The sequence below is a fragment of the Talpa occidentalis genome, unplaced genomic scaffold (genome assembly GCF_014898055.3).
Source record: "Talpa occidentalis isolate TD23 unplaced genomic scaffold, MPIMG_talOcc4v2.1 talOcc4.9, whole genome shotgun sequence".
NCBI classification, from domain to species: Eukaryota; Metazoa; Chordata; class Mammalia; order Eulipotyphla; family Talpidae; genus Talpa; species Talpa occidentalis.
Genome location: NW_023605305.1, coordinates 107,200,351 through 107,344,428, shown reverse-complemented (window position 1 = coordinate 107,344,428; position 144,078 = coordinate 107,200,351). Strand labels below are relative to the sequence as shown.

Genomic DNA, 144,078 nt, shown 5'->3' with positions numbered 1-144,078 from the left:
AGGGCCAAGGCAGAAGAGGCCACATCAATCTGAGTCTGTCTGTTCTGAATGCTGTTTCACTGTCATCCTCAGACCCTTCGGTCACATTGAAGATTTCATCACCAACCTTTTTAAAAGAAAGACCCAGGTCAATCTTGGGGGCCAAGCCAAATGTGGTACTGACTTCTTAGCCAGTGCACCGCAAGTATATGACTTTTGTCTCATTGGAATTGAAGTTAGGCAGCATGGTGGAAGTGGCGAGTGTAAAAGGAATCTGGATTCAGGAGGAAAGAAGAAAGTTGCACCTTTGCTTTCTCTGAGTCAAAAGCTGAAACTGTATCCTCTCTTTCTCTTCCCCCACCAAAACTTTCTTTGATGACGATTGTTTATACATAAGTCAAAATTTAACCCTTTGCACTCCGCTGTCCCCTCTCAGGGGACATCGGAATTCTAGCATATCACTTGGATGTCCCCTCTCAGGGGACATTGCAATTTATTAGTGATTATGGGGAATTGAGTTATTTCAATGCAACTTTTTGAGACATGCATGTTTCCCTGAAGTTTTATCTTGAAATGGCACAAGAAATTAAATCAAAATATCGTAAAATTACTAAGATATATGCAAGAAATGTCAGCGGGTTTTGTGTCGGACTACATATTCCCGATGTGGGACAAAGAAAACGGGACTGCATTGTGTGTTCTAACAGGAAAACACCTGGTGGCAGGCGTCAAACCACTTATTACTGTCACACATGCACTAATCAGCCTGCAATGCATATTGGGGAGTGTTACAAAACTTATCATACTGTACAAAATTATAAACAATAAAATATTGGGTTTTTTTTGCAAATATACATTCCTTGATGTCACCCAGTTCATATAAGTCCAATATCATTATAATACGTTACTTGGTTCCAAAATTATACTAAATAATACGAGGGTCTGTAAATGCACGTTTCCGCCACAAAGTAGCATCGAGTAGCTGGTAGCCAATGTCCAGAATGGTTCGGAGTGCAAAGGGTTAATGTTTCATTGCCCATCAACTATACTTGTATGTGAATCCCTAGATATTTTGGATTTTGGTCGAAATAAGCAGGGAATAACAAGGAAGGAAAGTATTTGAAGGGAAAGTATTTGATTCGCTGAATCATACCAAAATGGTGGTAAGAGATATGAGCTGAGACCCAAGGTAAGTAGACCAGATGTCCAGAATTGGAGGGCGCACCTCCATAGAGTCATCAAAAGCTAACAACAAGGGAAACAGTAAAAATGCCCCTGGAGGAAGACTGGAGAACCCAGGTAGTCTCCCTCTCCATTCCTACTCATTACTTTCCTCTCTCAGTATATCCCACTTTTGTTTTTTCTTATCCAATTTTCTAACCAATGTTTTTAAAGTTACCTTGTAAATATTTTTCAATTTTCATTAAGCAGCAACACATCCTCTGTGCCCACTGGGTGAGCATTAGGCTGGCATTTCTCCATGCCTCAGTGCCCCCACTGCATCCTCTTCACGCCTGGACTCAGGGAACAGGCAGCTGCCAGCAGCAAATACAGATCTGGCCTTTCCAGACTCAGGCCTGCTCGGCAGGGAGGCTCTGCATGAGACAGAAAGAAGAGAGTCTGAGATTCCTTTCAGGGTTTCCTACCTAATTAGTGAACACTATGGGCAAGCTAGAGAAGAGAAATATGGAGTTAAAAGAAAAACAACAACAGAAAAAAATCACCACCTTGTATTTACATAACACTCAATATTTTCCATATTTTGAATCTATTTTGTTTTCATAATTGCCATACAAAGTACCACAAACTGGGTGGCTTACTACAACACAAAAGTATTTTCTCACAGTACAGGAGGCTGAATCAAGGTAGCAGCAGGCAATGCTCACTCCTCATTTCATGCTTCCTCCTAATTTCTGGTAGCTTCTGGTGATTCTTGATGTTTCTTAGCGTATAGCCGCATCACTCCAATCTCTGACCCCATCTTCACATGGACTTCTTCCCTGTGGGCATCTCTGTGTGTCTTTCCCCTTTCTTGTAAGATCACCAGTCATTGGATTTAGTACAAGCTGCTTATTTCTGCAAAGACCCTATTTCCAAATAAGGTCATTTCTGAAGTTCTGGGTGGACCTATATTTTGGGAGGGACACTATAACCCACTATAATATTACTTCCAGGAATCTTGTCTTCTAGCCAGCCCTTCATAGGCAAGGATCCAAATGCGGTCACAAGAGTGTTCAAGTATTTACCTCCCTTCGCCCACCTCTACTTCCAATGCTAGTGGTGAAATTTCTCCCCATCCTAATCAAATATACTTACTACAGATTGTGTCTTTTGGGTGAAGTTCTACCAAAAACAGACCCTGAAATAAAGATTTGATTGCACATGAATTATTTGGAAGGTGATTCCAGCACTATGGGAATGAAGAAGAGGGAAGGGCAGAAAGCCAACTGGGGACCTCTAACTGTATGACAACCTCAGAGGCTGTTATCTTTGAGTTCACCTGAAGGGTTCACCTAAGGGGTGATGACAGACTCCCACCTGTCATTAAAGACTTCTCCCAATAGCGCGGGCTCCCATACTTTAAAACTCTGCATTCTCTGCCCTAAGGCAGTGGATATAGCAACTTTTTCCAGTGAGGGGCCAGGAATCAGAAGTGTTAAGGGGATTTGCCCACTGCACTCATGGTACCTGCCACAACTAGAAGGTTACATTCCTTCCTAGGACTTTCCAGGTTCTTCTTACATGGTAGGTGCTCAATAAATATTGTTGAATTGACACAGGGCATTTGAATAAAGGAATGAAGAACCAAGAACATTCATTTGGTCATTAAACAAAGATCTATTAAACATTAACCACCCTCTGTGCACTGTGCCAGCCCTATGTAATTTGGAGCTTTGCACAGAATTATTGCCCTTAACAAACAATAAGCCAATCCTGGACTTCATTCATTACAATTAGCCAATCCTGACCTCTCCCAGAGGAACTAACCTTAGCTGAATCAGCAATTACAAGCTGAGTGTGTCTCTGATGGTGAAAATATTTGGCAGCACCTGGTGATGAGATGATCTTTCTCCCTCGTTCTCAGATTTGCAGATCAGAAAAGTCTCTTATCAAGTCATCTGGACAGGCAATGACAAACAAGTCCCAAACATTTGCTCGTCTCTGTCCCAAATTTTCAGCCAACTTGGGAAGAAACTCGTGAATCTGAGCCTCACTACTGAGTATCACAAAATGTTGGTACTGTTGACATCAAGGCCATATCCATCCAAAGTCCTTACACACTAATCATCCCAGACCAATGGAAATTTGCAATTTTTTTTTTAAGTATGTATCCCCTTACATACACACTTTCCCCATGTCTCACCCCCTATTCCAGAACAAACCATTCTCAGGACTCAGTAATACAGTATCTTTCTGCTGTCATTCTAGAGTGATCCAAACCCACAGTTCAGACAATTCCAGAAACACCCTCTCCCAACAGCAGACCAGTCTAGCGAGCAGCATTCCCCAAGGGTGGGCTTGTCAGAGACCAGAGCAGCTCAGGCCTGGATCCTGCCTCATGTCAAACAGGCTTCTGTCTCTGTATACTAAGGAGCGCCCCATCTCCCTGCCTCCTTCTGTCCCTTGATGTGAGCTTTTAATATTCATCTTTCCTTCCCTCTCTTGATGTGAATTAAAAGAGCAACTTGCAAGGCAAACAAGAGGAAAATAACAGATTGCTGCGGCTTGTTAAAGCTCCGGCTCAATAGAGTCTGATAAGAGCTATGAGATAGTCTCCCCCTCCCTGCCAAGCATGGAGGGGATGGTGGGGGGGCGCAGCAATCACAGTACCTTGGAGCTGCCTGGAGCTCAAGGGAGTCGAGGGATGGAAATGGATTTTTCTTCCTGAAGCTTTACCGTCTGGTGGAATCCCAGAGTGTAGGCTTATTGTCCGTCTTATTCTCCTGATATGTCATTTTGGAGAATTTACTTCTCTTTTCAGAGGTCTTGTTTCTTCATGGGGGTGCAGGCTAGGGGTCTGGTGGGGGGAGAGGGGGCGATTAATGGTCTCCCAAGTGAACTGAAAGGATAAATAAATAAAAAAATATGAACGCAAGTGGCTTGGAATAATTATCTTTTATACTTTCTCTCCCTCCTTGCCTCTCTCTGTCTTTTCCAGCAGCGTTTACACTGTTAAGCAACTTCCATCTTGAACAAATAAAGTCCTTCTCTAACGATAGGTCTCACTTTAGCTACCACCTATTTTCTTTTCTCTCCTTTGAAGTCAAACATCATGAAATATGGTCTATATTTGTGATCATTTCCCCACCTCCCACTCCCATCACTCAGCTCAATACAACCCAGCTTCTACCCCATCCTTCCCACCCCCCAAAACTGTTCTCACTGTAACCACCAATGCCCCGTCACAAAATCCAATTAATACATTTTAATTGGATTAAATTTTAATATATTAGTTATCTTGTTTGACTTTTTTTTCAGCTGCTGATTCTGAACTCTTTTTTTTTAAACCTTTTTTTTTTATAGAGGCATGTTTTATTTATTTGTTTGTTTGTTTGTTTGTTTTGTTTATACATGCACTGGGTACAGTCCAAAGCGCGGGAGGGTGAGAGAATTCACCAGAGCCAGAGCGAGGAGCAGAGCAGGCAGAAGGACCGAGGTACACTGCTGAGGGGAGCAGCGGGCGGCAGGAGAGGCCTGCGCACCATGTGGGACCCTCCTCCGGTGGCCGGGGAGCAGCCGGGGATCGAACCGGCGCTGCAGAGTCTGCTGGCAGCTTCGCAACCCAGCGCTCAACCGCTGCGCCACCGGGGAGGCCCCTGATTCTGAACTCTTTTCTGGGCATGCAAATATTACACTTTCTAGCTTTTTCTCCCATGGCTCTGGTTAATCTCTCTTAGGCAACGTCTCAGGTCTCCCATAAATGTTGGTGTTTCCAGATCCTCCTCTCATCACTGATTTCTCTGGGACTACCTCTTGTGCCTCTAATTTATTTCTCCACCTCCAGTGTCTCCAGAGCTTTAGGTCCATATCCCCAGCTGCTTACCTGACACCTCCCAGGCCCCTCAAACTCTGCATCACTTTCTCCTGGTACGTTTCCTTTCTTGTTTCTACTCCAGAAAATGGCAATACTGTGGGCCCTTTTCCCAAGTTAGAGGACTAGGGGTGGATATTTATTTCTCTCTCTCCCTGACTCCATATTTGCAATCAGTGTCCATGTCCAGTCAATTCGTCCTCCGTTCCAGCACCTTCTCTCTCCACCCCTGCAAGCCATCACTCCCAGTTCTTTGCCCGAATAGCTGCAACAGCCTCCCAAGTGGCCTCCCTGCTTTAGCTTTATCATCTCCCAGTGTATCTTTATGCTGCCTCCAGAACCATCTTCCCAAAATGCAAGTCAATCGGCCGTGACACTCCTCAAACAATTCACCAACCCTTTTAGCTGTCAAGATAAAGGTCATTTTTTTTTTTATTCTAAAGCCCATACCTCTCTCTGAATAGCTATTTTGCCCCCAAGCAAATAAAGTTATTAGCTGCATTGAATGGATAAGCTTGGAAAGGTATTAGTAATAGCTACACAACTGGGTGGTAGGATTGTCAAACTTGCTCGTGCTCTTTTATATTGAGAATATATAATTTTCCATAAGAAACAACGTAGGTAACTTCACTTGGGGTTTTAATTGATTGTCATATGGAGAGGAGCTGATAAACAGGAACTGAGTGGGGAGACTTTCAGGGAGATTACAATCGGGAGCTTGGAGGGAATGAGGACACAAGGGAAATTTTAGCTTAATTCAACCCACAGGCTTTGAGCACCTGCCAACCACAGATGCCCTAAGTGCCACAGGGGAAGAAGACATGAACAGGCACAGCGCCCAGCTTCTCCTGGCCGTGGGAGAAAGGTGTGGGGGCGGAGGTTTATCAAGTGTGAAGATGTGGCAGAGAGCACGCTAGGTGCTTTGCTGGTGCAATTTCTTATAGTCCTCACAACAATCATAGGAGGTAGGTGTCTGAGTTCTGTTTCTGGGAAGAGGAAACTGAGGCACAGAGAGGTTTATTGACTAGCTTCAAATCACAATAAATAAATCACTGTTTAATTCCAAATATGCCTGATTCTCTCCGCTCTGAACTACACAAAACTGAAACTTTGGTATCTCCCGAGGGATGTGTGAGCACAATAGAGTTTCTGATTAAGGGAAGTTTTCTGGGCATCTCAAGGGAACTAGTTTTTTTTTTTTTTTTAAGATTTTATTTATTGGGGCCTTCCCGGTGGCGCAGCGGTTGAGCACTGGGCTGCGAAGCTGCCCGCAGCCTCTGCAGCACCAGTTTGATCTCTCACCCTCCCGTGCTTCTGACTGTACCCAGTACTTGTAAATAAATAAATAAATCTTTAAAAAAATATTTTATTTATTTATACAAGAGCTGGGGTATAGGCTAGAGGTGCAGGGGGTGGGGTGGGGGGGTGAGACAATTCACCATAGACAGAGCAGGGACCAAAACAGGCAGTGGGCAAGACAGGAGAGGTCTTCTGCATCATGTGGGTGGCTCCCTGGTCAGCAGACAGCTTCACAGCGCTGTGCTCAATCCGCTGAGCCACTGGGGAGGCCCCTCAAGGGGACTAGTTTAAAGAAGGGTGTGGGTCTGGGTGGGAGCAGGACCATAGCATAAACCTAAGGGGAGGCAGAGTCCTTTGAAGATATTATTACCAGGAGCACTAGAGTGAAGTCAGGCAGCAGGATGGGGTCCAGGAAGCAGGGAGCAGCAGGTCTCCTGAGCCTATAGCTAAGTGGAAGCAGAGCAGTGGGGCAAGCTGGAAACAAGGGTTACAAGACTTTCGAGGGAGCTGAAAATAGGAAGCCAAGTCCAAGGGCACACTCAGGTCTCCATCACCAAGTAATAAGGGCAAACAGGACCAGGCAGCTGTGATGTGCTGCAGTGAGACCCCGGCTGCAGGCTTCCTCTCCCAGCGGTCTGCTGGTTAGTGGGCAGAACGAGGGGCTCCAACCCTGCACACTCTAAATGGGTTCTGCCATCTGCCACATAAAGAAAAAGCATACTCCAGTGCATAAGACTTCCAATAGGAAATAATTCTAATGCAATTAATAGAAAGTGTGTTCAATAGAAAGAAGAAAAGAGAAAGAATATAGTTAAAATAATTTCCCCAAGAAACACCCAAAGTTACCCATACCCTCGTAGATAAATGCCCAGCCAAACAGGGTTGGCCCAAAGTGGAGCCACTGAGGCCCAAAAGCTTGTCACAAGTCGAAGGCACCCTTTGGCAGGCAACCACAAGAAAAGGGCAGATGGGACCAGGCAAGTCTGCCCACGGCTCTCTCACCCACGTCGCTCTCTCTTTCAAGTGTTTTCTTCCATGCCCCCCAAGTTCCTGGCACAAGTCCAAAGTCAGCAGCCCTGAGGACTCAGTCACATATGTGCACATTCCCCTTGGAACTGCTCTGAGTCTTGGGGAGCTCCCTCCCTTTATGGTTCCATGGGAATCCTGTCCACCTGACATCGAAAACGCTGCTCACAAAGGTGTGAGCCAGGAGCAGAGGTGGACACTCGGATGACATCTCCTCTGCTCACACACGCTCCATTGTCCCATCCATGCAAAACACACGTAAGATAAAATAAGAATTCAAGATGGTGACAGCAGATGATTGAGCGATGGCGGGCTCTCTAAGGGCAGAGCCCCAAGGGACTGCACCGGGGTGCAGACACATAGAGCCAGCCCCGATCGCTACCAGGGCCACCTATGCTGTCCCCTGTGGGCTCACGGCTCCCAGTGCAAGGCTTTTACCTTTGCTTTCACTCTGTGTTTCTGGCCCTTCTGGCTTGGGGCTCATCCTGGGTTCTAGGAAGCCAGCTCCCTGCTTGGGTCCTGGTTCCTCACTTCGTCATTTCCTTCCACGTCCTTCAAACTGCCTCCCAGGATCTGCCAGCTGTGCCAACCTCCCCCATGTGACTGTTTGACTATCACTGTCACTTTACTGAAACTGCACTCAGACATCACATCCGATTTCTGTGATCACTTTGGGGCAAGTGGAGCTATTAGCTAGATTTTTTTCCCCTCAAAATCTGCTGTGACTTCCAGTGCACAAGCAACGAGTCTTGTTCTCTGTTTCAGCAAGTGCATGCTTGCGAGAAGCTCCTGTCCCCTGTTTGGAGCTGTGGGTTCCCCTTATGTCCTAGGCCTTCTTTCCCACTTTCTTAATTCCCAGCCGTCTCAACTGCTGACAGAGAGGCCCCAGATCACATATCCCAACCTGAACCTCCCAAGGCCAGTCTGCTAGACCATCTATTAGCACCTTCACCTCAACCTACTTTTTCTCTATGGGTTTGAGTTTTCTAATCTGTGAAATGAGAAGCTGGACTAAGTGGTCTCCCCAACTTAAAGAATATCTTCTCTCACAAACTGACTCTGCTTCTTGATTGCCCTAACTCTAATATTCATGTCAGTTCACCTGAGCCCCTGGGAAATGAGGGGAAAGCTGCTTTTCCACCAGGATCTGAGCCCATCTCCAGTCCTTGGAGAAGGGTTCACACATTCAGCTCTTCAGAGAAAAGAACCCTTAGCAATGGGAAGAAATCTCAGGTTACAACATCTATCTCAGCAGACGAATTACAGATCTGGTACTTAATGCATCTGACACAGCCGAAGCAATAAGTGTATGTTTATGCATTTATTTGTTACATTCTGAGAAGTAGCTTGTATCCTCAGCCCCAGTTTTTGAGACTTCATGCTCTCCCGGTGAGGACAGAATCTCAGCCCACTGTGTTCTCTCTGCAGCCACCTGCCCCTCAAGCTGTAATCCTCTAGACCCCTCACCCACAGTCCTAGGTATGTCTTCTGGAACCTCTTGGTGGCCCACTACATTTGTAGAAACCTGAACCCAGTTATCCCTCTTTTTATCCACCAGCACCTACGGCAACTGGTGTTGTCTTCCTGGTCTCTGGAATGGTTAACAACTTGACAAACCATCCTCAACTTAAAATTCCCAAGTATAAATCTCAACTTCGTATTTGATAATGACAAAACTTTTCTTTTAACTTAGAGGGGGCATGGGAGAGCATATTGGCTTTTAGTTTTAAATTGGAGAGGGTAGATTTTTTTCAAATCCTGATCAGCTTCAAATTATGAGTCATTGAGGGCTGATTAATTCTCTCAACCTCCTTCATCCTTTGCATCGGTCAGCCCCCTAGGCCTGCCTGGTGCTCCTCACCTCACTCTGCCTCTCCTACATACCCTTCCTTTCCATTCTCGAAACAGCCTACTGGGATTGTAGGGACAGTCCTCTAACTCTCTCCCTGCCTCTAGACTCCTCTCTGACACATCCGGCAGACCCCTGCCTGAGCAACCTCATTCCCCTGATGTCCTGTCCCCACTTCCTCATCTTCTCTATTTGGGTCCCCAGAGTACCCATGACTAAGTCCAATCTTTGCTACTAGCTATAACTAGAGTGGGAAAAGCACAAGTTGGAATCAGACCAATAATGTAGCAATTCCAGCTCCACCTCATACTAGCCATTGGGACTTTGGAATGCTTGGTCTCAGTTTTCCGTTAAATAGGAATAATGGTATGTGATTCCCAGATTTGAGGGATTGATTGAGATAATATATAAAAAGTCTCTAAAGACTCTAAACATCTAGTTAGAGCTCAGCCAGTGTAACCCCTTCCTATTACCTGCTACCCCAAGTCTTCATCCTGACATTGAGTGAGCTCAGCCTCATGTGACCCTCATGGTTCATTTCTGCAGCCAGGATGGGGCCTTTCAGAAAGTAGAGGCCACGATCCGTACTTTTTTGAAGTCTCTGTTTGAGCTCAACAATGTCCATGTGACCAAAAAGAAGGCTGCAGTTGTTGGTTCCATTGTATGAGGTGGGAGGGCTGCATTTGGGGAGACTCGCTCTTGGGCAGCGTTTTTCTGACCATATTCCCTTTTTCAGCACCGGCTGCTGAGTAGGTGGGAGAAGCCCGAGCTTGGACTGTGACATGGAAAACTTGAGCCCTGAAGGGAGCATTCATTTCTTCACACTCTATCATCTTTGTTGGCAGGTCCTGCCTGCTACTGGGCAATTCCAAGATGAGAAATGCGCTCTTCTTTCTGAGCAGGGAAAGTGAGGAGAGGTGTCCTAAGACAGGAGTCCCCAGTGCATCCTATCCTGCCATCTCCAGTGAGTTTCTAGCAGGTCCCCTCAATTTTCTTAATCAGCCCTCATTACATCTAGGCAGAAGGTGTTGCTCGGGGAAATGAATGACAGGAAGGAGACAGAAAACTTACTATCCTCCATCCCACAGAGGACACCAGGGTCGACTCATTTGGAAACACACTGTAGTTTGAGAACAGAAGCGAGTGAATGGAGAGTTATTGTTTATTTTTTAAGATTTATTTATTTATGCATATAAGAGCTGGGTACAGGCCAGAGGTGCAGGGGTGAGAGGATTCACCAGAGACAGAGTGGGGAACAGAACAGGCAGATTGACGGAAGCACACTGCTGAGGGGAGCAGCGGGCAAGTCAGGAGAGGTCTGCTGCGCCATGTGGGTTGCTCCCTGGCCAGCCGGGGATCGAACTTCTGCTGCAGTAGCTGCAGATTGCTTCCTAAGTTGCATCTTAACCCTGCACCACCAGGGAGGCCCCGAATGGAGAATTTTTAAAGAGGGGAATCAGGTGACAGTAGTGATACAGTTGGAGCCTTCGATAACAACATCCACGTATACATGGGTTTTCTTGTCATCAGACCATGGAAACATATGGAATCGATAAACACAGAGTTGTACATGTATTTTCTCTTCCTTATGATTTTCTTTTTTTAAAAAAGATTTATTTATTTATGCATCCAAGAACTGGGATACAGGCCAGAGGTGTACAGGGTGAGAGGATTCACCAGAGACAGTGCAGGGAGCAGAACAGGTGGATCCACTGAAATACACTGCTGAGGGGAGCAGCGGGTGAGACAGGAGAGGTCTGCTGTGCCATGTGGGTCAGCTCCCTGGCCTGGGATCGAACTCGCCCTGTAGTGGCTGCGGATAGCTTCACAGTGCTGACGCTTAACCCTTGTACCACCAGGCAGACCCACTGAGAACTTTTTAATAAAGGGAGAGTAAGAATAAAATGTTAACGTTCTGTGGTACTCAGCAAGAGGAACAGGAAGTCTCCATGTTCTGTGGTTCCCAACCTGATAACCTCAAGCCCCCAAGTCTCTAGAAACTACCTTCCCACCCTCCAATCTACCCCCATTTGCTATTCTGGAGATTTGAGACTCACCTACACTTGGGGCTGACTCACCATAGCCTCAGGGGCCGCCTGCGTGCAGTGGGATGCTCCTTTGGGGCTTTTTAACCCTGGGGTTAAAAGGAATATTTTTCTCAAAGAAATCTACCTGCCAGGCTGGGCAACTGAAAGAAAGACACAGCCAGCTGAGACGCCTCGGCATGGCCACCGGGCGCTACTTGGTCTCCTGCATTCTCTCAGAGGGGAGGGGAAGGTAGAGCCAGATGCCACAAGCCACCAGGGCCACAGCCCGCTTCCTCTCCTTCTCCAGCTGAAATACTGTGAGTCACTGATCCCATCTCTGAGTAATTGGAGATTCTGAGAACAAGACAGAAGATTTTAATCTTAAGGGAAAAAAAAGAAGGAACCAAAGAGATTAAATCCAAATCCCTCTAGAGGGAACACATGTCAAGGAGCTCAAACAGCAGGTGATCCAGGATACAGCTGTTCTCAGGTCTGCTCAAAGAACTTGGCTTGACCAAAATAAACCCTAGAAATCTTACTGTAGAACTGGAGCTACCAGGCTGGAAAGGGCCCGGGAGGGGAACATGGGAGGTGCTGGGGGGTGGCGCATGGAGCCCAGTGGAACACAGTGGAGGATCGTGGGCTCCCTGGTGGTCGTCCTGGTGTCATAACATAGATCTGAGGAGGTGTGAGCCTGTACCCCTAAGTCACATACGGTGTGGCAAACCATTGTTACCTCAGTAAAAATAGTACAGTAAAATTCGTTTTATTTGATGTTTCTCTTTTGGGTGATTTTTTGTTTTATTACTGAGTGGGTCACTCTGTGGATTTAGGATGCAGACGATGGGAAGACAGTGTTAAGGTTTTGTGGAGAAAAGAAGACCAGAGCTAAGCAATCTAAAGGCATGCTGGCCTGCTCTGTCTTCTCTCAGACTTTTCTGGAACACCCTTCCTTTCATTCCCTTTCTCTGATGGACAAATTCTTACTCATCATTCAGTAATAGTTCCCTGTGGAACCAGACACCAGCGTTCAAATCTAAGCTCCGTTTACTTACACATCTACTCCCAAATCAAACTCCAACCTGTGAAAGGAAGGTATTTTGCTTTCCTTGTACCCAGCACAGTGCCTGGCACCTAGAAGGTTCTTAATAAACACCCGATGAATGGGTGAAGAGCACCAACTCTGGACCTAAGGTGTCTGAACTTGAATTTTGGCCCTACATGTGTGACTTGACCGTGTGACTTAGGGCAAGTTTCTTAACCTCTCGGTGCCTCAGTTTCTTCCTCTGTAAGATGGGATAACAATAGCACCTATTTCATAGGGTTGATATGAAGATGAAATGAATTCATATATGTATAATATTCAGAAAGGTGATTGGCAGAGAGGGCACGCGATAAAAGTTAGGTGTTATTGCTATCAACACTTTCACTGACATCTCAACTGAATTACTAGCTAACTTTTTTTTTTAAAGAGCTGCACATTAAGCATAATAAATTGACTAATAATTTCTCTTCAATGTTGTGGTTTATGAGGATTTTGAGAGTAGATGAACTAATGATCACACAAACAAATGGTAATTCAGGATTTCCTATATTAATATCACCCAGACAGTACATGAGCTCTAGAGAGTCAAATTCGCTCATCCAGCTCTGCTCCCAGAGGGCCCCATGTAAAGGCAAATCATTCACCAAGTGTCATCCATGAGAGAATTTGTTTTCGAGCAACAATGACTGAGCTATTTTTCAACCTCATCTCCAGGTGAGACATTATTATTTTGTCTCAGGCAGAGGAAGAGAGGAAGTTTTAGGGAAAAAAAGGTAGGGGATGGCAGAGAGCAAACATTACAGGGAGTAGCCATTGGAACTGAGGGGTAAGCCACACCTTTCAATTCATGGCCAGGTCACCACTACCAGCAGCCTTTAGTTCTAGGAGTTCAGAGCCGAGTTTGCAAAGAAACTTCACTTACCCAGAATAAGACAATGAATGTACAATGGTTTAGGCCAGATGTGCATATTCATACACGCATCTCAAAGCCAGGAACCTGTGTCTTCTGTTGAAATAATGGTCACAGCACCATTTTGGAGTATTTCAGACAAGCCAAACATCATGCTAAACACAACATAGAGTGCATCGCTTTCTCTTCACCAAAACCCTAGGAGGCAGTTTCCAAGATTGCCTTGTTGGGTGGATGGATGGATGAATTGATGAATAGCAGAGAATCTAGAATTCCTCCCCTCCATGAAAAGATGCACACAGTGAGATAAATTTCTGTCTTTTCCAGGCCTTATTTAGATGATGAAAGCAATGCTTTGACTCAAAGTGGCCTTGGACTGTGGGTCCACCCTGGAAGACACCCCGGTTGGGTTTACCCACTCAGAGGTGGAGGCCCGGTAAAGACAGGTGGTGCTGCTGGCCGTGGACACCAGTTTTAGACTGCAATTCCCTCTAACAACCACGCACTTCTTCAAATGGCAGGCTGCTGGATCTATCCTCTCACTTCTATATGCCAGCATTTTTGAGAAAGCCACAGAATCCTCCACCTGCCCTGAGAGGTTATGTTTTTCCTTTGCTTGTTGGGAACAAGGACAATGACTTTCAAGTCATTTCTAGCTAACCTTCAAGGATGTAATCACCAACAGAGTCAGAAGGGCCAAATAGACGTAGGTCATTAGGACCCAGAAGCTCTGGCTCAAACCAGCTGCACAGACAGATAACCTGACAACAGCAAAAGCCATAGGATTCCTAATGAAAACTGAAGACTCGCCCAGATCTCCTGCCTCCTGCATCATTAACCATTGCAGATGGCTCTGGGCCAGGGAAGACCCGCTCCCTTCCCCCAGTCCACAGTAAATAAGCATTTGGTCCATCCACCATATTGGGGAGGGGTGAGCAAGCCCCTGTCTTGCACTGGAAATTCACTAGCTGAAGAATCACTGCTTTGTATGAGCCCCATCTCCCAGGGCTGCGCAGATCCGCTCCTGATTAGATTCCAGCAGCTGGGCACAATCTCTTTCCTCACCACTGAAAATGATTTGGGGGGGGGAATAAACAATGGAATTTGCCATGTTAATATTCTCTGCAGCCTGCACAGCGTGGGATGCATACTAAGCACTGTCGAGAGCTCACCCACCCAGAATCAGGTGAACTTGGCCTCCAAGAGTGAGAATGAGCTGGTCTAAAAGAGAGACACCCTCCCCCACCCCCCCAAACCCCCCCTCCTCCGCCCCCCACCCGCCCCCCACCAGTTAGCAGCCTCCGAGCCTCCTCCCTCCATTCTGATTTCCGAAGCTGACCTGAGAGAAAGGCGCTGGTCCTTCCAGCTGGGGTCTTGTCAGGACTGAGCCCCAAGCCTCAGACTGGGTCAATAGCCTAGTACCGCTGAGGAAGGAGGCCCTTCCAGGCTCATCAAAGATGTTAGTAGTATTAAGATTGGCTACTTATTAAATGTCTGCTATGGGTCAGGCTCTGTCCTTCACAAATATTATTTAATTTTAAAGTTATTTTAATGACAAAAGAAATCTAAGCTCATTATTTAAAAGCAATATAGATGAGCAAAATGAATAAATCTCTAATCCCACCTCCCAAAGATAATTGCTATTAGCATACTGCATGTATACCAAAGAACAATCCTAGGAGTTCTAGATATTATTATATACTTTGTAGTTGACACCTGAAAATGTCAAATATTTAGAAAAAAGCCACTGCACTGGTGGTCAGGATTTGAACCCTTGTTCTTTCGTTAGATGAGTGTTTATTGAGAACATAAATACTGTTTTAAGTGATGGGATATAAGCAGGCAAGTTTCAATGCAGTAGGAAGCATCAACCTAGCAGGAGAGTGAGCCAATACACAAATAAGTGATGACTGAAAATGACAAGCACTGTGAAGAAAATAAATAAAAGGTGTTTTCATGTTAAGTTACCGTTAAGTGACTATTATGGGGAAGGTAGGATTCTTTGAAGTGATAACATTTTAATTTTTTTTTTTTTAAATATTAAATTTTATTTTTATATTCCCCCATACAATTGCAAACGCCCAATTCTGACCCCAATCCTTCCCCTCCCGCCCCCCGCCCCCCAAAAAGTGTCTCTGGTTCATAGTTTTTTGTTGATTTTGATTTTCACTTTCTTATATTCATTTTCCTGGTCCCTTATTTAAGTTTTCTAGATTCCTGCTATGAGTGAGACCATCCGGTATTTTTCTTTTTCTTTAACAAACACAATATTTACTGTGCGCTAATCACTATTTTTTTTTTTTTTTTACAAACCTCAATGCAATTAAGCCTCAAAATCCCATGATGTAAATAGTATTATCACACCTATTGTAAATGAGGAATCTAGGGCACAGAGACCCAGTGACCTTTCCAAGGTCACACAGCTAGGAAGTGGTGAAGGCCAAGATTTAGACCAAGCAGCTTGGCTCCAAGGTCATGGTTGTGACCATGACCTATCCTCTACTGCCTCTGAGCTGAGATCTGAATAATAAGGTGTTATCCATGCAAAGAGCAATAGAAACTACTCACACAGAGGGGAAACTGTGTCAAAATACTGAAATGGGAATGTTTGAGTCTCAGATAAAATGCTTTCAGCCTGTCAAGCCAAAGGAACACCTTCAGAGTTTATCTTATGTGTAGTAGGAAAATATTGGAGAGAAATAACTTGATCAAATCTGCATTTGAAAGAGATGCCTTTTGAATAGAGAATAAAAATTACGGGGGGAAAACAGAGAGGACCTGGGGCCCAGATAGGAGTCCAGACTAAGGATGAAGGTGGCATGTGCTAGAAGTGAATTCAAGGAGATGGAGAAAAAGGAAAATAAGCTGATCCAAAGCTGTACTTTTTCCATTGAAAGATCACTGCCTTAGAGAAAATCATTTGGGTCGAAACTCCTTGCTAAGCCAGGGAAGACCAGCTTGTGGGGTTGGATGGAGGCATAAAAAGGATAGAAGCTGGTCCTTTACAAGCTGAAAGCTGGAATCAGTGAGGGGATTTATCATAAAGATGCAGAAAATAACAGCAACTATCTCTTAGTGAATAGCTATGCCTTATACTCGATTATGAGTTTTTTCATATAGTGTGTCATTAAATACTCACACCAATCCTATAAGAAAGGTGTTATCATGGTGGTCCCTAGGTATCCACAGGATCCCAGTGATACCACGATCCACAGATGCTCAAGTCCCTTACACAGTATAAAATGGAGTAACATTTTCACATAATCTATGCACTTCTTCTTATATCAGCTAAATCATATCTATATTACTTAAACATCAAATACAATATAAATGCTAAGTATATCATTGTTGACTAGGAAATCATCGAATGACAAGGAAAAAAGTCTGTTTGTGTTAGGAAAATAGTCTCTATTTTACATCCACAGTTGGCTAAATCCGAGGATTTGGAACCAGGGCACACGGAGGGCTGACTATAATCAAGGCCACAAAACTGATAAGTGACAGAACTGTGTCATATCCCAGCAGGTTGACACAGAGACCTTGGTTGTCAGCCACCACACGGATCTGCTTTTGAAAGATGTCTCCAATCCAACCAAGAGTCGAGGCAGCTTCCAGAAGGCAGGTGAACAGTGCACAGCTACAGCTCAAGTCCCCCGACTCTTTTTCAACAAGAATGATTTTTGCATTAAAAAGAGGTATCAGTTCTTCTCTTGGAGCTGGATTTCATGAACCCCATTTGTGTAGGCACAGTGCACCCCATCAGTCTCATACTGAGTTTCAAGGAGGAGGGTGTTGTACTAGAGGCTGGGTACCCTAGCTAGATAACTTGGGCACTTGGTGGACTTGAATTTAAAAATAGAACTAAGACAACTTCCAAACCAAATCAATCTATGACTGCAGATGAGGTCAACTGTAGCCAGATGCATCGCTTTGAGCTGAAGAGCTACCTCATCAGAGGCCTGTTAGCTTCTCAGTCATGGAAACGACATTTCTGTCTAAATAAGAACTGAAAATGAAACTAAGATCTTGGGGAATAATTAGAAATGTATTCAAGAAACATACCATTTGGAGAAAGTATGCTTAGAAACAGTCCTCTTCCTGTGTATGGTCTTGCCTTAGTTGTGGGTGAAAATCTCTCATCAATGAGGTACTAGATCTCATGCTCATCAAATAACACATTCAATAAGCCTATATTATAGTGCCAGCCCCTTTGGAGAAGTGATCCAGAGGGCATACAAGGACATTTAGTATTTTAATTCTTAGCTCCTAGAAGTTTATGGTGTGACTATAACAATTAACCATGCACGTGCTTCTCTACAGTTCAAGGAATTTTGATCCTTGCTCTAAATGGTAAAAATGGGCCAAGAGGGTATTATTGTGCTGGCTGGGCTGGTCAGGCAGAGCTTCCCAGAGGAATGGCAGGCCGCTTGGGCCTTGAAGGATGCTGGCAATTACTTAAGGAGAGAGATTTCCAAGCTGCGCAGGCGTAAGGAATGTCCACAGGATGACGGCAGGATGGTCTGGTCAGAATAAGAAGGGCTGTTATCACTTAAATTGTGCCCCCTTCAATATTCATATGTTGAAACCCTAACCCCTAATACTTCAAAATGTGATTGCATTTACAAACGTGCACATTTCCAAATGCTATTGAGCAAGTAAGAGATGGGAGTGGATCGATTTAATAATAAACTGGCAATTATTCAACTGACTGCCCAGACTCTAGCACGTGGGAGTAGCTCTGTCAATGTTTATTGAGATAATGAATAAATGCATGAAGTAGACTCCAGTCAAAAGTGCAGATGGCAAGTGATACTTATGGGACACGTTAACTCCATTTCTCTAGATTTATCTCCTCTTACTCTCCTTAGATTTTTTCCCCTGGCCCCTTATTATCGCCTAACTTTAGTAAATGGGGCTTTCGCATGTTTGTCTTCCTGTATTAGGATATAAGCTTCACACATGTGAGGAATTTGAACACTGATAGGTTACTTGGAGGAGCCTTAGTAAATATTAGTTGATTGAATACGTCATCTTGTTCATTCTCAAAATTTTGCCGGGTTGACAGAGAAGGACTTACTAGGGGGTCCATTGTATAGATGTTGAGGCTACGTTTCAAAAAAGGTTAAGTGTGCAAATCTCACACAGACACAGGGCAACTGATTCTTAGTTCTAATAACTTCGCTAATGCTGTTTTCCTTACACCATGCTGTTTCCCTAGTGGCTTTATTGAGTTATTATTTAATAATTCTATTTTGAGTCAATAAAAAAATAGCCCAACAGAAAATGTCTCTGTATTACCTGCTGAATTGCTCTTCAGGACATTATATAGTAATAATCAGAGGCCTTCATATTAAGAATCCATGGAAATTTAGTGCCAAGAACAATTGTGGGTCTCCAGGAAATTGTTGTTTCCTCTTATCAAACAGAACCTTATAAATTATGGGCATTCGTTTCTTGTCTTGGCTGTCAGGAAGCACAAAAATTGAATTAGCCCTTAATTACGGTAATCTAATTTCTGGTCCCATTACAATCCTTTCCTCCTGTGCATGATTTCTGATCTTTATTTTCATTTTTACTAATTATGCATATGGATACACAGTTGTGACTATTAGCTACAGCAAATCCTTTTTAGAGATAGCTGTGATATAAAATATAAAAATAAACAATACCCAGCACAAAGCAAATGTTTGCCTACTGCCTAGGGCCATTTTTTATACTTTACAAGTATTAGCTCCTTTTGCCCTCACAAAACAAAACTCATATTTATATTTATATTTTATTATTTTATATAAAATCAAATGTTATAATATGGTATACAATTAATATTCTGAATTATCAAAGAATGTGATATGTGCCTTCTTGTTTTCTCTGCTTCTACCATGGTACAAGCCTGCCTCGCCTCCCACTTGGATTATTTTAATATGTTCCTAATTAAACACCCTGCTTCCATCCTTGCCCCCTTTGACCTACTCATCACTGAGTGACTAGAATTAACCTGTTAAAACAAGAGTCAGCTCTTGTCACGCTCTACTCAAAACCCTCCAAAGACCGCCAATCTCAGAATAAATGCTGAGGCCCTCCTTTTAAGGATACACAAGACCCTACAGGATCTGGCCTGTGTTAAATCTCTAGGTTTGTTCCCTGGGGCTCTCCCCCATCCCTTGCTTGCTCTCTGGCCACACTGACCTGCTGACTATTCCATAGACATTCTGGGTATCTTTTCACCTATGAGTCTTTGCATTTGCTGTTCTCCAAGGTTGAAATGCCATGGTTTGTTTCCTGCCACCTTCAGGATCCAATGTCACCTTCTCAGGGAGAACTTCCCTGATCACCTACCAGTCCCTCCCTCAATATTCCCTATGCCTCTTCTTGTTCTATTTTTCTCCTGAGCATATTTACTAATATACTATTTACTCTCGCTACTTGTAGTTCATATTAACTGTATCTTGTGGTAAAGACTCTGAAGGCAGGCATCTTCTCCATCTTGTCCTTTGCTACATCCCAGTGGACTACAGCAGGGTTTGGCATATAGTAGATGCCAAATTAATGAATCAATGTGGGAATGGGAAGGGGAGGAGGCACATTTTATCTCCAAACATACCCCGTTATGCAAATATACAAAATGTACAAAACTCGTAGTCATTGTAATTTTAAAGCTGTTTTTCAAAATTCATTCCTTCCATCCACGTACTATCAGGTAAATTGAGTTAACATTTGACCACCGGCACAGAAGGTGATTATCTGTGCAGTAAGGAAGGTAGGACGTTGGCTCTTGCAGAAACTGGAGCCAGAGTGACACTCTACGAGAGTGCCAGGCATACAGCAGGCAATCAATAAAGACTGGGACTTTGAGTTGCTCCTCTGGCCCCTTGGTCTGAGTCTGAATATATAGAATTGGAAAGATGAAGACCCAAAGTCAGATTTTTTTTCCTTGCAAGCCTTTTGAGATTCTGAAGAGCTACTTCTCTCACTTTTGCCTAGATACGTGGCAGTTTTGGAAACTCAGAGAAGCAGCACCCGGGGTGGTTGCTGACATCAGACAATGAGCAGCTCCACAGAGATGTCTCTCCAAGGGCTCTTAAGCAAAGGGAAGGCACCACAGTGACTGAAGCTGAAAGACGGGGGTCGGGGGTCATGCTGGGTACACATAAGACACCCATTTAGAAACTCAGCAATAACACTTTGAGGCAGGTGGTGTGTATAACTGACTTGGGCTTGGTTTGTGTTTCATGTAACATCACAGAATTTAGACATAGAAGGAGCTTTCCAATCATCTCAACCAACTAGTCATCCCATTCAGAAGTTTCATCTTCATGGAAGAACCCAAACACACGGTGCAGCATTATTTAGTCCACCCTTTTTCTCATATGTGTTTCTTGAGCTTATCAAATTGTTGTAACTCCATCTCATGCCCCACTCCACACCTATCAACATTGAGAATTGCCATCTTTTGAGCTTTCTGGCTTTTTCTGGAGGTGAGAGCTTTGTTCTTCTCTCCACTTAGTGTGCCTCAATGTTGACACTCCTGCCAAGTATCTTCTTGCAGTTTTAATTGCTAGCCTTGGTGCGGGGTGGCTCTCCTCTTTTAGAGGGAAAAAAAAAGCATTCATTTAATTTCTAACCCAATTAAACCCTGAGCTCATGAGCTCACGCTCTGTGGGCCAGAGCGATGGGCTCTGGAGACATGAGTAGAATAGAAATTGCCAACATTAACATGATTCCCTCTACCCCATCCAGGAATGACTAACACAGGGTGAGATTATGTTTGTGCTCTGATAGCTTTTTTCAATTAATTAATCAGCAGGTACAAGTCCAAAAATACAAGTTGAGGACTTTCTGGGGTTCTTGGGAAGGCCAGGCAGTAAGTCAGGGGGTTCAAAGGAGCTGTCTATGTACTTTGCAGTGATTCTGATGCTGACCCTTTCTAATCCCCTGGCTTTGGGAGGATTTCACTTGGCTTCAAACAGTTACAGGATGATAAACTGACCTGGGAACCAGCACATCAGAGTAAAAAGTTACTCCTGTTCTGCTCCTGGCAGAAAAAGGAGAACCCTCATCAAGTCTCAGGTTTGGGCAACAAAATGGCGCCTATGAGTGGCAGAGAAGCTTGGACCAGGGACCAGGCAATGGGGCTGCTGAGGTGCTTGCTAACACTGAGGACTTGGGTCAGTCTCTCCAGTCTCTCAATTCTACGCCCTTCAGTTGCCTTTTCTCAGAGGGTCTCAAAGTTCCTAGGGGTCTTGATACTCTCTGAAAGTGAATAGCAGTGAACAGCTCTGAGATGCTTGTTGGGTACCTCCCCCTTTCTCATGTCCAGTCTGCCTCCTAAACCCACTTCCTGTCCACATATGGCATTACAACTAGGTAAACATTTCTTTAAGTTCATTAACAGGGCAATTTATTGGGTTTTCTTGAGTGCACAAGTGCTGAGAGCCAGGGTTCTGACCAAGATCAGGGATAAGGAAACTGATGCAATTTGGTGTGAAGAGAAACAGGTGATCTGGGAGAGCAAAGCAAGACAAGTAGAGACATCTAGGTTTGGTGGGATGGGCAAGATGATAAGATTTGAGAGATATATATCTCCTGAGCTGATCAAAACAAATTCTATAACATGCCCCTCATTTGCTCTCTAGAGACCAATAAGAAAAGGAACAAAAAATAAAAAACAAGGCCCAACTTCTAACATGTGGGTGAAAATAGAATGGGATACAAAAATGCCCCAGTCGAAGAGAATCAGGCCCCAGAAAATGGGCTGATATTCTAAAGAAATGGAGTAACCCATGGAAGGAACCATTTAATGCTGTAGACTTGCAATCTGGTCCTTGGGTAACATGAAGTTCCTTTGGTACTTCCCACAACTGATTGCAAGAGTGGCTCAGATCTTTCTTTTCCTCTCCCTCTTTCTCTCTCACCTTCACACACTCACTCAGGGATCAGCTGTGCCCTTGAACCTGCTGCATGCACAGTTTCATAGTGGGTACTGTGGCTACTGTGGATACTGTGGGGAGGGTATGTTGACAAAAAAATATATGATACATTGTGCTTAATGGTGCAAGCACCCCACATTTTACCCTTGGGTGTTAGGAATATAGCACAAAGCAATGGTAGAATATACTGTCGAAATTCATCATCTATTTGAATAATGAGGGAATTCATGTACTAATTAATTTAATTATTAAGGGAATTAAAATCTCATCTATTTATGAGGATCAGTTCTGCTCCAGGGTGGGGCGTGTGCCCTGTTCCCTAACAGCATATTTTACTATTTTTCCCCCCTGGGACATCTCTGTAAATACATTTCTCTGTGAATAAATCAAATAAGTGCATCTGAAAAATTTATACCGTCTATCTAGGGCCTTCTACAGATTTGGAAAAATACTGTCTAAAGGCCATTTCACTCTGTAGTGCCACGAGCTGGTCTGAAATGCTGAGAAATAAATGTTCTCGATTTTGTATCGTTTAGTAGACTCATTTTCTCACAGCTGTGTGAGATAAAAACAAGTAGCTGATTTTTTCCTGAGTAAACCAAATTCCAATTGCTGAGCCTACACCCTAAAAGAACCCACTCTAACGCATACATTCTTGTTTGGCATTCCCTGACACAACACGTAAAGGACACATTCCATTATGTTGTATTGCTTTCTCCCCCAGTAACTCCCAAGACAGAAAACTCTCAGTGTGTGTGCAAATGACTCCCAGATAAAATTAGGACAATGTGTTGCTGAGTGCGATTCTTTACATAAGTCAAGAAAAGCAAAAATCAGAATTCTAACTACATTAACTTCTATTTTTGCATAAACAATTCCCACTCTGAGCCTCATTGTTCCAAGTTCCTGTATTTTACTTCCTGGATGTCTAGGGATGAGCCTCTGGCTGAGAACAGAATGTCTTGACGCACTGCAGAAGGGGTAGCTGCGCCTTCTTGAATACAGAGAATTTAGAAGGAAACAGGCTGAGGTCAAAGCTGACTTTCTCAATTCCACACATCAGGTGGGAGGGATTGGGCAGAGGGTCCCCAGTGTGGAGGAAGGTAATTGGTGCCCCAACCTCCCGATCATCCCACCAGTGCCTCTGGGGATCCTATGTGGTCTACAGAGAGGGCACCAAACAATAACAGGCATCAAAACATCCTCAGGAAGGTAGTAATTATATTTGGAGAAAATTATATTTGAATGATAACACTCTGTAAAGTCCCTTGGGATTGAGGGAATGTCAACAGTCATGCCCAGGTTTGCTAAATGCCTGCAAGGGGCGGGTCCAGTTAACTGCAGAGTTTTTTTGTTCTGCAGGGACCTACCCATTGGGGTCAGAGCTAAATTGCTTGGTACAGTTGAGAATGTATGCTTTCTGCCACCAGCTGCCTGCCTTCTCTGTCGTTCTCCACGAAATAGTCATCCTCTCCTCTAAATAAATGATGAGCAAATATTTAACAAATATAAGTTTGAAGAACAGCCAAATTATTAGCCCACAGTCTTATTGACCTGCATGCAATCGAGGGAAGGAATTTTCTAGGTTTACTCCCCCTCCCTCCCTCCTACCCTCTCTCCTTTCCACCTTACCTTCCATCCAGCCTCCCTCCCACCCAGCACCTTCCTACACAATGGATGCCTGTGGTTCTGGGTGCTCATGACTGCTCATACTTATCCCCTCTTCTTGTGCTGGTAGTCTTGATTCAGACATCTATGATAAGACACATTTGTAAACTCATTAAAATACCACCTATTGGACCCCAGGCTCTGTGTTCAAATCTTTAGCTCCAAGGTTTGGCTCTAAATATTATATTCGTTTTGAACAAGAAGATTAGACAGAGAGCAGGGTTCACAGCAGAGAAAGAAAGATTGGAAATCAGATCTTAACCAGAAGTATGTTCTCTAAAATTCATGGTCTCTAAAATCATCTAACCCTAAATCTCACAATTACGTGTCCTAAGAGCTACTTTAGGGCAGTTTGAAAAAAAATCACCATCGATTGGTAGCCAGGAAACACCACCAGGACTATTCTGTACCTGTTGGTAGTTTTTTATCTCAAGGGGAGATCCAGCTTTTAATCTCTGGCAGCCCCTTTAGCAAATATGTGTGGTGTCCCGCATGGTTTGGCACTTTGCAGGAGCTGTGGAGCTCACACAGAAGATACTCTTGGAGTGAATATTGGCAAGCTTAATTATTTTCTTCTTACATCATTGCTCATTTTTGTACAATAACTGGTTTTTCCCCTCAGGTGTAGTCCCCATAGTTCCCCCACCACCATGTCACCCATGATCCATCACCACAGTCCCTGGTGCTTTTCCCTCCACTTTCTTGACCCCCCTCCCTCCCCCTCCTTTGCTGTATGCTTCAGATCTATGGTCAGCTTGCAAAGACCTTTTTCTTGACCTCTTGTTTGGTTTTTCTATATTCTGCATACAAGGGAAACCATTCAGTATTTATCTATTTCCTTCTGACTTATTTCAGTCAGCTTAATTCCTTCCAGCTCCATCCATGTTGCTACAAATGGCATGAATTTGTCTTTTTTGCTTACTAATATTCCATTGTGTATATATACCACAATTTTTTTAACCATTCATCTGTCTTGGAGCCTTCAGGTTGTTTCCATAACTTGACTATTGTAAATAGTGCTGTAGTAAACATAGGAGTGCAGGTTTCCTTTTGAATTAGTATTTTTGTATTTTGGGGGTAGATTCCTAGGAGTAGAATTGCTAGATCACATGGCAGATCCATTTTTAGTGTTTTGAAGAAACACCACACAGCTTTCTTATATAGCAAGTTTAATTCTTGGAGTGATGGAGGATCCATTTTCCAACAGAAAATCCATTCCTTTAGTGCAATTATATGAAAAAGTCCCTTCTTTAATATTACTCAAATAATTCTCCTGCATCTTCCATCTACTGTTCAGGCATTTGATGTCTGGAGCAATGCAGGAAAGTCTACTTTCTCTCCCATATGACAGTTTTTCAAATACTGGAAGGCAATTATTAACTGTCTCTTTAGACTTATATTTTGCATATTCAATCTATGCAATTTCTTCCACAAATTTTATATAGCATTTTATTTTATTCCCAGAATTTATTTGTGCACCATCTCTTTCCAAAGAAGATTTAAGTGGTAAACAAAAGAATGAAGCAAGCATATCCATCTAAAGGGTTAATATAGTTGCTGGGCATGAATATCAATTATGGCAATGAGTTTCCTGCAACCAACAAATAAAGGGATATAGGATGAGTTTACATAGCTCTCAAAATCAGAAAGAGAAAGCATCATCAAAAATTGCTTCTAGATTCTTTAGTCTCATTATCTTTCTCTAAAAGTATTCAAGCTTATCATTACTTTCCTTAAATTGCCCTAAACAGAAATTTACATAGACCTTCAGATATAGTTTGCCTACAATAGGCTTGTAAAAGAGTAAATTGGCCTTAAATAAGAAGGTAATTCCTGAATTTTTTTTGTGGATTAATGCACAACATGTTTTGCATATGATATCTGAAAAGTAGGTATACATACCACCATTTCACAAATGAGTAAACTAAAAAATTAAGTAACTAATTCAAGGTCACACAATTATCACAGGTCTAGCTCTGCCTGGATCCAAATCTTGTCTTCTTTTCATTCGTCAAAAAGTCTCAATGGAATGATTATATCGTTTCTAAAGGTAGCTCACTAAATGTACAGACACGTTGAGTCAGAGGGAGGATATGGGTTGAATGTTTTGTATCTGACATTTTCTTAAAACTCAACACTGGTAACTGTTTTCATTTTCTACCAGCATCTTAAGGAATCACAGAAACACATGTTGGTTGAGGGTGGTTTTGTTTTGTACACTGCAGCAGTTACTCATTTTTTTGGGAAACATACTCAATGCAAACTGGATTTGGATCCACTGGGCTTTGTCAAACACAGGTGTTTGCTCTATTCCAAGTTTGTGTTGGCAGAGTAATGTTCAATATGGAGACTTATATCTCTAAATGCATGGAAAATCCACAACAGGGGAATGAGGAAATTTTGTCCCTATAGACTAGAAGCCTCTAAAATTGCATCTTTCCTTTCTAGTCTCAGGGACATGACTTTGACTTAGACAAGACCCTCATCATCCTTCTTCTTGAGTCTGCAACAGGTCCTCAGCTATCTCCTGCTGCCTCCCTCCCAGTTCATCTTCTAGAGAGTCACCTGAGTTTTGTCCTCAAAAATAGCTGTCCTGTCGTTTTCCTGTTTACAAGACTGTCAATTTTCATTGCCCCAAACATAAAATTTCAGCTCTGTCCCACTTCACACAAGAATCTTTAATTTGTCACTCCAGCCTGGTTTCCCTTCCTTTACCCCTAGGTCCTCGAGTCCGCACTGAACGTCTCAACCTTCTCGGCTGTGCCTTTTCACAATGCTGTGTCACTGTGCATGCATTCTGCATGGATGCCCTTCCCTCCCTTCCTCACCTGGAAAACTCTTTAAAATTGTCTCCTGGATTAAGCCTTTCTTCACTTTCCTAATCAAAATTAGATGTTCCCTCTTTTGGGCCTTTATAGTCTCATTTCTATTAAATCATCTATAATTTTGCATTTCTTTCTCTCTTCACTTGACTTTTTAAGGCAATAACTATTATTCAAGTTATGTATCCTCAAATTCGGGCACAGAGAAAGTCCTCAATAACTGTTGATTGAATGAACGTCCCCATCCAAATAGTTAAATCACAAACACAGCACCAGGGATGAACAACAACAAACAACAAAACTGAAATTTCAGTTAGGATTACCAGTTAGGCACCATCTCTGGGGTGGAGGTAGTGGAGGGAGGACTTGGTTGAAAATCTCTAAACCCAACCAAAGCCAGCTGCACTCTGCAGAGACTAGGAGAAGCCCATTGGGGCCAACACCCAGCCACAACTCTAGCTCCAAGTCAAGGTGTCCATAGCACCAGAGAGAAAGTTTAGAGAAATCCTAGCTATGCCTGATCAGGAAAGGGGTCCATGGGTATTTGGGGAGATGAAGGATTCAGAGGCACCAGGAAGGGTTGTGCAGCTTTCAGCAAGTAGAGAGAAGCAATGTACAGAGCAATTCTTTCTTTAATCAGCTTTGTTATCATAGCTCACAGGGTGATAAAATGGTCTGGAAGATGCCATCTCAGATAATTCCTTCAGTCATCGTTAGGTCATGTGATGGATCTGGCCCAAATGAAGACAAGGTCTTCCTTGGTGTGAAGATGGAAGTAGGACCACTTCACACATCCAGTGAGCTAGCAGGGAGTCCTGAGAGTAACGCAGCATGTACCCGTACACTAAGGGAGTCGGACATGTAAAGACTTTGGTGGAGTGTTAACTACCACACCATACAATGTGCTCACCTGAGGACCAGATCAGGACTCAGGGATCTTGAGCAGAAGAGGAGGCTCGGAAAGTAAGAGATGGTCCTGGCACAAGCCCCACAAGCTCCCAGGGGAGGTGCAGCTGCAGGGAGCACAGTTGTATCCCCGGCTGCCAGCCCCCTACTGCCTCCCCTCCCACAGACCCACATGAGTGGGGATCAGAAGGCTGCCTGTGTTAGACCCCTGGATGCCTCCTTTCTCCTTAGACCAGCCCCAGGAAGGCCGGGAAGCCACAGGGATTAGAGCAGAGTTGGAGGAGGGCGGGAGGGAGGGATCCAGTGCTGAGCCACAGATTTACAAGTGAGCAAAAAAAAAAAAAAAAAAAAAAAAAGTTGATGGAATATCTGCTCCCAGCAGGCTGAGATGAACAGACTGGTGAGCTTTGTCAGGGACTCTGGACAGCTGTAAACACTCTTATAAAACTAAGATAACTCTGAGTTTGTTTTTCTGTTTCAGAAAGAAAAAAAATTATTGGGCATTGTCCCTCCTCTTTCTGGACGTAGCATTAGCTGGCTTCCTCCACAATAAGCCCCCAAATAGAACAAATGCGTGAGAGGTGGGAGCATTGAGGACAGCCCAAAACCAAAATTAGAACCAAGTCCTGGGAGGCAGCAGAATCCTAGATTTTTTTTTTTTTTTTTCAAAATCTGCTCTCCAAATCTGGCTTCAAAAGCACTGCTCTTTTGCTAAACTGGCAACAACCACCACCGAAAACCTCACCAGTCTCTCACACTCATCAAGTTGGATTTTGGGCAAAACTCAGCCTGGTTTGAAACTGGCATTTGCTGCATTACCCAACCCCCATTAACTGTCCTCCAGATCTTCTTGCTCCCCTCTCCCCTCCCCTGTTTGTCATATTTTTAGGAGGCCATATTTCTTGATTGCAAGAGGAAGGGAGGGCAAGGTAAACGTTACTTTTATTTCCCAGTTATTGGATTATACGACCACGCCATCCTTGGGAAAGAGGGGATTGACTAGCTGACGCAGCGATTCGTAGGGACAGCCCTGATCTGCAGGGACAGATTGGCTGGCTGCCAGCATGCTCTTAGGTCTGTGCTCAGGGATTCTATCTGGTGTGCTGATGCCTTTGTGAATCCATCTCACAAGACAAGCTGTAAGTGTCAGATTATTTTCCTTGCTCTTCTCCGGCAGGGAGATTTCTTAGCACCCAGCATCATTGAGGAAGGTGATCTTGGACAGGATGAAAAGTCTTCCCAGTCAGTTCCCACTGGGTGCAGGGACTCTCCTGCCCAGGTGGAAGTGGGTGTGGACACAGTGGCCCAGCTCAGCCAACCCGGCACTGCTATGGAAGTTAAGGCCTGAGTGATGAAGGGGGTGCTGTGCGGGCACTTAGTAATTGACTCGAGTGGAATTAAACTGACCCAGGTCAAATATGAGTGTTCCACTGTCTCTGTCCCACAGCCACTTCATCCACTCAAGTGAGAGAAGCACCACCAATATTTTACTTTCAGCAAAAATGTGCAAACACTTTTAGAGCAGGACAGAGTTTATTTACAGCAGACATTGTGCTGGGCACTCTATGTGACTCATTTCATGCAATCCTCACAGTCACCATGTAAATTGGTGTTGCTATCAGCCCCTCGTGCCAGATGAGGAAATTGAAGGCTCAGGCAGATCAGGAAGCCTGGAACCTAGGATTCAAACCTTACCTCTGAACTTAGAGTCCTTCCTATTAACTCTGCCTACAAGTCTACTGGCCAGGTTTCAGGCTATAAAAAGGTAATCTTGGGCCTCCCTGGTAACACAATGGGTTAAGCAGAGCACTATGAAGCCATCCACAGCCTCTGCAGCACGAGTTCAAGTTCGATCCTCCAGCCAGCCAGGGAGCTACCCACATGGTGTAGCAGACCTTTCTTGTCTTGCCCGCTGCACCCCTCAGCAGTGCATTTCAGTAGATCTGCCTGTTCTGCTCCTTACTTTGTCTCTGGTGAATCCTCTCACCACCACCACCGCCCCCCACCCCCACACCTCTGGCCTGTACTCCAGTTCTTGCATGCATAAATAAATATATATTTTAAAAAGGCAATCTTTTTGTTGCATTTTCTTATTAAGGTAACAACAATGTATGTAATTCAGAGATACAGGTTCACACCTCCTCAAATATATTTCCCACACCACACCCATCACCAAAGCACCAATAACCCTCCACCATAGTCTGCTGGGCCCTCTCCAAGCTCGGATCCATCCCTTCCCCTCCCTATAAAAGGGCAAGTTAATGAAAGAATCTGTAATCAAGACAACAGCAAGAATACAAGCATTATCTAAGAGAAGCATATAATATCTTATCCCATCATATTAGACAAAGTTGTGAACACAAAATTCTATTTTTGGTTTTAAGTAATTTCTGCTATTTAGTGATGGTAGAGTATATTATGGGAATTAGCAATGACAATTTTAGAGAACTTTGTTTACAGTTTTCATTATTTTTTTAAAGCCTATACAATAAGATTATTTTAGAATTGCCTAATGAATCTGAAATTATAAAAAAATGTATAATTGGGGGTGATGGCATTATTTGAAAAATGCTATAACACATAATCCCCAATGCATATTTGAGAATGAATTAATAGTGCTTTAGTATAAAGAAGTATGAGGAAATGTACTGGGATCCATGCAAACGTGCTCATCAGTCCAGACTATGCCACTTTATTCAAAATAATGAAATGGAGTTGGTTATATCGACAATCCCCAGAGTAGACTTGTCACAAGCATAGAAGCAGAAAAATAAGTGTGGTGCTCCGGCAGAGCAGCTAAAACAAACATGCAAGCTGAGAGACAGCAAACAAAACCCATTGTCTCTACAACTGAGGTGGCTTGACATGTATTGCTGATGTCTGAGCACGGAGGCTCCACATGACTCTGGGATCAATTCAGAAGAGTAGACACTGATCATGTCATTAGGAAAGACTGATGCCAAGATAGAATATTATAAATACACTTAGCCAGCGGGGGCCGTGTATAAAAATAATTTAAGTACTCCAGAAAATAACACTAATTAATACTATTATTAGTAATCATCTGTTAAAAGCCTGAGAGAATAAATGTATATTATATAATATATAATATTATATTCTCTATAAGCATGCATGTGTATTATAGAAGTATGAGTTTATACATTATATATACATATATAGTAATAGATCGGTAGGTAAGTAGCCAGATAGGTGACAGATGTTGAGAGCGAGAGAGAGAGAGAGAGAGAAAGAGATGTAAACCAGCATAAACCAGAATTGTAAGAAGTACTTTGATATTTAAATTTATTATATCTAATCTATTAGATTTTAAACAGTTAAAGAATTGATTAAATGAACCTCTCCAAAGGTGGTGCTAATTTTCAAGTCATCTTCTTCATGCAGAAGATAACATCTCTAAAAACAAGTACCCACACTTTTAAATGAAAAAAGAAACCAGATGCTAAAATATGCTAGTACTTTTTCCTTGCTGTCCAATTTTCAGGAGATGTAACAAACATTATATTTTAAACAATCATTCATTTAATTTATGGCCTTGAATTTTACTTTTGTAACAAATTACCTCGTCACACAATCTATTTTATTTTGATGTGTTATGCTAAATACTTGGCCAATGTGTAATCAACATATAAACTTGGAACTCATGTAGCTAGCTAGCCAAAATTATTCTTGACATCCTTTACACCGGGCAGAATTCTCCAACAGTCTGTTTTGGGAGCCAGAGGCAACATTCAGGAAAATAAATCAGATAAATATAGAAATTTACAGAGATCAACCTACTTATTGTGGATATTGCTATTCTTAGTATTTATCATATTAATATGTTTAAACTATACAGACTGATATTAGTAAGAACTGGAAATATTTAATCAGGATTTTTTTAATCCCTTGAGCATCTTTTAAAAAATCATGCAGAAATTTGATGGCAATCGGCTTCAAAACCACTATCAGCAATGGGGATTATTATAGCATGAATTGAAATTCCATTCCCTCAGTTTAATGCAATTCTAGGGTGAAAAAATGATAAAGTGAGACCACACACAAAAAAAGAAAGAAATCACTAGTTGGTAATAGTATTTCATAAGGCATAAAATAGACTAAAAGACACCATCTTCTCCCAGAGACCACTTCTTTGTTCACATCCTAATGTAAATTCTGTCTTTGCTGTAGCTGAGGGTTCCTAATAAGAGCTGTACAATTTCACATATACTAGTTGATGATATAGCTGAGAACAAAATTGGCTCCATGATATGTTTCTGTGCTATCAGCCCCTGGCTGATGAAGTACAGCAGCCCACAGAGCTATTGGTCATGCGTCATTGTCCTTCATGGTTGTTCTGTGTCTTCTTGTCCTCTGAGCAGGAGAGGCAAGCCATTTGTTGTTTTCTTAGCTGGTGTCACAGGTCCAGAAACCTCAGAATATTGCATCCTTAATGGGAAGTCCTCTAGGGACAGTATTGCAAATCAATTAGACATATTTCATGTTTGAAATTAAATTACCTGATTTCTGACATGCCCTCCCCTCAAAGAACCATGCATTTATCTTCCTGGTTATTTGGCAGAAATTGGACTGACTGGGGTTGATGACTGTTTTCTGATTCTAAAGAATGAATCTGTCTTAGCAACTGGAACTGCTTTATATTCTAGCCCCAGAGCAGAAGAGCTCTGTTTTTCCTACTACACAGGAGTGTTACAGATTTTATTGCATTTATGCAAGCTCCATTCTGTGTATAAGGTGCATCTAAATTAAAGCTGTCATGAGACTTTGGAGGAGGGTGGGTGGGTATAAAGCTGTTGGGAGAATGTTTAAAAACATATATCAGTCTGTCTTTATATTATTATCTTGAAATCCATTACTTTATTTTCCTAAAGGTTATAGTTGGATGAGAACAAAGAACTAACCTTTTGCTTCACACTCTATCTCAGAGATGACATAGACCTGGGACTTAATGCAAATTATAAATATGTTAAGGCAGAAGAAGATGACATAAATGGTTATAGATTATCACCAAGATTGTATCCAGGCAGCAAAAATTATGTTAAAGTTTATCAGTGAGTTGGCTCCTTTGTCAATATAGGAAATAAATAATTCATTAAACATTCTATTGAAATCTAAGAGGCCTGCTATGTAGAAAGCACTATACCAAGCACTGGGGAAGGTAATGATGAAGAAGATATGATCCTATAATCTCCTATAATCTAAATACAACCTCCCATAATATGTAACAATATATAGTATAATCTTCTATAATCTAAAAATAATCTATAATATTTAATGATGTATAATATAATGTTCTATGATCTAAAGATAATCTATAATATAATATAATCTCCTATAATCTAAATGGAAGACTATGAAACCAATCCATTTTCCTAAATGTGTTGCTTTATTGAACGAAAAGATGGTTTATCAGTAAATGAAGAAAATCATTTATCATGTATCATGGTCTTATCCATTTCACTTACCGTGCTTATTATCTTAGGAAAATAAACTCAAAAGAACCCATTTGCAATATGTTTTACATAACATATCTCTAGGATTTTCTTTTAACTTTTAAAGTCTCTCTGGAGTCAGCAACCACTGACCAAGAAGGAATATTCCAGTATTCCCCAGCTTTCTTACTGATGCAAGCATGCAGTATTACAAAAAAATAAGAGCCATTTGCTTATTAGTTTCTCAATATCCATAGTTGATAATGTAGCTGGGCCATTCATGAGGCACTAAAGTAGTAAAATGCACTTAATACACTCTCAGATTACATATTGGAATGTGCGCATCTAGAATATTCTTGTTAGTTGGCACCTTGGAGTCCGTTCTTGGTGCTGAGGTGGGCCCAGAGCACTAGTGCTTCAGAGTTAAGGTAATTGAGTTTCAGCCCATTTATTTAGAAATCAGCCTTTCAGTAGGGTGTCAGGAGCACTTAGCATTGCATTATCTCCCAAAGCTGTGCAGCCAGTGTTTTCAAAGAACAAAGGGGCACTTATATCCATTAATAATATGTATTTCCAAAGCACATTCAGTTCCTACATCTCTTAGATGCTGACGTTTGGGAATTGAATCTCTCCTTCCAGATCTTGCTGTTTAATTCTCCTGGGTGCAAGAAACAATGTTCCTTGCGCCCATAACTGAAGCCTGTCACCCTGCTAGCGTTTAACCAGAAGGGGCATCTCCCCAATACAGAGCAGAGGAAGGGAGTGGCCACATCCACCATGTGATGAACAATGTCATGTCCATGCTGGGGTCGGTGTAGCAATGCAAACAGGCAGCTTGGTACTGGCTAGGCAACCGGGCCTTGGTTTCTGGAGGGTAGCGTCTGGAGAACAGGACTCAGGCAACAGTTGGTGACACAGGTAGCAGGACCAGTCTCCCGGCGGGGAGCTGGTAGGAGTTGGTAGGAGGAAACATTTTCAGAACTCAAGTCTTTAAAACCGGGCAGAATGTGTGCCTCCCTGGTGGCTCAGGGCTTAGAGACACAGCGCTGTCAGGCTACCACTGGCCACTGCAGCATGTGTTCGATCCCTGGCCTGCCAGTGAGCTAACCACCCATTGCTCCCCTCAGCAGTGTGTTTTGGCAGATCTGCCTGTTCTGCTCCCCAGTCTCTCTAGTGAGTCTTCTCACCCTGCCCCCTGCAGGTTGCGCTGCCCCCAGCCCTCCGCAGCAGGGGGCACTGGTAAAGTTACTGAAAGCAGGGAATTTCAAGCTCTGCCTAGCCTCTCACTGCCTCCAGATATAGGGACCCAAAGCAAAGGAGGTTTTGGTTAGGACTCCTGCTCTATGGGCAGGAGAAGACTGGAAAGTTGAGGAAGCTGCAAAAATCTTTGTAGGAGTAAAGGCTGAAAGGAAAAGGAGGGTAAGCAGAGACCTGGGCAGAGGCTTCAATTAATACAAAGACCCCATCAGGTGGTGTTGGTACAGGTGGGGCTGAGGGCAGGCCCAGGAGGTGGGGGACAGGAGAGCCAGGCACAGGCCTCCTTCCTCTTGCCTTCCCAGGGTAGAACAAGCACAGGCATGCAGAAAGGAAAGTAAGGAGGAACAGAGGAAAGGAAGTCACTAAATGAATGAGTCCATTTAAAAAGAAGAAAAGTAGGGATGCAAGTTAACTTAATTTGGCTGGAAATAAATAACATTAGATTCTGTTCTGGCTCTGTCACTAATTAAGTGCTGGGTTTCAGATGGAAGTTACTTACATTTTGAGGCTACAGTTACTCCATCTGTAAAGCAAATGTGTTAGACCAGATAATCTTTTTTTAAAAAGTTTACTTCAACACTATTTTTTTGAGTGCCTAATTGCTGCTAGGCTCACTGAGTTTGGAAGAGACTAGATGATAATACGAAGTAACCAGGAAATGCCAGCCTTCTGATTCTAAACAATGCCCTTTGTTCTCTCACTGGTTTTGTAAGCCTTGTGGGTGCTCTTGAACCACATGTTAATTAAAGCCAGAAAGGAGAGGCCTGTCCTTCTTTAAGACTGAATAGATAAAGGCTTGCATTGTAGGTGGCCTTTGCAATCAGAAGTATGAAAGTCCCAGAGTATCTCATGCACCCCCGGCCTTATGCATTTATGTTGTGTGAAAAACATGAGTGAATAAACAGCTGAACACCTACTGCACACAAGATGAGGATTCCAGTACTTTCACATGCATAATCCCGTTGAACTCTCACAATATGTGGCTTAGCCATTACTTTCTTCATTTTACAGGTGAGAAACTGAGACAAAGAGGTAAAATGGATCTGTCAAGGTCACTTTAACTTCAGATAGCTTGAATTCAAGGTTAAAGCCCTTTCTTCTACACTGTAGCACATCTTTAGCTTGTTCTAAATAACGTAATAGATAAGCATGCTCAAATATTAGGCTTTTCCTGAAAGCTAATCTTTGACATAAAATCCTTCAGCAGAAAGTTCTGTTCACATAAATGTTGAGGTTGGCATCCTACAAATGGATTTCTAAATTCAAATGAAGTGTAATGGAAGTAGGAAATCAAGACAATTTATCTTTTATATAACAGATAAATAGGTGATAGATAGATAAATAGACCCATTTACATGAATATACATACACACACATATTATCAGCACATTTGAATGACTCTGTAACCAATGTGTAACAGGGTGGTCCCCAGGAAAGGGGGAGGTTCCCTGCCCCTCCCAAGGGAGGGTGGAGCTGAGCAGGAAGAGGAGAAGCTGCAAAAGAGACTGAGGAAAGAAGCAGGATGGAGCCAGGAGCCCTGGAGGAGGCACATGGAGCCTAGAGACACGTGAAGAAGCTGCGCTTGTCTTTTGGTCGTGGACTGGGTGACACAGATGTCGGTGAGACCCGTGGGGAGGTGACAATGGCAGCTTTTATCTTGATGTTGATTTTGCTCTTTTCCTTCCGGGCTTGTTTGGTTGTTTCTGACTCTTTTCTGTGGGTCCCCACTGGAAGATGCTTTAGACTTGTGGCAGGCTTTGGGGCCTTGTTCTGGGCCGATCCCATATGGATGGACTTTTACCCACGAGGGGACGGGTAACTTTGGATGCTTCATTTAGAAACTAGACTCTTTGCCTTACCTGTATTGTTTCCTAGTTTTTATTAAAGTTCCTTCCCATTAAAGTCTCATATGTTTTGTGTTGATGCGGCGGATGGCAGAACCCATTTAGAATAGGCAGGTTTGCGGGGTTTGGGCTGCCACTCTCCCTGTCCTATAACAAATGGACTTTGGTGAACATTGGTTTAGCTTTTCTAACTGTGCATATCAACCTCTGCAACTCATTCATGAGCCATTTAGGACTTTGGGAGGACCGTAAGGATATGGAGGGAAGCTGGGAATGGGGACATTTGAGCCTAGGAGAATAATTTCAACTTTAAGACAGTCCCCAAGAAGGTTCGCCAACTTCTCAAATCATAAAATCCTTGAGGAAGAAATGAAATTTGGGTCCAAGCTGAGAAAGCCTCATCATCTGTGGGGTGCAAGCCAGTGGAGAACCAGGCTGCTGGATAAGCAGTGGCAAACCTGGTAGTGGCCGCTAGAAGCCCTGAAGCTCTTGGAGCTCTGTCTAGTGTAAATAAGGACTCCAGGCTGTGGCAGGGTTCAGCCTATGCAGAGCCTACTAAGGTCTAAAAAGAGATATAGGTTCTCAAACAAGTCAGTTTGGGCTTCAGGATAGAGCTTTGGTTTCAGCAGAGAAGAGTCGCTGGAGAGAACAGTAGCAAGCTAAGGCAGAGGCTCGGCCCTAGTGTTGTGCAAAACACAGGTAGGGTTCAACACAAGGTCCAACGCAAGTTGGACACCCAACCCAGACACACTGGGTTTAGGGCAACAAGATAGATTCTAGATCCACTTACAAGGCTGAGGGTAAGGGTAAGATTTCCTAATATGTTCCTACCAGTTTGCTTGGAATTGGCTCAAGAACTGAGTTGTCCTGAGGCTCTAAATGAAGACTTTGAATACCTACAGTTATGTCAGTGTCAGGACATGACTGGCATATCACAACATGGGTTATTTGCATGAATTTTATAACATAATGATGTGTCTACTGCATTTTATTTCAAATATGACGAAGTCCCCAAAGAATTGCATTCATAGTCTTTTATCATAATAATACTAGGTATTCCTTGGATCCTTATGGATCTTATACACATACATTAACAATTATTTCCATTGTAATGAAAACGCAAAATAATTGTAATGCTATTCTACAGATATATTCTCAAATTGCTTTGTCAACATCATCACAAACCTAATGACAAAGTAATAATAGTGTAATATTGTCTCTGTAGATTAATTTGTTTTGGTTTTCACCAAAATGGCAATGCAAAAAGCCTCAATCAAAATTTACCCTGATCTTATAGTGTTTCAATAGATTTCTATAAGTGTCTGCTAGCGTTTTACAATTTCATGTCAATTTATATTCAACAGTTGGCATTAACATTATCTCAATCCTGCCCTAAATATTCCCCTAAGAGGGGCTCTTGAAATTAATTTTATTGAGGTTTTACCTATAGCCTCACAACAAATAGCCACAAGAAGCATGAGAAAACAAATTAAATGAATTTTCTAAGTACTTTAAGACATTCTTCATCAAATCCATGCTTTGTTATGAAATGCATGCAAATAAATTAACCCATGTTGTGATATGACGGTCATATCCTGACCCCAACATAACTGTAGTTATTCAAAGTCTTTATAGCTTCAGGACAACTCAGCTCCATAGCAACCATAGCAAAAGTGTTATTGACAATGTACACCTTGCTAAAGAAAGTTAGTATATTTAGTAGTGTTCTAAAGCCATTCAGTTGTTCCTACAACTGTTAAGATCCCCATCTGCAAAAGAAAGACAAGTGCACATCAGGATGCTTCCTTGCTTATCTCATCATTAACTGCACATCTCATCTATGGTCAGAGGTCACAGATGCTTTTTCAGAAGTTTGCCAGAATCAGAAAAGAGCTTGCAGGTGTTTTAGTGCCTGGATGTTCTCTTTTATGTAGAGAGAGAAATCTAGAAGAAGAAATATCTGGCTTACTTAAATGTTTGACCTAACATAAATACATTTAACTCTTTGTCTGGCAAACTTGTCAACAGAATTCCAGTCTTCCCTGAATAAATTTTTCCCCCTGAAAATCACTCTGCATGTGAAATAGACTTTGGCTGCTGGGTCATCCTAGCCACAGTCGGGACCTGTATCTACATCTACTTCTAGAATAACTTCCTCTATGTACCTAGTTTCTTTCTTACTTAAAAAGGTGTGCAAATTCAGCAAAGTTCATTTACAAAGTTCGTTTACAAAGTTCATTTGCATCGATGAACAGGATTAATACTTTCATCATTGTCTATCGGGTTTTTTAGTGAATAAGTTATATGTGCTTTGTGATCACGTTTCCTTCCATCATACTATACCAAAAGCATTTTCACATCAGCAGAATGTGGGAGACTAGAAATACAAAGACGAATGAGACCAGCCCTCAAATTCCCATTGAGGTGGTCTCAGATTTCGGTTGAGCAGGTGAATTTTTGATTCTACCAAGGCTGAGGTCTGTTTCCATTTCCTGACTGTGCAGGAGTCACTTTACATCCTGTACTGTTTCCCCAGGTGAGAAACAGCATTGCATACCACCGACCTTAGGGAGCTATTGGAAGTTCCTGCATATAACATGCTTAGCAGTCTTGGCTTAGCCCAGTGTACTCACTGCTCAATGTGTTCGCTGTTAGCATTATGGTGTTCACATCCTCATAGGGAGACAGATCATATCATACACACTAAATATAGCACAGTGAAGCCCTCTAAAGGAGGGATGAACAAAATGCCACAGGGGCTCTGGTGAGAAAGAAACATGAGTTCATTTATAATCAGTTTCATTGAGTTTACTTTGAAGTGGTAATCATGACCGACAGGCAGCATTCTCAAAAAAGGTGTCCTCTATGCTGGCCCTTGAAGATTGAATTCACCAGTGGGGAAAAGGTGGGAGGGGTGTCCAGGGAGTGGGGGGCATGAGTAGCAGCTGGCAGGAGCAAAGGCTCAGCAGTGTGAGGTGGGTCCAGGGGGAGCGGGCAGAGCACAGAGGATGCCAGCAGGGTTCAACCATCATGGCCGCATTAGAAAGCAATGTGGTCAAATTTGTGTCTTACAAAAATAATGCAGCAACTTCTATGTATGAAATACATAAAAGAGAGCCTGAAAGCAGGGAGCCTGTTATAAAATGGATAGTAGCTATGAGAATGGAGAGGTGAGGGCAGAACTGAGCAGGACTTGGGGAGGAAATAGAAAGCACTTGGTGACAAGATGTGGGGACAGAGGAATGATTCAGGGGTGACTCTGTATTATAGCATGGAAACAAGAAAAACAGGAAGGGAAGCCAGTTTGGAGAGAAAGATAATGAGCTCAGTACTATAAATATTAAATTTGGGTTATGTGTGGGAGAATATCCAAGTGGTCAGTTTAGAATATAATTCTGGGGTGCAGGATAGACAATCCAGGATGGGGGGAGAAGGGAAAGTAAGTTCCTGCATAAAACAGGAAGTGGCAATTGACAAAATCACACTTTCACAACTGCACAGCTGAGCTGATTCTATGAAACAGAGGATGCACTGCACAGAGAGTCCCCCCAAAGAACCCTTGTTACCCACAAAGCCAGTTCACTTCCTGTACCTTTGTATGCTTTCTGCATTCACTCTGCTCCTTGTCTTTCCTCATAACACACACACACACACACACACACACACACACACGGAGTTGAAGTAAAATGTGTGTATACACACACACACATATAAATATTAATTAAGCATCTATTCCATGCCAGGAACTGCTCTGGATTTGGGGGATATAAAAGTGAAAAAGCCAATACTCTACCATTTGGGGATTTTATGCTTTCATCCAGGAAATAGTAAACAAGTAACCAAATAAATATAAAATAGAATTTCAAGTAAATAATACACTGAGGAAAAATAAAGCCAGTAAAGAGGTTAGAAAGTTGCCAAGTTACCAAACAGGGAAGGTGAAATAGGGCGGGAAATAGAGAAGACAGCTCTGATTTCACAGGGCAAGCTTGTGAAAGTGACATAGAAAGCCCTGTGAAGATCTGGAGGAAAAGTTTCGCACACTGGGGGAAGGCAAGTATGAAGACACTTAGGTCAGAAGCAGCTTGGCTAGGATAGTCACAGGGTAGCTTGTGGCATTTCTGCTAATGTCTTGTATTGTTAATACTGTTGTGAAGATGTAAAGATCTTCATGGACTTCTGTCCTATCTTCCCAACTCTATATAAACCTCTCGAGGACACGGTCTACATTCCAAGTCATATCCCCACAGTACCTAAGAAGAGTGCTCTGCACATAGCAGGTGTTCTTTTCATAGTAGGTGTTTTAAAGACTTTGACTACCTATCACTGTACCCAGTCATCATCTCTAGGCCTGCCTCATCCCACTCTCAAACATCTTGGGGTTAATTGCAGCCATCGCTAAGCATCTGGCAACCAAGCAGTCAGCTATTTCTAGCACTGCTGTGGTCAGTAAGAAACTCGAACTACGTCCACAGCAATATAGCAAGTCCAAGCAGCCAAACTCTGCTGTTTACAAATCGGATGGTTTTACTTCAACTTCACTGTTGAAGAGTGAAATTTAAGGCAATTCTGAACATGCTCAGAGAGACTGTTGGCTTTGCCAGAGTTCTACACTTAAACATTATAATAATATTATTATTATCCCACAGGGGTGTCATGAGGATTAATGAGACATTTTCAAAGCACTTTGAGCGACTCCATTGGGGGTACAAAATAAATGGTGTGTATTCTTCCTGAAGTGGCACTTTGACTTTGATTTGTTGTGATGGGTTCTGCTGTCCAACAGGGCTGGAAATCGCCCACCAACTCATTTCCTATAAACAATGGACCAGCCGTCAGAAGGCGATGACGTTCAGTTACAAGAAATATGAATGGAAGTGAACAAGCTGGCAATGGAAGCCAATGGGCTGCTGGTAGAAATCTAGTGTTTATTAAGCACGCAGGGCAATCAACACAAGAGTTTCACAGTGTGATATAGTAGAGCAAACATCAGATTTGGAAACTGTCCAAGATTTTCAGCCCAGCGCTGCCACTAACTAGTTGTGTGCACTTGAACAAACGGATGAGCTTCTCTGGCCTCCAAAGTAATGTAAGGACTGTCCCAGGAAGCTCATCATCCGTCTTCCAGGCAAGGCAAATACATGAAAGGAATGGAAATAGTCCTTTCGGAAGAGTGATACTGCACAGCAGGGAGAAACTGGTGACCATCCATCACAAGACTATCTCTGCTTTGGTCATTGATTAATATTAATTTCTGTACTAATTCCTGCAAATGGAGCGATTATTCACTTTGCAAGTCAGACATAGAAGTGCACGAAACATTTGGTCTTTAAAAATAGGGTCTTTGCCTTTTTACGAGCCCTCCTTGCAGCAAATCATCTGTCTTATTCTTAGATCTAAATGTATGAATGATTGATTCCACTGCTACCCTATTCACCAGCTCAAAAACGGGGTTCCAGAGTTGGGTGAGTGACTGTGCTTTACAAGGTTGTCCCTCTATTAACATCTTGCAACACAGGTTACTGTCTGCAGGGCCTGGCACTGCCCTGGAGACATGTGAAAGATAAAGGGTCAGCAGAGGACATGGGTGCTGTTGCATCAAAAGGGCGGAGGTGAAAAGTCTATGGCGTAACTGAGTTCCCTGTATGTACAGCGGATGCTAAATAACTGAATGCTGTGCTGTGAGCTCAGTTTACCCTCACCCCCAGGGATTCTGGTAGGGCCCTGGGCCCAGAAAGAAGACAAGTTGACACTCCAACGTGGATGGATTACAAAGACTCATTTATTGAGGATTTTAACAAACATAGACTGAGTTCCCACTGTTTAGTATTTTGGTAGTTGCTAGGAGTGCATTGGAGAAGACCTGCTTTCTGTCTCAGGGAATCCCACAGCTGGGAGTGGCTGTGAGAAGCAGTGTCCACAAATCAGCTTACTTTCCAAACTGTCAGCGAAGGTGTGATGGATGAACCTTGACAACAGTCCCTCTTTTGTAAGTGATTTGAGTGATGCCACAGAAAACACATTTTTAACCTTAGGGTTGATCTCCCTTGGAGCTGGGAAAAGAAGTTGTGTTCAAAGCGGTCACAGGCATTGGGAGTAAACTCAAAGGGAAGAAAACGTAGGTTATAACCTCCAGGTCCAAAGCAAGGAATAGAAACACAAGTTGCTGGATGAATGTTCTGCCAGTTTAACAACTAGAGTGGCAAATCCCCTACCACAAGGCCAGCAGGGGAACCCGAGGCAGAGGTCTCAGGTGTGAATTTCCTTTTTCTTCTCTTGCTCCCACAGACAGAACATGTGACCACACTGAAAACACCAAGCAATCCCACCCAGAAACTCGGTCGTTTCTTCCCAAAGGCTAACCTATGAGCTATGCAAGTTAGTGCGAACGATTCACTACAGAAATTTGGGCTCTGAATGCTGCTAAGACCCTTTTTCTTCACACCCGGCTAGGAAACACATCAGCACCCATGACTCCCTCTGGCTCACCAGCCAAACAGGAGCCGAAATTTTTAGGGCCCTCCAGGCCCTGGTCTTCCCCTGGGGCTGCCGACACTGGTTGCTCTTGCACCAAGCGCCCACCTGACCTGCCTCTTGCTCCCTGGACTATGCTCCAGGGTCCGAGCCCACCCCATCTCCCCCATGCCCCCCATCTCCCTTCACCCCTCTCCCTCCTCCTCGCCCGCCTGCCCCTCTGCCACCTCCTCTGGGGAACCCACCTCCCCGGCCCCGCCGCGGGGTCGCAGATGGGCCTGGGACGCGCAGGGAAGCCCCGCGACTGAGCCGGGCCTCGCGGACCAGCAAAGGGGGTTGTTGCCCGGCAGCCTGCAGGCGCCAGGGGCGGTGACAGCGCCCGGGCCGGGCGACGGTGGCAGGGGTGTGGGGGACACCAAGGTGCCAAAGGAGGGCGCCACCGCCAATCCCAGGGGAGCTTGCAGGGGGGCGGCGGGTAGGGGTGGCCGGCGGCTCCGGGGGCGGGGCGCGCGCGCGCGGTGGGCGGGTACCCCGAGTGGGCGCGCGGGGCGGGGGCCGGCGCGCGCGCGGGGGGCGGGTACCCCGAGTGGACGCGGGGTGGGGGACGGGCGCGCGGGGGGGGACGGGCGCGCGGAGGGGCGGGAGCGCGCGGGGGGGGGCGGGTGCGCGCGGTGAGTTGGTACCCCGAGTGGACTTGGGGTGGGGGACGGGCGCGCGGGGGGGGCGGGCGCGCGCGGTGGGCGGGCACCCCGAGTGGACGCGGAGCGGCTGGGTCTGGGGGAGGCTGGGGAGGGCGGGCGCGCGCGGTGGGCGGGCACCCCGAGTGGACGCGGAGGGGGGCCGGGCGCGCGCGCCCCGCGGGCGGGCGGGCGGGCTGGGCGGGGAGAGCCGGAGTGGGCGGCGCCTCCTCGGAGGCGCGGGGCGCCCGCGCCAGACCCGGACGGAGCCTCGCGGCGGCGGCGCCGGCTGCGGCGCGGCAGCAACAGGCGGGCGGGCGGGCGCGCGCGGAGGGGCCGCCACCCCGCGCCGTCGCCGCGCGCCGCGCATGGACGAGCAGCTCAGCCTCCTGCGCTCGCCGCCGCCGCCCGCCGCCCGCCACCGCGCCCACCCTGCGCACGAGCCGGCGCGCGGCGGCGGCGCCCACACCCCGCTGCACCCCGGCCGCGCCGAGCCCGCCGCGGGCCCCGCGCAGCCGCCGCCGCCCCCCGACATGACGGTGGTGCCCGGGGACCACCTGCTGGAGCCGGACGCGGCGGGCGCCGGCGGGGACCCGCCCCAGGGCGACCGCTACGAGCCGCTGCCGCCCGCGCTGCCCGCCGCCGGCGAGCAGGGCTGCTGCGGGGAGCGCGTGGTCATCAACATCTCGGGGCTGCGCTTCGAGACGCAGCTCAAGACCCTGTGCCAGTTCCCGGAGACGCTGCTGGGGGACCCCAAGCGCCGCATGCGCTACTTCGACCCGCTCCGCAACGAGTACTTCTTCGACCGCAACCGGCCCAGCTTCGACGCCATCCTCTACTACTACCAGTCGGGGGGGCGCATCCGCCGGCCGGTCAACGTGCCCATCGACATCTTCTCCGAGGAGATCCGCTTCTACCAGCTGGGCGAGGAGGCCATGGAGAAGTTCCGCGAGGACGAGGGCTTCCTGCGCGAGGAGGAGCGGCCGCTGCCCCGCCGCGACTTCCAGCGCCAGGTGTGGCTGCTCTTCGAGTACCCCGAGAGCTCCGGGCCGGCGCGGGGCATCGCCATCGTGTCGGTGCTGGTCATCCTCATCTCCATCGTCATCTTCTGCCTGGAGACGCTGCCCGAGTTCCGCGACGAGAAGGAGTACCCGGCCTCGACGGCGCAGGACCTGCCCGAGGCGCCCGGCAACGGCACGTCGGGGCCCCCCGCGGGCGCGTCCAGCTTCTCCGACCCCTTCTTCGTGGTGGAGACCCTGTGCATCATCTGGTTCTCCTTCGAGCTGCTCGTGCGCTTCTTCGCGTGCCCCAGCAAAGCCACCTTCTCGCGCAACATCATGAACCTGATCGACATCGTGGCCATCATCCCTTACTTCATCACGCTGGGCACCGAGCTGGCCGAGCGCCAGGGGAATGGCCAGCAGGCCATGTCCCTCGCCATCCTGAGGGTCATCCGCCTGGTGAGGGTGTTCCGCATCTTCAAGCTCTCCCGCCACTCCAAGGGGCTGCAGATCCTGGGGCAGACCCTGAAGGCGTCCATGCGGGAGCTGGGGCTGCTCATCTTCTTCCTCTTCATCGGGGTCATCCTGTTCTCCAGCGCCGTCTACTTCGCAGAGGCCGACGACCCCGCGTCGGGGTTCAGCAGCATCCCCGACGCCTTCTGGTGGGCCGTGGTCACCATGACGACGGTAGGGTACGGGGACATGCACCCAGTGACCATAGGGGGCAAGATTGTGGGGTCGCTCTGCGCCATCGCTGGGGTCTTGACCATCGCTCTGCCGGTCCCTGTGATTGTTTCCAACTTCAATTACTTCTACCACCGGGAGACCGAGGGGGAAGAGCAAGCCCAGTACATGCACGTGGGGAGCTGCCAGCACCTGTCCTCGTCCGCGGAGGAGCTCCGGAAAGCCAGGAGCAACTCCACGCTGAGTAAGTCGGAGTATATGGTCATCGAGGAGGGAGGTATGAACCATAGCACTTTCCCCCAGACCCCCTTCAAAACGGGCAATTCTACTGCCACCTGCACCACGAACAATAATCCCAACTCCTGTGTCAACATCAAAAAGATATTCACTGACGTTTAATCTATGGTACAAGTGACATGCTGTGCTCGGTAGTGTGTGGAACGTGCCCCCTTGGTCTGCGTATGCCCTTGTTTTATACATTTCCAGACCATTCATCCAGGAAAGGACAGCAAGAAGTGGAATGCACACTTCATTCGCCCTCTCCCTACTGCTTCATACTGAAACAGGTGTCTGTTTTGCAAGCGGGCTGCATTCTCTCAGCTCTCCCTTTTATTTTATTTTTTCCTTCCTCTCAAGCTTGCAAACAAAAAAAACTTGACTTTAAACTTGACTTCTAGTACACACCCTACTTAAAAAGCAACACCGACAACTGGGTACATCCTGGGAGGAAATGAAACAGAAGAACCGGTAGAGTCACTGTTTGAACTGTTTAACCTCAAAAGCAAAGGCAGTTGTTTACTGAGTAAAGCAGGCCCGTCCTTCACACTTGGGTCTGATGGGCCCTTCAGCATCATTGCATGTTGAGTTCTGTTGCCTACACTGTGGATATGTGGATGAAAAGTCTCGTTAGAGCAATGACTTGTAAACCCGCCTTGAGTTTATTTGGTTTTTGACTGGACTTTCTATTTGGAACCCCCTTCCCAAATTTTTAAGGCTCTCTACTACAACGTGGAGCCAAGGGGAACGCCCAGGATGTTCTGAACTGACTAATTATTTTAACTCTTTGGGGCTTGTTAAGCATTTTGAAAGTATCAGACTAACAGATTTCCTGCGAAGTTCTTTGTGTGTGTTCCAGCCAACATCTCTCAAAGTCTAGAAACAGGTGTTTGCAGTGCTGCTGACCGAAACAAACCAACCAACAAACAAATTCCTAATGCATCTGAGAGATAAGCTTCTGCAGTATCATAAGAAGATTAAAGTGGCAGACACTCCTTCCAGCGGAAGTTACTAATTCGGACCTGACTGATGCAGTTCCCATAGCAACCCATGTTTCCTGGGAAACCCGAAAAAGGTTGTCATGGCATCTCCTGCTCTCTAGCCCCACCCCCTAGCCCCTGCCGTTTCCACAGTAACCTTTCCAGATGGTTCTTACTTACATGATTTCATAAGGAGAATCACTGTTTGAATAAACCGCACAAATAAAGTTATGTCTGAGAATCCAAGGTGGTGAAATGAATCACAAAACGCCTATTTTTTTTTTTTAACTACAAAAGATCATTGATCTCATCCCAGAATGACTGAGTCGAGAAGGAAAATTCGTCTTTGGAATGTTAGCTATACACCACAATCAGGTATGATTTGAATTAAATGCCAGTAATCAGGCAATGATTTTAAAAGATGCTTCTCTGCTGTTTTATTTCTCTAAGAAGTTTCAAACCAACAAATGAAATTTCACAACACAGTGTTCTGTACACAACCAAACGAGAGCGTCCATCAGTGTACCTGGGAACTTACTACAAGGACCTTCAGGCTTCCTCTTAAAAAAAAAAAAATCCAAGTCTCACCACAGCACTGTCACCATCACAGCACTTGAAAAGCTAAATAAACTTGAAAAATATACAGGATGCACGTTTTTAACTGAGGGAATTGCAGACAATCAATAAAAAGGAGGGACAGGAAGGAACCAAATCATGGGGGAAATACCCTCACGTTTCAGCCCTATGGCAGGGGTTGCCGGAAGACAGACAGAATCAGGTGAGCATTGTGCGGCTGCTGAGACACCCCTTCTTTGTACAGGGAGCAGGGGAATGCCATTTGTCCCTCCATTGGTGATGCTTGCAAAACCAGTAGTTTTAGATCATGTATAACACATTTTCCATTTGATTTCCATGTTGCTGTCTGTCCTTTGGTTTCCGTTGTTTATTGCAGAAGGATAAAAAACAAAGTCATTACTCTGCAGAGTAAGCTTCACCCAAACTGAGCTGAAAATGATTCCATTCGTTTTACTGACCCACTTGGCTTCTGAACAGCCTGTTTCCCCTTTAGAAAGAATAAAAGGCAGAAACCTACTGCTATTAGATTATTGGTCCAATTTTAATTTATGTAATTATTTGGTGGCATGCAGTGGTACATCCTTTGCAACAAAAGATGGTTAAGGGTGAAAGAAGGGGAATATGTCAGCATAATCTTTTTATTTTCTGTATGTTTCATTAATTATACACTACACACGACCCATGAATGCTTTTTCTTTTGATAGGGTATATCTGTTTTACTCTAGAGTAAATGAGAATAACTATTTTCAAAGCATATAAAATGTTTTCAGGTACCCAGAAGACTACTTAGTTTATTGTTTGTGAATTTGTAAGAGTGAAAATGGTGTTTGAGAGACTGTAAGGGGGAGAGGTGAGGGACGGAAAAGAAAAAATAGAGACAGGAAATCTGTATGCCTAGCTATAGAGTCATTATTCTTATATACCTGCTTGGAAATAGGGCTTCTTTATTTAGTGCCTTTTTATTGAGGTTACATTGATTTATAACATTGCGAGGGCTCTGAGTTTAGTGCGATGTGCTTTGATATCTGTTTATAATGCATTGTCATCCCATTTCCTTTGCTACTTGTTTGAGTTACCTTTAACACTGATCCACTTTTGACCAAAGTTTTGGTATTGTTAACAGGCAGAAATTCTTTTCATGACCCATTTCGATGGTAATATGTTAGAAACACTGTAGTACTTACATAAGAATGATTTTTCTATTTGTTCTTAAAAGACCTTAACGTAAAGATGAATAAAGTGCAGTGATAATCTGACATTTCTTCAAAAGCGGGAGAAACCCTGAGTCTTTCTATAAGTAAATCATGGTTGTGCCATAATTCTTGGGGATTGTATATTTACTAAATAACAATAACATGGAGACATTTTTTTTTTTTAAATCCAGAGAAATATGGCTTCTGAGTCATAACTTGGAGGTAGGCACATTGCTACTAGTCGCCATATTGTAAGCTCCTTAAAGGTTATAGGTTTGTGTTTTTGGATTTGTTTTGGAGTCTAGTGTCTGGCACAGCATGTAGTACTCTGTATACTACATGTCACTTATATAACAAATACGTATTTGATGTGCAAACAGCTGTTATTTTACATTCATGTTATTTTCAGGTGTTTAATGACAAGATAAAAGCAAAACTCTAAAATCACATTGCCAGGGTTTGAATCCTGATTTTGCTGGATGACCTTGAGCAAGTTACTTAACCTCTCTGTGCTTCAGTTGCCTTATTTGTAAAATGAAGATAATAAATAGTACCTTGTAGGGTTGTTACATTAAATGAATATTAAAATGTTAATACAGGTATATGACATGAGAGATTTTACTAAGAGATCACATTATTATTGTGATCATTACAAGCATTATATAAGTGACATGAGCTTTGTGAATGATAGGATACATAAATAGTCATTGTCTTCCTATGTACTTTCTATAATAACAATAATAATTATCATTTCAAGGGTCAGCCCTGTCCTAAACATTTCTCTACTCTGCAAGGTAAGTGGTATGAACCCCACCTTAGGAGGGTAAAAAAATAGATGGTTAAGATTAAGTGTTCAACAACTAGTAAGAAATGCAACTTTGAGTTAAACCCAGGTCATTCTGGCCCCCCTAAAACATATTCCTTTTATTGGATGACTTGAAAGAGGTTAAGAAAATTTCTTATGCTTTTAGGTTTGACTTTATCCCATGTTACTAATTAATGAATTAATTATTTTGGAGATTTGAACATATCTCCCAAAACCTATTTAACCCAATATGCTGAAAATTAACCTTTTTATAACCATCAGCTATTTTTAACCATAGGGTTCATATGTAAGTTATTTATTTTTTTTCATATGTAAGTTATTTAAATCAGATAAAGAGATTGACTTTTCTAGCAATAGATTATTTTCTTATATGACTGATTTGTCTGGATTTAATGTTACATGCAGAAAGTATAAACAGTCATGGTAGTGATACCTGCTAAACAATGGATATTTTTGTTTTAAGGTTACTTTCCTATTTTTATGTCTTAATCTACAATACTTACGTATTGTAATTGTTATGTAAATTGTTGTTTTTTCAATCAGCTCCTACTCTGCTTAGGTTACTGAAGAACCATTCCAGAAAGAGTGTAAACATTTTCTTTCTTCCTTATTAAGAAGGGAGCAATTACCTGGAACAAAAGAATTGAAAATAGAAGGATATTGCCAGTTCATCGAAATTTGTGACATTATTGCCTGACTCAGCCACTCTACGAATCCTTAATCTGTGTTCCAAAAAACATTAGGGTATAGTTTTTGTCCCACATTATAGCTGCAGCCCCTTCTTTAATGCCCTAAATCATTTAGACAATGAAAATGCATAGTGATTTGAGATGAGAGCAAGAGGCTGATGATTTACATGTGCTAGTTAGCTCTGCCTGACTAAAGGCTTCACTGTTGAAGTGAGTTGCATCTCCTCTTAAGTGTTGAAAGGTGCACACAGAACTGCTTACGAGTCACCAGAGCAGGTGAGACTGGATCCAGTCACCACCTCCAGCACCCAGCGGAAAAATGTATGTCCCCTAGAGCTGGTGGACTCAGACATTAAAGTCATTTAAGTGTCATTATTATATTTTTGTGGTATTTTAAATTGATAGTACACCAAATTTAAGTGCCCACCAACTATAGTGACTAATCACAAACAGCTGCACATAAGAGGAAACCTTCCTTCAGGTATTTCTAAACTTTGAACTAACATTCTGGGATTGAAATTTCAACTGCACTATAGAAAGAAGTTTAAAGCTATTGTTTATTTGCATAAAACTTGTTATTTACCTACTTGACAGAGCCAAGTAATTGTTTTGCTGATAGTATGAAGTTTAATATATATTTATAATATATGATGATAATCTGTTCCCTTGACAACCAGAGCTATAATTTACTGACTTCTATACATTTAAAATTGCAATGTTTTCTACAGAAGTTCCAAGTCCTTCCCACCTCTCAACTGTGAACAGAAGTGATAACCCCTCCCACTAAGAAATCCAAAGAAGCACATGTGCCCCCACCCAGTCTGAAGACTTAAGGAAACACTGTGAGAAAGAGGTGAGAAGCATCAGTGTGGGGACAAAAACATGTAGGATTATATCTTAGGGTGTTTTTTTTCCTTGCTGTTTTGTATTTGACCTTTTTTTTTTTTAAAGATTTATTTATTTATGCATATAAGAGCTGGGGTACAGGCCAGAGGTGTGGGGGTGAGAGGACCCACCAGAGACAGAGCGGGGAACAGAACAGTCAGATGGACTGAAATACACTGCTGAGGGGAGCAGCGGGCAAGTCAGGAGAGGTCTGCTGTGCCATGTGGGTTGCTCCCTGCTCGGGGATCAAACTTCTGCTGCAGAGGCTGCGGATAGCCTCATAGGATGCATCTTAACGCCTCGCACCACCAGGAAGGCCCTGTATTTGATCTTTTTAAGGAGGATAAAACTATTGCTCTTGTACTACCCATTTCCTGTATTTTCCTTGGCAATTTAATGTGTAAATTAGTGAAATTGTTTTTTATAACCTGTAGGGAGTGGTTGATAACCTTTGAGAGAAAGCAGCTGGGGGTGGGGGGTGGCGGGAAGGAGAGGGCAGCCATTCAGAGCCCACTCTTACTATGTGACTCAGCCCCTGACCTACCCAGGAAATGTCCCTGCAGTAAAGGATGTGAGAGGAGCATTCTTCCTATGCCCAGGTTCACCCTGAAACATAATTTAAACGACTCAGACAAGTTAGAAACAAATAATTCGTCTTTGTTTTCAATGATGCAGTAAACTAATTTTGCCTTTACAAATCTAAAGAAAAGCATTCTACAAAGTAACATTTTCAGGGTTTCTCTCCTTTTTTCTTCTTCTTTTTTTTTGTACTGGATGTGTTTCCTCTTCCATTTCAAAATTTGCATCAGTAACTATCAAGGGCACTGAAAAAAAGATCTGGAAAAAAGGCACCATCCTTTTCTTGGGAACCATTTTATTATTGTTGCATCCTAAAGAGTGCAGAATAAGAGTTCTGACATGAAAAGCAAATCCTGAGATTTGGGTTGCTAAAAAGATAGCATTTAAGTTAACAAAAAATGATGTTTTGTCATTTTTTTAAAGTTATTTATGCATACAAGAGCTGGGGTACAGGCCAGAGGTGTGGGGGGTGAGAGGATTCACCAGAGACAGAGTGGGGAACAGAACAGGCAGACTGACTGAAGTACACTGCTGAGGGGAGCAGCAGGCAAGTCAGGAGAGGTCTGCTGCGCCCTCCCTGGCCAGCTGGGGATCGAACTCGTGCTGCAGCGGCTGCGAACAGCTTTATAGGTTGCGTCTTAACCCCTTGTGCCACCAGGGAGGTCCCTCATCGTGTTTGAGGAATGTAGTGAATAAATCTGTGCATGCAGAGCTCTGAGCCTGCAGATTCAGGGATCATGTTTCCAATATGGTAGTAGGAAAGAAACAGCCCCCAGCCTCGCCCTCACCCCTACAACCAGTGCACAAAGGCTCTTCAGGATCTTACTGAGAGCCCCAACGTATTTTTTTCTTACATCATTGTTAATGTTTGTGCAGTAATTGGTGTCTCCCCTCAGGTGTAGTCCCCAGAGTTCTCCTACCAACATAGCACCCATGAACCTGGTGGCTCATGAACCAAGTCCCTTGTGCTGTTCCCTCCCCTGTTATGACCCCTTCCCCCCATACCTCAGATCTATGGTCAGCTTGCAAGTTTTGTCTTTTTCTTGACCCTTTACTCAGTTTCTCCATCTTCTGCATATAAGTGAAACCATCCGATATTTGTCTTTTTCCTTCTGGCTTATTTTGCTTAGCATAATCCCTTCCAGCTCCATCCATGTTGCCACATAGGGCATGAGTTTGCCTTTTTCGATTGCGGAGTAATATTCCATTGTGTATGTATAACACAACTTTTTGATTCATCATTTGGGGGCATTTAGGTTATCTTGGCTACTGTAAATAGTGATGCAATAAACATAGGAGTGCAGGTTTCCTTTTGAATTAGTGTTTTTGTGCCCTTTGGGTAAATTCCTAGTGGTGGATCATAAGGTAGATCCATTTTTAGTGTTTTGAGGAGCCTCCACACAGCTTTCCACAGTGACTAGACAGGTTTGCGTTCCCATCAGCAGTGTGAGAGGGCTCCTTTATCTCTACATCCTTGACAGCATTTGTTTAGTTTTTTTTTTTAATATGGAGCCCAAACATTTTAGAATGAAGGTTAGCATTGCTCTTTGAATATATTCAGTCAGTACTGCTATTCCACCTGGCTTTCATTAAGTTTATTTTAAACTCCTTTAAAATATGTTCTTTATGGAAATTCTCTCTGAATGCTAAGGTTCTTGTTTATATACATTTAAACATATTTCTTAAATTATAACATGATTTAATTTGGAAGAAAAGTCAGTGGGGGTGATTTATGATGCACACATGTGTATTTACATGCATGCATACACACACATACACACATACACACACTTGACCTGTTCACAACTTGTTTCCTATACTAAGATATGTTGACTTTCTGGCTATAAATCTGAACAGTCTAATTCTCTTTCTGAAAATTAGTGAATTTCTAAAATACTGGTTTTCATTCATGTATATATATATTCATATAGAGAGACTTTTAGAAATCATTTTTATTTTTTACACCCTCACTTAAAAGGCAGACTTTTATTACCTAGTATATTTATATCTATAGTAAGAGATACACAGCAGCAGTAAGTACAGTCTATAACCGAACTCTGTCACTTCCCCTCCTAACCATTGCTAACAAGAATCCACTTTCCTACAAGGCGGCCACGGCCACTGTAGTCCACACCACCATCCTCTCCTGGGTAAGTGTAGAGTCTCGTAACTCACCTTCCTACAGTTCTTGTGACCAACCTGACCCATTCTCTACCTGGTAGCCAGAACGACGTGCGACTCAGATCTGAGTACATTGCCCACCTGTGTTTACAATTCATCCAAGGCCTTCTCCTCATTCTTAGGGTATAGCCCCACAGCCTTATCGTGCCGCCACTGGCCACATGATCTGGGTCAGCCGTATCCTGCACTGAGTCTCCGCCACTCTTTCTGTTTCCTCCAGTTATAGGGTAAACTCTCTTCCCACCTCAGGCTGCGGGAATATTTGCAAATGTGCCCACTGCCAGTCCCTCAACACCATCTCTTTAACTGTATTTTTACTTTAATACTTCCTATTATGACTCTGGTTTCATAAATTCCCCTATTAGGTAAGTTTCATCAAATTTAAGGTACTTTAGATTATGGGAACCACCATTATTCTTGCGCCATTAAAAAAAGAAAAATCACCCATTGTGAGTAAAAGTACCGGTAATTTTTTTTAATTTACATTTTATTTTTTATATTCCCCATACAATCACAACCCCCTTATTTTGGCCCCAAGCCCTCCTTTCCCTGCCCCCCACCCGCCATAGAGTGTCTCTGGTTCATAGTTGTTTGTCAATTTTGATATTTTCTTTCTTAAAGTTATTCTTTTTCCTGGTCCCTTACTTAAGTTTTCTAGAGTCCTGCTATGAGTGAGACCATCCGGTATTTTTCTTTTTCTTTCTGGCTTATTTTGCTGAGCATGATCCCTTCCAGCGCCATCCATGTTGCTGCAAATTGCATGTGTTTATCTTTTTTGAATGCTGAGTAATATTCCATGGTGTATATGTACCTCATCTTCTTGATCCAGTCGTCTATTTCTGGGCATTTGGGTTGTTTCCAATGCTTAGCTATTGTAAACAGTGCTGCTATAAACATAGGGGTGCAGGTGCTCTTTGGAATTGATGTTTCTGTGTCCTTTGGTTAAATACCTAGGAGTGGAATTGCTGGATCATATGGTACCGGTAATTTTAAGGTGCATTCTGGTGTCATAGATGCTCAGATATGCACAAGCAGGTCTTAGAATGAATTGAATATAGTGTGTGATCTTGACATAGCTGTCACTTTACATTTTTTTGTGTGTGTGTTACGTGATCAGTGTGTTTTTCCCAGGGGAGTGAGGGCTGTATCTCTTTGTTCACCATTGAACTCCTTCCATTTGCTCCTAAATCAGCTTCAGACAGGCTTTCACCACAACCACCTTACCAAAAAGTGTATATTTTTCCGGGTCACTGGTGATAGAGCATTAAACCTAACAGTCCTTTCTCAGTTTATTTGGCTCACGAGAAGCTTCTAGCACTGGGATACCCCCAACCCCAGGAAGATTTTCTTTATCTGAAACCCAGACACAACACTCTGGATTTTCTTCTTAGCTTTCTGCCATCTCCTTCTCAATCTCTTTTACTGGTTTTCCTCATCTCCCTTAGGTCTTAATGTTGGAGAGTCCCAGGTGCCATGGCTTAGTCTTAGACGTCTTTTCGATCTGTATACACTCTTACAGCTTTAGACCATCTATATGTAAATTTTCATCTCCCACCTGAACCTCTTGCCTGATCCCAAAATTGAATTTCCAACTGTCTAGCTGAGATCTCTGCTTGGATCTCTACTGGACATTTCAAACTCAGTATGTTACAGCTGAGCTGACCTCCCTTCTCTCCCATCCTCCACCAGCAAGCCTATGTCTTCTGCCTCTTTCCCATCTCTGTTGCTGTCAGCTTCAGTTTTCCAGTTGCTCCAGCTCAAATCTTTGCAATAAAATCCTTGGCATCCTTCATTCTACTCCCTCATATTCCTTATCCAATCTATTGGCAATTCTGTTGGCTCCACTTTTTAAATGTTTCCAGAGTTTTACTATTTCTGCTCCTGCCTGAACTAAGCCATCATTAGCTCTCACCTGGATTGTTAGAGTACCCTCCCACCTGGCTCCCTACCTCCCCTTGAGTCTACACCCAGCACAGCAGCCAGCGTGATCCTCTTTAAACACTTACCAGATCATGTCACTTCTTCATGCAAAACTCCCATTTGGCTGCATTTCACAAGGACCACAAACTAAAGGGCTTGCATGAGCTGCAAGGCTCTGCCTCAGCTAGCCCCCTCTTACCAGCTCCTCACCTCTCATTTCCAGCCCCTCACCTCTGTGACCCTATACTGCAGCCATGGTGGCCCCTTGTTGTTTGGCAGTACACCGGGCACGCTCCAGCTGGGTCTTGGCACTTGCTGCCCCCCTGCCTGGCGTGCTCTGCCTCTGAGATCACCACTCACTCCACCATCTCCTTCAGGTGTGGCCATCCAGGGAAGTGTTCTCTGGCCACTGTGCTCCCTGTTACCCCTTCTCTGCTTTAATTTTCTAGTAGACTGGATAGTGCACTTAGTTCATTCATTGTCCTTCCTTCCTGCCCCAAGTGGCTGTTGTGCTGTATATAGTTGCAATAGTTGGTATTAAAAGGAATTTAGTCAAGGGAGGGAGGCAGGAGAGAGTATTTCCAATCAGAGTGTCTGTAAATGTTAAACACCGTGTTCCTGTTGTGTATCTCTGCATCATTTGATCACTCTGAGGTGTATCTTCCTTACTGTGCTTTTTTTGGGTAAAAGTCCTTATAATTGGCTCATTAAAGAGGATTTCCACTTGGTAAAACCTGCTCTGCCAAGTTTTCTGTACTAAGTACTGCCCAATTCTGTGGATGGAATGCCTTAATAGAAATAATTTCAATATAACACTATATGAGATGGCTCTCCCGATCACCAAGGGTGCTGGAAGTCAGAATGCTTCACTGTGGCCATGTGTCCTACATAATATCCTATAGGATTCTGTTTGTTATTGAGACGCACTATACATGTGTTGATTAACTCAGGTAATAGCAAAAAAGCAGAACAAAGACGTGATCCTTCCAGGAATATATCTATCTAGCAGACATTCTGAGGAATTTCCCTGTAATAAGTTCAGTCTTGGTTTCAGCAAATGGTGAGTCCTAAATATCCAAGGGGTCTTCTTTTACCATGGAGCTGACTGAATCAGGCATTAGAGATTTCATCAGTGAGTCACATTCGAGAATTTTAGTACTATAGCTATGGCCTTATTGGGTAAAATAATTTGTTTCACAAAATAACCTAATCTTTAATGTAACTGTCAAGTTATGTGGTAGCATGAAAAACATTAGCTTTTGTTTTGTTTCTTCACATATGAAAGAAGACAGAGACATTGTCTCCATGACAAGTAGGGCAGGTTCTTAGTGTGGCTTTTCTACTGCAAAACTGAGGCCACTTCCAAATACAATGAGCTGGAGGGCAAGGGACAGTTCAGTAGCTCATGTTGGCACTAAGTCCTAGTGGCTTTGAAAACCAACATGTGTGGTGGGGAATTAGTGAAACCAGTTAAAGCATTGTTATAAGTGAAGACTGGATATTGCCATGGCTTTCGATAAAATTGTAACAGGTGCTTTCCTCTGTGGTCTGGTTTGGGGAGTCCCCTGATGTGGATAAAGAAGATATTTCTCCACCACCCCCCCCCTTCTGAATTTTCTCCTTCCCCTGGATTTCTCAGACAAACCAGAACAGAGAATTACCTGGCTGTTGGTCTGTCCCAGCCAGGTGACACAATCCTTGCCAAATATGTCACTAAATTAAACTAATGTTGTGCTTGAGATTATATATGTAGACCAGTAAAAGTTAGAAACTCTTTTTATCTTCCATAACTTTATATAGTTAAACCTGCATAGGACAGAAATCTTTTCTCTCTTCTGAGAACATATTGTGTGGAATTTTAAAAGAACTAATATAAAACAGATATTTGAAATGAATACTTCGTGTTTGGTTTTCGTATTGTTTTTCTGATTTTTGGATAAAGAATTGTAACATGGTTCTTTTTGGTCCTTTTTTTTATTTAACTCAATATAACTTTTACTGGGTTTTATTTGGTCCTTTTTTAAAATTTAACTCAGTATGTGTTTTACTGGACATAGCCAGGGTATTAGATAGTCAAGAGGCAGCCTCATATACCCATTACATTCTGTATTTACCTCATGTTTGACTACAGGACAGAAAAACTAGGTACTCACTAATACATTGCTTCGATAAGAAGTAATAAAAATCATGTTCAACAAGAGTGACTATATGTCCGATTTCATAATGTGCTGGTCAACTAAAAACCATACACAGGAATTATTTCTCCAAGTAAAAAGTGTGTTTGAATTGCTTCGTACCTAGATTGTATAAATCTTTTATCAGCAATTTCATTGATTTCAAAAGGTAAGTTTATTTTTCTAGGTAACTGTGAATTGAGGATATTTACTAGTAGTAGACCTAGTTATTGCTCAAAGTAGTAGCGATTACACCTCACAACTTATTTTCCCATGACTTTTCAAATTTTGGCAAAACTCACATCTTAGCATATTACCAACTTTAATTACTGAATGCACTTAAACTTTTTTTGCTTGCCAAGACTGCATAATTTCCAGAGGCCAGTCAGAAAATTGTACATAATTGAGCAAGAAATCTTTCTAGCCCTTGGGGCCAATTCATTATCATTTAGCTGGCAGCATTTGTTGGTGTGCAGCCAACTGTAAGTTATTTAGTAGATGTCAGAGTAGACATGACAAAGTCCCCATAAAACTACATGTTACAGAATTATTTCCGCTCATTCCTCATCAAATGCAACTTAGTGCAGATACCAATTAAGTAAGCTGTAGGTATTATCTCTTCACAAACTTGGCAAATATAGAAATTTGACTGTTCTTATCTTCTTTTTTTGCTTTATATGTTAGAGCATTATTTGGTTATATATTCAATTGTAGGTCACCATTTTCTGTCGTACTTCCTCTTTCTGTAGAGCTGATTTTGATGTTGAACTCACTGACCATTCTAAGCCTTCCAAGCCATTTCTTAGCCACTAATACACTATTGTGAGTATTATACAGATAGCACTTTTATTTTTTATTTCGGTTAAGTTACAACTCTCTCTATACCTACATTATCAGGATGCCAAGTATACCACACTAATTTAATTGAAGTAGATACTAACACAAGGTTAAAACAAAAAAAATCCCAAACCTCTTATAAAAAGGATGTAATAGTAGCAGGACAAGAATAGCTTAATAGAAACATCTCAAGATGACCAAAGCTGAGTAGCTCTGAGTAGACCCTAGACATTGAGGAAATAAAGTAGGTAGAATTTCTTATAATTATTAGTCACCAATGCCTTTTAGACCATTGTAATTTAGACCAATGTAATGAAAATTAAATATACTGTGGTGTGAAAATATATCTTTGCTTTTTGACTACAAATCAATGTTAAGAAGTTATAGCATTCATGGAGGATGGTCAAGTATCACCCAGGCCAATAAGGAAAACTTTTCGGTAGATGATTGCCTAGCAAAAGTAGACATAAAACATTTAGTTTAGTGAGTGTCTGTTCTAGTAAAAGCACACCCAAATTCCAGATCACATCTGTAAGCACGTACCACTGCTTTTGAGACACCTGCTCAAACCTGGTATAATATGGGACACAGTCTTTTCTATGTAAGAGGATAGATAATATTCACATATGAGAACCTGGATCTCGATTTAGCATTTTCTGTTTTTGACTTTATAAGTATTCTTTATATTTCATGGTCAGTAAATCTCTGAATTGCATAAATCTGATTTTTCTGTGTCCATTTATTCGTTCATCCTGATTTCTGAGTGCCTCCTCTGTGTCCGGCATTGTGTCAAGTGATGGGGGGTTTGCTCGTTCATTCATTCAATATGCAAAGTGTCTCCTCTCTGCCAGAATTTATTCTAAGGTCTGCATGTGGCAGTGAACAGGTTGTCTTGCACTGTTTTTAGGAAATGCTTTTAAGCATTTTTGATATATTTCACTGAGCATAACCCCTTCTAGCTCCATCCATGTTGCTACAAATGGCATGAGTTTATCTTTTTTGGTGTGAGTGGTATTCCATTGTATCTATAGAGCACATCTTCTTCCTCCACTCAGCTGTTTTGGGACACTTATGTTGTTTCCATATCCTAGCATTTCTAAGTAATTTATTTTGTAGTTGGGGGAAGAAAGTACCCAGAATTCAAAACCTTGAATTTTTATTTCTTGGCTCTTCATGGAACCTGGTCAAGTGGTCATTGTTGACTTAAATTATGATTTCTTAAAGTGGTACACAACTGTACAAACTTCATATTTTGACAGATCAACAGATTTGAAAATTATTTTAATGACAAGGTAAGCTCTCTGAAACACCTAGAATAGGGGTTCCCACACTTCTCATTCTGAACTGTTTCTTGCTTCTCCTTTTTTCCCTCTCTCCATATACTTACCTGAACGTGGGATTTCTATTCACTTAAAAGAGTTCTTGTCTGAGATTACCACAGCCAGAAGAAATAAACCCTTAGAAATACATCGACAAAATTACTTTTAGTAGGTGCTCACAACCTTTCTGGTGATTCTAAAGAGGAGGATACATTTTCCCTTTCACAAAGCAAACAATGATGTTTGCTTTTTTTTGTTGGTTTGGACTATGTTTGAAAGTCATTATCAGTAAGAAATGACAGTTCATAATCTCAGCATACTTTGCCCCTTTTTCTGTCTCTCTTTTTTTAAAGATTTATTTATTTATTTATTTATTTATTTATTTATTTATTTATTTATTTATACAAGCACTGGGTACAATCAGAAGTGCAGGAGGGTGAGAGAATTCACCAGAGCCAGAGCAGGGAACAGAACAGGAAGACTGACAAAATAAACTGCTGAGGGGAGCAGCAGGTGCCACAAGAGAGATCTGTGCGCCATGTGGGACCTTCCCCAGTGGCCGGGGATCAACCAGCACTGCAGAGGCTGCGGGCAGCTTCGCAGCCCAGCTCTCAACCACTGCGCCACCAGGGGAGGCCCCTCTTTGCCCTTTTTTCAAACATAAATTGAAAGTGTTCAGTATGTGGTTAATACATTCAGAAAATTAAATGAATTGCATTTTTCATGATAAGAGAAGAATACAGAGTTTTGAAAAGCAAAACAATACATTTTATATTGGCATAAAATCGATATGTTTTTGAAAACTGCACATAAGGGTAAAAGATCTTGTTTACTTGTTACTCTGTTTGGCAGATCCCTGAAGATCCCACAGAAAGCACTGTGGAGCTGTACATACCGGTAGGAGGCGCGCTTTTAAATTGCCCTGATGAAGAACAGTCTCAGTTTTGCTGATGGCGGTGACACGGTGGTCTGCATGCACATATTTTGTTTCAGTTGACATTAAATAACATGTCTTTAATAAATGCTTCATAGAAAGGAGACAGCTCTGAAACTGGAGGATTCTCTTCTAATTGTGTGCAATATAAGAGATATCGATCAAGAGCTAAAGAAGAACATTAAAAATACTAAGGTATCATTTTAACCTTTTGACATTTTGATGATATCGAATCATTCAAAAATCAGTACCACTGATAAAGAAAACCTGTTTGTTTCTAGCAAGCCAACTATTATTGTTTTCTTCTTTCAGTTATTTACTGTGGAGCCATGAGATATTTTAATGCTATAGCCCATGCTTTCCATGTTCTGGATTACGTGCAACTTTATTTGTGAAGGTGTGTTTTGTACCAAAGTCTCATACCTAGGTTAGCCTATTTATACGTAAATAAGTGAAGTCTACACTGTGCCCAGATGAATGATATTAAAGACAGACTTGCCTAAAAGAAATGTGCCTTGCTTGATTAAGCATTCTTTTATTTTTTGATTCAAGATGATAGATTTGTGAATTAGTCTTATAGGTTTTAGCTGAGCTTAACTTTAAAAAATTTATTAGTATTATTATATTGTTTAAGTTGTCTATCTTCACTTAAATTTTAGCATTTAGTTATCTCTTCAACAGTTCATAGATAATGTACTCATCCACTCTAGTTTTCACAAAGTGGTGTGGCAAGACAAAGCACATTCTTAAAGTTATTTGCAATAGTTCATCTAATGTTTATAGAATTTCTTTTAAAATTCTCTTTGACTTATTTTCTATTTTTATATTCTTTTAAAAATGAATTTTTTTCAATAAAAAAGCAAAGTTTTCATTGGTAAAGACATTTAGGAGGTCATGAAGGTGATTTCCCATTTTGGGGATGTTTCACTTCTGTGCCATTATTAATGTATTTACTGTGACATTTCAGCAGAACAGTAGCTATTTGTATATTATTTAAGAAGCCTTAACTGTGAACATTAAGCATAAAGCAGACATTTTTAATTTCCGTATTTTCTTCTCAGACAATACCAGAACAAATACGTAAATAACCAGTCTCCTGTTACTCAAATACCTAACAATGCTAAGTCATAATAAGAGCACTTACAGAATTTCGATTGTTATCAAAATATTTCAGTAGTGAAGTCGAGATTACGATACTTTTTCATGCTCTGTATAAGGAAATACTGGTGATAAATTTTATTGTTAAGATATAAGAATCAGTAACCAACACAGTCTTACATCTACTAGCAGCAAAACAGATGAATAGGAGATAGAATCCAGGTAAATTTCTTTGAGGCAATGTCTACAATGAATTTTGCATAATCTGCTTGGTAATTTCTCTGTGGTCAAAATTTTGAGACCAGGTCATTCTAGGAAAAAGCAAAATAAGAGTGACAAATTTGAGCTATGTGAACCTCCAATCTGGATGATTTGTGATTACAGTGAAAATATGACCACTGTGCTTTTCCTCTATGTTAGCCCATGTAGTGGAGACTGACTCAGAGAATAGTCCATTCCAGCCAACTTAATACTTATGACTGATGATCACAGCCAGGTCAGCAATAAAGTAATTCACATCAGCTATCAGGTTGATTGAAAGCGAGCAATCAACTGTCCTATAGGCGGTCTTAGACATTCAGATGCTTTAATAAGGATCAGAAAGGATCAGGTGTTATAAAAAATACGCACAGGAATTACCTTCATAAAACACCAGTGACACAACTTTAAGCAGTATAGTATATTTAGCATCATCTGCATCATTATTACATCCTACAGTTTCAAGTAAAGACAAAATCAGAATGGTATCAAATGTCATATGGTTCACCAAACGAGTAGCAAATAGAGTATTGGCCTACATATCAAGAGGCCAGAAATCTTCCTTACCTATTGTGAGAGGGACCTAGAAAATCACTCACCATTGCCAGGCTTCTGTTTCCTGAATTACAAAACGGGTGTGCTGGGTTAACTAATCTCCAAAGCTCTTTCCAGCCCCCAAATCCTCATTATACACTTTTGAAAAGGTTTTGAAGAATATTCATGTACTCAGATTTCCTTATGCATTTCTGAAGGAAAAGATAAAGTGAAATGAGTTTTAAGCCTTGAGTGTTATAAATATATCACTTAATTGTGAGAAAAGGAAGTAGGATTTTTTTTCCTCCTCTAAGAATTGTCACTGGTCTATAATGAGATCATGGAAAAGTAGAAAAGTTCCTCTGCAGAGTGGAGACTGATTCATGAAGTAGCTGGAACGGTGGGGAGCAGGCTGTTTGGTCGATGGAGTTGGATGTAAAGGTGATGAGAAATTGTATATGAAATGCTAAACCGGCACCACAGCTTAGCCACACACTCAACATTATGGTCCCCGGGGGGCTGGAAAAGGTGGGGAAAGGTTGAGGGTTGGGAGAGCCTTTGATTCTTTTTGCAGGACTAGTTTGGTAGAACAAAAGCAGCTGCTATGCTCTCGTGCTGGTTCTGTCCATAGCTCACATGCCCTGGAAAAGTCCCCTGACCTCTCTGAGCCCCAGTTTGTTTGTATAATGAAGACTTTAAATTTGGCACATTACAGCTTTGAAAAATCTGTCATCTTTTAGGCTATTAAATACATGTGCATGATCACATTCCCCTCAGTCACTAAGATGCCATGATCTCTATTCATGGGTCCCAACAGACCACAAACCCAGACGTCCCTGTTTTAACATAGCCAGCTGACCCCAGCAAGATGTGAACCATTTCAACCCTCCTTTTATTTTTGACCATGGCTTAGTTTTTATGATGTATCACTTTATCTTTGAATGTTGAGTCAGTTCTCTAAATGAAACATTTATGGAAGTGAACCTTCCATTCAGATTTTTGTATTTTAATGATCACTTGACAAATCAAATATACTGTACTTACCAATGAATCCTATCTGATTGTAAGGTACATTTTTGTCACATTAAAAAGTCAACGCCCCTTTGATCCCAGAAGCGGTGACTATAATTTAAAATAATATTCACAAAATTTTGTGAATTTTGCTAACTCCAAAAGAGGCCCAATAGAGCCATATTATAATTCATTTTGCTCAGGAGTGAGAATCAGGAATTCAGGGATAACCCAAACACTTCTGTTTGGTGTTAGTGGACAGTTGGAAAGAGAAGGGTTATGTAGGTTTTGCACAACATAGATGAGAAGTAACTATATATTCGTTGAAAAACAGAGTAGATTCTAGTTGCTGGTTTTATGGTAGAAAGAGAGTAGGCTAGCAGGATGCTAAAAAGTGGAGAATAGGAGAATTGACAAGATGATAGTAGCCCATTTGAATAATACAGAAATATTTTGTCATACTGAGATTATTTGTCCAAGTTCTAGTCGTATATCCTTCCATTCAGAAAAGGGGGCAGTTTTTAAAGGCCTCTATCCTAATAGGAAATGTATATTTTGACTAGTAGAGCAATTCAGTAAAGTATTTAATCTGATCATTTTGGTTGTGAACCTGAATTTTTACTTTAGGTGTAATTGAGTCTCTTATGTGTTAGTGTTAGTGGTCTTTGTGAGAAGTAATTTCATCCATATTTTTAAAGTTGATGAAAGTTGCTAAATGGTGATTCTAGCATATTCTGTGTATCTAACAATTTGTGATCGACCCTACCGTACTAAAACATACCATAGTAGTAGCTTTTCCAGTAAATTGTTTCCATGATGTGATATCTCAATGCTGGGTTTGGGGTGGGGAGGTTAAGTATTTAGCTTACTTAAAATTGTCGATGTTTTTCCTAAATACCGTAAAATTATATAATTGTCAACCAAATGAGAATATCCTTTTTCTGTTCCACCTTGAGGGTACTGTCTAGACCATTTTTGGAATCACCCCATAAAATGATATGATTTCTGTTAAAAAGTTCCTGCTTATATCACAAGGGAAAGCAGACAGTTCATGTTGTATTTCTATATAATATACTAAACCCATTTTTGTGCTGTTATACAGATAGGTAGTACGTTATGCAAATATCACAATAACAAAATACTTTGAATTTTTCAGAGATGTCTAACATTTGTTTATTATCTCAAATTTTAGAAAGATCACTTATCTCTTATTTCGTCTTTAAAATGTCCACATGAAATAATAATATCCTCTGAAGTTTAAAGATTAAACAAGCAAGATTTGGAAAGATCAAGTAACTTGTCCAAAATCTTATGGCCAAACCATGACTCTAAATCTCATGTTCTTAAAGTAGTCACCCTCTGTCATGTTATTTTTTTTCTGTAACTGTCATTATCTTTAAAACTTGCAGTAAAATTTAATTTTAAATGAAATCATGGGAAATGTCAGGTTTTAGTGACAAGACTTTGTTGCCATCAGACCTTTTTAGAGAGTTCTGAAGTATGGTTCTTGCACAGAGTGAAAGCCAGACATTTTCCATCTAAAGCATAATGAGTCGACACCCCCTGACTATAGACACTAAATGCCAGCTTGAAAAATGACCTTCACTGGTCTTTTTAAATTTCCTTTTTTAAAAAATCTGTCATAATGACTGATTGCTGAGCAATTGAAAGAAGCAATAATGAACCCAAGAACTTGCATCATTCCCATGCAGAGAAAAAATTGTCAAACCCACAAAAGTAACCACTTTTCCAACCTGTTGTTTTTTATCACGTGTTCTGTGGTTCAGGGGAGAGCAAGAGCGGAACAGTTGTTGGGAAAATGATCTTATTTGAAGAAAACTTCTTATTTCCTTTCACCATCCAAAAAGAATTGGTTATCAAGTATTAGACGATTGCATGAGTAACATTAAGCCATAATTCAAATGTATGGTGAAATCTGTCCATATATTTAAAAGTCCACTTACATATTTTCCCAGATAAAATCAAAATCTGATGACTGCTTAATTTAAATATAAACATCCTGTGTTAATACATGACATAATACAACATTTTAATTCTTTTCTCAAACAACAGATAGAAACTGTTACTGCTTTCCCTTGTAAATCAACAATCTGTAATACATTCTGTACTTTTCCTTACTAGCAATGCAATGTTACTGTGAATATTTAAATGGGACATATGCTATATTATATCAGAATTTAAAATTTTTTAACAGTAAATTTAGTTCTCATCAGACAGAGAAGTCACACAAGTATTATTTTGTATGGAATGAAATAATAATCACTCTTAAATCATGATAATAACAAATAATGGAATTCTGAATAAAATGTAAAGTCAAACATGTTTTATATTTTTTCTATATTCATTTCCTTTTAACATTGAATTAATTTATCACATATTAATGTAAAGTTAAAATAAGCTAGCTCTTACACCATGTTCTCCAGTGTTCTTGTCATAATAATGTCAGGCCTTCTGTTACATAAATATTAGAAAATACCTGTGAGTTGATTATGTGATATTTTCATCTGACCTATTTTTAAAATTTGTCATTGGATTTAAAGTGTTTTCATTGCAAATGTTATATGCAGAATTCAATAAAATACCAAAAAAAAGTTGTTATATGAGTAATTAATTCCAAACTACTATCTCTTTCTCATCTCTCTCTGGTCTCTGTCTTCTACTTTCCTTCTCATTTGGAAACACCAAGTGCTGGGCTGCTGTCAACAGCCCAGGCATCAGCTACCTTTGGATCAGTTCTGTGGATGACTGTGTCCTCCCCCATGAGGATAGGAAGTCTTCTCTCTATTATCCTTAGCAAGTCTTTGGATGCGAACTTTCCCTAAGTTTCTTCCATTGCCCACTGTGGTACACTGCTGATGACCCAGAGACATCTCAAGGAAGAAAGATTATTTGTAATTTGTCTGTGTCACTATACTTGGTGTCAGTTACTTGAGAAAACTGAGGCAAAGCAATTACATGACTCCATTCAAAAATGTGTATTGAGCATCAATTGTGTGCATTGTCCTGTTGAGAGCAAAGGTGAGTACAAAGGAGTCCTGCTGTCAGAGAGCCTGTAGTGTAATGGAAGTTGTGTGTGCGTGTGTGCGTGTGTGTATGTGCACATGTGCGTGTATGTGCGTGCACATGTGCGTGTATGTGTATTCCTAGATTTGCAGTTTAGAATTCTCAACATTTATATCCACAACAGTCAAATACTAAAACATTTTGTTTTCTACATGTATTCTCTAGATATTTTTGATATTTTCTGCACCTTGACAGACTCTAATTTCTACTAATCAGCCTTTATAGACCCATTGTTCTTATTTCATGCTTAGCAATGTTGAGCGTAAATCTTTGCTAATAGCAGCTAGTTACTCAAATGTGTTTGTGCTTTTGGAATGTCAACAAAAGCTACCCCACCAAAACAGAGGCCTCTTGTTTCCATCTGGAATTTTACTTTGGTTTAAAAAAAAAAAAGTGCAGATTTTAGGCTGCTTTACACATGTAGTAATTAGCTATTAGAGAAAAGAACAAAACATTTTCCCAAGCCTCCGGTTGATACAAAAAAAAAAAAATAACTGTTTTTAAGCTTTCTGGTCATGCGACTTTGGTGATGGAGCAGGAAGCATAATTTGTAAGTACTTCATTTTATGGAACCAGATTAAGGTCTTTGTGAACATTTACCAAGTGAATTAGGAGTTGCCGGCTGCTTCCAGGGGATTATAGATATCCGCTTTGAGCTATGTCTCCACCCAAGAGAATTTTCACTTTCTTGTTCAACAGAAACAAAAATGACTACATAATTATAGCCGGACGCCTGCTATGGGCACATTCGATCCTCAGCTCCCTTCTTTGTACTTTATTTTATGTTCTCTTTATTGATACTGCACCATCTCCCTTCAGTTCATTTATCATTAATTTATAAGTTCCAAGAGTCACAGCCGAAACCAGTTACTTCGGGTTTTTTAGATTCTTCTTTGTTCACACTCAATGATACCTAATCATTTGCATCTTGGCAGAAAAGGAAGGTCAGAGGATGGGCTCCAACATCTGGTGACTATTCTGCCTTAAAACTTAAGGTCTGTAGAAGCTATTCTGGAAATGAGGCCACAAGAGAAAGAACAAAGGAAGTAACCCGGCAGTCTGATCCCAGACACACAGAAGACAGGGCAATGAGTACACGGGACACCGGCCCTCACCTATGTCTGGTCCAATTTGGCATCATCAATGCTTTTAAGAACACGACTGATTCACAGGTGCTCTCTCATTAACCTTTACAATGTCGGTGAGAGTACATGCAGGTATTACTAGTTTAACTTATACCCATCCTGTCAGCCATGAAAGATGGAAGACATGACCTGAATCTAAAAACAATCAGGTACTGTATGATGGAAGTTCGTCAGAGGGCTTAATAGGAATACAGAACCTGGGCTAAAAGATGTCTTGTGTCTTTAGTTTTCATTTAGAAAAAAGCTGAAGGTCTTTGAATTCGTGCTCTCCTGATTTGTGACAGGATGGAAAAAGAAGGAGAGAGGGAACAGGCATGCATCATGTGGATGTAGATTTTTGCCTTATAATTTCTGGAAGCAATCTATAAAGATGTTTGAACTTTATATCCTAGACTGGAGAAAGTAATGAGCTTGTGATTTTAATAGGCTGCTTCTTCCAGGTATTTTCTATGCTAGTGGAATGCTCTGCAGTCAGACCAACCTCTCTGCACACGTAGTAGCAAAGAAGGACCCAGACAGCAGTCTTCGAGGGTCCCGCCATCATGGATAGGTATGGTTAAATGGCTCCACGGGCACCCCACTCAGGCAACCCACTTTCTGAATACTTGTGCTTTACAATATTCACGGTATTATTAGTATACCTGCAGTTGAAAGCAATCTGAAAAATCTGTAAGCTGTGAAACAGGCAGAGAAGCTAATGTCACACATATTTTACTAAAAAAGAAACTGGACGCGTAGTTTTATAGCTTGTCAAAGATCATGTCAGTGTATTTTGGAGTGACCAGAACCAAAGGTTTCTGACTTCTGACCCAAGGCTCTTTTGCGTGGCTAAGTTGCCTGTCCTTCAACCCCTGCTCTCTCAATGCTGACTAAGCAGGGAGTCAACTGAGGGAGTTATCACTAGGACTTCTTCAAGAAGAGCAGAAGAAAGGCCTTCCACGCTGTGTGTCCCTCACCTCATCCCAGCAGGCAAGCCTGGTCCTGCCTCAGCATGCCCTCAAACCCAATCCCTGGCCTTAAATGAGAACCCAAGAGAAAGGGAAACCGAACTTCTGCAAACTGGCTCAACCACCATGTCTTAAATCTAGTCATTTATCTTTCAAAAATCTTTATTGACAACCTGGTCTGTACAACCTCCCCCTCTCTGGTGGAAAGGTTGTCCCAGTCTCTGCAACTCTGGTCAACCCTGTTTAAACTCCTGCTGAATTTAACTCCATCAAGTACTGTCTCTCCTGATTGTCTAGTCAGTATCTCCCACCTCAGAATCTTTGATTAGAGTATAAATGTCTTCTCCACCATATATCTATCATCAGTTCTACTTACCTCCTTCCAAAGCCAAACCTTTAAAAAACAAGCTGACTCTCTATCTGTACCCATAATTCATTTGGGTACAGATGTTACCTCACTATCACCTAAACTTCTGTCTTCACCTCGTGTGTCTTCACCAGCAGTTTCCATGTCACCCCTCAGCTCATCTTTCCCAATCTCTACAGAACTTTCTTCACACTGTTGACCCTTCCGTCCTCTTAAGTACTGGTGATACCATCTTTTATCTTACTTCTCTTTCTATCTCTTCTAAGTCATGCCCACTCACTTGTCTTCCTCTTATCACTTCTTAAATGCTGCTCGCCAAGCTTCTGGCCTCAGCCCTTAATTTTCTCAGAGTTTGAACTTTCCCTAGGTCATCTCAACCTATACCTTAGTTTTCATTACTTCCCCAAATCCTTATCTTGGGCCCAAATCTGTGCCTTAAAAGCTTTTTTTTACCAGTTGTTTTTTCAGTCACTCATTTGTTTCGTGCTCACATTCAATTCTTAGAGAAACTGCCAAGCCACAGCCTAGAAGGGATAGCTTGAACCTGTGTCAGTCTATTCTCTGTCCACAAGAGGTTCTGTACCCAAACTGAGCCAATGAGAGTATCTCTCCCTGAAATTTAGAATTGAGACTTAGCGGCAGAAACAATTAGGCAGAGTTCTGAGTCATGTGGAGCTGAGCCGAGGTCATCCTCTTGACATCCCTATCTCCTTGTCTTGCATGTTCTGGTGAAGTTGAGTGACTAAGTCTAGTAGAGAAGTAAAGAAAATGAACCAGACATGAAACAACAAGCCAGCTGCCTCAGTTAAAGGTGGAAAGTAGCTCCAGACAAATGTCCAGTATGTGGGAGGCCCATCACAACCCCCAGTCATTGGGTCCTATGAGATTCTTCTGTAACCTTCCAATAAGCCAAGATTGTGTTAGTCAGCTTTATGGGGTTTCCTGACCCATGCACACAACTTATCTTTTGCATACCAATCTCCTTGCTAGAAATATCTTACTGGGTGCTCCCTAAACTATGCAAGGTATCTCAAACTCACTACGTCGAACCCAGAGTGAAACATTAGCTACACTTGGCACCCCATCTCATCACAACTATACTTCCTATCTTGGGAACTGGAACCACTTCTCCTTAATGCTGCTATTTAAAAATCTTGTGATCATCTAGTCTCAAACTTCTCCTTCTTACTCATTATTTACAGCCAATAAATGCTTGATGCAACTTCCTCTCCCCCCTTCCCCCTCTGAATTATTTCTGTGTCTTGTAATTTCTTGCCTATTTTCAGCAGCTGCCTTGTAAATTTTTCATACTGCAGCCCAAGCAATCTCTATAAACCACAAATATGCTAATGACTCTCCTGGCTAAAATGCCTCCACGATTTCTCCTTTATCCTTTTAGAATAAAATCCAAACTTTTTAGCATGACATCCAAGGCCCTTCAAACTCCAGCTCCTGTTGACCTTTCTAACGTCATCCCTGTTCACTCTCTGACAGATACTCTTGGCTTTGCTCACCCTGAATTATTGTGACTTCCTTGTATGCTTGTATGTGACATGCTCTTTCTTCTTCTACCTTCCTATTTGTTGCTCCATCTGCCCACCTTTTTTCCTTCCACTTACCAGCCCACAAGCTTCTCCTCACCTGGGAGCAAGTTAATTAACTCTCAAGCCTTACTTGAGGTGACATCTTCTCCGGGAGGATCTTGGCTAAGTATCCCTCCGATGTCGTCTCAGTAACCTCATGTCAAAGAACTTCTCACAAACTATCACTGTCTGCTTTTTTTGTCTCCTTTTCAAAACCATGAGCAACTGGAGAGTTGACTGTGTGCTCTAATCATTGTTGTGCTCACGGTTGCCTGGAGCACAGGGGGTGCTCAGCAAAGCGTCTGTTGAATAAATAGGACACAGATGATGTCACACCTACCTCAAAGATCTCATACAGGGGGTGCAAAATGATGGAGCCTCAGGTTATAGCATAAGAACAGTTTCCATACCAGGCAGGCTCAGGAGACTGTCAGTAGGAAGGAAAGGACCTGAAAGTCCAAGAGCTTTCAGGAAATAAGAGAGGCCTGTTAGTTTGACAAGTAAGTAGAAAGGACTGAGCGAGGCAGATGAGAAGGGGAAGGTTCAGCTTCCTACAGCCAGTCCCCTCTTGGTTTATTTCTCTCAAGTTGCAAAATGCTGCACATTGATGCACCCTTTTTAGAGGCTCTTGAAACTAGATTCATAAAACAAATGCACTCCAAGGAAACTAGATTATGTCTTAGCAGTGGAAAATCTTAAATGTATTTCAAACTATCACAGTACTCAAAAATATTTTGAATTCAATAAAACCTCAACTATGTCACTCTCTTGGAAATTTTCCTTCTTAATTTTGTAACTCATGAGTAGTGTTGAGGAAATTAATCTGTACTTTCAAGTCAGTTACACTTACCTCATCCAGTTGCTGTTTTAGAAGATCTTGTTTATTATTCCAGGAAGCTTCAGGGTCCTTATTGAAAGCTTTCAGACTTAGAAACAGGATATCAGATTTTATCTCAAGGGTAATTTTAACTTCGGTCTTTAAACATCTCCAGCAGTTTCTAGACTTCATCAGAGGCTACTTCAATCTCCAATCCTTTGAAGTATTCTGCTTGGATAAGAGTGCTTGTGCTTAAACTATGCAGGATTTTCCTCTTGATAGCTCTCAAAATCCTCACTGAGAAGGATTCCCAGTTCAAAAATAGACATTGTGGTAGAATCTACTGGAAAATATGCTATAGGCGGGGAGAAACTTTAGGTTGTGGTGGTCATAAACAACTACTGGCTAACTTCGAAAAGTTTTAGTTATTGAAAATTCTAAGCAAACCCCTTAACAGAACTGAAAATATGCATTTTCCTACCTGCAATCACTGAGAAAGAAAACAGATTTACTGGAAAGTACAATACTAACTCTAAAGATGGCACATGGGTCTCAACCCATATTATTCATTGCAACTCCTTCGGGTCTATTAAGGAGGAATTTAGAGAGCCAAAGAGTAAGATGTAATTAATGTAATTTGGTGTTGGTGATTTATTCAGTGACAAATTATATGGCTGCTACTGTAACCAGTTCCCACCAGCTTAGAAGGAACAATGCCTTTCTGTTTTAAAGATGGGCCAGGAGAGCCATTCTCAGAAAAATCTCATTTCATTTTCTCCCAACAGTTATCTACCAACTGAGGAGACTTTGATCTGGAATCCTATTGTGTGGTTCCCATTTGCAAAAACTTTTAACTTTGCTAAGACCCCTAGTGCTAGAAAACCTTTGCATCTTGAAGTGCATGTTCTTGCCACTCTCAGCCATAGTTTCTCATCTCCTGTTGAGTTGTTGAAATGAGCTGAATAGCTGAATAGGCATCTGCCAGGTTTAAAGGGTTAAAGGTGCCACTAAATGGGCAATTTCCCCTTAACTGGTATTACCATACCTTGTTCTTTGGGTCTTTTTCAACTTGTTTAATAACCTAATAGAAATAACCTCTTTTTTGGTTCCAGGATAGATATAATACTCCAGCAAAATAAGGGAGAGAGTTAAGTCTGCATGGCGAGACACTTAAATCTAATTGAGAGCAACTTATTAATGAAATGAGTAATGAACAACTTGCTAATGAAAGTTAATGAGCAACTTACTAATGAAATTACTAATGAAATAAAGATGTCTGACCAGGACACACATTCTCATTCATGGTCAATCTAGAATTAAAAGAAATACATTTCACATGTCTTTCTCTACTTTCTCCTATTCCTTCGAAAATTTCCTTTTCCAAAGAGAAGCTCACAATGACTGGGATTCTTAAATCACACAACTTGTAATTGTGAGTCACTGGCTGATTCATCTTATAATGTTGCTAAACCTCTCATCTTAGAACGTGGACCTCTAATTCCTCTGCTGGTGATTTGGAAGCCAGCTTGCAGCTGTTACCTATCACCATTATTGTTAGTTGTTAAAAACATGTCAGAGTTTTGTTTTGAGGGCTTTTTTAAACAAAGCTTAGAGTGAAACAAGAGATTGCCAGAGATTTATAGTAGGGAAGCAATGCTTTTAAGCAGAAGTCAAAATTTTAAGTTGATGTCTTATTAAATATGTCTCTATTTGGCTCAATTTCATTAGGGTTTTTGTCCAACAATCATTTCTTCAGAATATTCTGAAATCAAACAACACACACACACACACAAATCCTAAAGGTGATGAGTTTTATTGGATTCTGAAAATACTTCCAGAACAAAACAAAATGAACAGTCACACTTGAACAGCAAGAGGAAACCCCTTACATAATATTGTCGGTAAGTATGAGTTTCTTGACAAAAAGCCAAAAAGTTGCAAAGAGCTTTTTCTGACTTCCTTTGTCTAAAAACATCTCAGAAAATGAGCTTCTGGCTTCTACTCATTATTTGTAATCTCATTCCCTCATGAGGGCCCAGGTTTATCAATATTGGATAATTCCAGCCTTGCATCTGAATAGCCACAAAAGAGGACCCCCTTCTTGGACCCCAAACCTCTGGTATTGGGTGTCTTTAGTCAGAGTTGGCCTTAAATCCTCATAATGTTGCTACTTAATGATCCCCAGGGGCCAGCAGCATCAGCCTCCCCCTAAGAGCTTATTAGAAATGCAGAATTTCAGACTCCACCCAAATTTACTCAATTAGAATCTGAATTTTAGTAAAATCTCCAGGCTGATTTTACTAAATCAGAATATTGCACACGAGAGCTGGAGAAGCACTAGCACAAGACCACGACTACGGAATTTTCCTCGGAGAATTTCCACCTGCCAGGCATCACACTGGATGAACAACATCTGAAGTTCAAATTACATTTCACCTAAAATAACCCACCTTGCTCCTATATAAATTTGTTTTTAATAAAGCCTGAAAGCAACATGACAAGGAATGAATATTTGTATTACTGAACACTAAGAATAGAAAAGCTACTGCATTTTTCTATTTAGGATCAGATTCTACTTCTCAATGCAGCCCAAGTGTTTCATTCCATAACAAAACGCCCCCGGTCAAACCCCTGTCCCCCCCAGGCCCATTGCTCAACAGCTGTAAACCCTTGGTAAAGTCCCAGGATTGGACTAGTCTTCATGGATGTTGATAAACCAGTACAACAATAGTTCTCGCTTACCAAATGTTGATGACCTAAAACAGCACATATTTTACCAGGTGCAGGTCATTACGTATATGAGCTTATTGAATCCTCAAAATGACCCTGAAAGGTCAGTCCAATCATCATCATCCCCATTTTTGAGATGAAGAGACTGATGCAGAGAGGACAGGTAACCACTGGAGTGGCTGAGCTCGGACCAGAAGCCTGTTCCAGAGGCCAGGAGACTGCATTACCATCCAACGCCTGGGGGCTGGCAGCTCTGTCCTCCCACACAGGTAGACAGTGTGCAGGTGAGAACCCCGAGGGCTCAAACTAAGAAATGATAAGGCCTGTGTTCCCCCATGATGCCCTTGCCTTCCACTCACCATCACTATGCAAATCCCAGCTGTTTCCACCGGCCCTGAAGCTCAGCTTGGCACAAGGAGAGCCCAAGAGTTCAGTTCCCTCGACAGCTTGACAAAGGTAAGAACTAAGAACGCCTTGCTTCCTGCCTACCTCCCCACTGCAGCCTCCCCTCCAGCCTTGCACATTATGTATGCATTCTGCATGGCACACAGCACGAGGCTGGTGCTTAGCCTTGCCCCATCGCTCCTCATCCAGACAGGTCAAACCTGGTCCTGAAACTCTGAGGCTCTAGAGGCTTCCTCGCCGCCTCGCTAGAAAGCCATGTTTTAGTCATTAATATTCTGGTCAGACAGGAAACCTCCCTTGCAGAGCTGCAGTGGAGGGAACTGAAGCTTTGCACACTATAAATAGTGATTTTATTAAAATGTAGAAAAACTGTTGAGGACAGGAAAAGAGGTGAGGGTGGGGGTTGCCATGACAACTCAACCATTCCCTCTGTTTTCAAGGAGTGGGGAAGACTGAGGAATAGTAAATAAAGAAAGGGAGATAAAAGAAGTCGGGGTGACATGTGACCACTCGTGGAAGGAGGCAGCTTGGAGACTGGTTTCAAGTCGAGTGGTGAGCTGAGAGACAGGGGCGGCCTCTGAGGGGTGCCCTTCTTCAGCGAGCAGGGAGTCTGGCAGGGGGGAGTCTGGGTGTCAGCTTTACCGCCTGGCTTAGCCACAGAGGCCACCAGACAGCGTGGCCCTCCATAAATGATTGTAGGAAAATGACCATCTCCTGAGAAAGCAGGAATTCTCCTGGGATCTCCTGGTAACTATTCCCCATGACCTTTGTGTATATTTTTAGATGCTTCTGGAATCACCATTTTTCTTTTTATTTATTTATTTATTTATTTATTTGGGTTTTTTTTTGTTTTGGAGGTTTTTTTTTTTTTGTTTATACATGCACTGGGTACAGTCAGAAGCGTGGGAGGGTGAGAGAATTCACCAGAGCCAGAGCAGGGAGCAGAGCAGGCAAAGGAACCGAGGTACACTGCTGGGGGGAGGAGCAGATGGCAGGGGAGGTCTGCGCGCCTTGTGGGACCCTCCTCTGGTGGCCAGGGAGTAGCCAGGAATCGAACCGGCGCCGCAGAGGCCGCGGGCAGCTTCACAACCCAGCGCTCAACCGCTGTGCCACCGGGGAGGTCCTGGAATCACCATTTTTCATCCCCACCCCTCACTTGGAACTGATCGACCCAGGCAGATCAAGAAAGATCAGAACCATCGAGAAGTCCACCCATTCATAAGGCTTTAGACAAATTCACATGTAACAATCGTAAAATATTACGGAAAGCTGGGTGGAAAGCTAACTCAGCACTTTACTGGTCACGGAGGACGTACACACTGTCTGGTGTGATGCAAGGCCGCAGCCCCAATGGCTCCGTCCACAGCAGCGCATGAGACCTGGTGTGCAGCTCGGCCTGCGAGTGATGAACATCTCCCGCATGCAAGAATTTCTCATCTCTCCTGGAGAGCGGAATGGATGCTGATGGCTCCCATCCCTCTCCGTCTGTCTCCGTCACACACCGTGGCAGCTTAAAGAATGCGCTGTCCCCATTAATGAACACTTCCTTTTTGGGGGTGTGCGGGCTAAGTGTGGAGAGAGAGAGACATGGCCACGTGCCCACGCAAGCAGACCCACATCACTTCTGTTACTGGAGGAGAACAGGAATGCTGGCGATGAACAAAAAAGCATCCACCTGTCATTTTTAAGACTTTGTAATGCATGAAATATATTGTGGTGGAGGCTACTAGCACATGTTCAGGAACTTTTTAAAGGAAACTGCACTTTCTCCCACTCACTCTGAGAGAGAGTGGGGAGAGCTGGCCAGGGCAAGCAGGCTGGGGCCCCCGAGAATCCACAGATCTCCTGGGCAGCACAGGGAGCCTCGATACACACATCTGGAGTCCAGGATTCACTCTAGCTGCCTTGCCACGGGTTCAGGGCAGCTGACAGGATGGCTGAAGGGAGGAGCACTGCCTGAGAAGCTGCTTCTCCAGGTCAACTAAGGGCCTCCTGGGACTGGAAAAGCGTGATGGAGGAGAGGGAAGGGCAGGGGTGAAACAAATGCACAGTCACTAAACACGAGAATGCTCCTCCCGACAGACACTCACTGCAGCTGAGCATGGGGACGTGAGCTTAGGAAGACCACAGACACGCACATGGGACCAAAGTAGGTCATCCTCACCGAGGAGCAAACAGACTCAGAGGAGAAGGCAGGTCATGAATTTGAACCACACGCCAACATTTTTAGTCTGATGCTCTCAGTATTCCTCACAATTCTTGAGTGGGGGGCAGAGAAGCGCAGGGATGGAGGGACTAGACATGGGTTAGGATGACATTGCGGGAAAGTCAAAAAGAAAAATCTGTGGTTCTGGACTAGATATTTGCAGATTTGATTGGGGGAGTTGAGAAAATGCACTAATAGTCATAGCTGCAAACTGTGAAACCACAACTTGCTGTTGTCAACTGTGCCTTGGTTGAGTGGATCCACTTCTATTCATTGTAAAATGCTGCTTCTCCCCTAGTTTTATTATATTTTTATTATATTCTCTTCCTAGACACACACACACACACACACACTTGTATTATTTCCAGAGCCTCTCCTTGCACTTCCCTTTTCTTTTTTGTTCAGTTGCACATGATCTTTTGCTTCTACATCAGCTGCATTTATCTCTCCAGGGACAGGTATTTGAGCATCTTTCCAACTTGATCCCAGGGCCATCACAGCTAAACTTCCCCCTCCAAGCCAGCACTAAAAGACAGCCAAGATAAGGTTATAGCGATGATCAGTGGTCACTGAGCACCTACTTAACTTGTGCAAGGCACAAGGATAATAAAACTCATGCATTCAGATCGAAGTAGCTTGTTCAGTCCTCACAACCACACACCTGCCCTGGGAGGTGCACCACACCCAGCAGGTAGAGGAGACGGAGTTAGAGCAGGTGGGCACTTGACAGACAGACATGGCGCTGGTAAAGGGGAGTTGGAGAAGCATGACCTGTTTCCCCTCGGACTACCCAACATTTTCATTATATGTGATATTGTCAAAGTTATTCTCCTCAGGAATAAATTTTTAGGTCACAATATTTGATCTGATTCATATTCAATTTACAATCAGGCAATTCTGTTGTATAAGTCATCATCACTTAATGTGTCTTCCTAAGATTTTGGGGTATTTATCATGTGCTACTCTTTGCTTTCATCTCCCTGTTTCACCCCCTGGAGTGGACTCCTTGCCTCCAGCATCTCTGTTTTCCCACCACATGGCAGGTCCTCTGCAAATATCTGATGACTAGACGGGAGTTGGGACTCAGCAGCTGCCTGGAAGCACCAGGTTTCTAGGATACTTTCTTCTCCTGAAAGCAGGCAAACATCCTCCTGTCTCCCTTTCCCCTCATTAAAACTGACTTCTGCTTTCCCTGGACCCCAGGCATATGTCCTCTGCCTCTGGCAGCAGGGCGAGTTCAGGACTAGGGTCCAGAGCTGCCCACGCGCTGGACTGTTCTGAGCAGGCGCTGTTTTAACCAAAGCCCTCAGCAGCCCCGTGAAGTCTGTGCTGCAATCACGGCCTCACGGAGGAGGGGATGAGCCCAGAGACAGTAAGTGGCTTGTCCCAGCCAAAGGCGAGCATGGAGGGGCCAGATTCTTGCCCTGGCCTCAGGCTCCAGTACTCATGCCCTGGCCTCAGTGCTGTAAGAAAATGGGGATTCAAAAGAGGGAGGTTTTACTTTTAGGTTTCGGGGTTTTTTATTAGCTTGGTTTTTCCCCCAATGTTAGTTTACATCATTGTATTTGTTTCAGGGGGTACAGGTGCAAACCTCCACAAATGTATGTTTTCACACCTGCCAGCCAAGCCCCAGTCACCTTCCAGTGGCCACTCTCCTTGCCCACTCCCGCCCAACACTCTCCCCTTCCGGGTGCCTCAGGTCTGCAGTGAGATATCAAGGGTTTGCTATTGATTTGATTTTGCTTCTCTATATTCTATATCTTTTCATGAAGATTTTGATGATCAAAATCAAAAAGAACCGCAGAGGGGGTGGTCTGCAGCTGTGTGACCCGTCCTGTGTGGGTGCGTGCTTGATTGCGAGTGCAGGTGCAGTGGAACGGGGCGCAGGGGGCTGCCTTTCATGCTCTGCTATTTTGCTGCAGTTTGTGTATTTGCCATGATTTCCCCAACACAAACTTCCCGAGAGAAGATAATACCTTCCGTGACTTTACCACTGGAGTCTAATCCACGGCTGGCCGACTAGCAGGCTAGCCTCAGCTCAGTGCTGAATTTGCTTCATAGATAAAATCCATGGCCAAGCCACGCTCTCCTTGAAGCTTCTGCTGCCTGCACCCACTTCTCCCAGCCTCGTCACACACACACTCTCTCTCCAGAGTAGACGCAGTTGAGTAGAACGTAAGCAAATCAGCTCACAGGATTTTACTCAATTTTTAATTTGGGAGAACCAGGACAGACAGCAGCAAATAAATATCCCAACTGGGTCATGCTATGAAGTATCTGAAATGTTTCTCTCCCAATATTTGGGGGGGTTTTTTCATGGTTCATCACACTCTCTGAGATTTCCCCTCCTTTGCTGATACTCTGTCCAGAATGTACCATGTACAGACTAAAAAAGCCTGGCTGTGGGGCCTCCCTGGCAGTGCAAGGGGTTAAGCACCGCACTATGAAGCAATCCGCAGCCTCTGCGGCATGAGTTCCATCCCTGGCCAGCCGGGGAGCTACCCACATGGCGCAGCAGACCTCTCCTGTTTCACCCGCTGCTCCCCTCAGTAGTGGGTTTCAGTAGATCTGCCTGTTCTGCTCCTTGCTCCTTGCTCTGTCTCTGGTGAATCCTCTCACCCCCAGTTCTTGTTTTCATAAATAAATCTTTTTTAAAAATGAAAAAAAAAAAGCCTATCTGTGGCTACTCCTGGGCCAGAAGAGAGGGTGGTGAGCCCGAGAGCCCAGAAGTTTAGAGGGGGAGCCCGACAGCCTGCTCAGAACCCCACACGCAACAGCTGTGGGCTTCACCACCTGCCACAACATGGGGCCTCTTTGGGTGCCAGTCCCATCCCTCAGCTTCCCTTCTGAAATGGGGAAATGTAAATCTGATCCATCCCTCCTCAGAACTGAAAGTAGCAAAGAGGGCTGTCATCTCTCGCTCTGCCTCCTGGTCCCTCCTGTGGCCACTGGGACTGGACCACACTGAGCAGGTGGGTTTTCCCCTGAGCAGTGACTCACAGGTGTTGTTTCTCTGGCACAAATTCTCAGAAAGGTCCCAGCTGGGGAGTTTTCCCAGTGGCAAGGAGATCCCTCCCAGCTGCCAGTTGCACAGCAGGGATCCCAGCTGGTGCTGGGTGACAAAGAACAGGCCCAGCTCTGTCCCTTGGCTGCTGCACCTGTCTGCCCCCTCGCTAGACTCAGGATGTGATCCATCATCAAGGTCACATGGAGCACCGAGTTCTTGCCCCCCACCAGCACATTCGTGACATCGGCTTGGAGAGGGCATCCTAACCGCCACCAAAGAGCCACAGCTTGTCCTGAGTGCCGCACAGTCTGCCCTTGGGACCCCCAAATTCCTCGATGCTCAGATTAACAGAAGCCTGCAGGTAAGGACACCTGGCCAAGGACACACCCTGCAGCATCTGAGGTCACCCAGGGTCAGGGTTAGGCAAGATCACAAATTTTAACATTGTTTTAGACAGCAGACGTCTCTTTCCAAACAAAATCACATGCTCAACAGCAGCTTCAGGCAGACCCAAGGGTAGCAGCTCAGCGGAAGTCAGGGTGGAGCCAGGAACCACCGTCCAGACTCAGGCGCCCTGAAATCCCCCCTCCTCCCGCCCCACCCTAACCCTCCCCCCTTACTCTCTCCCACCAAGCTGCTGGCTCTCCACCTGATGTGGCTGAAAACCCACTGCGATGGTTCAACCCCTCATAGTATGGGGGGTGGGGGAGGGAAACTGGGGCCAGTAAAACGCTTCTTACATTTCCCAAGGTCAAGTGACCAATATGCAGAGTTATCGGTAGAGTTCAAGCAGAATAAAAAGACAGATAAACTAAGCTTTCAAGAAAACAAAGCAGCCATACAAAGGGAGCAGCCCTGCAGGTGAGGGAGCAGGGCACACGCTGACTTCATGTTCTCGTCTCCACTTCCTTCTAGCTGCAGGTCCTCCGGCAAGGCAAGCCCCTGCAGACAGCTGGCATATGGCCAGGACCAGATCCCCAGGCCTCGGGAGCCTCTCCTGCTCCACTTCAGCATCTAGAACACTGCAGGATCTCAGCAGAACAGAATCTCGGATGAGTGGACAATGGGGGCTCCAGACAGAAGGCAAGTGTTCTGAGAGGCTGCACTTGTCCTGTGTGCTTATGGTGGCCCTAAGACTGTATGCAGCTAATGCCACAGAGGGGTGCAGCTGGATGCCACAGAGGGGTGCTCTGATTTGTCTGGGGAGCGAGAACAAGAGGAAGGAGAGGACAGAGCTGAGCTCATTTTCTAACCCCCACACTGCTCAGGGCAGCCCAGGACCAGGAAGCGTCCCGGGCCTTGTCTTTCCTGCTGCTCCTAGACGGCCTCTGCGCCTTGGACCCCTTCTGGCCACGCCTCCCACTCTCCCCACTTTGGGGAGTTCGCCTCCTCTGCCAGCACCGCCTACTGTGCAGCCCTTTCCAGTGGCTCCCAGCCCAGCCCTCCTGTCAACACCCTGCTCGATGAGGCTCCGAGACCTGGCTGCCACCCCAGCTTCCGTCCTTGTTTGGCTGTCTGTCAGCATCCGCCCTCTCCCGTCCCTGAAAGCCTCGACGTCTGGCTCGCGGGCTTCCCCTCCAGTTCAGACACCATCCTGCGGCCCAAGCTCGCGTGCCTGTCACCCAGCACTGGTCTCTTCCAGTGCCCTGCACCCCATGCCACCAGCACTGCACCCAGGCGACACCCCAGACGTGGGAGGGACATGCCACTCCTTGGGAATTTTAAATACCCAAGCGTCGCTCTCCTCCTGGTCCTCACACCTCCCGGAAGCTTCCACCCTGATCACTCTCCTCTCCAACCTGCCAGGCAGGCGCCTCTGTCTCCCAGAGCGCTGGGACAGCTGTTGCTTTAGGCACTTTCTTCCTGAACCTTCAACTCTAAAAGATGCTTGATGTATGCAGACAAGCCCGCCCCCACCACTCACTTCCTGGATCTGCAGCTGGATCAAGACGACCCTGACTTCTTTAGCCAGACTCTGGGGTCCTGAAGGAGAGGACCCTAAGCCACGAACGATGACTGGAGGGCGCGGGCCTCCCCAGCCAGGCTCTCCGTCCCAGGCTCCAGAGCCCCCACCTCACCCCACCCTGCACTCCTGGCCAGCACCCCACCCCCCAGCCGCGCCAGCCTCTGCTTATCGCAGAAGCATCCAGTCCCCACTGGGCTCTGACTCCTCCTTTTACATCCCCCCTCTAAGAATTCTCTCCCCTTATTTTTCCTGTACCCCAAAGTCTCATTTTGTACCCATTTCCCTCTATGAATCCCCCCCACCTAAACACAAACCAGAGTGCAAATAAACAGCCCATCTCTGTCACCCTGTGTTCTCTGCGGCATGTTGTCACTATTTCCTTTATACTCAGATTTCTTCAAAGGGGGCCAAGCAGGCCTTTCCCGTTCCTCATTTCCCTCTCACACCCCAGCCTGGAACTGGCGTGGCCCCTGCCCTGCATTCCTCCAACCCGCAAGCTCATTGCTGCACACCTGGCTGACCACTCAGCTGCCCCAGACACTGCCATCGCCCCCCTGCTCAGCCCCGCTCTCCCCAGTTCTCCCCCTGTACCTCTTCTGCACCCTCGTTGTACTTCGTCTCCAGACTTAAAGTTTCCTGCCTCTCTTTCTTCTCATCTGCAGGCCCCTGGCCCTCAGGTGACCTCACCACCTCAGGACCTCCCCGGTGCAGACTCCAGGCCTCCCTGGCTGTGTTCTGAGCCCAGGCAGGAGCACCTACCACTCGGGCACCCCGAAGACTCCCCACATGCTGCAAAGTCTGCATAGGTCCCTGGCCTGGGCCTCCACTTCTGCAGAATCTCTCACCAGTTCACCTCCTCAGGACACACTGACAGCCTCCTAGCACCTCTCCTGCTTCCCACTCCACTCCCTTCAGCAGCCAGAAAGATTTCCCCAAACAGGAAGCCCCAATCATGTCACCCCTCTGCTCAAAGCTCTTTTAGTCTCCCTAACTCCAAGGAAAAGTCCATGTGGCCTTAGCAGGACATCCCTGACAGATCTTGAGGTCCGGCCCTGCCCCCACCCCATGTGCCTCGCCCCTATTGCTTGCGTGCTGTTCCCCTGTCACAGGGCTGAGTCACGCTCCCCGGCCTTCCCTCATGACAACTTCGCCAGTGCTGACTCCTCTCCTCCTGCTGGTCCTCAGTGCTCAGCTTCTAGTCACGGATTAGGGAGGCCTTTGTGGCCCAGCCCGTGCTGCCTGTGCTCTGCTCTCCCGTGTTAGGGCCTCTCCTGCTGTTCTCCAGCCTGTCCCCCTACTGGGCTTTGGGGGTCTTGAGGGCTGACATGGGGTCTTATCTGTGTGTTCCCACTACCTACAGGCCAGTACGAATGAATGAAGAGACTGAGTTTTCTCAGTCTCAGAAGGTACTAGATTTCCAAAAAGAATAAAAATCCAATCCTCTGACTTTCACAGTGTCCTCCTCCTTCCTGTCCTGTCCACCAAAGTCTCAGGCGCACAGAAGCGTCACTCCAGGTAGCCCCACCCCTACCCCACACATCACTCACTTTCTCCCGGCCTCAGCCCACGGGTGACTACTAGGGGCTTGAGGGTGCAGGGCACAGCCAGAAGAGAGCAGAAGGGTGTGTCTCTGTGGGGAGAGGCCCTCCTTCGCTGGGGTGACAGGGAGCGATGGGAGATGGCTGATAAGGCGGTTTATAAGGTGGCTGATAAGGCGGGGCACCATAGTCAACTCAAACCTGTAACCCACAGACTTACCAAGAAAGGAAGTGCTGACAGACACAGAGAAAAGCAGCTGAGAAGTCATCTTTCAGCAGGAGGTGAGGAGAGAGCAGCAGACAGGAGCAGGGCTGTGTGGGTATGAGCAGACCAGGAATGGGGTGAGCAAAGGCAGAGAGAACCAGAGATGAAATGAGGACCGCGCTGAGATACAAGACATGCAGAGGTGAGTTTTCATGGGGAGGCATCTTTGGGCAGAGAGGGCAGCTGAGGCTTCAAGAAGGACAAAGTGGGAGGTGTTCTGGGGAAGATGCTGAGCATGGACCCTGCAGCTATGTGGTGACCCCAAGTTGATGGGCTGGCATCTGGGGGGTTGGGAACACAAAGGAAGGGGCCAACTTAAAAGCATTAACTGCAACCCCCAAACAGCATATCGAGGCCCCGAGGCTCAGTGGTTGGGTTCCCCCCTCCTTGGGTCACGCAGAGGCCCTGCACCAGGCCTGGTTGTATCTAGTTCTGGTCAGACTAAGGCCCTCAGGCTTTGGACTCTCTGCTGCCATCTGGGGGTGGTTTTGTGGAACATCAGCCATGTGGTTCCAGAACGTGCTGCCCAAATTGGTCAGGGTGGATGTTGTGGGTGAATGAGGGAAGGTGGTGACAGCTGAGGTTCTCAATCTCTTACTCTTTCTGAAAAGTGAAATGTCTGTCCTATTACCACTGTTAGCAGAGTTTTTCCTAGCCCTTTCTGCCAGACTTTGTTTTTCCCTCCAGGGATTTGGGGCTTGATTTTGCTACAATTAAGTTGTGAGTATCCAGAGTCTTCTCTCCACAACCCTAAAAGGTGCAATTTCTATGCACTTCCTATTGTCCTGTCCTGCCCAGCATGTAGCACATGCCCAGAGCAGGCACTTAGCAGCTGCTGTTTGTCTGCTGTTTGTCTTAAAAGTAAGAATGAATTAAGAACGGTTGAATGCCTGCCATGACCAGGTCCTCATTCACTTTATCTAAATTTTTCCTCATAATTACCCTGAGATGAGGATTTTTTTTTTAATCAAAGAGAAACTGGAAACTAAAATGATTTTCTGAGTCACTTAATAAATATTTGCAGAGGGCCCATTGCACGCACTGGGTGAGGAGCCTGGGGGTGAATGCTGCAGGTGGGGCCTAACCCCCAAGCCTTAGAGGAAAGAGGCATTATGCAAACAATACTGCATTAATCAATTGATTTTAATTGCGATTAGTATCTTTTAAAAATACAGCTGTTACAGATGTTAAATATTAGTCAAAAGTTAACTAAATTGTGCATTTGATTAAAAGGTGTGTGCGTCCTACAGCCTTACTTACTTACCACTGCATCCCATTCTATTTCAGCTTTTTCTTCCAAACTTTTGATTCTATCCCCTCAAGGGACCCAGACTCTGTTTTCTGTTCTTATTCATTCCTTCCTCTGTTCTGTCCATGTGATTCTGTCACTATCATCATTTGAATGAATGAATGAATCCATGGACGTTTTGCATCACAATGTGTCACTCATCCATAGTGGGTCAGACACTGCCCGTGAAGACGTGGTTCCTGCTTTGGAGTTGCTCATAGTCTGGTGAGGAGAAAGGAACAGCCACAAATAATTAAATTAGTCAATGGACACAGAGGAGGGAGGCACGATGCTGCGGAGATAGTTCCTGGTGCGGTTACTTCTCAGGGCGAGCTGCAGATGTCACCAGCATCTGGACAACTTCCAGCCATCACCCAGCTCCTCTGCTCGCTGACAAATGCCCTACGACAGCACATCCATTTATGTTGTGTCAGACGCATGGGTGTCCTTATTAATTTAATTTCCTGGCTTACTGAGACTTATTCCATTTCAATAATGAAAATGCATTTCTCAAGCAAGCAGTTCCAAAACCTGGCTGTCCATTGGAATCACCTGGGGATCTTTAAAAACCACTGATGCCCGGCTCTCATCCTAGACAGTCTGATTTAATTGATCTGAAATGGGAGCTGGATACCAGGAATTTTAAAAGCTCCCCCAGGAGATCCTAATGTGCAGGCCAGTTTGGGAGCATGTTTAAAGATCATCCTGAACCTAGCCTGAGAGATAGTGAAGCCAAATGGAGTTTGAGAGGAGTAGGTTAGGTCCTGCGGTCAGGGACTCACTCTCCGAGGACCCCAGATGATCAGCTCTGCTGAGCTCTAAGTCACCTAATAGGTATTGTGACCACTCATTCAACAATCAGCCCCAGAGTGTAGGCCAGCAAAAATTGATGGGGCACCTGTTCTATGTAAGACTCCAAGTACCAGGCACTGGATGAGGACACCGCCCGCCTGCCAAAGCGGCATGGGTTCTGTTCTCAAGGAGTTCACACACGTGGGTGAACAGAATCTTTCTTATTCCACTTGTACGAAACAGCTTGGGGTGAATCCTATCACCAAGGAGAGGACAGTGCTCTCGGGCTATGGGGGATTCCACTCTGTCATCTGGTTATTCCTCACGGCAAACCTTAGAGAGGAGGTGGGATTTGGAAATGGCCAGTGTGGAGGACAGAGTTGGGGGTTTCTTCTTGGTCTTTGCAGGACTCAACGCTCACTAGTGTTCTCATGTGCACATCACACCTCACCCAACCACGTCCCATCAGGTCCCAGGCATAGCCTGTGATCAGTTAACCCCATTCAATCACCATCCTCTCTAAGCAATAAGGCTTCATTGATTCAGGCATTTGGGAAATAGCAGTGGTCTTTTAGTCTCATCTCCATCATGCACATATTATTGAATTCAACAAAAGGGGAAACTCAAGATTGCCTCAATGCATTGCATCACTTTTAGCACTTCTGTTCTTGGTTTTCACTTCCTGTCAGCCTCATAGGGGTTTCTCCCTCTCTTACTTCCTCCCCAACTCACATTTGGGGAGTGTCACTCACATTTTCTCTCATTAAATCAGCCTTTAGATGCCTCTAGTTTTATTTTGGTTTTTTCCTTCCACCTTTTTTCCCCCTACTCTTATTCTTCAGTCTTGATTACCCAGTAAATATCCATCAAGCATCTATTAAGTATATTCCATCAATTACAGAGTGCACAGAGAAACCCAGGAGCTGGTCCTGGTCCCGAAACCCTTCTACTCTAGCTGATGAGTTGAGGGAAAAGGAATCTAGGAGAGCTAACAGGGCAATAACTGGCGTGGTGCTATCAGAATAAATAGGAAGCTTGGGTGGTGAGCACCTTGAGGGCGAGAGGGTTCACATTTCAAGGGAGGGAGACTTCAACCAGGGGCAGTGGGTAGAATCTGGAAATACAAGACTTAGTGGCTGATCCTTAGCCAAACACTCACCATGAGCTGAGCATCTGAGTGGCTTCTTTCCACTGTCTCCTTTAACCCTTAACAGAGCCATGAAATAGGCGTTCTTGTTATTCCCACCTTACTGATGACTAAGTCTGTCGATGTAGCTTTCTAAACTCACACAGCCAGGAAGGAGCTGAACTGGCAGACAATCCCGGCCTATGTGACCCCAGGCACGAAGGTCTGGGTTATGGTGCTACACTATCTCTGGACTCAGCTTCCTGTGTGTGCAATCAGGAGAGCACTTCCTCCCTCACATAGTTGGTGGAAAGATTAAATGAAATACAATATAGCAGCCACTGCTGTTCCAAGCGAACACCTGATGTCATCATCACTGGCGTTATCATTCTTATTAAGTCTTCTCATTACTAAAGCCATCTAAGGAGAGTCCTTTGGACATCACTGATTCAGAGGAAACCCTGGGAATTCCACGCAGGAGGTGGTCAAAGACTCAGAACAAACACAGCCCCACTCACATGGGTCCTCCAGGACTCACAGCCAACCTGGCTTAGCTGGAGCCTGAGGTGGGGCTAAGGCTGGGGACCTGTGATGCTCGAGGGTGGGATTCCTACCTGATCCTGTGGACTACAGGAATGGCATTGCAAAGCGGTTGTGTGTGTGTGTGTGTGTGTGTGTGTGTTTTAACATCTGCTTATGGTGAACTTTTAAAATAGGGTTTGTTGTTTTGAATGCTAATCTTTCATATAGATCAAAATCAAAATAATAGGGAAAGAAACACATATGTTGAAATTTCTCATTGTCACTCTGATCATCCTGGTCTCTAACCCCTGTAGGTAAATGCTGAGATTAGTTTTTCTGTATCCTTCCAGTATTTCTTTGTGTGCATATGAGTACATGCGGATATATACTTTTCTTCCCCCAATTTTTGTATGCAAAAGGTAGCTTACTAAGCATGTATTCACCTTGTTTTTTACTTTATAATATATCTGGAGCTTTTTTTCCTCTATCAGAACATAGAGATACTGAGTCTCTTTTCATAGTAGTATAGTATTCCACAAATAGATAGATCCTAGCTCATTTTCCAATCCCTCGATGATGAACATTTGGACTGTGTCTAGTCTTTGCTATAATAAGATGAATCTACAATGAATGATTTTGTATACATCATTTTTATACATTCAGGTATATCTAGAGGATAAATTCTTAGAAATGAAGGGCAGCTCTGCTCACCACTATACCACCAATGCACACAAATTCTTAGAAATGGGATTACTAGGTCAAAATGCATTTGTAGCTTTAGAAACTATTGCTCAATTGTCTTCCATAGAGATTGGCCCGTATAACAGTACTACCTGCAGTGTATGGATAAGAGTGCCATTTCTTGATTTTCTCACACAGAAAATCAAGTGTGTAGTCAAACTGTTGAACTTTTGCTGAATTGATAGGTGAAAAAAAATGATGTGTCAGTCTCTCAGTTATGAGTGAGCCAATGTATATGTTCACCTGTCAAGGGACATTTGCATTTCTTTGTGTGGAGGCTGGTTATTCATAGTCACTTCGCACTTTTCTGTTATGCTGCTTATCTTTTTCCTTTTTTTTTTTTAAGGTTTATTTTATTTATACAAGAACGGGATATAGGCCAGATGCTCGGGAGGGCGAGAGGATTCACCAAAGACAGCGCAGGGAACAGACCAGGCAGACTGATGAAATACACTGCTGAGGGGAGCAGCGGGTGAGACAGGAGAGGTCTGCTTGCCATATGGGTTGCTCCGAGGCCGGCAGGGATTGAACCTGCACTGCAGAGGCTGCAGACAGCCTCACAGCGCAGCCCTCAGCCACCTGTGCCACCAGGGGAGGCCCTTCCTACTGTATTTTTAAGCACAAAAAAGTATTGTTCTTTTTCTTTTTGTTGTTAAATTTATCATTTTGGTATTTTGAATCATTTATAGGAAGGCATTCTTCATAATAATAAAATATTCTTCCACGATTTCTTCCACGAATACAGTTTCACGTCTTACATAGGAATCTTTAACTTAATTTGGAGTGTACGCTGTTGAAGGGTATGAAATAGGATCTAGCTTTATCATTTCTCACATGCCCACCCAGGAGTCATTGTACTACATTTATTAAAATGTGGCACATTTTAATTGCTCAAATGTCACCTTTACTGCATATAAATACATACAGGTGCTCAGGCTACTTCTGAACTTTTTACTGTAAACCTTTGGTCTGTTTTCCCAGGACCACGAATCACTGGGGCTTCACAGGGCAAACCATTCTCCATTCATCTCACACAGGTCCAGCGCACACGCGCGCGTGCATGAGTGTGTCTGTCCTCAGCAGCATGTGCTGGCAGAGAGGAGCCCCAAGTCGGTCCCGCGAGGCTGGGGAGCGGTGGAAAGGTGCTCGGAGGGGTCTGTTAGGGAGGGGGGTGCCTTCCTTAACCCCATGAAAGATGGGTGTCTCTATTTGCAGAATGCGGGGTTGAGAGGAACAGTGTTATGCACGTGGCCTCAGGTGACTGGGATGCTGCTTTGGGGGCTTGGGAAATCGATGGGGACAACATTGTTAACCCCCATAATCTCATCTGCTCTTTTTTTAAAAAACCCTCAAGCGCTGGGTTAGTGGTTGCGCAGGAAGCCATGGGCTGGCTCGGAACCCCGGGCCAGGATGCATGCACTGCCCTCTCCCGTGCTGCGACCCCAGCCCGTCCAAACCCACCGCCCCTGCCGAGCGCCCCCCAGGCCTGGGCGGATCCACCGCCCGGGTCTCCCCGACGCTTTGCGGGGACGCGAGGAGGCTGCGGGGCTGCGGGTGCCGCAGTGGGCGGGCGCTGCGCGTGTGGCGCCCTCTGGTGGCCACGGGCGGCGCATACGTCAGCCCTTCGTGCAAAGCCCATTTCCACCTGCTGCCTGGAGGTCCCGCCCCTTTACAGAGAACCAGGGCGGGCGGGGGGGTGGAGGGGAGCCCCGGCGGGGGGGCCAGGTTTCACAGCCGAGACAGGAGGCTGTAATCACATGCCGGTTATTAAATGCTTCCCGCGTGCCAGGCACAGAGTTAAAATGGGCATTATCATTCACCCATTCATTTACTGCATCATTCACCCATTCATTTATTGCCCCACCTAGTGCCAGGCATCTCCTAAGGCGCCCAGTGTGAGCAGAGACCCCCTAAAGGCAGGACGAGAGAGTCGCCAGGCTGCTTGGGGGAAGAGTCTTCAGGGTGCCAGGGCAGCCAGTGGGCAGGCCCCGCTGCGGGGATGTGCCTGCGGGGATGTGCCTGCGGGGTTGTGCCTGCGGGATGTGAGGGCTGGAGGGCCAGGGAGAAGGCAGCTGGTCGGGCCGGCAGAGTGAACTTGGGCTGGTGGTTAGGAAAGAGGTCAGAGAGGTGCTGGCCTGGCACGGGTGGTGCAGCCTTTCAGGCCACCGGAGGACTGTGGCTTCGCTTATAAGGGTGTTGCACAACCATGGGAATTTGAATAAAGGGGGCACACAACCCGATTTGCATGTTTTAAAAAATGACTGACTATCCAGGGGGTGTGGGCAGAAGCAGGGAGACCTGTGGGGAGCCCCGTGGGGAAGGAGAAAGCCTGGCACCCAGACTGCTTCCTGGAGGAGGAAGACTTCCGCTTCAGAATGCACTTGGAAGGTAGAGGCAGGACTTGCAGGTGGGTCCATCAAAGGCTACCTCAGGGGCTTGGGCCTGAGCAGCTGGTTGAGGACTGGGGCTAACTTAAAGCCTGATTCAGGGGGCCAGGGCTAGGAAGGAGACTTCCCTCTTGGCCCTGCCAACTTTCAGCTGCCTGTTGGAAGTCTGTTTGCCAAGCTAAGTACAGCCTGGCAGGGCTTCATATCCTTTCCACCCTCTCCTGTGTTTCTTTCCTAACCTCCTGGGCTCATCCCCACCCTGCCTCCCCCAAAGGAAAGCCCACCCAGAGTAATATTTCCAAACAGGAAGGACAGAGGGCAGCACCAGTTGTCCAGGCCAGGCCTCAACTGAGGGACAAAGCCAGTGGAGGCTGGGGGTGGGCTTGTACTTCCACGGGAATGGGGGTAGCATGCTCCCCCTTAAGAAGCAGGCAGGACCCTACCTTCCTGGGGTGAGTCCTGAGTCATCTGATGCCTCAACCCCCCACCCCCCATGTGAGCTCCAGGAGAGAGGCGGCCTCCACGTCTCCTGGCCAGCACAGTGCCCAGCGCAGCCCCTCCTTTTCCTTTGCCAGTTCAGTCTTTCCACCTGCAGACCCTGCTCAAAACCTCCCCTCAGAACCTTCCCGACCCAGGTCTGGCTGCTGAGTCTCAGCTCCATATCCCAGCCCATGCCGCAGAAGAGATGAGTGGACAAGGTGACTTAGGATAAACTCTAATGAGACTTTGCTAGGGTTGTGAAAAGGATCATTTTTAGCTCTACAGGTGCCACCAAGAAAGTATTTCTTCCTGAAAAAGGAGTCCGGACCCCAGTGTAGCACAAATATTGACCCTGAGCAGGGACCCACTGGAGGGGACACTGCCGTGGCCAGTGTGGCCAGGAGTGTTACCGAACACCGGCCTCAGTTTCCCTCAGCCAATACAAGGAAACTGAGTTTGAGGAAAAGGAAAGCGGTTTTATTTGTCGACAAGTGAGGAGGGCGGCAGACTCATGTCCCAAAAACCACCGTCCTGCTCTTTGGCAGTGGGCAGGGGTATTTATACAGGGGGAGATGGGTAGGGGTCTGCGAAGGGGAGGGAGAAGGGTCTGCACAGAGACAAGTGGGCACCAGCTGCACAGGGAGGTGGATGGGTGCCAGCTGGTTTTCATCAAGGGGAGGGGGAAAGTGTCAGCACAGAGACGGGTCAGGGGAGGGGTCTTCACAGAGGCCGATGGGTGTCAACTCATCCATCTTAAGGGAAGGGGAAAAGACAAACTTGTTAACTGTATCAGGAGGGGCGGGGCGTGGGCTCAGAGGGGTGGCAGGGCCAGAGGAGGAGGTGAGGGTGTCAGGGAGGCCTGGCCAGGCGCCAGCGTCTGCCCGGGACATTGCAGCGGGGTCTCTGCAGCCCCTCTCCCCACTGCCCACAGCTGCTCCTCTTCCCTTCCCTTCCCTTCCCTTCCTCACCCCAAATATGGACACACTCAAGACTGTCCTGTGTCTTCTCACCCATGTCCACTCTCAGCCCCAGGTCGGGTTCCACATGCCCTGGCCCTCCAGGCAATGAAGTTAGGGGAGTCCTAGGTTAACCCAACGGATTGAAAGCACCAGAGCTCAGAGAAGAGAGGAAGCCCTATGGGGTGCTGGGGTGTGAGGACCCTCACATCACAGCTCTGCCTAAGCTCAGAGACTCCCATTCAATCTCCCCTTCTTGGGACACCTCCATGCACTTCTCCCAAGTTGCCACTGGGTGGCACTGTTGGATGATTCTGGAAATTCAGGTGCCAGCAAAGATCCCAAGATCCTGGAGAGGGAGTGTAGGTAGGTGGGGGAAACCACCCTCCTGACAGCCGATCCCCTGCCTAGCCATCCCCCGGTCCCCTAATCTCTGAAACCCTTAAATTTTCTTCCCTCCACTTTTCCAAGTGTATCTTGGCTCTGCAACCAGGTGCATCTTGGCAAGAAATTTGCCAAAACTTCTCTATCACCTCCTCTATCCTCTATCTTCCTTCTCTCCTCCTTCAAAGGCTGGCAGAGAGGCTGTGCCATCCTGAACCCCAGATCTGCATTCCCTGGACAAGGCCACGCTGCCGCTTCAAACCAGGAATCAGGCCAGGTGACACATTTGCCTTTGATTCTCTTCTATGCAACCTTTCATACATCCAACTTGCTCCCTTGGCATAGGGGGAGAGGACGCGCTTACCCGGTATGTGACTGTGGGGGCCCTGCCCTGGTCTCAAAGGTGCCCTTTGGGCTCCTGGGTCCATCAGGTGCCTCATGGAGTCTGCCAGTCCCCCACATCGTCCTGGCCATCTTCTCTCTGTCAGCCTCAGAGCTGAGGGCTCCAAGTCCCCTTTACGCTGGCCCTTGTCACACTCAGAGCATCATCAGGATGCACTGGGCAGCAGGCCTGCACCGCTTGGAATTTTTCAGGACTCATTTTCAGAGTGATTTGGCATCTCCAAAATTCCCTCTTTCCTTTTTATATAGTGAGATGTGATGGGGGCGTAGCTGACTTGGGATTGAAGAGGCCCAGGCTTGAGTCCCAGCTCTGTCACTTACCAGAGCCATTCATCCTTGAGCAGTCACGCAACCGTCCTGAACTCAGTAAAACAGCTACAGTAGGAGCATTTGTGACACAACAGGAGATGAAATGACAATACCTCCATTGTCAGCCTAGGGCTCCAATTCCTTAGCTGGGGTACGTCGGAGAACTAATCATAGAACAAGAAGGGCAGGTGGCCATTTTACAGAGGGGAAGCTGAAAAAAGAAGGGAAGTAACCAACAAGGTCAAGGCCTCAAGGTCACCCAGGTAGTGCAGAGCTGTGACTGGAACTGCCGGGTCAGCCATCTTTCCGTGATCTCAAGTTGCTTCCCATGTGCCAATTCCCTGTCTCTTCCCTCTCTACTGGCCAAAGGCAGTGAAGAGGAGAGAGGACATGGGGTCACAGTAGCAAAGAGGCCCAGGCAAACCAGCCTTGGGGTGAGCACCAAGGAGTCTGTGTGTGCTAAGTAGGCTGCTTTTGTGGGCCAGGAACAATGACAGGGCCCCCACATTGGGTTGATTGGGTCACATCTGGGTCGAGTGCTTTCTTCTGGGGACCTTTGTGTGAAGCACACTTAAAAGTGAGTCATTTTCAGAGAATGGCAGGACGATGCAAGGCCCTAAGCCACCGCATACTAGGAAGAGTCGAAGGTTTGAGGATGATGACTTTGAAAAAGAGAGCCAAGGGCTCCTGGTCACTCTGAGAAGCGCTGGTATGTTGGGGGAGGGAGCAGAACTGTGCTTTGCAGCCACAGGTGGACTGAAAACCCCTGAAGGGAGGCGGCTCCAGGGAGGATGATTCCAGATCACCAAATGCAGTCAAGAAGTTAGCTCTATCCAAAATGGGAACGGCCCATGGCAACGAGTCCAGGCCCCTGAAAACGTGTGGGCAGAAGCTGGAAGAGCCTGAGTCAGAGGCCTTAGGAGTTCTTCCAGAGTTTAAAGCATGAGTACAAATGGACATGGTCAAGGCCAGCCCACAGGGTGCCAGGTAATCAAGCTTGTGTGCTGCCTCCTGCTGGCGGCTGGTGGAAGGCCCGTTCTCCCTCCACTGGCCATTCTCAGCTTTGTCCTCATCCAGAATAGCACCCCTCTGTCTGGCTCAGGGGCAACTCAGAGTTTTCAGAAGCAAAGGCCCTGCAGAGATGCCAAGTCTAGGGGCATAAAGGCAGCAGGGATGGCTAAGCTGTGGGGTACCACAGAGCCCCGACATCTGCCAGCCTTCACTGGGTCACAGACACCTGGGGCAGCTGCTCTGGACCAGACATGGTGACACAGGCAGAATAGATATGTCCTGGGCCTCAGGATGTTCCCTGTCTCCTGGGAAACAGCAGGAGGACATAGGTAGGCCCCAAGAACTTGACTTGGGGAGGGTGTGTGCTGGGCAGCGAGCCCCCAGGGAACTGGTGGGTAGAGGCCAGGAAGAGGGCCCAGACAGTTTTCAAGAAGGATATGATGAGTTGAGCATGAGAAAAGGGGTGACCTCTAGGATGGGGACAGAGGCAGAGACAGCTGGGAACATCATATCGTGAAGGGTTTTGCTTGCCTGGTAGGAAATGCAGGTTGTATCACAGCAATAGGGAGCCAAGGAGGAGTTAAGAGGCAAGTGACACGGTGGGGTGTGCACTTCAGGAGGATGATATGGCATCTGGGGGTGAGTCCACGGGGCTAGTCTGAAGTCCAGGGAGCAGCCCAGGGGCCATGCCTGCTGGAGGCTTACACCAGGGTAGCCGGGGAGGAAGCAGGAATCAGAAAAGCCAGCATTGCCAAGGGCAAGTTATTGGTTGGAAGAAGGGGTGTCAGTGGGGAGGTGAGGGAAGGAAGCAAAGAGAGCTGATAAGCACTCCCCGGTTTCTGGTTTGGGCAACTGGGTAAAAGGTGGAGTCTCGCCCCACAAAGGAGTGTGAGGGAGAAGCAGGGTGATGGGGCTGCAGCTCCAGAGAGAGGCCTGGGTGGGAGCCAGATCGCCCCCAGCCAGAGGTGGGCAGCAGTGCCCAGGAAGGAGGAGCTGCTGAAGAACCTTACTATAAAACCTACGAAGCCAGGGGTGTGCGGGGCGGAGGTGGGGTTTGGGGGGGGTTGTGTGTGCAGGGCATCCTTCCTATTTTACAAGAAATTGCTGCACAGAAAGGTTAAGCAAGTGACCTTTGGCCACACAGCAGGCAGACTAAGACTAGTGCTCAGCCTAACACCCAGTTAAACTCTCTGCCTGGAGTCTGAGCCAGAGTGAGGGCTGCTAGGCGGGCCCTGCAGCTGCTCCAGGAAGGGCACAGAGCGGAGCCTTTAGGCCTGATCCCACACCACTGTGTCTACTCCATCTGTGTGAACACTGAGTCACCACCAGCACCGAACCCCTGTATTAGAAAACAGAGCCCCTGTCAGGTCAGGCAGCCTCCGCAGGACCAGTGTATCTGCCCCAAGGATCAGCAAGTTCTGCTGGATGGAATCCATGTTCCTAAGCACTGAGCCGAGAGGCCTGGCACCCAACTAAAAGTGGAAGTGGACCAGAGAATGGGGTGATTTGTGGAGTCAGACAGTCTTGAGTTGGGTCCCAGAGTCACTACTCCGCGGGCAGAATCACCCTGGACAGCGACCTGTCCTCTCTGCGCTGTGTCTTCATCTGTCAAATAGAGAGTCTGGTAGCTCTCCCACTGGGTGGTTGCGAGGATTAAATCAAAAGACCTTTGGAAAGCTGACAGCCCTGAGTGCTGGCTCCAGCTCCGGGCACCCGGGCCCTGCTACCTGCGGGCAGGCGAGTTAGTGGGGGAACAAAAGGTCAGCAGAGGTGGGGGTCACGAGGAAGGAGGAAGGAAGGCAGGCTGGCCACTTGTGAGCGCCAGCTGAGAGCTCAGGTAGTCTCCAATCCATGTCAAATTTGGGGAGAAGAATGAAGAGGCCCTCCCTCCTGTACCTGTGCTGCCTTGGAGGAGGGAGATGTGGGTGTGGACCCTCCTTAAGTCCTCCCTTCTAATAGTCGCAAACGAGGGAACCCCACCCCTTGCTTGCCTGGTAGGAAATATAGGTTGTATCACAGCAATAGGGAGCCAAGAAGGAGCTAAGAGGTAAGTGACAAGGGGTGGGGGGCTGTACTTCAGGGGGCACCTGTGGCTGCTGGGGGTGAGTCTGAGGGGAGAGTCTCTTAGGGAAGCGCAGGGGTCAATGTCAACTGCACGACTGCTAGTTGTTTGGCTAAAAAAGGAAAAGTTGGCCAATATAGGTTTGGAAAGTGTCAGGGTGCAGGGGAAATCCCCCACCCTCTCAGTTCTCCTCAGCAAACAAATTAATAACAGGCAAATTAATTGGGGGAAAGACGGAATTTAATTAATATATATGGAGCATCTACATGGCAGGATGTTTGAAAGTAAATGGGGCGAAGCAGGGGTTTCTATCCTCAGCCAAGGACCGTGTGGGGGCCTGGGGTGTCGGGGAGAAAGGCGGAGTCTCACATGACTTGGAGGGGATGACTTTATAGAACAAAATGTTGTCTCTAGATGTTTCCCTGCCTTAAGATAATTTTCTCAGATAAAAGGATCATTTCTGGAGATGTCCCTAAACCGATTCTTTTTTTTTTTTTTTCAAGATTAATTTATTTATTTATACAAGCACTGGGTACAGTCAGAAGCGCAGGAAGGTGAGAGAATTCATTAGAGCCAGAGCAGGGAGCAGAACAGGCAGACTGATGAAATACACTGGTGAAGGGAGCAGCGGGTGTGGCAGGAGAGGTCTACGCGCCATGTGGGATCCTCCCCAGTGGCTGGGGATCAAACCGGATCGAACCAGTGCTGCAGAGGCAGCAGGCAGGGGCAGCTTCGCAGCCCAGTGCTCAACCGCTGTGCCACCAGGGGAGGCCCCCCAAACCTATTCTTTTAAGGTGGGTGTGGACCCTCCTTAAGTCCTCCTTTCTAATAGTTGCAGGCCTCAGTTTCTCCTGAAGCCCATAGGCCTCGACTGATCTTAGTTCCCCATGCCCAGATGACACATATTGGAAAAAGATCTATTCTGGACATATTGTAAGAAAACTTATGTGGACATTTTGAGGGAGACCAGGTCTCTAGAAGCAAGCTAACTATGATTAACTAGGTGAACCTAGCTGGCTGCCCACTCTTTGTAACTCATTTAATCCTTTCCACCCTCTGGAGCCATTTTGCAGTCCCACTTGACAGCAGGCAGGCTGAGCGAGTGGAAATAAACTACTCAGATTCACACAGGCAGCGCGTGTCGGAGCTCGGAATTGGGCCCGGGCGCTTTTCTCACACAGCACTGCCAATCCCAGAGATACCCTTCAGGGCGGAAGCCAAACCCGCGTTCCCAAGCAACTGTTATGTGTCTTTTTTTTTCCCTTTCCTTCTTTAGTTAATTTCCTTTTGGGTGTTACTCACTTTTAGATCAGGCTTCAAAGAGGGCAGGTTGGATGACATAGCTCTGCGGTCAATCAGGCGATGTGGCAGCGATCAGAGAAAGGTCCCTAAGAGGGAGATGAAATTTGGGGGCTGCCCCTTTTACCTGAGCAGTGTGGCATGTGGGTTAGGGTATGGGGGTTCACGTGTCAGAGCCACCACGTGGTGACTTTGGGCAGGTGGCTTCTCTGCTCTCTGCCTCAGTTTCCTTTTCCATAACGTGGCACTGATGTAAAAACTGCTACCCACAGCTGTGAAGATTAAATGTCCCTCTGGGCTACAGGTGCTTAGCACAGCATCTGACACATGATAAGCACATGTCAGCCATTAGCACGATTATTAATGCCCCCTCATGAGCTTTTCTCTGTCCATGGCTTTTGTTTTAACAAAGGAAGCCAAAAATACACATATACAGACATGATCAAATGGAGAAGACAATTGCACTTGAGTTAAGGATTTGATGTGGTAAGAAGGAGAAACAGCCTGTGTCGCTGGGCTGGGGAGACATCTAGTAGGAACGTGGAGCAGGATTCTGGAGACAGGTTAGTGCAAAAGTGGCCATAATTGAGCCCTCCTCCAGGACAGTGAGGGGCGGGGCACATGGGGGGGGTACAGAAAGAATACTGCAATAAGACCTGGTGACTGGACACCTAGAGAAGCAGCCAGAGTCAGAGTCAGAGTTGGAGGCCGTCAGTGATGGCTTCGAAGGGAAGCAGAGTGGAGAAACCCTGGTTGCCAAATTCTCATAAACAATCTCACACCTACAGCCTCCTGGGAGGGATCCTCAGTCTACAGGTGAGGACACCCAGGTCTGGAGCCCTCAGTTCATTTACCTGATAACTGGCAGGGATTTAAGTCCCAAAACCCCAAGGCCATACTCTAATTGAGACATTGACAGCCTGGTTTCCAGGGGCCCCAAACCAAACTAGCCCTGCCTATAGTCAGGTGTCCTGCCAAGAGCTCACTGAGGTCTCTGCACCCCCAGACCACCCCTTGCAGCTCTGGGTAGACCTCAGTCTTAAACCACATCTTGCAGATGACGTAGCAAAATCCCACAGAGCTGGACCTGTGGGCTCTCGGGGCTGCCAAGTCTAAAGAGAAGGGTTCCCTGAGCAGGGGAGGCCCAGCAGGAACCTTTCCCCGGTCTAGGGCCCCTCTGCACCCAGAGCATGGTGTCTGCCTCAGTTTGACCTCAAGAAGTCACTGGGACAGAGATTCTGCCAGGAAACTGGAGAACAGGGTTTGGTGCTGCCCTGAAGCTCCCAAGAGCTCTGTGGACACTGTCGGATGCACCATGTGGGCAGAGGACTGCCTACATTCTTCCAAAAGCAAAGGGCATTCTCTTCCAGCCTTCCCCACGGTGCTGGGAGCTGCACTGCCAGTCTCAGAGCCTGTGGGCCCGCTGGCTCTCTGCGACCTCTGAGGGATGTGTTTTGTGTGTAGTGGTCCTTACTAGGGCAGCTGCAAGTGTCCTAGCCTTCCAGCCTGCCCTGGGGGGAGGGAGTCGCCAAGGCCGGCTCTGCAGCTCTGCCTGCTCCTGCGGCTCCTCCCGGTGGGGGTGACAGCAGTAGCGAATTTCTGCCACACTGCGGCCCCGCACCTGCTGCATTCCCCTGCGAAACCAGAGCGTCGCCTGGTAAGAGGGAGGTGGGGAACAAACCCGCAAGAGAGGGCGAGCTGGCCAAGAGGGCAAAACGGGGGTCTGCAGATCTGTCTGGCAGCAGTGTTCTAACAGCAGCTCCCCTCCCGGGTCTGCATCCCTCCCCTGGCCTGGGATAGCAGCTATTGATTGTGTTTTCCTCGCCTACTTCATTATGCTGGCAGGAGCCTCTCCAGACCGCGCAACTTCTGCCCCCCTCCAGCTCCCCAGGTCTCGCTGCCCCGGCCCGGGAGCACCCAGCTGAGTTCTGCACGGCGCTCGGGTTAGTAAGTTGGGTTCTGTCCAACCAACCAACAAACAAACAAAAGCGGGTGTTTTCCTCCGGGGGGGGAAGGCCGGGCCCCGGGGGCGCAGCTCGGCGGCCAGCCCGGCGGCGGCGCGCGCCCCCGGCTCCGGCCCCCGCCGGCCCCTTTAATTGGAGCTCGCGCCGGGCAGGTGCGGCGCTGCGTGGCGCGGTGCGGCTGCGGGCGGCGGCCGGGCGCTGGGTACGCGCCGCCCGCGGGACTGCAGAGCCGGCTCCCGGCTGGCCGCCCGCACCCCGCACCCCGCCGCCCGCCGCGGCTCCGCCGGCGCTTGCGGTCACCCCGAAACATGGAGGCTCCGGGCGCCCATCCGGACGGGTAAATCGGTGCGGGGCGCGGGGCGGCGCGGGCTGCTGCGCCCGGCAGGGCTGCGGGCTGCGCGGCTGCAGCGCGCTGGGCTCGGGCTGAGGCCGGGCACGGGCGCGCGGTCCGGCGCCCCGGGGCAGGAGAGGGCAGGGAATGGGCTCGGGGACCCCCTGGACTGCCGGGCGCGCGCGCGGGGCGCGAGGGAGCTGGAGGGGCTGGGAAGAGGGCGCACGGCTGCACAGGCGAGCCTGGTCAGGAGCGCCGGCGGCCAGGACCCGAGCCACTTGGGGCGGCCGGGCTGCACCCCCTCTCCGCCCGGAATGCAAGCGGCGTTGCCGCAGACCCGGGCTTCTCCGCTCCCCGCCGCGGCCCCGCGCGCTAGGAGGAAGCTGGCACCCGGGCAGCGGCTGCTCCTCACCCCCAGAGCTCAGCCTCCTGCCTTTTCGGGTGGGGATGCAGCCCCGGCGAGCTCCTGGGGGGAGCCCAGAGGCAGGGGAGCCGGCCGCCCCGGGGCCCGCAACCACCGCGCACCAGGCGGGGCTGGAGGGGGTTCAGCGAGCGCCGGGCTCCGCCGCCAGCTGGCGGGTCTGGTGCGCCCGCGGCGAGCGCGCCCCGCGGAATCCCGGCCCGGGCCCGGGGCGCTGGGGAGAGGGCCCGGACCCCTCCCCAGCCCGGGGCCGGCGGGATTGGGCCGGCAGGCGGCCAGCCGGAAGCCGGCTTCCTCCAGGCTCCCCCTCTTGCGGCTGCCAAGCCGCCGCGCAGCCAGCCTGGCTGAGCGTTTGTTCTGCGCTCCCCGCCGGGTAGATGTGAGGGATTTTCTCTTGGGGAGAAATCGGTGGTCGAGCGCCCGCCCGGCTCAAATGCCACCCCCTTCGGAGAAAGGCCTGCCGCCTCGGAACCCCCGAGGGATAGTAAGTCCTAGGACCAAGGTAGCCAGCTTTGCAGAGTCGACCTTTCTGTGGGGGGGAGTCACCCAAGCTGAGGTCTGAGGTAGCCCGCGCCGTTGGGACGGGGGAGGGTCTCCCCGGACCCCGCGGAGGTCAGAGCTTGCAGACAGGCTGCAGCGACACATGCCCTCCCCTTGGGAGAAGCTGGATCCAGTCCTGGGGGTGGGGAAGCTTTGCCCAGAGTCCCTCCCAGTGGCTGCTGAGGACCAGCAGGGGACTGGGCTCAGCCCAGGGAGGCCCCTGGAGGAGACAGGCCCAGCCAAGCCCAAAGGCTTGTTCCCTGGGAGAAAATGCTTCCAGCTGATGGAAGCCTGCCCAGAGGAGTGCAGAGAATGAGGGCTAGAGCTCAGGTGTGACACCAGGGTGAAAGGTGGGCATGGGAGCCAAGAGACCAGAGCTCTCCTTGTCTTAGCACCAGCTGCCCCAAAGCCCTGGTTGCACCTTGCTGCTGGTATTTCCAGGCAATGTCACACCTCCTGAGGACAGCCAGGAGGACTCTGGCTTTTGCTGAGCTTTGCATCTTGCCTTCTTCTTTCCAAAGGCTCCAGACTGAAGCTCGGTTGTCATCAAGTCCTGTGTAGCCCTGACCAGGCACCCCACTGGCCGTGGAGCCCAGCCCAGCCCTGGAACTCACCTCCAGGACCCGGAGCCTGCCCTCCTGCCCAGAATGACTCACCATTATTTCTAGCTCGAGTGTGAAGACGTGATGGAGAGTCGGGCTGCCTGTTTGTGCATCTAGGACTCCCGCAGTCTCTGATCAGCTCTGCAAGGAAGAGAGCTTCAGATCCCTGCCTTGCCAGGTAAATCGATCTATTATTTAATAACAGCTCTGTGTAGAGTCCCAGGGTGGGGACAATGAGGAAGACCCAAGCCCGAGATCTGCCTCAGTGAATACTTTCCAGGGTGCAGGTACCTGCAAGGCATTAAGTAGCCCACTGCCCGGGAGAGGGCTCTCTCCTCGCCTCTAGTCTGCAGTATCTCCACGCAGCCTGGGCCACGAGAGGGGGCCCCTACCAGCCACCTTTCGCCAGTGCAGGGCATCCCGTAGCTTTCCTGGGAGACAACCACTTGCTCCCCTCGGATCCCCAGCCAGGTTAGAGGTGAAAGTAAGCCCTGCTCTTTGATGACGGTGGTGGCGACCACGCTTCTTGGCTGAGAGACAAAAAGCGGCCGCCCAGGTCCGGTTGCTGTGGCCGAGTGGTCTCATGTCCTTAACTGCCTCTGTCTTTCAGCCGAGCGAGGCTGTCTCTCCGGCTCTCAGGGAGCCCTGCGGGCTCTCCTGCCAGAGCCCGGGCCAATGCTTCTGTGTTTCCCGGGAAGGCTAGCTGCACCCTGAACTCCCTGCCACCAGGCAGCTGGAAGGCATAGCGTGAGGCGCTTCTCTCAGCCCCAATTATGACAGTGGCCACCGGAGACCCAACAGACGAGGCCGCTGCCCTCCCAGGGCACCCGCAGGACACCTATGACCCCGAGGCCGACCACGAGTGCTGTGAGCGGGTAGTGATCAACATCTCGGGGCTGCGGTTCGAGACCCAGCTAAAGACCTTAGCCCAGTTTCCAGAGACCCTCTTAGGGGACCCCAAGAAGCGGATGAGATACTTTGACCCCCTCCGAAATGAGTACTTTTTCGATCGGAACCGCCCCAGCTTTGATGCCATTTTGTACTACTACCAGTCCGGGGGCCGGTTGAGGCGCCCCGTGAATGTGCCCTTAGATATATTCTCTGAAGAAATTCGGTTTTACGAGCTGGGGGAAGAAGCGATGGAGATGTTTCGAGAAGACGAAGGCTACATCAAAGAGGAAGAGCGTCCTCTGCCCGAAAATGAGTTCCAGAGACAGGTGTGGCTTCTCTTTGAATACCCGGAGAGCTCAGGGCCTGCCAGGATTATAGCGATTGTGTCGGTCATGGTCATCTTGATCTCCATCGTCAGCTTCTGCCTGGAGACGCTGCCCATATTCCGGGATGAGAATGAAGACATGCACGGTGGTGGGGTGACCTTCCACACCTATTCCAACAGCACCATCGGGTACCAGCAGTCCACGTCCTTCACCGACCCTTTCTTCATCGTAGAGACCCTCTGCATCATCTGGTTCTCCTTTGAGTTCTTGGTGAGATTCTTCGCCTGCCCCAGCAAAGCCGGCTTCTTCACCAACATCATGAACATCATTGACATTGTGGCCATCATCCCCTACTTCATCACCCTGGGGACCGAGCTGGCGGAGAAGCCGGAGGATGCCCAGCAGGGCCAGCAGGCCATGTCACTGGCCATCCTCCGTGTCATCCGGTTGGTAAGAGTCTTTCGGATTTTCAAGCTGTCCAGACACTCCAAAGGTCTCCAGATTCTAGGTCAGACCCTCAAAGCCAGCATGAGAGAGTTGGGCCTCCTGATATTCTTCCTCTTCATCGGGGTCATTCTTTTCTCTAGTGCTGTCTATTTCGCAGAGGCCGATGAGCGAGAGTCCCAGTTCCCCAGCATCCCGGATGCCTTCTGGTGGGCAGTCGTCTCCATGACAACTGTAGGCTATGGAGACATGGTTCCGACTACCATTGGGGGAAAGATCGTGGGTTCCCTGTGTGCAATTGCAGGTGTGTTAACCATTGCCTTACCGGTCCCCGTCATTGTGTCCAATTTCAACTACTTCTACCACCGTGAGACAGAGGGAGAGGAGCAGGCCCAGTACTTGCAAGTGACGAGCTGTCCAAAGATCCCATCCTCCCCCGACCTAAAGAAAAGTAGAAGTGCCTCTACAATTAGTAAGTCTGATTACATGGAGATCCAGGAGGGGGTAAACAACAGTAATGAGGACTTTAGAGAGGAAAACTTGAAAACAGCCAACTGCACTTTGGCTAATACAAACTATGTGAATATTACCAAAATGTTAACTGATGTCTGACTGAAACCTACTCACATGCTCACAGCTCAATGGAACTAATGCAGACATTGCATAATAGCCTGCATTGTAGTCAGTGTGTTCTACAGTGTGTCTCTGGTTCTGCATGGAAAGCAATAGTCGTGCAAGTGACTTTTGATCTTTTGATTTTTGATTTAGAACACAGAATATCTATCCATGGCTTTCATGCAAATCATCACCGGGCTTATGGGTTTCCAAAGATGGGCGTCACCTATGGAGCCAGGCTTTCAGAAAGACACATTGAGGCCACCTCACATCAAATACCTACCCTGCCACATCCTTCCTAATTAAACACGCACAGCACCCAGAAGATGCGTCCCGCCTCCAATACCCCATTTGAACCCACCCCCTCCCCCACTACCTTTCACAGAGGAAAACCATGGTGGCTTAACTTTAAAGTTCTGGTAATGATTCAAAAGGTCATCCCCATTTTTTTGCATTGACAAGAACACACAGTCCTGTGTGTTGAAATTACTTTCTGTGTCACAGGCTAGGGTTTGTGAATTGCAGTTGCCAAGTAGATACTCCGGAGGCTTGTGTTTCATAACGGAAAATGCTGCATTTGGTTTTTTCTCTGCAGTGTCAATGTGAGGGAAGCCCAGGGGAGGGACAGTTAGTAGGACCGAATGTGAGTTGTCAAGTTTCACATTTGCTCCCTTAGGCCTGTGGGGAGAAGCTAACCAACCAAGGGACCTCTCAGCTTCAGATTCTACCATTCCTGCAGGCTGCAGGGTCACAAAACACGTCTGATTTTTTCGTTACACTGGAGTTTGCAGACATCTGCTTTCCTAGTGCTGTGGTCCAGCCACACTGACGTTGCAGTGAAACGTGCCAGTGATGCGATAGAGCTGCATGGGTGTTTGTTGCATGAATCTCAATATTTAAAACACAGGAGATAACCTATTTTTCTCAGTAGCCTACACAGTATTCATATTTAGAGTATTAATAGCCTTGGAATGGCATTGAACTAGGGTTTTATTCCCCCTATCAGAAGGAAAAAGCCCTCAATCAGGAGAAAAAAATAGATTGACTATTTGAAATGGGGAACCAAGACTCTGGCCCTCCAGCCACCGCCCCCTCCCCCCAATCCCTGGTCTTCCACATGGGGGCACAGACCTCTGCAAAGCCAGGAGAGTGAACAGGGAAAGTAGCATCTAAACACCTCACATGACTGCACCTTAGAAATTAACCCAGTCATGCACATGACTGTACAGCTGACCAGGCATCTGGTCCAGAGGACAGGCAAAATCGGTGGATCCAGTGTATATAAATATATATCGAGTATGTCTTACACGAGTTCCTCTACCTAGCTAGCTATAGAAAAAAATTGCATTTGAACCTTGTATAAGCTTATGCAATATTTTTGACACAGGGCAATTTATGCATGTGTTTGACTATGTGCACTAGTGTATATATATATACATATATGTGTATATATATGCACACATACATCTGTGTGTGCATATGCATATATGCGTGCACACACATACACACACACACACAAACATCGTTCTCTGGAGTTTAGGTACAGAAGCAAATCCACTGCTTGGTGGGTTGGTGGTCTAAGAGGCCTAAAGGGGGGTAATGTGTTTCATTGGTGACCCCACTGGGCCTGGGTTTGCTGCCATTGCCTCAGATACTCCAGTCTTCATGGATTCTTAGACGATAAAATTGTCTTTCTGCCCTCCATGTGCTGCAGCTTCAGTTTCCCGTGGCTGAAGCTTGTCTTACAGAGTGCACAAGGGCCCTAGGGCCCTCGCAGCTCCAGCTGTCCTGGGCCAGCACCCCCCTCTCCCCAGGCCTCCTCTCTACAGTCCATCATGTTAATCATCTCCATCCTCATCTTGCCCCACTTCATTTGACTTTTACTGTCATTCGGCTCCGCACCAGTCACTTTCATGACTCTTATCCCGAAGAGCCAGATGGAAGGACACCACCGAGTAGGGCTCCTGGGGACCCGATTTCACAGGTCTGGACTTAAAGGGAGCCTCCTCTACCTGGAAAAGTCCAAGACCAAGGGATAGAGCCCCTGGATAATCAGAGGCATTATTTCGATTGACAGGCTCAAACTCTCTCCCTACAAAACTGGCACCCGGAGTCACTTCGTGAGAACCAAAGGCCGGGTGAGGAGTCCTTCCCTGGCCCCAGAGCAGCTGAGAGTGAGTGAGCACTGCACAGCTTAAAGGTAGAGGACAAGGGTCCCTGGAATGGGTTGAGGAGGGAAGGTTTTTGCCTCATACACTGGTCTGCTTCGCCTTTCAACATAGTAGCTGAAATTTCCCAAATAAAGTGACTCGTGTGGTCGGGCCGCCTAGGGCCTCACAGTTGGCTCTCTAGCACCTACAGGTACCTTGGGGGGTGGGGCACCAGCTCAGGGTGCTAAGCCCAGGGTGCTCATTAGTTCTTGGTCACCCACATCCCCAGGGGTCCGCAGGCCATCCCGTGCCCAGCACAAAGCTGTTTTGCTTCTCTTCCTCTCCTGCATGGGAGGTGGTGCTGAATCCCCAAGACGGGGAGGGGAGAGAGACATAGGCCTTTGGAAAATAGAGAGTAAAACAACCCATACCTGAGGTCTAGGTCCAGGGCTTGATATCTTATCCCAGTGTCCTTGACCTGGGCCTATAAAATGTTCCCAGGCATCCGAGTATACACACCTGTGACAAATTAGATACACCCATAGAAAGCATGCCACACACATGTAAAACACACAGAGGCCAAATTAATGGCAAGGGCATGCCCAGGAGGTATGTAGGTCTACCAAGATCCAAAACAAGCATATTCAGCACAGAACATGCACAAGAGAACTCCACGCAGCCGTGAGCTAAGACACAACTGGCAAGGAAGATACAAAATGCACAGAAGCTACGTGGACACAGTAGGTAGACACAAGTATGCAAAGAATGCCCTGCTGTTGTTTCCATACGCAAAATACATAAGCTCACTTTGTACACACAATGCATTCACTCGTACAAGACATGCAGAATACAGCACACGCCCAAGAACACACACACACACTATCCACGTGCAATGCACAACCATTCCTCTACCCCCTCCCCCCAGAGCTTGAAAAGGCACTAACAAAAGATCAGATTCAATCCTCTTCCCCAAACTTTCATCTATACCCCTCAATATCCTTCAGGAAGTCTCTTCTTCTAGTCTTTTCTCTCCCCCAGATTTCAGAGAAGTTACTCTCTCCCTGAGGTTTAAAGATGGGCTACCATTGTCAAGCAGATCTCTGAGTAAGGCTGGGGATTTCATGGGGTTTCTACCTATTCACCTTCCTCCCTCCAGAGACCCATGTACAGAGTAGAGACGGACCTCAGGCACAGGTAGCCTGTTAATACACACCCCCTTGCCATGCCCTTGCCTTCAAAGCCAGCCCACCCAGACAGCCCAGAGCTCAAGCGCCCTGCTCTCAACTCCTGGAATCTCTGGATTCAGCCCCATTTTCTTGAAAGAGTGATGGCTCAGAAACTACAGCATCCTGGACCTAGAACTGGGGTGAAGAAGGCCCTACCATTCTCTCAGTCCACAGACCTTATTGCCCCTCCATCCCCAGCAGCTCTGTTGGGGGCTGGGTCAGAAAGTCCAGACCATGGACAAACTCGTCCCTGTACTTGCATGTAGCATATCACTTGTTCTTAAGAATAAGCCCAGTGGGGTCAACACCTGAGTCCCCACTATGGGTGGTCGATTCTAGGCTTACACCTCTGCCTTGCAAGGGGCTCCACCTGGAACCCTGCCTCCCATTCAATCATTGTACCTTGAAGAAACTCACACCAGTTCAGCTTAAGTAAAACGTGATTACGGACACAAGTATAATGCTAAACAAGCAAGTTTTTAGAGCAGCTGATCTTTATCCACATTCTCGGGCCAGATTTAAATGCTTTGTGAGATTGCTCACTGTTTTGGATTACCATGAAGCTAGTAGGCTTGGCTGAGAGCTGGGTGTGTTTGGCAAAGATGTCACCTCCAGTGGAAGTTAGCAGCTAAAGCAGGGCCGGGCACCAAGTGTCCCAGCCTGTTCCGCCCACCTCCCATGATGGCCACTGCTCCAACCTCATGTCATTTCTGCCACAGCAGAATATGGACATGTGGGTCCAAAATGTGCACATTTAGTACAACATGCTGGGCCTTTCAAGTGTTTCCAAGTCAAGATACCAATTTTCTCTTGAGCTTCAGGAGGTGACTCCATAGGCTCAAACTTTTCCCAACAAGTTGGAGTTCTCAGGAAGCTAAAGAGAACAAAGTCCAGAAAAGATGAAGAGGTTGTCAGAGGGTAACTGAGCAGGTCAAATGTCAGAGTAAACTCGGGAGCCAAAATTTAATTAAAGACATAATTAAGGCTCTGTTCTTACTACCTGAAGCTTCTGCAGTACATGACACACTCTCTCCTTTCTTCTCTGCTTCCCACTGTCCCTCTCAGCTGGGCTTGTGAGGGTGGAATAGGACTGTCACCAGGAGGTTGGCCTTTTAAAAAGAGCCTTGAGGGAGTGTGCCTGATCTGGCGTGGAAAGTGCTCCCATGAAATCTTTTGTGGCCTGGTGCTCGTGTGCTACCCTATGTGGGAAGGACTTCAGGACTGGCTTGCTCTATCTGCTCTCTCTGAGTTCCTCACTCCAGTGCAGTAAGGTCTTTGGGCAGCTCCCAGATGGTCAGCCATAAAATATCGGTGTCATACCATGGCAAGGCCCTCTGTCCAAAGGGACTCCGTGAGAGCTAGGGGTTCAGGGCTGCCACACAGTCTTGGAGAATAGAGATGAGGGCTGACTATTCCTCAAGGACAATTTGTAACTTGCATATGAGGGTGGCAGGAAGGGGCACTCGCTTTGAATTATGTACCCAGGAGTGGGAATGGTGGGCCTGGCCTTGGCTCCAGTTCTCCTGGGCCCACTGCCTTCACAGGCTTCATCTAGGAGATGGCTGTCTGGTCAAACGGGCTGCTCCACATACGCTATAATGTACAGGGTGCTCCTTGGTTGCACAGTGGAGGTTTCCCAGCCTTGACAGCGTCCATTGCCAGATTTGAGCTCATGACCTTAACCTCATGAACATCAGGAGGAACCTGAGCCCACTAGCAGGGCACTGGATTCTGGAGGTATCCCAGTGGCTGTTGTGACCACATCCTCAACACGGTCCTTTTTAAGACCAGGCCTGCTCCCCAGGAGAAGCAAGGGGGGTGGGCAGGTGGAGGTGGGCGGTCCCCTGCAAGTAGGGATGGGTCTCTTCATCAAACTAATCCAGTTCACGTATGCCTTCTTTCTCCTTCCCTTCCCCCCAAACTCAGCTCCATCTCTCATAGTTTGTGTTTGAATATTTTTAAAGAGGAAAAGTGCAATAAAATAAATAGTGACTGTTTTCTTTAGCAATAGCTATTTCAAAATCTTGTTCTCAGGACTGAAAACGGTAGTACTTGGATTATCAGAAAATACCCTCGGCCTCTGGGCATTAGTTCAGTCTCTCATTCCCTTTTCTTCCGGGTGTTCATGTGACTCCTGTCTTCTGAGGCTCTGACCCTCCTGGAATGTGAGCATGTGCAGAGGTACAACGCATGCACAGGAAAGCCCGCAGAAGGCTCTGGTGTCTCCCTGTCTCTCCCATGTGCACCTGCGTGTGTGTGTGCCTGCATCTCTGTCCCCCTCCCTCCAGCCTCCTCTTGTCTACCTGCTCTCACGAGCATGTGTGCAATCTCGAGGCACCGAATCCTTGAGTTTGCTCATCTTGTCAATCTGGCAGGGTGTAATGGAAGCCTGCAGGAAAGAGCTTACCAATAGATAAGAAAAAGGCATCCTGAGCCATTACAGAAGATCATTTCCATGCACTAAAAGCCATTACTTGATCCATTTGTTTCCCATCCCCCCTCCCCAGGGAGCTGGATGCTGGGGGAATGTGGCCTGGAGGTTTGCACCTGGTATCAGTAGCCTGGGCAGATTTGGGAAATTGTCCTTGACTGTCCTAGCTTAACCAAAGGGACTCCATAAGAGCTAGGGAGGGAAGGAAATTTTTGTGAGTAGAGGTCTACAGGGATAGAAGTGTGGGTGGTTAGGGCATGACATTAATGAAACAACGACCCTGCCACTCACTATGGTGTGCAGTTGCACAAATCTTTGCACACGTAATGGGGAGGGGGCGTTTCAGAAGAGTCTCCTTTCCTGAAAAATCTGTAAGGTTGACGGTTCAGACTGGACAATCAGGGAAGGCTGGCAACCCCAGGGTCCAATTCCATTCCTTTTCAAGCTACCTTGCTCTCTACACATGTGTACAGCAAAACCTCAGTTAACTGATGGGGAAATCCTCAGGGAAGGAGTGACCTGATTGCTTCACAATTCTGGTTATTTGGGAATGGCAAAACATGTTTCGGTTCAACCTTTGTTACTGGAAAAAAAATTGCCTAAGTAGGTTAGTAGAAGCTTTTCTGCCTTAGTTAGTAGATTGTTTGAAGGCAACAAAAGACCTTGCTTTGCTCAGGGTCAACATTCTAAACCTCAGTGCTCACTGTACAGAAATGCAGATGGAGAAGACCAAAGAGGTGGGTGGATGTGCGCTCGCTGTAAGACATACCTGGGAGGTGGCTGTTGGGGCAATCTGAGCTCCTCAGAGAATGCCCTTGCTGTCACTTGCCTCTTTCTACTGAAAGTCTAGAAAGACAATGTAATTCTCGTTCATCGAGGTTTGGGTGGATTGGTCCTGAGTAGCCAAGGTTTTCCATATATACATATATCTGTGTATATAAGTGTATAGTATATGTATATATGTACACCATTGTTTCAACAATTATGTGATTATACAGTGACCGATCCCCATAGCTTCACTAATGTGAAAAAATTTGGCAATCCGAGAAATAAACTGCATTTATTGAATTTTTTAAATGACCTTCTTTTGCTTTCTTCCCTCTTCTGCAGTTCAGCTCTTTTTGTTCTGGGTAGGGACCTCTCTCTAGAAGGTGGTTCTTTCATAACAAAAGCTCAGGCTCCAGGATCACCTCTTTCCTTCCCTCCCAGGTGGCTGCTTGACTCAGGGATAAAAGGGAAGTCTGATCTAAGGGCCTGGTGCTTCAGCCTTTGTTCTGGCTGTGGAGCTTGGCTGGCACCTCACCACTGAGGACCAGAAAAGTTATTCCAAACTTTGTAGCTCTAGGGGAGTAGAAAGCGCCAAGACCTGGCAAAGGATTCATCTGTTTAGCTTTTTCTTTGTCGTCCATGATGCCCTAATCTTGAATTTTGTGAGATCTGAAAGTAACGTTTTTAATGGCGAGCTAGAGAACATCTCTACCCCGTGGAAGGTGAGATGTGTGGCAATGCGCAGAACTAAGTTCCCGTGTTGATTCTGACCCAGTCTAGGCTGGATTCAGTTGCCTCTTTGGAGAAACAGCTGGGTCCGAGCTAAAACCTGCCCTTGTTCTGTCTCTTACCTGGCAGTGTGGTGGGCCGTGGGCGAAGGTGCCAGCCTCACCACCTGCCTTTGACCGTGTGCCCCCTACTTGGACAGGGGTGGGAACTGACTCCTCAGTGGTATCTCGGGCAAAGGTGCCTGCCATCTCTCCACACTCCCGGCAGCCCGCTGGTCTGGCCAAGCTGGCAGCAATCACCTAGGAGAAGCCCATATCCCAGACTTAGCATGACCGGCTGATAAACTAGGGCAGTTGAAGAGCCTGCCTAGATGGCCACTTCTTACACTGCATGACCTCAGCGTGGAAACGGATATAACTTTCTGTGCTCCTCTGCACTCCCAAAATAGTCAGCTATGTTCCAGATGAGTTTGCAGCTGAGAACGCCCCGCATCATTCCACTGATGCTCAGGGCAGGTGTGATTACGTAACCATGTGGCCAGCTGCTGCAACATCTAGGTAATTGAGGGCAGTGTGACTCTGGCTGCGCTAGGACCTTAGGTAGCTACACAGAGGACCCAGACCTGTGTCTCTTCTCGGTCCTCCCGAGAGCCTCTAAGCCCTGCTTCTCCTTGAAAATAATTCCCCAGACACTGACTACCTTGTTTGGATGAGCGCATAAACACTCTAGCTGCTAGCGAAAGCAAGAGATGGAGCTGGGAGGAAGAGAATACTTAGAGGCTGGCTTTGCTACCAGACAATTCCCATGTCAGCTGCTCACATCATTGCCTTTTGAGCTGGTGACATGGAGGGCGAGATCTGCGGCCTGCCAGGTAGCCCTGGACCAGAGGAAACAGCCACAGGCTGGGAAGTGAGAGAGAAAAACAAGGAGAGCCGCCTGGCTGGCTTTGGCAAAGGTGGGTGTCAGCTCCAGAGGGTCTGAACATGCTCCGTGCTTGCCCCAGTTCTGCCTTCACGTGGGATCCAGCGACCCAGTTTCCTTTTGTTGTCGTGCTTGGATGATTCCTTCATTTGAGGGCCCCCAGGAAGCTGGAAAGTCCCATGATTGAGCTCCAGCCTGCCGAGCAAACCGTGCCCTGGCCCACTTGGCCTCGGCCTGGGTTTCTGCATTCCCGCACCCCTCGTTCCACTAAGGGTAATCTTGGAACAGTCGGGATTATTGGTGCCAGCAATCAAGGCGAATTCTCTAGTTTTCATCAGAGACACAGCTGTAAAGCTCATGAGGGCAGGACGTGATTTCCTCTTCTAGACCCGTGTGCTTCTGCGCTCACATAGGCTGTCTCTGGAGAGTCTCCGTGTTACACACTCACATCTACAGACATGTGGAAATGGCCGCTCACTCAGGCTCACGCAGTTCAGACTCTAATTAGGGCTTGCGCTGGCTTCCTCGCTGCCCATGCATGAATCCGCTGCTGCCCTCCCCTGTCCTGTCTCTAATAATTGCTGAAAACTCGAAGAAGAGAGGCAGATAAAAAGCCTCCCTGGGATCAATAAGAGAAGGAACTCCAAAGCTGATGGTAAAGCCTCCTAAGGATGATGCCGAAAGGGAACCGGGGTCTCCATGGTGATAAGAGGCTGGGGACCAATGGGAGCTGAAGGCGGAGCAGGACTTGTGGGGAAGACTCTCGGGAGTTGGGAGGGGTTTAACTATTTGTTAGCTTCATGGAAATTTAGACACCAGCTGTAACTGCATTGCACAGGATGTATAGGTAGTATCGTTCTTGCTGACATGTTCTGGCAGCTTTCAGCCCCACCAACACTGCCCCGCCCAGGACTTCTGCAGCTGAGAGTTCCGGTGTCAGTAGGGTCTGATATTTGTACATAGGTTATACATATATGTGTACATACGTGCCTCAATGAACATTGCCTGTCCACCTGATCATGGGTGTACACAGACTTCATAAAACTCCACAGTCTTTTGTAAATATCAACACGAGTAAATAAGTGTATAAATATATATGACCGAGGATTTATTTTAACATCATTCTGTGTGAAATGAAAAAAAAATAAAATTTTTGACAGACATGGATCGTTCCACCTTCTTTCTTGCCTGGATTATCTTTCCTGAGAGGTGCAAGTGTGTTTGCCTCCCCTCGCTGGTTTCTGCAGCCGAGGGCCCAGCCGGAGACCAGCACAGGACAGGAGAGGACCCTCCTGCAGGCTTCAAGGGCCTCGTGGCCAAGTACCCATCTGCCCATGCCCCTGAGCCCAAGGAACAGAAGCAGAGGCTGTGCACGGGCTGGGGTGTGGGAGGCGGGGCTGACTCCTCCTTCTGCGTCGCATCAGGGTGACTTGTGTCTGCCATGGGGCTGGGGGTAAGATTGGGGACAGGAGACCCAGTTTAAAGACCAAAGGTGATCAGACCCCTGGGAGTCACTTATCCCCGGCTGCACCCACCTTTGCGGGCCCTGTTCCCCAGCCCATCCTCACTTCTGCCCATTTCTGTCGTATCCAGATTCTGAACCAACCTCACTCTCAAGCGAGGAGTTCTTCTACCTTCACTTCCCAAGGAGGAGGGGCCTGGTTCTCCAGCTGTATCGTGGCAGCTCCCTGGAGAAGGTTCTGGTATTTATGCACATGCACACACCACACACATACACACCACTAGGCACATCTGTCTGATTTCCTCTGCGGGCTGATCAAGTCCACAGCTGGACTCCCCAGATGGTTGAACACGGCCACGGCGTGGATGTGGATGGGACCACAGAGAAGGCCTTGCCCGCCACCACCAACCAGCACATCGCACCCCCCAACCTTCTCATTAAGGGTCTCCTGTGGCACCCTTCACAGTCTGATCTGTTCTACCCCAGGAACTCAATCAGCTGAAGCAGCTGGTTCCCCCATCTCACCCTAAGAAGGATCTGGTTCTGGGCAGCAGGTACTGACTTGACAGAGGAGAGGATGACAGAGAGGTGAGAGTCCTGTGGGACAGCTGCAGCTGTGGACGCCCTACAGGGAGGGCTTCAGCTCCAGCATGGAGTGGGAACCCCAAGACCCATTCTCCTGTTGGCTTCTCCCACCACGCATCTTCCCTGCTCCGGGGAACTGAGGATGTGGACTAGGGAGAGCTCTGTTCCCATCTGTCTCATTTGCTAGGTGCCTACAGCAAGAGAGAGGGGATATGTGGGAGCTACAGCAGCAAGGTCCCATTGCCCCCTCTTTGGTAGACCACCCACACCCCTTGAGCACACTGTGCCCTCCCCTGCCTGGCCTGGACACCTGCCTGTGCACGCCCCCTGCAAAGCCTGGAAGCTAGTGCTTTGCCCAGCCAGTTTCTCCCAATTATAGAGGTGCTCAGGGGGCGGGATGCAAGGGGGAAAACCCCACCTTGCCCCTGGGACAGGATGGTGGCCAGGAGGAGCTGAAATGGAACAACAGAGAAAGAAAAATAACCCTAGAGAAAGAGAAAGGCTCTGGAGTCCGACGGTTAGACTTGAATGCCAGCTCTGTCGCGCCCAGCCCTGTGACCTGGGCAAGCTATTTCATTCTCTTGGAGCCTCGAGTTCCTGCGCTCTATAAAAGGAATCATGATGCCTACCTTATCTTGTGAAGATTAAATGAGTGCCTGGCACACAGTGGAAGTCCAATAAAAATAGTGAATGCATCCTCTCTCGGATTCCCATGTGGACAGATCCATGCAGGCCAGGATACTCAGAAACCTGAGATGAAAAAGCAAAGGATTTTCAACCTCTTCTGGTGCAGGGGCTCCTGGTGTGGGTGATGAGGTGCAAGAACTGGCTTCAGAGGATCTAAAAAATCCCGAAATCATGTCCATGCCCCTCCAGGCTAAGCTGCTGGGTGAACTTATTCTCCTCATGTTCCTAGTGTCCAGGGATGAAAACTGATCTCCCTAGAGATATTTTCATTTATTCAGAAAATGAAGGTGCTGTGGGGCTTTTGGTTCTTCTGGCCAAGAGGGGGAGATGGCAATTCACCCATAGGAGTCAGCGTGAACACAGAGCTAGCGGGGATCCCTCCCCAACCTCTCTCCCTTTTCATCTGCGCACTCTCCAACGGCTGGGCTGGAGCTGCCACTCTTGAATCCAGAACGGAAGATTCCCCAGACTGGTTTAGCACAGAATGGGGAAAGAACCGCATCTCTTGATGTAAAATTAGTGCTATTCAAGTGGTATGCAAAGGATACAAGTCTGCCTAACTGTGCTCCAGGAAAGGGACATTTTTAATGTCAGTTCCCCTTCATACCTGCCCCTCATGTAGGTCAGCTAGCACACCCGCAAATCATTGGCTTATCAAAAAAAGATCAAGGCTCTTTGGCCACGTACCTATTCCAATCAGAGCTCTAGTCAGGGCTTAGTGGTTTGTAGGAAGGTTGGGGTGGGGAGTTGGGGGAAGGTCTCCCCTCTGCAGCTCTGTTCTGATGGAACTTTACACTCTTGTTTCACGGATGATTTTCACCATCAACCACATGAGAAGTAAAACCACACTCATTCTCACTCTCTCAGTGGCTTTGGGGCCTTCTCTCTCCCGACCTCAACAAGGCATCTCTACGTGTCTTGTTCATTTCTGAATCCCCAGCACCCGACATGGCTCCAGGAACAATACACATCTATAGAATCAATGAACACCCACATCACAGAGTCACAATGGTGGCCAAGACATCCACAGGGGCAGCAAATACATACCACCTTCTAATGTCTCTCTCTGGCCCTAAGGAGACTTATTATCTCCACTTCTGGAGTCAAAAGACCCCCCAGGTAGAGGTGATCTAAGTCACCTGAGTCAAAAGGTCCATGGTGGGTCTCCCTGGTGGCCCAAGGGGTTAGGACACAACCTATGAAGCTATCTGCAACCACTGCAGCATGAGTTTGATCCCCAGCCAGGGAGCTACCCACATGGCACAGCAGACCTCTCCTGACTCGCCCGCTACTCCCCTCAGCAGTGTATTTCAGTTGATCTACCTATTCTGTTCCCCGCTCTGTCTCTGGTGAATCCTTTCACCCCCCACACCTCTGGCCTGTACCCCAGTTCTTGTATGCAAAAAAAAAAAAAAAATCTTAAAAAAAAAAAGGTCCATGGTCAAGGAGCCATGCATCTCAGAAGGCCCTGTTCCTAGCACATTCTCCCACAGAGCCCATAGAAGTTACCCTCCAAAGCCTGCCCAACCCCCTGCCAGCTCCAGGGTAAAACCATCCCACACCCCAAGGGACTAGAGGCTTCCAAATTCTAAGACTAGGGAGATCTTTCAAAAATGCTGGGCCTTGGAGTCAGGCCTCAGTTCCATTCCTGGCTCTGCTGAGTGGTCCAGTATATTCTCTATGTGACCTTAACAAGGGAATTTACATTTCTAAACTTCTACTCTTCTGTCTCACCTTGAGATTAAAATGTTTATCTCACAGGGTGTCATGAAGACTTTTTTTTAAGGCCTTCTCTATCTATATATAGATGCTATAGATGTAGGCATAGGCATAGGCATAGGCAGATATGTAAATATAGATATAGTTCTCTATATGTTTCCAGGGCTTGCTTTATACCAGATGCTCTGCTACATACTTGACATGCATTATGTCATTTAGTTATCACAAAAGTCTTGGGAGGTGGGTGTTATTATCTACATTTTGCACATTAGAAACTGAAGCTCAGAGAGGTTGCATAACTAGCCCAGGGTCATATAGCAATTAAATGGCAGAAACTTTATGAGGCCAAAGTGCATACTTTTTCTTTTTTTATTGAGACAACATTGGTTTACAACACTGTATGTGATACAAAGGCAGAGGGTCACACCTCAGGTGCATGTCGCCACACCACACCCACCACCAGCCACCCTCAGCCCTCCACCACAGTCTACTGTGCCTCTCCCCTGTTTGTTCCTTCACCCCTCAACTTGTAACCTCAATTCCACAGTCAGATTTTAGGGTTTGTTACTGGCTTGGTTTTGTCTGATCTTTTGTTTTCTATCTCTATGCTCCACGTGTCAATGAAACTATCTGGTATTTTTTTTCTCCTTCTGACTTATTTAGCTTAGCATTATCCCCTCCAGTTTCATTCATGTTGTTGCAAATGGCAAGAATTCATCCTTTTTTATAGCTGAGTAGTATTCCACTGTGTATATATACCACATTTTTCTGAACCACTCCTCTCTTCTTGGGCACTTAGGTTGTTTCTATAACTTGAAAAACTTGTACACTTAATGAATATGCCAATCAATAGATGCTAGTCCTTCCACTACCACCGTCTTCCCTCATGTGGTTGAGGGATGTAGATTAGTCTCACAAGAAAACAAATAAGAGAAAAGAAAGCTTCATCTGCCTTAGGAGCCTGGATACACTCAAAATAGTGAACCAGGATGGGAAAGGCCTCCATCTTCTCTCTGAACCCTGTCATCCTGAGCCAGCATGGGCTCAGAAAATGGTTCCTTGTGCAAAGAAGAAATGATTCCATCAAGATGCCTACGGGATGGAGAAAGGCACCCATGTCAGGGGAAACTCTCACTTCCCAGATTCGCCTCCATTCACCTAAGTGACCAAGGCAGCAGGTAACAGATGCCTCACCTGCACATTCCACAGCCCAGCCAGACCTTGGCATGCCCAGCATTTTGCTCCTGCTGGGACCAGACCTCCTAGTAATTGCCCCACCCCTACCACCCACGCAGCCCCTCCTTTCTGCTCCTAGTGCTTCTTCCCACCCAAGATGCTGAATAGAGGAGGAGGCTCCCCATTCTCCCTCGAGGGTAAAGTGGGATGGAGGCATCTGGGGAACAATAGACACCGATGCACACATATTCGCACACACACACACACACACACACAGCATAGTCAGACAAATCCTCACAAAGTCCTAGGACCTGCTTCCTTTAGTCTAACCTCCAGCTTTGTCCTTGGAAAGCTATCCAATCCAAGAAAGGGTTCCTTATGCAAAGTGGATACACTGACTGAAGATATGATTCCAGGTCAACCAAGATGTGAGTAACCTTCCCCAGGTGCAGACGCCGTGCTGGCCAGTTTGCTCTCTAGTCTCCCTTAATCCTTGAACCAGTTTTCTAGATCATTGCCATTGACTCAATTTTTGGGTGAGGAATTGAGGTTCATAGAGGCAAAGTTACTACCCAAACTCACATAGCTAAGGAGGCTAATGAGAGACAAATCAAGAGCTAAGATCCAAGACAATTTGAAGCCATCAAAGTTACATCTGGTGCTCTTGATTGGATACCAAGTCACCCCCCTGCGGCCATCGAGCTGGGTCTGACAGTGACATTGAAGCAAAAATCACAGGCTCCAACTCTGTTACCCCAAACTCTGTGATTTCTGAGAACCTCCAGGAAAATATAGGAACGAGGCATCTTGGGGAAGAGTCAGGAAGTTTAGGGATACGAGGTGTAATGGAATCTGATCGCCCTCCTTGGGTATTTTTATCAATGGGATTCATGAGCTACAAGGTGTGAATGAGCAATCGCTATATTAAAAGTTCCTGAAAAAAGCTTTCCTCCCTTGGGCCTCAGCTCCTGGGAGAGAGAAAAAGGAAGGAAACCTAAGGAGCCTGCATTTCCTTTCCCAGCCCCCCTCTGCAATTTGCATTTTAGAGTCCAGGAGGTGGATAAAGGAATTACTGCTAATTTTCCTCCTCCCTCTGGCACCTGACCCAGTCTCCTCGCTTATAAAGCAGGGGTGGGTGGGAGATGAATGCTCTTCACAGGGCAGCCATGGGATGAAATGTGAGCTGGAAGTTGCCTACCAGAATACCTGACATACAGTAAGTGCTCAATAAATGCTACCTTCCATTCTGGAGGAGGAAATGCTTCCTCCCCCATACAAAGCACCGCCCCGCCCAGGCCCCACCCTGCTGTGGACCTCAGGTCTGTAGGAATTCCAGTTCTGGTTTTTTGAGCTTTCTGAACCCCAGCTTCCTCATCTACAGAGTGAGTGAAACCACCCACTTTGCAGGTCCTTGTGGGGATAGGGGTCTCTATACAACACCTCTCAGGGAGCATGGCAGGGACTCAGCAGTTCATTCATTCATACCGAGGACCTCTGTGGAACCCCCATGTGAGCCAGGCTCTGTGCTGGGCTCCAGGGATCAGCAGTGAATATGATGCCAACCTTGTGCCCAAAACCTCACACAGGAAGACCATGCCTCCTTCAGAAAGGAATGGTGAAAGAAAAATTAAGCTGTAGACCGAGAGGTCATGACCGTGAGCCACTGATAGACTTCTGATAAATGATTCCAGAATGAATGAACAAATGATTCCATGAATGAATAATAAAGGAAAATGCTTCTATGGCAGCTGTGCTATGCCAGGCCCTGTTCTAAGCACTTCGCATATATTTTAACTAGTTTAATCCTTAGGATTATCCTATGTGTTAGACACTAATTATCCCTATTTTACAGGCAAGGGAAAAGAGACAGAGAGAGGCTTTTATGTAACTTATATAACTTGTAGTGTCAGAATTTGAACCCAAGCCATTTGGCTGCAATGCCCGTGCTGCTAACTCTTCCTCTTATTCATGACATAGACTCCAGAGCAATTTCTCATTCATTGAGCCTCACAAAAACATCGATGTGGCAGCTGGCTGGGCAGCCATTATCCCCAGTTTACAGCGGCGGAGACCAAGACACTGAGAGGTGGGTCACTTGCAAGGACCCCCAAATGGAAACAAAAAGAGAACTCGTGTCTGTTGTCACCACCACCCACTCTGAGAGCGAGGTGAGGGCTGGGAAAGTGAGGTCAAGAGAATCCGGGATTGCCTGGTCTGGAAAGGGTCTGGGCTCAAGGAAACCAATCACTCCATTTTACAGATGGGAAGCTGAGGCCAAGGAAGGGCGAGCAGCTTGCTTACAGCTACAGGGCAAATGAACTGGCAGCTGGCCTGCTGGTTATGGGGGGCTGATGCACCACACTCTCCTTCAGGAGTCAAAAGCCACAGCCTTGGCAGGGAGAGGCATGAGCCAGGCATTGTGGATTAGCCCCTATCACATTCCAGCACCTCGCTGGATTTTATAAGGAATGCAACTGGTGGCCCTCCCTTACTAGTCTGGGGATATCCATCCGCAAACAACACCATGAGCACCCCTGTTCCCACGTGGTTGGGATGAGAGGCATGGAGGGGCTCTTTACCTGGGGTGGGCAGGAGAAGGTGGCATCTAAGCAGAGAACTGGAGGAAGCAGGGAGGGTTCATGAAGACTGCAGTGGGCAGAGCTTGCTAGGCTCAGGAAGCAGCCAGGGCAGAGTTCGTGCCTTTGAGCAGGCAGGAGAGGGTGTGCCTTTGAGGCCTGCTCTTGCAGTAGAATGGGCCGGGGGGAAGCAGTAAGGGTGGGAACAGGGAGGGAAGGGGGGCTTGCAGGTCCCAGAGGACCTTGTAGTTATAGACCTTTCTGGATTCTACCCTGGGTAGGGTGAGAGACTTTTCAGCAGAGGAGAGACTTGATAGGGCATTTTTTTCTGGGATCACACCAACTGCTATATTTAGAATAGACTGTAGCAGGCGAGGATAGAGACAGGGGGACCAGTTAGAGGCTATTGGAATAATGCAGGCGAGAAAGCTGGCAGCATGGATGGGGGTGGCAGCAGAGGAACTGGTGAGAAACAGTTGCATTCTGGATACAAGCTTTCCCATGTAGGAAATGGAGCCAACAGCACTTGCTGGTGGACTGAAAGTGTGGTCAGAGCAAAAACAAAGGCTTCTAGAATGACTCCAAGTCCTTGGCCTGAGCACCTGGTATAATGCAGCTGCCATTTCTGTGATGGAGAAATCCACAGGGGCTGATCAAGAACTCACCTAAGGATTTCGTCTGAGGGGTCTCACTTTCTAGCCTTCCCATAAGCCCATGGCCCACTGAGCACTATGGAGGGGCCCTTTCTTAGCCATAGCCTGAATCAAGATAGCCCCTCTTATGAGATCGTGTACCACCTCCTCCCAACCGAACCATAAACCTCTGCCTTCTCAGCGGCAAACCCTGGCCTATCCTGGGAGCCAAGGGCCAGAGCCCAAGCAGGGTCAGAGCCCAGCAGTCAGCCAGGCCTGGCTCTGATTTAATTATGGGATCAATCCAAGCAGCTGCCTGCCAGCGGCAGTGCCCCTGGACCTCAACTTGGCCAACCCCGGGGTGCACCTCCTGAGCTTGTCAGAGGGAGTTAGCCTCACACATGCACCCTGGGACCCATCCAGCAGGCCTAGCTGGCCCTACCACTGGCTACCAGGTGTCTGAGAGGCGTCTAGGCCAGGCCAGCCCTGGGCCATGGGATTCGGGGTACAGAGCCCACTGGGGCTTGAACAGCCCCCTGGGGAAGGAGAAACACCACGAGTGGGGAACCTGGTTCTGACCGGAGCTGCAGAATTGAGGTGATGAGACATCGGTGCTGATCCACAAGCTGGAGCACACGGTCCTCGGCCAGACTGGGGAGACGCGGTGGGATGCCAGAGAAGACCGCGTTCCTGAGTGCCCCTCTCAGCCCCAGGACGCCTGGGCATCGGACAGCAGGTAGATTTCAAACTCTCCCAGTAGCCCGAGGAGGGCACACCGCCTTGTGCAGCACCTCAGCGCATCTGCCCAGGACCAGGGCGGGAAGAGGAAGAGATGCCGCCTCCATCCGAGGTGAGGTGCCCACCCCAGGACCCTCTCGGCTTCTCTTCGCTGTTTTCTAAATGGGGCTTACTGGGACGTGGCTGTCTGAATGCAGCGCACACAGACCCTGGGGCCTCCCCGGAACTGTTATGCATTGAGATTACCCAGTCAGAGCCTCCCCACAGGGACCAAGCCGCCTACCCCCAGGACGGCCTCCCTCCCTCCCCCTAACACACTTGTCTTCTTCCATCCAGCTGAAGACAGAATTACAGTGCGTGAGGCTGGGAAAGTTGCCCCAGTGAGGAAGAAGCAGAACACCAGGGGCAGACAGGGACTTTGGAGATCATCTGACTCCTATACAGGTGGGGAGACTGAGGCCAGTATAGGAGGTGATGCTTCTGCAAGCACCGAGTTAGGTGATGATAAAACCAAGAGCCCAGGGCAGCTGACTCCCGGTCCAATGCTGTCCTCATGACCCATGCTTCATCAACAGAACTGTGGTATGACCCTCTTCCCCTGGGCCTCCTATGCTTCTCTCCAGACTCAAGCCCCTTGTGGAGCTGAGGGGCTTCCAGAGAGACCCCTCCCCTCCAGCAATTCTCACTAGCCCTCCACTACCTCCTCCTTCGCCCAGGCCCTCTGCCCAACTTACTATGGAGCAGGGGTGTGGTGCAAGGAGGCTACCCCGCCCCCCCAGCTGTTGCAGTACTCCTGGCTGCAGGACACACTTCCACGGCAGGTTTAAAGTGCCCTAGTGGCCTCTGCCTCTTCTTACTACCCAAAGGCAGCGGCTGCTGGGGGCAATCAGGCTGTGCCAGGGTTGATTCAGCTGATCTGGCTGGCTCGGCGGGTGTCCCTTTCCTTACTCACCAATCCATGCGTGTCCCTCCCTAAGGGACGTGCTCCATGGCAGAGGGCAGCCTTCCCCGAACAGCGACGGATGGATCTTCCGTCAAGGATATACCAGTAACTGCCCCACTGCTAGAACCTCCAAAAAGCTCTAACCTACGGCACCTCCTCTGAACCCTGTCAGTGCTAGTATCACCCTCTGCAGCCCATGGGGGTTCACCCGGAGCCCTGGGCCTCTGATGCACAGACATGTGGGCTGAGTTTCCTCCATGACACCCCCACCCACGGCCATGGTGGGGGTTTCAGGTGTGAAATCCAGTCCGTTCTTCTGGAAATTGAAGAGCTTAGACAAGGTGACTTCCTAGCAGCCCAGAGCCTTGGTGTTCAGCAATGTCTATGAGCAGCGGTGTGATTATGATGTATTCAGTGGCGGGTTTATGGAAAAGCTTCGAAGGCCCTTATTTGCAGGCCTTTCCCAGTTCCCTTCTTTTCTTTTCACATTCTAGACAAATAGTCCCTTTCCTACCAAATGTTGTGTTCTTATCAAATGTTTGTCTTCAAGAGTCTTTTCCCTCCTGAATAAGTTTCAGGATCCACAAAAAAGGATCCGCCTTTGGAAATCAGACAGACCGAGGTTGAAATGCATTTCCATGCTGTGCACTTCCAGGCAAGTTACTTAACCTCTCTGAGACTGAGCTATCTCTGCAAACTGGTGTGATGACTCACTGACACACAACAGGCATCCAAGACTGCTCATTTGCCACTCTCTCTGCACAAGTACAGCACAACTTACCCAGGGTAAGTTTTCTTGAGGGTGGACAAGGCAGGAGACTGACCTCAATCATTTGCACCATTAAGCACGTCTTTGGAGAACAGCTCATGCAACTCATCTCAATGGTCCCCACTGTTAGCCCATGACCACCATGTCTTCCCTAGGGGCCCCCTGCTCCCAGCAATTCTCAGAAAGCAAGACGCTAGTCAGCCTTTCCTCTGTGGCTGGCAGGAGCTGGCCTGGGTGTGACCACCGTTTCCACCCAGAGTACAGCACTTGGGGTCCTTGAAAGTTCTCCAACATATCTGCACCCCACAATGACCACAAGGAGGGTGTTATTGCCCTTGACAGATGGGGATCCTGGGGCCAGAGACATAGAAACTTGCCAAAGTCAGAGGAGAGACCTGAGCTGAACCCTTTCACACCTTGGAGTGTCACAAACATCCTGGAGGCAGCAGAGACCAACTGGTAGGGACCCCAGAGACCCTGCATGTTCCCTGGTCTGCCAGGGCCACTGAGCAGCAGGGGGCTGAGCCAGGGCTGGAACCACGGTCCTGATGCCTGACCTGGTACCAGCAGCTGCCCTACCAGACTCGGTGGTCTGCAGGGTTGGCCATGATGAGATTTTTCAAGCACCACACTGCCAGGAAATGATGCAGACCCAGGTGACAAGGACAAGTGCAATGGGCGCCTGGTGCACACCAGCCCAGGGCTGGGGCTTCACAGACACTGTTTCCAGCCTGCACAGCCACGCTCTCAAGGGAGGCACCAACACTCCCATTCACAGATGAGGAGACTGAAGCTCCGAGAGAATGAGTGACTTGCACAAGGTAACACAGCTGAGGGGTGCAGAGACGGGGACCCACAGCTGCTGGCTCACCCTCATCACCACCAGCCTTCTGCTCTCGGCTTAGTCAGCACTGTCGCAGGCAGGTCTTCCCTGAACAGCCCCCACCTAAGCGCTCCTGCCTTCCTGGTGTCGGCACTGTTTATTTTCCTCTAAGCGTTTATCACAATCTGCAAGTCATTTCATTTCTATATTCTCCTGTTTATTTTCTCTGTCTCCCACTAGAACAGCAGGTCCAAGAGGACAACACTCTGTCTGTCTTAGTGACTGTGGAATCCCTAGAACAGAACTCAGCACACACGATGCTCATCGTGTATTGGATGGATGGATGGATGGATGGATGGATGGATGGATGGATGGATGGATGGATGGATGGATGGAGATTCTTGGCACTGGCCCACAAGAGCATGGCCCAAAAAAAGCGCAAAGTCTGGCTGAGCTTGGGCAGGTGAAGAGGAAAATTGCTGCCCGGCATGGTGCAGATAGCCAGACTTGGCTGTTCCAACCTCAACATTTACTAGCTGTGTGACCTTGGACAAGCTATCGTCCTTTTTCTCATTGGTTAAACAAGAACAGTAATATCTGCTTTCAAGCACTGTGGTGAGACTTAAATAAGATAATAGATCACGAGAACCCAGAAGGGATCCTGACATATCTAGCTCCAGGGCAGCGCGGCTCTCCTCCCGCTCCCTGCTAACAATTCCTCTCCAGGCCCCAGGGCTCCAGGCTGGGAAAGGTCCAGGACCCCACTTGCATTAAGAGTGGCTGCTACCGGCAGCCTCAGAGCCTGTTACTGCTCCCCCCACCCCTGCATAGAGCAGCCAATTTCAAACTATGTAAATATGCCAGGCTGCCTCCTCAGCAAGGGAACAGCTATACTTAGTGCAATTTGCATGTATTTTAAGCTGACTTGTTCCAGGCAAAGAAACCGATTCATGAATTTAATAACATTCATAGGTTTCCAGAATGTCAGCGCTAGGAGACGTCAGAGACCATCTAGCCCAGCCCCCTCATTTTTTGGAGGATGATGCTGAGGGCAGTGGTGTGCCCAAGGTCACATCGCAGGGATGGAGTGTAGCTGGCATCAGCCCCTCAGCTTCTGATCCCAAGTGCAGGGTCCTTTTTAGGGCCAGCTGAAGTTCACTCTAGCCCCTCCCTCGTCTGAGCTGGTATGAATTTGTAGCCATCAGTCCTCATACGGCTGAACTGCCTTAGCTCAAGGGACGCAGTCTGGCCTCCAAGGCTGCCTTGAAGGCAGTGGTGAAGGTGTGGGTGAGGTCTGGGGCAAATTGGGGACTGGCTGTGTATCTAGGACAAAACAGCCCAGTGGGTACCTAGTTCCAAAGTCCTTCCCTACCAGGGCATAGAGGGAGCCACAGAATGAAATCTTGTAAGCATTCCCACACCCCCTAACAGTCCATTAAGATGATGCATTAGGTCATCCAGGGATTTACCTAGTGCATATTTTTAACTCTAGTGGACAGCTATTGCATCTGCCTGCCCAGCGAGCCTTCTCCCTTCTGGTAACTGCATACTCTTTTGTTTTATGGGAATGGTCCCCACCCCCTACATGGATTCCAATGGGACTGTCAATCAAAAGGCCCTCAGGCCTTGCCATAGATTCAGAGCATGTGACCCAGACCCAATCTTGTCAGTGGTGCAGGGCTGACCATGTGCCCCAAACAGTCCCTTGGAGGGAGTATGGTGCTTGCTCAGGGAGAGGTGATATTGCTCTTTTTTCCTGAAGCAACTGATGCTCTTTTCCTGTGGGGTGCTGCAATCTGGGCACTCATAGCAGCTGGCTTGGCTCCCACAAGGAGAAAGAACAACATAAAAGTAGGACCAAGATGGAGAGACTGTACTAATGCATTATTGAAATACCTGGATCCAGCCATGCCTGAAGCTCAGATCAGCCCCCTTAGGCATCCATATCTTCTCAACTAATTTGGGTTCAATTTCTTCGCTTGCATTTGGGATACTTCTGACTCAGTGACTAATGTGCGTCATCTCCTGAGGTAATAAATCCCATGCCATGTAAAATTGTATTTCTTTGTGGAGGTGGGGAGGGTCCTAAACTGACCTTCTTAAGTTTTATGAGGGTCCCCCCATTCTAATGAAATATTTTTGGAGTCTACCTTGTGCCGGGTGCTCTTGTTAAGTCATTTAGTTATCCCAATAATTTTCTGAAAAGTCGTAGTAGCAATAACAGCAGTCTTATTTTAGAAATTAGAAAACTGAGGTTCATGTGGCCAAGTAACTTCATCAGAGTCACAGCGGGGTGATCTCCATCTGAGGACTGTGACTCCAAATGTGACTAAGCAAAGTGATGATGAAGATAATGATAAGGAAGATGATGAGGGCTTTCAACTATCCCATGTTTACACGGGCCAGGTGCTATGCTAAGCCCTTCACCAATGTCAACTACTCCACCCAATGACCTTGAAACTTTACAGCTGAGAAAACCAAGACCCAGAGTACTTGCCCGGCTAAGTGGGGCCTGGTGCGGACCCTTACACTGCTGCCTCTATTCCAGGGTTCTAGATAATGGGGGTGAAATCTGTGTCCATGCTGCTCTTCCTGAATTTATTGATTCCCATCCCTTGTCAGCTTTTGTCTTTCAGGGCTAAGGAGAGACCCACATCTTAGAGATGGCTCTAATTCTTCTCCAGGTGTCCACCTGTCCCTCCAGTCAGGCTTGGGCTGGCCACGCCATGTAGACACTGCTCACCGGTAATCCCAACCTCAGACTCAGGAGCCCAAGGCCAGGCACCAGTACTGTCTGAGGAGCCCTCCCCGACTGCTGCTGTGAGCAAGGGGCTAACAAGTTGGTGGACCCCCTACCTGGTGCCCCCCAGAGGTTAGCCATGGTCAACGTGAGGGTCCCTGTCTCTTTGGCCTCCACCTCTCTGGGAACCCTACATGGAAACACAGCAGGCTGCAGGTCCCTCGGGTACTGGGCACTGGCTCCACTGTGTTTATTTACAGAACGAGAACAGTGCCGGCCTGGAACACTGGCTTGCCGCCGACCTTCCAGGAATAGCTCAGTGACCTAGGCCAAAGAGTCCCCGTATTTGGCAGAGGGAAAAGAACCTTTACACAGAATGGTCCAGAATGATTGTCCTATGCCAAGGCCACCTTTCCCAGACTCGAGGCCCCAACACTCCTGGGAGGGACACCTTCTGCTTCCTGTAGGCACCCTAGCTGCGCCCATAGTGACAGACAGCAGCGATGGGTATGGCTTCTGTCGCCTGTGCCCTATCTGGGACTCCAAGGGTGACAAAAATACCCATCCGGCAAGCAGAAACTTGTTTTTTGATCATCCAGTCATCCAGACAGATTGCCAAGCTGGGATGGGCCTAAAACTGCCGAACAGCATTGGAAGAACGCACCTAGTAGGCACAGGTGGGAACATAACATCCGTGAGATTCTTCTTCCGCAGCCACCAGCATCCTTGTGTCTAGTCCTCAGTGTTCCTTCACAGGTGAGAAGTTATAAGCTGTTTCAGGAAACACCGTAGGGAGAACACTGCATGTCCAGAGCCCGCTAGGCTTTGGCCTCATGCGAGTCTGCCTTTGACTGACCTCCAGCTTTCCTCGCACTGTGCCTTTACCCACCTCCACCCAATGTGCCAGGAACTGTGAGTCATAGGAGGCAACCCCCCCAGGGTAGACAGACACCGACAGCAGTGTCCAGCCTGGGTCTGAAGTCCAGCCCTCCTGCTCAGGAGAAAGTTCCACTAACTTCTCTGAACTTTGGTTCCCTTCCCTGTAGTTTAAGAAGAATGTCCTCCTTGTCAGGGGGCTCTAAGATCAGAAAGCTGTGGGTAAAGTGCCTGGCACACGATGACTGTTCAGTATCATTTTTGGCATTTTGTTTAAATGTTAGCCTCTAAAAGCCCAGGCTTCCTCCCCACCAGGTCCCCCATCCACAGCGCTTCCAGGAGCCTCGGCTCACGCCTATTCCAAGCCCTCTTTCTCTGGAGCCGCTCTGGAGACAATGTCCCAGGGCAGATGTCTTGTTGGCCAGTGTCTCTGTCCATCCTCAGACCCGTGGAAAAAGCCCCAAGCCCATGGGAAGGGCTTGCGACCCTCATCCCAGGCAGATGCCTTTGGAACACTCCTGCCTCATACAAAAGTTATTTCCAAATATCCATGGCCCTAAAGGTAAGACTCACAACTATAAAACTTCTAGAAAAACTGGGGAGAACAACTGTTATAATCTCAGATTAGGCAAAGCATTGTTAGAAATGGCATCAAAAGCATAATCTATTTTTAAAACGATACATTGAATTTTATCAGGATTAAAAACATTTCTCTGTGAGGGAAGATGTTAAGAGAATGAAAAGACAAGCCCCAGACTGAAAGAAAATATTTGCAAGTGGCCTATTTCACAAAGGACTCTCAAATGCAGCAGTAAGAAAAACACAAACAACCTCCTCCCAGAATGGGCAAAAATTTTGAACAAACTGGACTCATACTTGACTGGCTGCAAACTACTATAATCCCTTTGGAAAACAGTTTAGTAGTTTCTTATGACACTGTACAGAGACTTAATATATAACCTAGTGGGTGGTTCAGTGGAGGGTAAGTGGAACATGTGCACACAGGGAAGAACAAAAGTGTAACCTACCAAAATTAATATCAAAATAAATTAAAAAATAATATATAGCCGAAAGGGGCGGAGCAACATGGCGGGGAGGAGACGCTGCGAGTAAGATCTCCCATTAAAAAAGTTAATAGGGAGGAAAAGCGGCAGGTCCCAGTGAGAACTGAGACAGGGAAGATAAACGGACGACTCCAGCAAACTGCCCGAAGAAGAAAGTTGCCATAAAAGAGGACGAGAAGGGAGGGAAGCGCAGAACCCTGCTCCCCTCCCCCGCCCACAGAGGCGGCACTCTCCGACCGGCAGAGACGAGGGAAACAACAAACCAAAACGCCCAACAAGAAAAACGGATGCAGCAAGTGGGACTGTGAGTGGAAAGGAACTATTTCAGCCACCACACCCCGTGAACGGGAGCTGAGGCGAACCCTGCAGGATCCGCCGCGGAGGTGAGCTCCAGGCGCCAGTAAAGAGAGCCCCGCCCCCCAGGAGGAGCCCAGCACCAGCACACAGCCCCGGCCGCCCGGTAAGCTTGCGCGAAAGCGGCGCTCGGATTGCAGCTGCCCAGGGCCCTGCGCCTGCGACCTAGGCTTGCAGGGAGACGGTGGAGGCCCTCCCTGAGTGAGCAGGAACAAGGTGCCCAGGCAGGGGAGCGGGATTCAAAAGGCGCCATTCCCGCGCCACTGATCTGGGCTATAGCCCGCGTCCTGGAACTGAGGGCTTTGGAACTGAGACCCGGGCTGAGGCCCTCCCTGAGTGAGCAGGAACAAGGCGCCCAGGCAGGGGAGCGGGATTCAAAAGGCGCCATTCCCGCGCCACTGATCTGGGCTACAGCCCGTCCTGGAACTGAGGGCTTTGGAACTGAGACCCGGGCGGAGGCCCTCCCTGAGTGAGCAGGAACAAGGCGCCCAGGCAGGGGAGCGGGATTCAAAAGGCGCCATTCCCGCGCCACTGATCTGGGCTACAGCCCGCGTCCTGGAACTGAGGGCTTTGGAACTGAGACCCGGGGCACGAAATTAGGGGCGTGGGTTCCCCACGACGGTGGGGCACAAGGCAGACACAGCACCCCAAAGCCGTTGAGGTGTACCCTACCATCCCCGCTCTGCTCCCTGTCCCACGGGGTGGAAAATCAGCTCCCCAAGGGCTCTAGGAGAGATCTCTGGTGCCACCTAGCGACTTAACCCCAGCACAGGCTACTGAAGGAGCTAGTGGGCAGCTGGGGAGTTAGCCCACACCGGGCCCCTTCTGAACAAGTAGTCTGAGCCCACAGGGAGAGCGAGCACCCACAGCCGGGGCAGACCAGGCGCGCAGAATAGTGTGCCTGAGACCAGAAGCGCAGGGAGTGTGTCCCACATCACCATTTTAGAACAGGGACATTTCTTCAGTAAAGACTACCTGCAGAAGGCTTCCTCAGGAGCCAGAGGTGAGCGGGGGAAGTTCGCCCACGCCAGACCCCCTCTGGCCTGCAGTCCAAGCCCAGAGGGGAGCAGGAACCCACCGCCGGGGCAGACCAGGCGCACAGGGGAGTGTGTCCCCACATCGGCATTTTAGAACAGGGACCTTTCTCCAGTAAAGGCTGCTTGAAACTGACAGATGACTCCTGGAAGAACCAGAGGGGAACAGAGAAGCCCACCCAAGATGCCGGCAAGTCCCAACAACACAGTGTCCCAACGCATACGGCAAATTAGAAAACAGACAGTAGGGAGGAGAAGAACCACACGCAACCTAGCAACTCTCCAGAGAAAAAGCACACCACAAAAAGAAAGCCAGCCCCCAGATTGCAACGACAATAACTTGGAAGAATTTCTGAGCCTTCCAGAAAGAGAATTTAAAATTGCCGTGATTAAAAAACTGACAGAAGTCATAAAGGAAAACAATGATAAGGGAAAAATAATCAACGATCAGAAGAATGCAATTGAGTCCCTAGAGAGGGAAAACAATGGTCAGAAGAAAGAAATTGAGTCCCTAAAGAGGGAAGTAAAAGAAATGCAGGAGATCAAAGAATTAATGGAAGAACTAAAGAATTCTGGGAAAAGCAATGAAAGCAGAATAGATGAAATGGAAGAACGAATAAGTAATCTTGAAGACACAGAAATAAAAAGAACCAAAACAGAGAAGGAAAGAGAAGTACGAAGGAAAAAGAACGAAGAAAGACTTCGGGAACTATCGGACTCCATGAGGAAAGGAAATATAAGAGTTATAGGAATACCAGAAGGAGAGGAGAGAGATGTAGGAACAGAGAAAATATTCAAAGAGATAATTGAAGAGAACTTCCCAAATGTGAAGAAGGAGCTGAAAATTGATATACAAGAAGCAAGAAGAACACCAAACTTCCACGACGAAAGGAAAAATACAGCAAGACACATAATAGTAAAGCTCCCAAGAATCCAGGACAAGGAAAAAATAATGAAGCTGGCAAGAGGGAAGAAACAGATAACATTCAAAGGAAAACCAATCAGGCTGACATCAGACTTCTCCGAAGAAACACTACGGGCAAGGAGAGAGTGGAGGGACATAGTCAACAGACTCCAAGAAAACAGATGCCAACCAAGAATACTCTATCCCGCAAAGCTCTCCTTCCTCTTTGAAGAAAGAATATGGACCTTCCCAGACAAACAGAAACTCCGGAATTTCATTGCAACTAAACCCCCACTCCAAAAAATACTACAAGGAGTTCTAAAGCCAGAACCTCAGAGCGACGAATAACAATGAAAGAAGGCCAAAAAAAAAAAAAAGTTATTAAAAGAATAAATAAATAAAATCAAAGGAAAGACAAACACAATGGCAAATACAGATGTTAACATATCAATATTAACTCTAAATGTAAATGGACTAAACTCTTCAATAAAAAGACACAGAGTTGCAGCCTGGATTAAGAAACAAAACCCAACCTTTTGCTGTCTCCAGGAAACACATTTAGCTACAAAAGATAAAAATAGGCTCAAAGTTAAAGGATGGAAAACAATCCTACAAGCAAATGGACCAAAAAAGAAAGCAGGAACAGCTATACTTATATCAGATAAAACAGATTTCAAACTCAAAAAGATAAAAAGAGACCCCAATGGTCACTACATTATGATCAAGGGGACAATACTTCAAGAAGAAATAACACTCATTAACATATACTCACCAAACGAAGGAGCACCAAAATATATCAGACAACTGTTGTCCTCTCTGAAAACAGACATCAGAGAAAACACATACGTAGTGGGAGACTTCAACACACCACTATCAACAATGGATAGATCAACAAGACAAAAAATAAGTAAAGAAACCAAAGCTCTAAATAAAGACCTAGAGCAATTGGGCTTAACAGACATCTATAGAACACTAAACCCCAAAAAACGGAGTACACATTTTTCTCAAGCGCACACGGATCATTCTCCAGGATCGATCACATACTGGGGCACAAGACAAACATCAACAGATACACCAAGATTGAAATCATATCAACCATCTTTTCTGACCATGAAGGCATCAAACTAGAAATAAACCATAAAAAGAAGGCAAGGAACTTTCCTACCTCATGGAGATTAAAAACCACACTACTGGAAGACCATTGGACTAATGAGGAGATCAAAGAAGAAATTAAAAAATTTTTTTGAATTGAACGACAAGGAGGACACCAATATCCTAAATGTATGGGATGCAGCAAAAGCAGTAATAAGAGGAAAATATATAGCAATAGAAGCTCACATCAAGAAACAAGAAAGAACGCAAAGAAACAACCTAATCTCGAAGCTCAAAGATCTAGAAAAAGAACAACAAGAAAACCCCAAAACCAGTAGAAGAAAAGAAATAATAAAAACCAAAGCAGAAATAAATGAAATTGAAACTAAAAAAACAATCCAAAAGATCAATGAAACCAAGAGCTGGTTCTTTGAAAAAATCAATAAAATAGACAAACCCCTAGCCAGGCTCACAAAGGAAAAAAGGGAGAAAGCACAAATAAACAGGATCATCAATGAAAGTGGAGAAATCACAACGGACACAGCAGAAATCAAAAGAATAATCAGTAACTACTATGAACAGTTATATGGAAACAAGTTTAACAATCTAGAGGAGATGGACAAATTCCTACAACTCTACAATCACCCAAAGCTAGATAAAGAAGAAATAGAACACCTAAACAGACCAATTACAATTAGCGAAATTGAAATGGTAATCAAAAACCTCCCCAAAAACAAAAGCCCAGGACCTGATGGATTTACAAATGAATTCTACCAAACATTCAGAGACGAATTAGTGCCTATCCTTCACAAACTCTTCCAAAAAATTGAGAAGGAAGGGACAATACCAAACACGTTCTATGAAGCCAACATTACACTAATACCAAAACCGAACAAGGACAACACAAAAAAGGAAAACTACAGGCCAATCTCCCTAATGAACACTGATGCAAAAATCCTCAATAAAATTTTAGCTATCAGAATCCAACAATGTATCCATAAGATAATTCACCACGACCAAGTTGGATTCATTCCAGGGGCACAAGGATGGTTTAACATCCGAAAATCAATCAACGTTATCCAACACATCAACAAAAAGAAATATAAAAACCATATGATAATATCAATAGATGCTGAGAAAGCTTTCGACAAAGTGCAACACCCATTCATGATAAAAGCCCTTGAAGTTCTTGGGATACAAGGAACATACCTCAACATCATAAAGGCCATCTATGACAAGCCAACAGCCAGTATCATTCTCAATGGTGAAAAGCTGAAAGCAATTCCATTAAGATCTGGAACAAGACAAGGATGTCCACTCTCACCATTGCTTTTCAATATAATACTGGAAGTCCTAGCCAGGGCAATAAGACAAGAGAAAGACATCCAAGGAATCCAAATAGGAAAAGAAGAAGTCAAACTATCACTATTTGCAGACGATATGATATTATACATAGAGAACCCCAAAAACTCCACAGAAAAGCTAATTCAACTCATCAATCAGTTCAGTAAAGTGGCAGGATACAAAATCAACACGCAAAAGTCAGTAGCCTTCCTATACACAAACAATAAATCTGAAGAAGAAGAAATCGAAAAGACCATCCCTTTTGTTATTGAAACAAAAAAAATCAAATATTTGGGAATAAATCTAACAAAAGAGGTAAAGGACCTATACAAAGAAAACTATAAAACACTGTTAAAAGAAATAGAAGAAGACACAAAGAAATGGAGAGACATCCCCTGCTCATGGATTGGAAGAATAAACATTATTAAAATGGCCATCCTTCCAAAAGCAATATACAGATTCAATGCTATTCCAATCAAAATTTCAATGTCATTCTTCAAAGAAATAGAAAAATTATTGATGAAATTCATATGGAATCACAAAAACCCCGAATAGCCAAAGCTCTCCTGAAAAAAAAAGAAGGGAATGGAGGCATCAGACTCCCAGACTTCAAACTCTACTACAAAGCCATAATCATTAAAACTGCATGGTATTGGAACAAGAACAGACATACAGACCAATGGAATCGAATAGAAAATCCAGAAATAAACCCACAGATTTATGGTCAACTAATCTTTGACAAAGGAGCAAAGACTATGCATTGGAGCAAAGAAAGTTTGTTCAATAAATGGTGCTGGGAAAACTGGGTCGCTACATGCAAAAGAATGAAGCTTGACCACCACCTCACACCATACACAAAAATCAACTCAAAATGGATTAAAGAACTAGACATAAGACCTGAAACCATAAAATATATAGAAGGAAATATAGGCGAAACACTACGTGATTTGCACATCAAAGACATCTTTACAGACACATCACCCAAAGCAGTGATAGTGAAGGCAAAGATAAACAGCTGGGACTATATCAAATTAAAGAGCTTTTGCACAGCAAAAGAGACAATAACAAAAACAAAGAGAAACCCCACCAACTGGGAGAACATTTTTGCACCCAACACTAATGATAAAGGACTGATCACAAAAATCTGCAAAGAGCTGATGAGACTCAACAACAACAAAGAAAATAATCCAGTCAAAAAATGGGCAGAAGAGCTTAAAAGAAACTTCTCTGAAGAGGAAATGCAAATGGCCAACAGGCATATGAAAAAATGTTCAACATCACTTGTCATCAGGGAAATGCAAATCAAAACTACCATGAGATACCATCTTACACCAGTGAGAATGGCACATATTAAAAAAACTAGCAACAACAAATGTTGGCGAGGGTGTGGAGAAAAGGAACTCTTCTGCACTGTTGGTGGGAGTGCAAACTGGTCCAACCACTGTGGAAAGCTGTGTGGAGATTTCTGGACCTACTAAACATAGAGCTTCCATATGACCCAGCAATTCCACTCCTAGGTATTTACCCAAAGGACACAGAAACATCAATTCCAAAGAACACCTGCACCCCTATGTTTATAGCAGCACTGTTTACAATAGCTAAGCTTTGGAAACAACCCAAATGCCCAAAAATAGATGACTGGATCAAGAAGATGTGGTACATATATACCATGGAATATTACTCAGCATTCAAAAAAGATAAACACATGCAATTTGCTGCAACATGGATGGCGCTGGAAGGGATCATGCTCAGCGAAATAAGCCAAAAAGAAAAAGAAAAATACCGGATGGTCTCACTCATAGCAGGAATCTAGAAAACTTAAATAAGGGACCAGGAAAATGAAAAACTATAAGAAAGTGAAAATCAAAATCAACAAAAAACTATGAACCAGAGACACTTTTAGGGGGCGGGGGCGGGAGGGGAGGGATTGGGGTCAGAATGGGGGGCGGCAATTGTATGGGGAATATAACAATAAAATTTATAAAAAAAAAAAAAAAAAAATAAAAAAAATAATATATAGCCTAGCAATCCTACTCCTAATAGGTACCAGGAGGAATGAAAATCTTGTGTCCACCCAAAACTCACTATGTAAATGTTTATAGTAGCTTTATTCATGGTCACTGAAAACTGAGAACAATTCAAATGTCCTTCAACCATTTAATGGATCATTTCAGACACTCAAACAACAGCGTGCTACTCAGCACTAAAATGTAATGAACTAAATATGCACGGAATGACATGGATGAGTCACAAATGCACTTTGCTATGTGAAAGAAACAAAATTAAAGAGCTGTATCATAGATGTTTTTATATATATGATTTTTCTGGAAAAGACCTATCTTTTGGGTTGAAGAATACATCAGACGTTTGCAGGGGGACGTTGTCTTCAAAAGGATGACACAGTGAAATTATTTGGAGTGATGGAACTATATTGCATCTTGATCATGATGGTGGATATAAAACTGTGCATTTGCCAAAATCCATAGAACTCCCACAAGAGAGTGAATTTTACTGTAAGTAAATTGAAAAAGCAAAATCGAATAGAATGTTTTTCAAAAACAAAAATAGATTATAAATAATAAAATTTAAAATAAGTTGGCAGAATTCAGGAAAGAAATGAAAGAGAAAAAATCACAGGTGTGAAAGACACATTAAGAGAATTAAAAAATAGAATACACATAACTAAAATTGTCAACATGGTAGACAGAATAGAAGAAACCAAAATAATAGAAAAAAGATAAAGACATAAAATTATTTTACAAAGCATTAAGAATACAACGAAGATTCACTGTCAATGCCATGACTATATATGGAGAAGGGGATAGATCTAGTAAAAGAAAACTTTCTTTAAAAGCCTGCATACCAGCTACTTCAGAAAATAAAACTTTATAAAGGACAATCTATACTGACACTGTTGAAATTATAGAATTCAAGAATAAGGAGTGCATGAATCACACCAACCTCAGAAGGAAAATGTTACATATAATGTGAAAAACATTAATTGGTTAGCAATCCAAAAATTTAATCAATGCATATTGAGTTCCTACAGTGTGTCAGTCACTGTTTTTGGTGGTGGAGATGAAGTGATGAGTAAAACAATGTCCCTGACCTCAGAGAGCTTTCGTTCTACAGGAGGAAAGTGTCAGCAATAAACGGTCATGTCATTGATATGACTTATGAGGAATGATAAAGTACGCTGCAGAGGTAAGGAGTGGTAAGGGATTTTATTTTATATAAGTGATTAAAATAGTTATTTCTGATAAGGATACATTTGAAGGAAATAAAGACGCCATAAGGACATCTGAATGTAGGGCTTTCCAGAAAGAAAAAATAGCAGGTGCAAAGATCCTGGGGTGGGACTGTAGATGATGATTCAAGGAAAAGCAAGAAGACTGGCTAGAACACAGTGAGTGAATGAGAGAGTGATAGAAATCATGTCAGAGCGGCCATCTGGATGGGGTCAGAGGACTCAGACCAGGAGAATGTTTTGATTTAACTATAAAAGGATATAAAAGGGTATCATGTGAATTCTCTGTAGCATCAGATAGGGTAGGGGAGAGTAAGGTAGGATGGGGTAGGACAGGACAGGACAGACTAGGGTAGGGAAGTGTAGGGAAAGAGAAATAGGGGGTAAGACAGGGTGGGATGGGGTAGGGTGAGGTGGAGTGAGATAGCTAATATTTCTTGGGCTTCCAAAAACATTTATCTGACACTCAGAAATTCTTGTGTGAATGTCTTGAGTTTCTTCCTGTCCTATTGAACAATCCAGATAAATTAACACATTTTTTTTGTGAAAATGCCCTGTGCAGAATGATTCCATCTTGGATGATTCCATCATCCCCTTAACTATTTATTTATGCGCCCATCCACCTGCTCTTCTCTATGTAAATATGCATAGAGACATGGCCAAGAAGCTCACTACAGATTGATAATGATGATTCTTCTGGGTAATAGGAATTGGATGAATTTTTCTCAATCAAATATTTTCTTTTACCACCAACTATTTACATGTAAATCCAAAAGATGATTAATTTTTAAAACTGAGCAAGCACACACTCAGCTGATTAGTAAAGGATAATATTTGAAGTTTCTAAGAGAAGATAAATTGAACCATCCATGTCCTCATCTGCCTCCAGCTTCCCTGGGTGTTTACACTAGCCCATGTGGAGAAGTCCACAGCCAAGGTCATAGCAGCGGTCAAGGTCATAATCAAGCCCTGAGAAACACAAAGCTGCCCACACCAGACCCAGGCATCTGGTTGAGCTGAAGCTGGGGCCAGGAAGCAGATATCTGTCAAGCACATGCCCTGGGCCACGTGTAGGAGTGGTTTGGGAGTCAGGAGGAGAGGGGTTGATCTATCTTCTGTTTCTAAACTCACTGTGTTCAATCACCAGTTCTCAGGAGCAGGTCAAAGCAAAAGTGTCTGGGGTGGGGAAACCAAGCTTCTCCCCAAACCAAGTGGGAATCTCTGAAAACAACAAGGCCAATCTCCCAAGATTCCTTCATGATGGCCCAGAAGAACGAGTGTGTTTTGATGTCAGGAGACACTGAGGAGGGCCTCCCAGACACCAACGGGGCAGGGCATGGAGGCTGCTCTGGGGCCCCGGGGGCCAGCAGCGTTCCCACTGACTGGTGGATAAGGAAATGGAGAGCGTGCTCACCCAAACAAAGGGGACATAAAGCAGGGGAGACGGCAGATCCACCTTACAGGATTCTCTAAGCTGAGATGACAAGATGAGCTAAATAAGCAAATGGGGAAATACCTAGGCTGGGAGCCACTTCTCAAGCAAGACTTTGGGCTTTCGTTGACTTGTCTCCATGTTAACAGATCATGTGATGTTTTCCCAAGTGTCCTACGAGCAGTTCCCAAACATACTGTCCTCACCTGGGCTTTATAGAACATGTTGTTAGGTACCTTGGTACCCGACATCTTCGTTATCAAGACACACCTTCCTCAAGACTCAGGTGTCTATCAGTCCCTCCAGATGCAGCCCCTGGCTGCCCAGGCTGCCCATGCCCTTCTGTGCTGCCTGAGCCATCCCCTCTGACCTCTCACAGCTTTTACCAACGTGTTCTGTAATCAGGCCTTTTCTTTGTCTTTTTGAATAAACCCTCAGCTCCTGGGCCTCTGCCCCATCGCTCAGCACTGCGTGAGGGACACCAGGGCTGATGGATTTATGCTACGAATGAAGGGGGTACCGCCCGGCTCTCCAGCAGGAGTAAGGCCCAGAGAACAGCCCGGTTTCTGCCACCACGGCCCTGGAGACTCATCCCCACCCCCAGTGTCCAGGAACCTCGGCACTGGTTCTAGGCTCCAAGAAGCTTGGGACTGTTGGTGTTTCTGAGGTTTCCGGAGCAGAGCTGAACTCTGCAAACGCAGTCTGCTCATTCCTCAGCGATGCGAGCAGATGGGAGGAACTCCTCCAGCAGGCGGCTTTGCAGGCACGCATGACAGCCACACGGGGCCTGAGCTTGGAAGGCCCCGCCCTGGGCGAACCGTTCTGTGTCACCTTCTTGAAATTCTTCATTTTTGAACAAGGTGCCGATTGTTTTCATTTAGGGATGAGTCCTGAAAATTTTTGTTGCTTTTCCCATTCATCTGTGAGTATGAAAGAGCCATTTTTGTTTTTACTGTAAACTTAAACTATTTGATAAATATTAATATCTGAGCCAACTTGCATCTAATCCTTGTCAAGTCAATGAACAAACATAAGCCTATGTTTTGCTTGGTTGCCAGCAAAAAATACATGCTCCTTAGCCTTTCCTGCTTCTCCTTCTGCAGGTACATACTTGTCCATGCCCTCACACAGCTCCATATTTGTCATTTGCAATAGCGCTATCATATTCTAAAATGTAAATACACCATGAGTTTTAAGCCAAATCCCAATGGCTGGGCATTTGGGTTGCTTCCCATTTTTATAAATAGCATTTCTAAGAGCAACTAAGTACAAATTGCTTCTTTTTCTCCCCCCTCCTTTAGGCTATTTCTTTAGCATATATTCTCGGAAGTGGAATTATCAGGTCAAAGGGCAGGAATAATTTTATAGCTCTTAAATATTATTGCATTTGTCTCCTAAAAAAACTGGACCAATTTCGGGAGCCATCAGCAGTATACATGCAACTGCTTCTAACATTCTGAAATAATCATTCTTTACCAGTTTAATAGGTATAATGATAGCTTAAAATTGAAGATAGCGTACATGTTCCACAATAAGGCAGAGAGATTTCAAAACATGCCAAGTCTATTTACTTTTCCCATATGGTCAGTAAAAATCAGTCTTTAAAAGCACCCAGGTCCACTGGTCTGCTTGCAGAGTCAGTCCCTCCTCTCAGCCTCAACCATTTTGTGCCCTGCAGGTGACCTTGAATATTCATCCCCTGGAGAGCAGAAGCCTTTGCAGGGACCTGTGCTGCAGAAACGGACTGGTCCTGGTAGCTGGTACCCTGCAAGCTTCCCACTCGAGGCCATGAGCTGGGGTGATCACATCAAGTGCAGCCCAGGGCCAAGGGGAGTCTATATAGCAACATAGGAAGCAGGCTATGTGGGAGCCTCCAGCTTAGTCACTGATATTATTTCTGGGAAAGAGAGAGTGTGATACTCCTGCGCCTGGGTGAGTGTGCCCGACGGAATCTCCTCGCACTCAGGCAGAAGGAACCTTCCAGAGGGAGGAGTCCAATCTGGTTCCCACTCCCGCCTTCCCTGAACTGAACATGAATGTGTATTTACTTAACATTTAGACAGCAGCCACGCGTCTATGGCAGAGCACCGGAGTGCCAGCCTGGCGGGGGCACAAGGTTGCTCCTGCGGGCAGGGTAGTGCTTGTTTGTGGCTGTTCCCCAGATGCCTGCACACAGGGAGGCCTTAAACTATGAGGTCAAAACTATTTTCATGCTACTGAAATGCTATTTACCTCACAGCTGCAGAGGACGTGTGATGTGTGATGATGTCATGGATGTAACTGGTCCTCCGTATTCTTGAATTTTCTAAAACTTCTTTAGGATATGAACATCTGAGTTTTTAGAAATTAACTCACTTTTTAGTTTATACTTTCTATAATCCCAGCAACCCTCAATATTGCACAATTATTATAAAATCCTATAGATTTCTTTGTGCCTAAGCAGAAACATGTATATTCTGTTATCTTAGGCTGTTTTAAATATTTTCTTAAAACTCATGACTTTTAATATTTAACCATAACTCATTAGGATAACCATTTTCTAAGGTAAAGAATTTATTTATTTCTTAAAAGAAAAAAAAAAGCATTTAGAAAGAATTACTGGCTATGTGCCAGGCACTGCTCAAAGTGTTCCTCCAAATTAACCTATTTAGTCATCCTAACAAGGTAGCAAGTGAGGCAGGTGTGCCCATTAGACAGATGAGGAAATAGAGGCAGGATTGCTCAGTGACTGCTCTTAAGGGGTCAACAGCTGGCGGTGGAGCCTGGGTCCAAACCCGGGGAGGCTTGCTTGCCCCAGAATCCACATGCTTGTCCTGTAAGCTATACTACCTCTAAGGAATCAAGGAACGCCAGAGACAACCTAGACCCTGGGCATCATCCACTCCAACCCCCTCACTTTTGAGATAAGGAATCAGAGAGCTTATCAGAGAAGACAGCCCACCCAAAGCACATGATGTGCAGCACCCGAGCTGGATGGAGACCCAGGCCTCAGGCTGCAGGCCATGCTCTAACCCTACGCCTAACCTGCCACAGCTCACGGGCCTACCTGCTGCTCAGGACCAGCAACTAGACCAGCCCATGTCTTGAGGGCCCACGCCAGGAAATTGAGCAGTCTCAGTGCTGACGGAAAAATCAGACTGGACACGTCAGCTCTGGAAAAATCAAGCCGAGACTGATGCTTTCTGGAGACACACCAAACCCACCATTTGCTCTGGCCAACAGAGCATTTTCTTTCAGGTTATTTCTGTCCAGAGGAGTCTAGGGCTGGGTGAGGGAGGCAAGAAAAGCACATTTCTTTTAACAAACCTAATGCAGAAGGACAGAGGAAGGAGGGCTCTCCAAGGTCTGCGCCATCGACCCAGGAGAGGCACTTTCTGCCAGAACCAGTGAGTGCCATCCTGGCCCTCCCATGCCCCTCCCCCCTGGCCCCAGCTCCCCACCCCTGCCCACCCTGCAGCGGACACCTCTCTGCTCCTTCTGAGGTGAGTTCTGTTCCTCCTCTCTCTTGCCCCTGCTGACGGGCACCTTCTTCGAGCCTCTGTGGTTATAAATAAACGATGTCTGGATTGATTAGAGGATTGGCTTTCCCTCCAGCAACAATCCTGACCTCTCATTTCTGAAATCTTGCTGCCAACCAGCATCACTCAAATTTGCTGCTGCATTGGGATTTAGCAGAAAGAGTCTTCACCTGGGAATACAAGAACACTAAATCTGGAATCAGAAAAGGAGGCTCTTGCCCTGGCCCTGCCACTGCTTCTGTGTCCTTGGGCAAGGTACTAAAGTCTCTGAGCCTCAGTTTGCTCTTCAGTAAAGGGGATGGGGGTTTGTGGCTGCCACCTGTATGGAATTTTGGAAAGCTCACACAAGATAAAGGTGAATGTATGGTGAACAACAATGCCCAATGCCAATGTCAGCTCCTTGCAGAAGAGCTCCACCTTGCACCTGGCCCGCTCTATGACCTGGCAAAGTCCTAGTAACTGTCTTTTTTTTCTTAAGATTTATTTATTTATGCATATAAGAGCTGGGGTACAGGTCAGAGATGCAGGGGGTGAGAGGATTCACCAGAGACAGAGTGGGGAGCAGAACAAGCAGACTGACTGAAACACACTGCTGAGGGGAGCAGTGGGCGAGACAGGAGAGGTCTGCTGCACCATGTGGGTAGCTCCCTTGCTGGCCGGGGATCGAACTTGTGCTGCAGAGGCTGCAGATTGCTTTACAGTGCGGTGCTTAACACTTGCGCCACCAGGGAGGCCCCCTAATAACTGTCTTAAGCATCACTTTTCTCCCGCACACCAAATAGGTGTGTCATTTGGGGGACAAAAAATGAGATATTCATGCGAAGCCACTTTTAAATGATAAAAGATCCTTCCCCACCAACATGGAATGATCATAAGTGATGCTAATAGAGTTCTTCACGAAATCAGGAAACAGTGCTGTAAATGAAAAATGCAGAACACAAAATTGTGTATACAACATGTAAGGATAACTCATGGAAGAAATTAGAGCGGAAGATGACAAAATGCTAAATGTGGCTGTCTCGACTAGATACCTCTGAAACTGCTTTATGATCTCTGTTTTCTATCATGAGCATATCTTTGTAATTAACAAGGCGAGGGAAGAATTATAATGGTATAACGACTTTTATTTAGGTTCTTTAAAAGTTGTTGAGAAGTCTTGTTCTCGAGTTGCTCAGAGACAGGGCACCCACCCCAGATCAATGCTATAAAAACTGCTGTGTCGTGCATTAGAGAGGGAGGGGAGAGGACTTGCGGGGGTGGGGGTAGGGAGGGATAGGCCCACAAACAGCCAGCCCAAGAGCTCCAGGAGCCCCAGAAGCACCTGCCCGTGATGCCCATAGGCCCTTACAATAGCAGAGCTGACTAGAAGCCCAGACACCCGTCGTCACCATGCACCCCACTCTCCAGATCAAACTCCAAGGCCAAGATAGGAAATATGACTTGTCTCAGGGGCTGGGACTCTTATCTCCTACCCCTGCAGCAGGCCGGGGAGAGCTATCTGCCCCGTTTGGTGCCTTTCTGCTTTTTAGCTGATACTCCATTTCCCCATTCTCTGGTCAACATATCCACTGGGGAGTCAGAATCACTAGTATGGACTTGGGCATAACATATTCAAGATGTAAACCTGCCATTCCCCTGTCCAGAAAATAAGGCCGCTGCACACACAGCAGCTGAGAATAAAAATCATACAATCGAGAGAGCTTAGCTTAATGCACACTTGTGTCTTGCCGGTGAGGAGATTAAAGCACAAAGACCTTGAATGACTTCCACAGAGTTGTACAGCTAGTTTGTAGAGAAAACCCCAGCACTTTTTACTCCTGGGTCAGTGCTCTTTTCCATTATTTCGTGCAGTCCCTCAAAAATGTGTGAATAAAAAAACCTGATGTTATAATTCAATAAATAATCATTATAGATGAGAACTTCCAACAATTTGGAACATATAATAATAAAATCATAATCAAAGAATTAATATCTTAATATACCAAGAAACCTGCAAATCAAAAAGAAAAAGGTAACTCAAGAGGGACAAGAATGAATAAAGGATAAAGATGCAATTCATAGAACAATTGATGGTCCACAAATATAATCCATGTCCTCCTTTTGCAAGACTTGCTTGTCATAAAAAATTCACTCAAAGAACTGGACACAAAGAATGCTTGAAGGATCGCTTTTTTACATGATGTAGTTCTATACTACTTCACTTTATTATTAGTAACACTTTGAACTTTGAAAAAAAACTGGCCCTCTAAAATACAAAAATACATAATGACTTCATTTCCAAACTGAACATTTCGTTGCTCTTTGGTAGTACCTTTGCAGTGTTTGCTTCTGTCCACCTACACCTTTTTTTTTTTAAAAAGATTTATTTATTTATTTATTTATTTATTTATTTATTTATTTATTTATTTATAAAGCACTGGATACAGTCAAAAGCGTGGGAGGGTGAGAGAATTCACCAGAGCCAGAGTGGGGAGCAGAGCAGGCAGACTGACAAAGTACACTGCTGAGGGGAGCAGCGGGCGTGGCAGGAGAGGTCTGCGCGCCATGTGGGACCCTCGCTGGCGGCCCGGGATCGAACCGGCGCTGCAGAGGCTGCGGGCAGCTTCGCAGCCCAGCGCTCAACCACTGTGCCACCGGGGAGGCCCTGTCCATCTACATCTTAGGCCTGCTGCAGCCACAAACAATAGAGTCACATCACTAACCAAAATTAATTGCAGGTATGTCAAAAATGCCAGAAGTGAAAAGCATCTTTGACATGTCATGTGAAAATAGAATAGAAGGTAATCTTGGGCTGGGAAAGCAAAGTGTAAAATCTAAAAATTACAAAGAAAATAGTTGACAGATTTGATTACTTACAAATTAAAACTTCTGCAGAACAAAAGAAGACAAATGAGAGGAAGGGAGAAAGTATTTGTAATATGCAGAGTGGTGCATGTCAGGCAAAGAAACTCATATTAGAAACTAGTTTGACAGTTTTGCTCCAGAGAATGTGACTTTGCTGCACTGTGTGAGTTCAGAGATGGAGTAAGTGCGGGCGG

General features: G+C 46.0%; 2 protein-coding genes across 2 annotated transcripts; both read left to right on the top strand.

Moving 5' to 3' along the window:
- The first annotated feature begins 43,453 nt into the window (after positions 1 to 43,453).
- On the top strand, positions 43,454 to 60,792 carry KCNA3 (potassium voltage-gated channel subfamily A member 3). The gene is made up of 3 exons (XM_054691346.1): positions 43,454 to 46,911; positions 50,146 to 50,270; positions 60,165 to 60,792. The coding sequence occupies exon 1, from the start codon at positions 43,561 to 43,563 to the stop codon at positions 45,274 to 45,276; it is 1,716 nt and encodes a 571-aa protein (XP_054547321.1). The 5' UTR covers positions 43,454 to 43,560; the 3' UTR covers positions 45,277 to 46,911; positions 50,146 to 50,270; positions 60,165 to 60,792.
- A 40,686-nt stretch (positions 60,793 to 101,478) lies between these two features.
- Positions 101,479 to 103,173, top strand: KCNA2 (potassium voltage-gated channel subfamily A member 2). The gene has a single exon (XM_037499115.2). The coding sequence runs from the start codon at positions 101,598 to 101,600 to the stop codon at positions 103,095 to 103,097; it is 1,500 nt and encodes a 499-aa protein (XP_037355012.1). The 5' UTR covers positions 101,479 to 101,597; the 3' UTR covers positions 103,098 to 103,173.
- The last annotated feature ends 40,905 nt before the right edge of the window (positions 103,174 to 144,078 follow it).

Coding starts and splice junctions, on each gene's coding strand:
- KCNA3 (XM_054691346.1), top strand. CDS start 43,561: ATGGACGAGCAGCTCAGCCTCCTGCGCTCGCCGCCGCCGCCCGCCGCC.
- KCNA2 (XM_037499115.2), top strand. CDS start 101,598: ATGACAGTGGCCACCGGAGACCCAACAGACGAGGCCGCTGCCCTCCCA.